At 35.6% G+C, this 144,179-nt stretch overlaps 5 protein-coding genes and 1 long non-coding RNA gene across 27 annotated transcripts in view; 4 read left to right on the forward strand and 2 right to left on the reverse strand.

Moving 5' to 3' along the window:
* Nucleotides 1–17,165: 17,165 nt before the first annotated feature.
* ptger1b (prostaglandin E receptor 1b (subtype EP1)) lies at nucleotides 17,166–28,706 on the forward strand. Of its 2 annotated transcripts, XM_005163745.6 has the most exons (3): nucleotides 17,166–17,450; nucleotides 20,001–20,942; nucleotides 26,050–28,706. In XM_005163745.6, the coding sequence occupies exons 2-3, from the start codon at nucleotides 20,043–20,045 to the stop codon at nucleotides 26,320–26,322; spliced, it is 1,173 nt and encodes a 390-aa protein (XP_005163802.1). In that variant the 5' UTR covers nucleotides 17,166–17,450; nucleotides 20,001–20,042; the 3' UTR covers nucleotides 26,323–28,706. The 2 variants fall into 2 exon arrangements, with proteins under 2 accessions (XP_005163802.1, NP_001159805.1); NM_001166333.1 differs by lacking the exon at nucleotides 17,166–17,450 and having other exon boundaries at nucleotides 20,016–20,942; nucleotides 26,050–26,480.
* A 3,291-nt stretch (nucleotides 28,707–31,997) lies between these two features.
* Nucleotides 31,998–67,106, forward strand: ilf3b (interleukin enhancer binding factor 3b). Of its 16 annotated transcripts, none has more exons than XM_005163739.5 (19): nucleotides 31,998–32,049; nucleotides 37,643–37,718; nucleotides 39,106–39,335; nucleotides 39,423–39,603; nucleotides 42,852–43,002; nucleotides 45,046–45,137; nucleotides 46,552–46,647; nucleotides 47,067–47,178; nucleotides 47,417–47,514; nucleotides 48,107–48,218; nucleotides 49,565–49,675; nucleotides 49,763–49,968; nucleotides 50,225–50,377; nucleotides 52,170–52,307; nucleotides 53,174–53,287; nucleotides 53,396–53,519; nucleotides 55,829–55,873; nucleotides 63,144–63,515; nucleotides 66,329–67,106. In XM_005163739.5, exons 2-19 carry the CDS (start codon nucleotides 37,716–37,718, stop codon nucleotides 66,460–66,462), a joined length of 2,472 nt encoding a protein of 823 aa, XP_005163796.1. In that variant the 5' UTR covers nucleotides 31,998–32,049; nucleotides 37,643–37,715; the 3' UTR covers nucleotides 66,463–67,106.
* Nucleotides 67,107–68,855: 1,749 nt separating this feature from the next.
* On the forward strand, nucleotides 68,856–90,487 carry farsa (phenylalanyl-tRNA synthetase subunit alpha). 2 transcript variants are annotated; one of them, NM_001045295.2, is made up of 13 exons: nucleotides 68,856–69,044; nucleotides 70,118–70,255; nucleotides 75,648–75,746; nucleotides 76,272–76,390; nucleotides 81,557–81,649; nucleotides 82,593–82,721; nucleotides 84,060–84,175; nucleotides 84,270–84,354; nucleotides 85,161–85,260; nucleotides 85,542–85,710; nucleotides 86,607–86,684; nucleotides 88,307–88,421; nucleotides 90,035–90,487. In NM_001045295.2, the coding sequence occupies exons 1-13, from the start codon at nucleotides 68,898–68,900 to the stop codon at nucleotides 90,138–90,140; spliced, it is 1,494 nt and encodes a 497-aa protein (NP_001038760.2). In that variant the 5' UTR covers nucleotides 68,856–68,897; the 3' UTR covers nucleotides 90,141–90,487. The 2 variants fall into 2 exon arrangements, 1 of the variants encoding a protein (NP_001038760.2); XR_012400623.1 differs by having other exon boundaries at nucleotides 68,889–69,044; nucleotides 86,607–87,050; nucleotides 87,758–88,421.
* A 6,357-nt stretch (nucleotides 90,488–96,844) lies between these two features.
* syce2 (synaptonemal complex central element protein 2) lies at nucleotides 96,845–125,794 on the forward strand. Of its 2 annotated transcripts, none has more exons than XM_068216933.2 (5): nucleotides 96,845–97,176; nucleotides 120,194–120,280; nucleotides 120,367–120,443; nucleotides 121,153–121,360; nucleotides 124,857–125,556. In XM_068216933.2, exons 2-5 carry the CDS (start codon nucleotides 120,197–120,199, stop codon nucleotides 125,049–125,051), a joined length of 564 nt encoding a protein of 187 aa, XP_068073034.1. In that variant the 5' UTR covers nucleotides 96,845–97,176; nucleotides 120,194–120,196; the 3' UTR covers nucleotides 125,052–125,556. The 2 variants fall into 2 exon arrangements, with proteins under 2 accessions (XP_068073034.1, NP_001018339.1); NM_001020503.2 differs by lacking the exon at nucleotides 96,845–97,176 and adding an exon at nucleotides 119,663–119,731 and having other exon boundaries at nucleotides 124,857–125,794.
* On the reverse strand, nucleotides 117,371–119,956 carry LOC141381153 (uncharacterized). Its single transcript, XR_012400872.1, has 3 exons — nucleotides 119,147–119,956; nucleotides 118,934–119,068; nucleotides 117,371–118,857 (listed from the first exon to the last, which is right to left on the reverse strand). It is a non-coding gene; the product is annotated as an uncharacterized lncRNA (long non-coding RNA).
* Nucleotides 125,795–127,345: 1,551 nt separating the features above from the next.
* gcdhb (glutaryl-CoA dehydrogenase b) overlaps nucleotides 127,346–144,179 on the reverse strand; it is a 30,927-nt gene continuing 14,093 nt past the window's right edge. For 2 of the 4 annotated variants that reach the window (XM_073939979.1, XM_073939980.1), the window contains 7 exons: nucleotides 143,810–143,980; nucleotides 143,280–143,409; nucleotides 138,479–138,695; nucleotides 136,335–136,438; nucleotides 135,509–135,634; nucleotides 130,960–131,120; nucleotides 127,346–127,951 (listed from right to left, as the gene is read on the reverse strand). In XM_073939979.1, coding sequence (XP_073796080.1) covers nucleotides 127,878–127,951; nucleotides 130,960–131,120; nucleotides 135,509–135,634; nucleotides 136,335–136,438; nucleotides 138,479–138,695; nucleotides 143,280–143,409; nucleotides 143,810–143,980 — 983 coding nt within the window. In that variant the 3' untranslated portion in view covers nucleotides 127,346–127,877. 4 annotated transcript variants of the gene reach the window in all.

Here is a 144,179-nt window from a genome sequence, read left to right on the forward strand (position 1 = left end):
TTACTCACTTTTTAAGTACTGATTGTTTAGAAAGCAACAGTTTTACTCCATGAAGTAAAATTGACTATCTTTTAAAATAAACTTTTTTAAAAGTTAAGTCAACTAATCACTTACAAGCAACAATTATTCAATTTCTAATGTAAAATCAAATAATCGCTTTAAAAGCAACAGGGTTACTCCCTTTTTTAAGTAAAGTCAATGGGTTTACTCTCTTTTTAAAGGGGTGGTCCACTATCATATCATATTTTAAACTTTAGTCCGTGTAATGTAGCTGTGTGAACATAAACAACATCTCTGAATGTAATACGCGCAAAGTTCTATGTATCAAAAAAATACACCCGAGCTAATGAGATCACAAGCGCATCTGCTTACACACATTCACCCTGCGCAGCAAAGGGGTGTGACCAGAGGCGGTGTAGCGCTGTAATGTAACAGACAAAGCTAAAATGCCGTCTAAATACTGCTATTTCTACAGAGCTTGTTCTGTTTCTGTGTTTGGGCTTCTAAAGGACACGATAAAAAGAGAGAAGTGCTTACAGTTTAATTGTGATTATGTTCCAGAGACTTATAAAAATATATAGCTAGCATTTGACAAAGGAGAACTTCCAGAGTCTCTCCCAGTTCAGTGCTGGATTTAGCTAAAAACTCCTCAAAAGAGCAGCAGCTCCAACCATAATAGACAAAGCTGTGGATAGTGAGCCACAACCTGTAAGTGTTTTTATTTGTTAAAATTGATCAATTATGTGCACAGTTTCTAGCATTAACGTTATGTTGTAGCGAAGATGTAAACAAGGATGTAAACAACGGGAAATGCTGTTTGGCACCGCTAACAGTTAAGCTACAAATTCATATTTATCCGTTTTTAACTGCTGTAAACAGTCACAATCTTCAGTAGCGCTGCAGTGTCTCCCTATGCTGCTACTTTCCCTGCGTTATGCATCTGAAATTACAAACTCGCAAAAGATATAAGAATGTTTCATACTATTTATACAAGTTTTTTTCCGAATATATGTGAAAAACAGTTGTCAGATGTTGTTTTAGAGAGCATACAGTCATTTTCTACAAGTGAAGCATGAGCACACATTGCTTTGCGTCTTATAAACACAACCAAGCCTTAAAAATACACTGTGGACCACCCCTTTAAAGTAAATTCTAGTCGCTTTAAAAGCAATACGTTTACTCACTTTTTAAAGTAAAGTCAACTAATCACCTTAAAAGCAACAGTTGTACTCTTTTTTTTTTAAGTCAACTAATTGCTTTAAAAGCAATGGGCTTACAAATTTTTTTATTTAAAGTCAACTAATCTCCTAAAAGCAACAGGTGTACACATTGTTTTATGTAAAGAAAACTAATCGATTAAAAAACTACAGATTTACTCACTTTTTTAAAGAAAAGTCAACTAATTATTTAACAATCAACAGGTTTACGCACATTTTAAAGTAAAGTCAACTAATCGGTTTAAAAAACAACACAGGTTTACTCATTTTTCTAAAGTAGATTCAACTAATCATTTAAAAAAGTAATAGGTTTACTCACTTTTTTTTAAAGGCAGCTAATCGGTTAAAAAACAACAGGTTTACTCACTTTTTTAAAGTAAAGTCTACTAATTAGTTAAAAAGCAACAGGTTTACCCATATTTTAAAGTAAAGTCAACTAATCGCTTAAAAACGACAACATGGGTTTACTCACGTTTAAAAAGTAGATTCAACTAATCGCTTAAAAAAGCAACCGGTTTATTCACTTTTTTAAGTAAAGTCAACTATTCTCTTAAAAAGCAACAGGTATACTCACTTTTAAAGTAAATTCAACTAATCCCTTTAAAAGTAACAGGTTTACTCACTTTTTTTAAGTAAAGTCAACTAATTGGTTAAAAAGCAACAGGTTTATCTACATTTTAAAGTAAAGTCAACTAATCGGTTAAAAAACAACATGGGTTTACTCACTTTTTAAAAGTAGATTTAACTGATCACTTTAAAAGCAACAGGTTTACTCACTTTTTAAAGTAAAGTCAACTAATCGCTTACAAAAGCAACATGTTTACTCAAGTTTTAAAGTCAACTAATCGCTAAAAAAGCAACAGGTTTACTCACGTTTTAAAGTCAACTAATCGCTTAAAAAAGCAACAGGTTTACTCACGTTTTAAAGTCAACTAATCGCTTAAAAAAGCAACAGGTTTACTCACGTTTTAAAGTCAACTAATCGCTTAAAAAAGCAACAGGTTTACTCAAGTTTTAAAGTCAACTAATCGCTAAAAAAGCAACAGGTTTACTCAAGTTTTAAAGTCAATTAATCGCTTAAAAAAGCAACAGGTTTACTCACGTTTTAAAGTCAACTAATCGCTAAAAAAGCAACAGGTTTACTCACGTTTTAAAGTCAACTAATCGCTTAAAAAAGCAACAGGTTTACTCACGTTTTAAAGTCAACTAATCGCTTAAAAAAGCAACAGGTTTACTCACGTTTTAAAGTCAACTAATCGCTAAAAAAAGCAACAGGTTTACTCAAGTTTTAAAGTCAACTAATCGCTAAAAAAAGCAACAGGTTTACTCACGTTTTAAAGTCAACTAATCGCTTAAAAAAGCAACAGGTTTACTCACGTTTTAAAGTCAACTAATCGCTTAAAAAAGCAACAGGTTTACTCACGTTTTAAAGTCAACTAATCGCTTAAAAAAGCAACAGGTTTACTCAAGTTTTAAAGTCAACTAATCGCTTAAAAAAGCAACAGGTTTACTCACATTTTAAGTAGTCAACTAATTGGTTAAAAAACAACATGGGTTTACTCACTTTTTAAAAGTAGCTTCAACTAATCCTTTTAAAAGCAACAGGTTTACTCACTTTTTTAAGTAAAGTCAACTAATCGATTAAAATAGCAACCGGTTTACTCACTTTTTTAGGTCAACTAATTGCTTTAAAAAAAGTGAACAAACCCATTGACTTTACTTTTAAAAAAAGTGAATAAACCTGTTGCTTTTAAAGTGATTAGTTGGCTTTACTTTAAAAAAAAAGTGGGTAAACATGTTGCTTTTAAAGTAAAGTAAACTAATCACTTTAAAAGCAACAGGTTTACTCTGATGGTGCAGTTAAGGTGTTTTCCACGGTCAGAAAGTTTTCAAATAAAAAAAACGTAACCTGAGTTTGCTTTTAAGCTGTTTTCTGCAGTTTCCAAATTTGCCTATTTCCTCTCATATAAGACAATTGGATGAGCCCAATTTCCCCTGCGGCGTGTTTTGTGGGCCTAAAAGCCTATGACAGGGTGATAGTTGCTAAAGATCATTTGTCTCTGTCCAATACTCCTCACTGGAGACCCATGAAGTCATTAGTCACTGCAGTACTCAGTCCATTTACAGCTTTTAGCGGAAAAGGGATCAAAAGCGAAAGTGTGGCGCGTATAGGTTAACGCTCGGACGATTACTGGTCAGATCTCCACAGGGAACGAGCCCTCAGTATTTGTCAAATCACGTCATCTCAAATCCGTCCAGAGGGAATCCATCTTTAGCTTGCTTTGAAAAGAAGTGTCTGCTAAATGACCCTTATGTGTGGGAATATGTAATTGATCATGCTCGATTTCTAGGTTTTAACTTGCAAAGCACTTCATTGCAGCACATTTGTCCAATTTCCTCCAGATCTGCAGTGGATAAAGTCGACTCTCGGATAGATCTCACACACAAACACACATATTTAATGGCCAGAAATAAGTGCAATTATGTGCACTGTTAACCCTTACTGTAGATTATGCAGTAAATAACTGTAAAACAGCCAGTGTTTTGCTGTAATAAAAAGAAACAGTATTTTACTGTAAAAGGAGCAGGATTTGTATGAAATTTTGTAGTGCAAAGAATAAATTACAGTAATTTACTTTATGTACCCATTACAGATAGTTACTGTGATAATAAATGGTAAATTACTGCTCAACCATTATTACCCCATGTACTCTGATGCTTTATGTTGCTATATAAGTAAATATATATATATATATATATATATATATATATATATATATATATATATATATATATATATATATATATATATATATATATATATACTGTTCAGTTTTGGTATGTGAATGGTCAGTATTGAGGAGAAAGTAAGACAATGCATTGATGATAAGTTAAATTTCTCTGCAGCCATCTCTGTGTTTTCTTTGGTTCCTTTTATGTTTTTAACATTGAGTATCAGGAGTCAACCAATGTCAAAGTCACAGAGCTAATTAAAAGGTAAAGATATCGACGAGATGCATTTAAAGGCAAAAATATTTACACAGAGCAACCAAATTATCACAATCATTTTTATAACTTTGTTTACTTTTCTATAATTAATATAATTAGCCTAGTTTAGCCTATAGTTAAGCTTTTAAATTGCACTTTAAGCTGAATATTAGTTTTTTGCTAAATAAAAATGTGTTATTTAAAAAATATCTTAAACAGCACGTACATACATTTTTGCAGAGACTCAATTAATTTGTTTGGAAAACTTCAAATGAAGTAGGTAAAAATGGCATTAACAGTATATTATAAAGACTTTCCTAAATAAATGTATTAATCAGGTTATTTGTTTTTTATTATTATTATTACTACAGGTTTGGAACAACATGAGGATCAGATTATTTATTTATTTATTTATTTGCTTTGGATGAAGTTTTTATAGTTTTATTGTTTTTATTCAATGATATGTGCATGATTGTGATAAATGTAGGCAATTCCTTTGAAAATATGCTATGTACCAGAGATGTCAAACTCCTGGAGGGCCGCAGCCCAGCAGAATTTAGTTCCAGCCCTGCTTCAACACACTACCTTTAGATTTAGTTTGATCAGGTGTGTTCAATTAGTATAACTGCACTGTTACTCTGTAGATTGTGCAGTAAATAACTGTAAAATAGCCAGTGTTTTGCTGTAATAAAATGAAACATTTATTATTTATTAACAAATATTATTTTACTGTAAAAGGAGTAGACTTTGTATGAAATTGTGTAGTGCAAAGAATAAATTCCAGTAATTTTCTTTATGTACTCATTACAGAAAGTAACTGACAATAAATAGCAAATTACTGTTCAATCATTACTGTCCCATCTTCTCTGACGGTTTATGTTGCTATTTATAGAGACATGCATTTTAAAGGCAGAAAATAATGATTTAGGCATCACCACACACTCCCACAGGCTGTCTGTCTTGTTCTAAACACAAAGATGTTAGAAAGAGTTTTCAGAAAATGCTGGCCCTTTAAGGGAGCCAGGTGTTTGATTTGTTTACTGCTGAGTGCGCTCTATTCTCTGTCCATCAATTCAGATGTAGAGTCTGATATGTTTTAGGCTTTAAATAAGAATCTTCAATGAGTAAGTAAAATGTGTTCAAATGTTTTTGAGGGTTTATAAAAATAAGGCTGTTTTTTAAGTTATATTGTTGTTATCTTGAACTGTGTACTTGAAAGCTACATTGTTAGCTAGTTAGCCTCTCCTCATATAACTTCTTACATTACTTTTGTTTAAGAATATGTATTTATTTTATATTGCACACTGCCATAATGTACAGATGCTAACAGTTGTATGTATCTTTCTGGCAACTAAGCCAAAATTAAATTCCATCATCTCTGTAAGGGAACATGTGCACATCATCAAAGGGAATCACAAAAACATGATACACATAGCCATCCACACACAAAAGCTCCACTGTCCGGTCTTAGGTTGTGAGTTTGTTGCTAAGTATTTTTCAGAGCAGTGTTTCCACCTATGAATTTATATTACAAACAATAAAAAAGTTTGTTGTCGTGAGATAATTATAACAATAAAAGATTGGATCCTTTGGTTTTTCGGTGTTGCCAACTTTATTTTTATTTTTTATAATTATTTTAAACTTTTTATTGAGATTTGACACAGTTTTTATTTATTTAAAACTTTAAAATTTAAAATAATTATGTTGTGTTTTTTGCTGTTTATTTGCTGATCTACCTTCCTGAAGATTTTAGTTGCTATCCATATCAAACACACCTAAACCAATTAATTAGGACCTGAACACCACTTGATAATTACAGGCAGGTGTGTTTGATATGGGTAGCAACTGAAATCTGCAGGAAGGTAGATATCCAGGAACAGGATTGAGCACCCCTGCTATATACCATGGGGGTCAAACTCCAAGTTCCTGGAGAACTGCAGCGCAGCAGAGTTTAGTACCCACCCTGCTTCAACATTACCTGTAGATTTCTAACAAGCCTTAATTAGTTTGATCAGGTGTGTTTAATTAGAGTTACAGCTTAAAGTCCCAGTCACACTGCACTTTTCTCACTATAGACTTCCATTCATATGCATGTGAGTACTGCAGACCTGGACTGATAGCTCATGCAACAAATTTCATAATTCGCAGCATTGGAAAGATCAAGCTTGGAGAACGCTGACATGCGAAATCACATCATGTGATTGCTTGAGACCAATCAAAGATCAAAACATGACCTCTCTGGCTTGCTTTTTCAATCTCTAATTATTTTGTTTAATTCCACTACTCGCTTTGTTTAATTCCACTTCGCAGTGCAGTATGACAGAATTTTGCATGCTCAAACGTTAATGTGACCGCAGCCTTACTGTGCAGACCTGTAATATGCAAGACAATATTTATATCTGCTGATTTCTTAATTTTGTTATACTTTTTCTGTTATTTATTTGTTTGGTGCCAAAACAATAAAATAAATTTGTCTAAAAAATAATATGCCTTCTATTTTTTAATAACAGCTAAGAATACTGATTAATTTTAGTAACACTACAATAACTATATATGCATACTATTAATTTGTATGCAGTATATTGCTGTGACTTGTAACACTACAATACAGTAATTAACACTACAGTTTCCAGTTAGTTACCACTGCTGCTCTATTACAGTAATTAACTGGCAACACTGTTGCCAGCTACTCACTGTATCGGTTCAGTTACAGTAAATAACTGGCAACACTGTTGTCAGCCACTCACTGTAATGGTTCAGTTACAGTAAATAACTGGCAACACTGTTGCCAGCCACTCACTGTAATGGTTCAGTTGCAGTAATTAACTGGCAACACCGTTGCCAGTTACTTACTGTAACCGAACTTTTACAGTGAGTGGCTGGCAACAGTGTTGCCAGTGTTCTACTGTAAAAATACCTGGTAAGGTCTAACAGTGTGGTTTAAAGATGTGGTGCAGTCATTCTGTCAGTCAGCAGATGCCTTTTGTCAGCAAGCCATGAAGATGAGGTTCAGAAAAGAAAGTTCTTTTTTTTCTCACAAGTTTTTGCACTTTTAATTTAGGTTTTTAATCCAGAAGATTGTTTTATGGCTCTTTTTGGAGCGTATGGATTCCAGTTATGTTTACAAAAAGTATCTGAGGTTTGACTTTGCGGTTTTGACTGGAATTCTGTTATGGGAAATAAAAGAAAATGAGTCATAAAGTTAAAGAATAGAGCTGTACTGGGATATTTCTTTCTCTAGAAAAACATCAATGTTTTGCATTGCAAATCAGGTTGCAGTTGCTTTCATCTGAGTCCAGGAAACTCGGAGAGTGCTGTGTGAGAGACAACATATTGCAGCCCAGGCTCTTTGTTAATCAGGCCCGGATTTGCTAATCGGGAGGACCGGGAGAACTCCCAGTGGGTCGGCCCGTTTTTTGGCCGCGAAGGCCGGCGTATCTAGCTGCTTGCACTCTCAGCAGTCGCACTTTTTTCATTTATTTATTTATCTGACCTTAGCCTCACTCTTTTTATTCATTATTTTGCCGCAGCTCTGCTCTTTTCATTTATTTTCTCGCAGCCCCGTGAGCAAAATGCAGCCCGCAGGTTAATGATGATGTAACTATCATTCAACTGCAAACAGCCGCACCTTAGTGAACATAAGAATTCAAATTATTAATATTTATAAATATTACACCTGCTCAATAAAAATCAGATGATTCAAACCACATTAATAAATCTGACATAACTTGATCAGAAATCTGAAAAGGGGAGAAAAAGATTAAGCCATCAATAGAAAGTAATACTATGGTTAAAAGATGTTGTTTTGTAAATGTAGCCTTAGAGAAGATATTCAGTTAATGGTGTTAGTGTAGCACTTCCAGTCCCCATTGACTTCCATGGTATTTTTTCCCTACTATGGAAGTCAATGGCGACCATCAACAGACATTTTTCAAAATGTCTTCTTTTTTTTTCAACAGAAGCTGTAAGGTAAGCAAATTCATTCATTCATCCATTTTCCTTCGGCTTTGTCCCTTATTTATCGGGGGTCAACCAAAGCAGAATGAACCAACTGCCAACTATTCCAGCATATGTTTTATGCAGCGGATGCCCTTCCAGCCGCAACCCAGTACTAGGAAACACTCACACACACTCACATCCACAAACATAATCATACACTAGTTCGTCCAATTCGCCTTTAGCGCATGTGTTTGAACTGTGGAGGAAACCAGAGAAACTTCAAACGTCTGAAAACCTCTATTTATAACCTATATCTTCTTGATTGTATTCAAGTTTGTGAGCTTTTTTAAGGCCTCTACTTGGTGAAAACATACCTACATGTGTCATGACAGTTATGAGTGTTTGTTAAATGCTTGTTAAATACTGTATGCTACTTTAAAATAAGGTTTCTGTGTTTAATGTTATTTAATGTACTTACTAACATGAACAAACAATAAACAATACATTTATTACAGCATTTATTCATAATTGTTAATGTTAGTTAATGTAACTAAAGTTATTTATTGATGGTTCATGTTAAATCACAGTAAATGAATTTGGATGTTAACCCTGTTGCAAAAAACCACAGCTTAAACCAGCCTAAGCTGGTTGGCTAGTTTTAGCTGGTTGACCAGGCTGGTTTTAGAGGGGTTTTGGCCACTTCCAGGCTGGTTTCCAGCCCTTTCCAGCCTGTTCTTAGCTGGAAAATGACCAGCTAAAACCAGCTTGACCTGCCTGCTTTAAGCTGGACATGGCTGATTTTGACCGGAGCTTCCAGCCTGTCCAGGCTGGTTTTAGCTGGTCATCTCCCAGCCTGACTAGCTAAGAACAGGCTGGAAACCAGCCTGGAAGTGGCCACAACCCCTCTAAAACCAGCCGGGTCAACCAGCTAAAACCAGCCAACCGGCCCAGGCTGGTTTAAGCCGTTTTTTTCAGTAGGGAATAATACAATAATAAATGATGAACTATGATTAATAAATGCTGCATTAATAGTTAGTTAATAGATTAACTAATTAAACAATATTGAAATATGTGACCTGTTTTTCTACTCTAAGATTCTTGTTTTCCAGCCTTCTCCTGATTTTTAAAGAGACAAATTAGACCTGTATTCTCACATGACGCATATAGTTATGCCTTTATGTGCCGGAAAGCCTGCAGGAGTGATGGGAAATCAAATTGTGATGTGTGCTGCATTATCACAGGGCAAGGTGTTCCTGCAGCCTTTTCCATGAGACCACAGTTACTTATTGTGAAAAAAACACAAGATTGCTTGATGTGCGCCAGATGACTTGGAACTGGTTTTGAGATTTGAGGATAATAAGTGTTGAACTGACAGTAATAAAAAAGAAAAAAAATGTGACCATATCAACATTTTTTGCATGCATTTGCACATTCCTCATAAACACCACAGCAGAGCTATTCATAGTTCATGTTCAAGTGACACTTCAAAGCTTACGAATAGGTAGTCTCAAATTTAAAAAAAGTAAGTTCTTGCGTTAAACATCCAAGTTATTTTGCAGGATTTAGTTTGATGTAAAAATATTGAAAGGAATTCAAAATGACTTTGTGTGATTATATCTTCCAATGCGATGACGCAAAAGCAACCAACCTTTTCACTCATGAACCGACTCCGTATTTCTTTTGCATTTACATCTTGTGCCAAATTACTGTAGGTTGGTTGGAAAAAAAGGTGAGTATTAATGTGAAAGGCTCTGTTGTGAGTTTCACTTGATTGTCATGTTGCAGTTATGGTCAGCTGCTCTTTAAGACGTTTTGTATGTTTCACTTTTCAAGCCTAAGGAATGTTCTTTCATGGTCATGGGTGAAATGTTTTAAAAACTTATCTTCTCTGCAAAGAAATCTCTGATATTTTCATCAGTGTCACCCACTAGTGGGGGCTGATTTATAAAGATATTTCTGAGATGGAAGATAAGATAACCTTTGAGGCGTCATGTTTCCCTCTTGAAGCGAAAGAATTTGATGAGGTTCCGACTGAACACTTTAAAGGGATAGTTTGCCCAAAATTAAAGCTCTGTCTTCATTTACTTACTCCAAACCAGTTTGAAATTGATTTTTGTTAGATTGAACACAAAAGTAGATATTTTGAGGAATGCTGGAGACGTGTAACCACTGACTTCCTTGGAAGTTGGTTTTCCTACTATTGAGGTTATTGGTTACTTGTTTTTTTTTAGCTTTCTTTAAAATATCTTTAGTGTTTAACAGAAGAAAGTCGTAATGGTTTTGAATCACTTGGGATGTTTGGGATGGGACACCAGTAAATGTTTTTTTTTTGAGGGGGTGGGGGGGGGGGTGAACTATATCTTTAAAGCTAAATCTTTGAAAAAAAATGTTGAAATGAAATTGTAAATATAAGAGATTTAATGTATAAATTTTTCAAATGAATACATTCAATCATTTTCTTGTCAGCTTAGTCCCACTGTTAGACCTTACCAGGGTTTTTTACAGTAGAATACTGGCAACACTGTTGCCAGCTACTCACTGTAAAAGTTCGGTTACAGTAAGTAACTGGCAACAGTGTTGCCAGTTAATTACTGTAACTGAACCATTACAGTGAGTGGCTGGCAACAGTGTTGCCAGTTTTCTACTGTAACTGAACCATTACAGTGAGTGGCTGGCAACAGTGTTGCCAGTTATTTACTGTAACTGAACCAATACAGTGAGTAGCTGGCAACAGTGTTGCCAGTTAATTACTGTAATAGAGCAGCAGTGGTAACTAACTGGAAACTGTGTAGAGTTAATTACTGTATTGTAGTGTTACAAATCACAGCATTATACTGCATACACATTAATAGTATGTCATATATAGTTATTGTAGTGTTACTAAAATTAATCAGTATTCTTAGCTGTTATTTAAAAATAGAAGGCATAAAATTTTTTCAGACAAATTAATTTTATTGTTTTGGCACCAAACAAATAAATAACAGAAAATGTATAACAAAATTAAGAAATCAGCAGATATAAATATTGTCTTACATATTACAGGTCTGCACAGTAAGGCTGCGGTCACACTAACGTTTAAGCATGCAATATTCTGCACTGCGAAGTGGAATTAAACAAAGCGAGTAGTGGAATTAAACAAAATAATTAGAAATTGAAAAAGCAAGCCAGAGAGGTCATGTTTTGATCTTTGATTGGTCTCAAGCAATCACATGATGTGATTTCGCATTCAGCGTTCTCCAAGCTTGAACTTTCCAATGCTGCGAATTGTGAAATTTGTCTCATGAGCTATCATTCCAGGTCTGCAGTACTCACATGCGTATGAATGGAAGTCTATAGGGAGAAAAGTGCAGTGTGACCGGGACTTTAAGCTGTAACTCCAATTAAACACACCTGATCAAACTAATTAAGGCTTGTTAGAATTGTATAGGTAATGTTGAAGCAGGGTGGGAACTAAACTCTGCTGCGCTGCAGTTCTCCAGGAACTTGGAGTTTGACCCCCATGGTATATAGCAGGGGTGCTCAATCCTGTTCCTGGAGATCTACGTTCCTGCAGATTTCAGTTGCTACCCATATCAAACACACCTGCCTGTAATTATCACGTGGTGTTCAGGTCCTAATTAATTGGTTTAGGTGTGTTTGATATGGATAGCAACTGAAATCTGCAGGAAGGTAGATCTCCAGGAACAGGATTAAGCACCCCTGGTATTAGCAATACTTTTAAAGCAACTGCCAACATTTATCACAATCACATATCCAATAAACACACACACACAAAGTGCTGCAGTGAAATGTGTTACTCTCTCCTCAATGCTGACCATGCAAAAAAAAAAAAAAAAAAAACTGAACAGCAAAAAACACAAAATAAATATTTTAAATTTTAAAGTTTTAAATAATTAAAAACTGTGTCAAATCTCAATAAAAAGTTTAAAATAATTGTAGAAAACAAAAATAAAGTTGGCAACACTGAAAAACCAAAGGATAAAATCTTTTACTATTATAATTATCTCATGACAACAAACTTTTTTATTGTTTCAAATATAAATTCATAGGTGGAAACACAGCTCGGAAAAATACTTAGCAACAAACTCACAACCTGGGACCGGACAGGGGAGCTTTTGTGTGTGGATGGCTATGTGTATCATGTTTTTGTGATTCCCTGTGATGATGTGCACATTTTACCTTACTGAGATGATGGAATTTAATTTTGGCTTAGTTGCCAGAAAAATACATACAACTGTTAGCATCTGTACATTATGGCAGTGTGCAATATCCAATAAATACATATACTGTACTTAAAAGTAATGTAAGAAGTTATATGAGGAGAGGCTAACTAGCTAACAATGTAGCTTTCAAGTACACAGTTCAAGATAACAACAATATAACTTAAAACACAGCCTTATTTTATAAACCCTCAAAAACATTTGAACACATTTTACTTACTCATTTTAGATTCTTATTTAAAGCCTAAAACATATCAGACTCTACATCTGAATTGATAGACAGAGAATAGAGCACACTTAGCAATAAACAAATCGAACACCTGGCTCCCTTAAAGGGCCGGCATTTTCTGAAAACTCTTTCTAACACCTTTGTGTTTAGAATAAGACGGACAGCCTGTGGGAGTGTGTGGGGATGCCTAAATCATTGTTTTTTTTACAGTTATTTACTACACAATTATACAGTTTTTTATAACAGTTATACTAATTAAACACACCTGATCAAACTAAATCTAAATGTAGTGTGTTGAAGCAGGGCTGGAACTAAATTCTGCTGGGCTGCGGCCCTTCAGGAGTTTGACATCCCTGGTACATAGCATATTTTCAAAGGAACTGCCTACATTTATCACAATCATGCTCATATCATTGAAAAAAAACAATAATAAAAAAAAAAACTTCATCCAAAGCAAAAAATAAATAAATAAATAATAATAATAATAATAATAATAAATAATCTGATCCACATGTTGTTCCAAACCTGTAGTAATAAAAATAAATAAATAAATAAAATAACCTGATTAATACATTTATTTAGGAAAGTCTTTATACTATACTGTTAATGCCACTTTTACCTACTTCATTTGAAGTTTTCCAGACAAATTAATTGAGTCTCTGCAAAAATGTATGTACGTGCTGTTTAAGATATTTTTTAAATAACACATTTTTACTAGTTATTTAGCAAAATACTAATATTCAGCTTAAAGTGCCATTTAAAAGCTTAACTATAGGCTAAACTAGGCAAATTAGATTAATTATATTAAAGTAAACAAAGTTATAAAATGGTTGTGATAATTTGGTTGCTCTGTGTGAATATTTTTGCCTTTAAATGCATCTCGTCGATATCTTTACCTTTTAATTAGCTCTGTGACATTGACACATGATACTCAATGTTAAAAACATGAAAGGAACCAAAGAAAACACAAAGATGTCTGCAGAGAAATTTAGCTTATCATCAATGCATTCTCACTTTCTCCTCAATACTGACCATACAAATACCAAAACTGAAAAGTATATATATATATATATATGTATGTGTGTATGTATGTATATATATATATATATATATATATATATATATATATATATATATATATATATATATATATATATATATATATATATATATATATATATATATAGCAACATAAAGCATCAGAGTACATGGGGTAATAATGGTTGAGCAGTAATTTACCATTTATTATCACAGTAACTATCTGTATTGGATACATAAAGTAAATTACTGTAATTTATTCTTTGCACTACAAAATTTCATACAAATCCTGCTCCTTTTACAGTAAAATACTGTTTCCTTTTATTACAGCAAAACACTGGCTATTTTACAGTTATTTACTGCATAATCTACAGTAAGGGTTAACAGTGCCCTTTATTAATCCGGGGTGGCTATACAGCGGAATGAACCGCCAACTTATCCAGCACGTTTTTACGCAGCGGATGCCCTTCAAGCCGTGACCCATCTCTGGGAATTCAAATGAATAGTTCACCCAAAAAAGATTGTACTAACTCACTATTTTGTAAATCTTTATGCATTTATTTTGTTCTGCTTAATCAAAAGGAAGACATTCTGAAGAATGTTATGCTCTAGAAATCAATGGCTACCCTCATGAAATATGTGATTTATAGTAAATTCGTATGTGTTATAATAAAGTGTATTAGACTGTATATAAAATCCACAACACTTTGTTAATGAAAGCAAAGCAAAGACTATTGAATTCAAAAGATGTGTCACTTGTATCTATTTGAATGGGGAAAAGTGTTACTGTCAGACTGGAGAACAAAAGCCCCGCCTACTAGTACAGGAGCCAATCATCGATCACTATAATCAGCTGATACTCTGGGGGAGGGGCTTGGACCAGATGTGAGTTTCTGCAGATTTTGTGTGATTTGGACATTTAGAAATGAAACTAAAGGAACAGATGCTGTTCAATTTTATTAGTGATTGTTAATATAAAATTCAATCATAAGCTCAGCAAGTAGTTTTGGAGAATTTGATGTTTCCCCATTCAGACAGAATGCCCGAGCATACTGCCCAGGAGGTGTTTCAAAGATGGCCGCCGAGTGAAATGACTTGCCTTAAAGGGACTTTGAGAAAAGGCATAATGTAATGTTAACTAATGAACTGAAAAGCTGTTATAAATACTGTAGTATACTTAAGATTTTACTACTAGTAAACGGTCATGTAATGTAATATGATATACCCTGTGCTTGTTGAACACTACAGTATTGAGTGATTTGTTTATATTACAATTGTGTTACCATAGCAATTATAGAAATATAGCTGCAAGCAGCAACAAAGGGCCAAACAATCCATATAGGCAGAACGAGCCAAGTGATTGTTGAATTGTGGCAACAGCTGAAGTCAACTCTTCCTTCACTCCGTTGAGATCTGATTGTAGACCGCTGATCGCACTTTCAATTTTAATATAAATGTCATTTTTTATGTCATTTTTCACTCCAGCGATTGTTTAAACATTTCAGCTGAAAGTGATTCTCCCTCATGAGTTAGCCAACGTTAGCTGTATTAGCTCTTGTCTCCTTGCCACCTCGTTTGTTGCCAGGAGCAGCCGTTCTACACACAATATCCACAAATTTACTATCCCAATGTATGTATAAGCAATATTAAATCAAAAGAAAGTTTGAAATTAACTTCAAGGACTGATTATTACCTGAATAAAATGTCATCTGTGAGGAGCTCACTATAAACGTGTTCGCACGACAGCGCCCCCCTGCTTATTTATTTCAATTGTGTGTTATTCGCGAACATTTTCGTCTCATAATCATCTTAAATTCTATAACTTTTTGCCAGTTAATAGCAATTAAAATTCACAACTTTGTACATGTGGTGGCGCTTTGAGATAGGCTTTAAATTTGCTTTGCTTAAAATTGAGGCTTCTCTATCAGTGTGTCAAATTTCATTCATTTTGCGCAAACAGTTTATATGGGATGCCATTCCTGCTGGAGAGGCACGGTGGCTCAGTGGTTAGCACTGTCGCCTCACAGCAAGAAGGTCGCTGGTTCGAATCCCGTTGGTGTTTCTGTGTGGAGTTTGTTCCAGTTTCCCCCACATTCCAAAGACATAGTGAATTTGGTAAACTAAATTGGCCATAGTGTATGCGAAAATGTATATGGGTGTTTCCCAGTACTGGATTGCTGCTGGAAGGGCATCCGCTGCGTAAAACATATACTGGAATAGTTGGCAGTTCATTCTGCTGTGGCATCCCGAAGGAATGAAACCGAAGGAAAATAAAGGAATGAATTCCAACTGCGACGGATGAGAAAGAACAATTAGGAACACCCAACACAATCTCACGACTATTCGTAACTTTTTGCTTTAGTGGCTAATTTGTATGAATTCATACGATCTAATTCGTACAATTTTGTATTTGCTCATCACCCAAGGGGTGGGGTTGGGTGCCACGTCTCCTTTTTAAAATCGTATGAATTAGCCACTAAGCTGACAAAACGTAAAATACATACGTTTCCTTGTGAGATCAGGCCAATAGTATCTGTATGCAGCCTTTATGATGCAAGCTGAGACTGCATCACTCAGCGATGCAATGTCAGACTCGATGCACTCAATGGAGTGAGTGATGTCACTGTGACGGGTAGCGTTAGGGGTGGGGTTAGGTGAGCCCATTAAAAAGCATTGGATGCAGCTCAGATTGCACTGCACAGAGTCTGCAGCCAGACCCCTCCCGATCAGGCTGGAATACCAACTTACATTAAATGCTTGACCCCTAATTATCGCATCAGATTAATTCAAGTACTTTACTACAGTATGGTTCAAAAAGCATTTTATTCATCTGGGTAATGGTTTCCAACCTTCTCCAAAATATATTGTGTGTGTGTTCATTAGAAGATAGAAGGTATAACAGGGGTGTCCAAATTTGGTCCTTTAGGGCCAGTGTCCTGCATATTTTAGTTCCAACCCCAATTAAACACACCTGAACCAGCTAATCAAGCTCTTTCTAGGTATACTAGAAACTTCCAGGTTTGTGTGTTGAAGGAAGTTGGAGCTAAACTATGCAGGACACGACACCGGCCCTCCAGGACCGAGTTTGGACACCCCTGGTTTATTAGTTTTTTGGGTGATTTAAAAAATGTTTTTTTTATGAACTATCCCTTTAAGTAAAAGTAGGCTAATTTTTTCTGTGTATGAAAACCCTATAGGAATTATATAGCATGTTGGCAGATGATCATGTGTAGTGCATAATCATATAAGGCAGATGACTAACTATGCGTACAAGCCTTTGATGCCTAAATGCTGAAGTAGCCCATTTATCTACAACTTCTGCAGCGCGCTAAAGTCGTGTATAAAGTGGTATCTGGTTAGTGTTTTCAGTGTCTAAACATCTATACGCGCTCATGATGCTACACGCTTCATAAATACTACAGGCGTAGGTAGACAGACTCACTGTGCTGTGAGACACACGACGGTGACGCTTCATTATTTACAGTGGCGTCTCATAAGAGCGCTATAAATACAGCTCCACGGTGCTCCGCGCTCACACTCGCGCTCTCCGTGTGTTTTATATTCAACATTCCACACTAAAACTACTCAGCACTACTATTTAGACTACGGAGATACTCGTATCCTCACTGGAATGCTTATGTTTTCCTCAGGAATAAGTCTTTAGACTTTATTCAGACTGAACGGATGATGATGGAAGTCTGATATCGCCTTTCGATCCTCAAGGACTGCTGATATTTCTTTTCACCTTCGTTGATAAAAGTTACACCATGTTCAGGTGGAGTGATCCAGCTATGGATTAACTAAAACGCGCCGCAGAAGGTAAATGTTTGCCTTTGTTATTTTATTTTTAAAGTTAAATTACACATACATAAATATAGCAAGTGACTGAGCAAATTCGTATTAGAAAATTGGGTATTAGAAGTAGTTTTAATCGTGTTTAATGCGTCTTTTATATACACTTTGGGCGTATTTATTTATGTAAAGTGTTTTCTATAACGTTTTAAAAAGCGTTTGAGACATAACAATTCTAAAATAGTTATGACAAGATGCATGAAAACATTATTAACAAAGCAAATAGGAATATTTATGTAAAATGACACAACTTATTCTTACCCAAATACTGAATTGTATTATATTTTTAACACCTGGCTGACAATTGGGTTAAAACTAGAGTTATGTGAAGGACTGGCAAATCAGGAAATAATATAATATTTAAAATTAATAGACTGTTTAAAACTGTGTTAAAATATGGACAAACTCCAAATGCTGGAGAAAAAAATGTTGGGTTTCACACAATTCCTTCATGTTGTCTCAACATAAATCAATGAAGTTAACTTATTTGCGTTTACAAATATAAGTGGATTGAACATAAAACAATTAAGTTGTCCCAAAAACACCTTAAGAATTGTTTTGTTTCAACTCATTTTAATTAAGTAGTTTGAATAAGCAGCGAAAGTCATTTTTTGAGTGTACACAACACCCAAGGTTGAGTTATAACAATCCGGCATTTTTACAGTGCAGCTTTACTGTTTATCTGTGTTAAGTATTACGTTCAATGTTAAATAATAATATTAACGACAATATCCCTCAGCAAATGGCTATTTAGTTCTTGTTAAAGGGTTACAGTGGTCAGAAGTGTTGAAATTTGCTCTGAACGTTTTGCTTTCTCATAGGCTGAAGAGGAAATTGTGCAAAGAAAAAACAGAAAAGAGAAAAAAAAAACAGTGTTTCTATTCACTAAAGTTTTCAGAAAGGTGTGTCCGTGTACAGTTTCAGACCTCTGGACTTAATTTCCCTGAGTGAATGTTTGTTCATAAACAAGAAAAATAACAGGAAGGAATGTAATCGCTTGTGTGTTAACTGATCGAGAACTTTCAAACAGATGAGCTCTGTGGCAAAAATTAGCAATGTATTCCTGTTTCTGCATCTCTGATTGCAGCTTATTTGCTATTTAAGTTGATTTAAAAGGGTAGTTCACCCAAAAATTCTTTTTACTTACCATTTACTCATTCTCATGTTGATCGAAACCTTAATGAGTTTACTTTTTCCTATATTGAACACAAAAAAATGCTGCAAACTGGTGTCCGTTATTTTCTGAAGTATTTGTTTTACAAACTACATATCCCAGCGAGCACGAAACTACATCAAAAAAACATGTCAAACATTAGCATTATATTCATATTTCTGCATCTTTAATTGCAGCTTATTTGCCATTTAAGCAGATTTAAAGGGTTAGTTCATCCAAAAAATGAGTTTTAATCATCATGTACTCATCCTCATGTCTTTCCAAACCTTAATGAGTTTGTTTTTCCTATATTGAACAGAACAATGTGGGAAACTGCATGTGTCCATTATTTTCTGTAGTATTAGTTTTGCATACTATGTATCCCAGAAGGCACCTTAATGTCAAAACTACATCAAAAACATGTCAAAAATTTGCAATATATTCGTATTTTTGCATCTCTGATTGTAGCTTATTTGTTATTTAAACTAATTTAAACATGGATTGTTCACTCAAAAATATATTTACTCATCCCTATGCTGTTCCAAAGCTTTATGAGTTGATTTTTTCTATTTAACAAAAAAGAAGATATTTTGAAAAATGTTGAAAAATATATTTTTGTTTTATCTTGTTTTATCATTATCATCCATAGTATTTGTCCTTAAATGTACTCCAGCAGGCACCTTGATGTCAAAACTGCAAATTGATATGATGTTAATTGACTGTAATCGAGGACTGTCCTGTAATCGCTTTTTGATGTGTTTCATGTTAATGTTAGATGTCAATATGATGTTGTTTTGAAATCAAGGTAGTTTGCATGCAATGTAGAGATTAAAAATCCAATTTAAGTTTGCAAATTGAATTTGAAGCTTTTAAACTTTTCAAATATTATATAATTCTTATTGTGTTGTTATTTTGGTGGTCGGAAATGCATCAATGTGTGGACGTCAAATGGACTTCAGGCTTTTGAAATCAAACTGATTAGCATTTTTGTTATGTTTTCTTGAAGTCGATGTCAGTTTGGTGTCATTTTTGACGTCAAGGTGCCCACTGGGATGCTACAAGTTTTCAAAATTTTTCAAAATATCTACTTGAAGGTTTAAAAGAAACTCATAAAAAGGAGTAAATATTGACTGTTCATTTAATCTTCTACACTGCTCTTTGCTCCTTGATGCTGTTGGTGTTTTTTTAAGATAGCATTTTTTATTTATTTTGTTTATTGTAATGGTAAATTAGGTCTTGCGATGTTGACTGTTCCCTGTTTTGTGGTGTATAACTTTGCAACAATCAATTTAAAAATAAACAATGTCATTACTGTCTCTTTAAATACTCATATTTTACACGTCCCTCTTGTATTTTCTCCCCAGTGATGTACCTGTAAAATCAGCCGGTCCTGTAACCTGGTGGAGATGTTATCCATCCAGCAATACAACAGCACGGTTTTAGCTGAGGATGAAGCGTTGGTCAATCAGAGCCATCATTATGTGGCACCGCTGCGCTGCAGGGAAAACCTGACCACCACCAGCCCGACGGCAGCGGGTCTGTCCATGACCCTGGGCATAGTCTCCAACATCATAGCGCTGGCCATCCTGGCTAATGCCTACAGCCGGCGCAGCAAAACCACCAAAGCCACATTTCTGCTGTTTGCCAGTTCTCTGGTGGTCACAGACCTCGTCGGACATGTAATTCCAGGCGCTCTGGTTCTTCATCTCTACCTGTCTGGCACTGGACCTTGTCTTCCAGCAGTGCCCGATGGGACCTGTCAGTTCCTAGGCGGCAGCATGGTTTTTTTCGGGCTGTGCCCGCTGTTTCTGGGCTGTGCAATGGCAGTGGAGCGATGCATAGGTGTGACCAGGCCTCTCCTACACAAACGCTTGGTTTGCACCACCCAGACTAAGATTGTAATGGTGATGGTTTGGCTGCTGGCTTTAAGTGTGGCATTTCTGCCCTTCTTCCGCCTAGGCTCCTACACCTACCAGTACCCATGGACGTGGTGCTTTATTAATGTTTTAGACGAAACAAACGTGACTGATGTGATATTTGTGGTGCTCTTCTCCGGGCTGGGACTGGCCTCACTGGCCGTAGCTCTGGTCTGTAACACCATCAGCGGGGTGACTCTGGTGGCTGCAAGACTTAGAAAGAAGCAAAAGCAGGAGTCCATCCGTCAAAGCAAGAAGGACAAGCAGGAGTCTGTTCGTCTCAGCAGGAAGGACAAGCAAAACAAGTCCAGCAAAACACATGATATTGAGATGGTGGTACAGCTGGTGGGCATCATGGTCACATCTTGCATCTGCTGGAGCCCTCTGCTGGTGAGTGCTGGTGTTACAACTTCACCATTACTGCATATTATTTAGGGATGCATAGTTATGGAGGACGAAACCTTGAATGAATAAATATGCAAATAAATAAATGAATTAAATAATTCCTGCATAAATAAAACAATAAATAAATATGCAAATAAATAAATTAATAAATGTATATATAAATCTACAAATTCCTGCATAAATAAATACATAAATAGTGCGGGCAGATTAATAATTAAATAAATTACACCGATGTTGGGGGAATAAAAAAATGCTAAACTGAAAGTAGATTTTCCCCGCTTCACACTATTATAAATTATTTATTTATGCAGAAATGTGTAGGTTTAAATATGCATTTATTTATTTGCGTATTTATTTATTGTTTTATTTATGCAGAAATTTGTGGAATAATTAATTAAATAATCTATTTATTTGCATATTTACTTATTTATTGTTTTTGCAGGTTTCGTCCTCCTGACATAATATATCATTACACAATGTGTAAATCCGCTATAGTCACATCGAACCATCTGCAATGTCAATTCAGGTTAGGTTCAGTTTTATTTTATTCATCCGTTGGGAACTTTAAGTTTTGACTCACATTGAGACACCTAACACACAAATATATTACTGAACATGTGCACATAGACGTTATCACCTATGTATTGTCTAACTGCAGGTTTGCTAGATTTATATGTAATAACCAGCATGCGAATTATACATTGACGATCGGGGGGTCAACTTTTTTAGTAGTAGTTTGCTAATACATGATTCAGTGAAAAAACTTTATGAATGTATTTAAATTACATATCAGTTATTAATAAAATACATTTTCAGTGCTTTGAGGAATATTTAGTGACTATTTTAGAGGTTGCTGTAGGTCGAACTATACAAATTATGTGTCTCATTTTTATTTTTGTAGGCTACATGCAGATATAGACACATATTTTACATGAAACGTGTTTCCTGAATACCTGAGATGTCTATCAGTGCTCTAGAACTGCCAGTTTCAGTGGCAGTGACATTTTTTAATTATTTAAAATATTTAAATAAATATTTAAAATATTTAAATAATATTTAAATAATTAATATTTAATATATAATATTTAATATATAATATAATATATAAATATTTAAATAATTAATATTTAAGATAGAGATCGGAGGAAGTTATTTCTTATAATTAAATGGCTGACCTCCCATACATCTTGTTTTGATGTCCTTCAGGGGGGATCATTAGATGGGGTGGGTCAAACCCCCCTGTAATTCGCACCCTGACTTTATTGTTAAAAGCACCTAATTACTAGTCAATTAGTTGTGGTAACTGATAACCTTAACTTTTCTGAATTTGATTTTAATGCAATAATGTCCACCTTTGGTACAGCTGCTTCGAAACAATGTTTGTTCTTCAGCTTGTGGCATATGGCAGACAATTAGAAATGTATAAATATAAAAATCTAATAAAAGTAAATCTTTACATTTTTAAAAAAAGATCAGCATGAATATATTCAATATATTATCTTTTTACTAATTGAATTCATTTTAAAGTGCTTTACAAAAAAAAGGCATCACAATATCTTCAAAATACATCACAAGCAAACATATTAGCATTAATATGAAAATAAATAAACATGTAAATTTAATAAAAATGCAGTTAGTAGTTGAATCCAGTTGATTTATATATATATATATATATATATATATATATATATATATATATATATATATATATATATATATATTTATATATATATATATATATATATTTATATATAATCCAGTCATTAAAATATTAAGTTCAATTTTGTATAACTTAAATAATTTGTTTGAAACCTGATTGTCTCTAAAAATAAGGTAAAGTAACATAAAAGCATGTGTTGTAACTTTTTGTCTGATTTATGTTATTTTTATGACATGTAAATTAGAGTATGTTGCATTTATTATTATTATTTATACTATAATATATTATTAATATTAGGAGTTGTTTTTTTAAAGGGTCATGAACTACCTCAGTTTTTAGTTTGTAATGTTCTCTGATGTCTGTTTATAATGTAGTCCAGATTTTTACAGCAGAAAACATCATCATTTAGAAGTAACACACTGTTTTCTGTGCTGCTGTTTAGACTTAAGAGTAAACACCCTCTGCTGTGATTGGCTGACAGTTTTCCATAATAACAGGGCTAAACAGTCAGTGAAGTAGAAGCAAATGTCAGTCTTCTGTGAAGGTGGAGTTTATCCGGCATATTACCTCATAGAGTTGAAAACATCAGATAAAACCATTTATTTTGGGTCAGAAATAACCCAAATGCTTTGTGGGAATAAAACAAATAATAACTTCTCTAAGCATTACAGGACTCCTGCAGGATGTTTGTTTTGTTTGTATTGAATGGTTTGTATTCTGTCAAATGCTTACTTTTTATTTGCTGTTATAACATGAAGCGTGATTGTATATTAGAGCTGTGGTGGAAAGTTATTTGGAAAATCGATTCTTAAGCGATTCTGAGATTTTTAAAATACATTTGTTATTCTCTCTGGTCTTGAATCAATTGTGAGCTCAGTTTTTAACAGCAGATCGTGTTCTAGGCTCGTTTTTAACAACAGACGCCACTCTAGGCTAGTTTTTAACAGCAGATGTCGCTCTAGACTTTTAACAACATATGGGGCTGTAGCCTAGTTTTTAACAGCAGATCGTGCTCTAGGCTAGTTTTTATCAATAGACACTACTTTAGGCTAGTTTTTAACAACAGATGCCATTCTAGGCTAGTTTCTAACTATAGATGCAGTTCTGGGCTAGTTTATAATAACAGATGGTGCTATAGGCTAGTTTTTAACAGCAGATCGTGTTCTAAACTAGTTTTTAACCATAGACACCACTCTAGGCTAGTTTTTAACAGCAGATGTCGCTCTAGGCTAGTTTTAAACAATAGATGCCAATCTAGGCTAGTTTTTAACAACAGATGCCAATCTAGACTAGTTTGTAACTGCAGATTTGCTCTAGGGTATTTTTTTTACATCAGACGGCAATCTAGGCTGGTTTTTAACAATAGACACTTTCTAGGCTAGTTTTTAACAGCACACACTGCTCTAGGTGAGTTTTCATCATCAGCTGCCGCTCCAGGCTAGTTTTTAGAGCAGATGCTGCTCTAGGCTAGTTTTTACCAATAGACGCCACTCTAGACTTTTAACAGCAGACACCGCTCTAGGCTAGATTTTAACAGCAGATGGCGCTCTAGGCTAGATTTTAACAATAAACGGCGCTCTAGGCAGATTTTAACAGCAGATGGTGCTCTAGGCTAGTTTTTACCAATAGACGCCATTCTAGGGTAGTTTTTAACAGCAGATGCTACTCTAGGCTAGTTTTAACAGCAGATGCTGCTCTAGGCTAGTTTTTAACAGCAGATGATGCTTTAGGCTAGTTTTCACCAAAAGATTTGCTCTAGGCTAGTTTTTCATAGCAGACACAATCTAGGCTAGTTTTTAACAAGAGATACTCTCTAGGCTAGTTTTTAACAGCAGACGGTGATCTAGGCTAGTTTTTAACAACAGATGCCGCTCTAGGCTAGTTTTTAACAGCAAATGCTGCTCTGTGCTAGTTTTGTAACAATAGACGCCACTCTAGGCTAGGTTTTATCAGCAGACACTGCTCTAGGCTAGTTTTTATCAGCAGTTGCCGCTCTAGGTTAGATTTTAACAGTAGATGGCAATCTAGGCTAGTGTTTAACAGCAAATGACGCTCTAGGCTAGATTTTAACAAAAAATGGCGCTCTAGGCTAGATTTTAACAGCAGATGCTGATCTAGGCTAGTTTTAACAGCAGACACTGCTCTAGGCTAGTTTTTAACAGTAGATGATGCTCTAGGCTAGTTTTCAACAATAGATGCCACTCTAGACTAGTTTTTAACAGCAGATTTGCTCTTAGCTAGTTTTTCATAGCAAACGCAATCTAGGCTAGTTTTTAACAAGAAATACTCTCTAGGCTAGTTTTTAACAGCAGACGGTGATCTACGCTAGTTTTTGACAACAGATGCCGCTCTAGGCTAGTTTTTAACAGCAGATGCTGCTCTGTGCTAGTTTTAAACAATAGATGCCACTCTAGGCTAGTTTTTATCAGCAGATGCCGCTCTAGGTTAGATTTTAACAGTAGATGGCGATCTAGGCTAGTGTTTAACAGCAAATGACGCTCTAGGCTAGATTTTAACAAAAAATGGCGCTCTAGGCTAGATTTTAACAGCAGATGCTGATCTAGGCTAGTTTTAACAGCAGACACTGCTCTAGGCTAGTTTTTAACAGCAGATGATGCTCTAGGCTAGTTTTCAACAATAGATGCCACTCTAGACTAGTTTTTAACAGCAGATTTGCTCTTAGCTAGTTTTTCATAGCAAACGCAATCTAGGCTAGTTTTTAACAAGAAATACTCTCTAGGCTAGTTTTTAACAGCAGACGGTGATCTACGCTAGTTTTTGACAACAGATGCCGCTCTAGGCTAGTTTTTAACAGCAGATGCTGCTCTGTGCTAGTTTTAAACAATAGATGCCACTCTAGGCTAGTTTTTATCAGCAGATGCCGCTCTAGGCTAGATTTTAACATTAGATGGTGATCTAGGCTAGTTTTTAACAGCAAATGACGCTCTAGGCTAGATTTTAACAAAAAACGGTGCTCTAGGCTAGTTTTAACAGCAGATGCTGCTCTAGGCTAGATTTTAACAGCAGATGACGCTCTAGGCTAGTTTTAACAGCAGACGCCGCCTGTTTGGCTTGTTTTAGTCATACACTCTTTAGTCATACTCATTAAGAAGAGCTCTTGTGTGTTTGGCTAAATCGCTTTTATGTTAAAAGATTAATGTAAACACAGCGCACTATGAACACTTTTGTGATTTGCTTAAACCTTTCTTAACTTTATTATTGATTAGTTTAGGTTCTAGTGGTATTGTAAGGAATTGGATGTAAAGACTAGAGCGCCATCTGCTGTTAAAAACTAAACTCAGAATGAATTCAAAAGAATACAGTGATGCATTTGAAAGTCTCACAATCAATTTCTCATACAAGTTTCCACCACAGCTCTTCTTGTATATGACTTCAATCATTTCCAACAAACGTCCTCTGTTCTTCTGACAGATCTTCGGTCTGATGTCAGTCATCCGTTCGTCCATCAGCTCCATGGGTGATGATCTGGAAATGTCCTACCGGACTTTATTAGTAATGGGAGTGCGCCTGGCCTCCTGGAATCAAATCCTGGACCCCTGGGTGTATATTCTTCTGCGCCGAGCCATCCTAAGGAAGATCTACTACTTAACCACGGGCCGAACAGGACGCAAAGGGAGCACATTCCGGCGGTGGGAGGCCAGCTCCTTCCAGAACTCAGTGAAGAAAGCCATTAATCAGACCTGATGGAGTGTGGGATGCCGGAGTGTGAGTCCTACCACATGGAAAACAGTCAGACACTTAAAGTGAAAGCGTATGTGAGTTCCTTTTGCTTGAATGGTGGATGAAGGAGCAGCATACTGGAAGCTGAATTTGGAAGCGTGCTCTGGATTAACCGCAGAGACTTTAACAAGCATTATATTTGAGCTGGTGGAGCTAAAAATCCCATTCATTTTCCCCATATCAGGCTTTCAAACAGCAATCTTCAGGGTGACACTGTGGCTCAGTGGTTAGCACTGTCGTCTCACAGCAAGAAGGTTACTGGTTCAAGTCTTAGCCAGGCCAGTTGGCATTTTTGAGTGGAGTTTGCATGTTCTTCCCGTGTCAGTGTGTGTTTCTTCTGGGTGCTTCAGTTACCCCCACAGTCCAAAGACATGCACTATACTGTAGGTAAATTGGGTAAACTGAATGGACTGTAGTAAATGAGTGTGTGTGTGAATGCAAGAATGTTACCCAGTGCAGTGTTGCAGCTAGAAGGGCATCCGCTGTGTAAAGCATATGCTGAAGTAGTTGGAGGTTCATTCCACTGTGGTGACCGCTGATAAATAAGGGACTAAGCCGAAGGAAAATTAATTAATGAAACTAAGTAGCCATTACCTTCATTACCTCTAAAAAAGGTCTAATGCTGCGTTCACACCAGACACGGAAGAAGCGTCAAGCACGCGTGATTTACATGTTAAGTCAATGCAATAACACGAATAGACATCCTGTGGCACGATACACGCGAATGAGGCACTGCGAAATGGCGTGATTGAATGAAGCAATTGACGCGAATCGCTCAAGTTCGAAAATCTGGAGGAGTTTATGAACTCACAGAGCCGGGTGCACCTCTGAAAGGATCTAGTGGACTCAGACACGACTCCAAACGTATCTATGCTGTTTTTCAGCCTTTATAAAGCACATAAACACAGTTATTCCCTCAATAAAATCCATGTTAGCCATTTAGCAACGAAGCTACAGTCACCAGGCAGACAGAAGCCCTGGCCATGACACAATTCCACGTCTATTGTGAAGCGGGATTGACACGCAAATGAAGTGAGTAAACTCAAAATGTCTATTTACTCGCAAATAGCGCAATTTATCCGTGCGTTCCGCGTCTGATGTGAACAGCTTTAAAGTCTGTGGGAAATCAAAATTTGCTATGTTTACTTACTACATTGTTCTTTAGCTGAACAATTCATTTGTGCAAGCTAGTCCCCTTGAAGTTTTTGCTTTGGTAATCTTTAGTCAAAATCTGACCATTTCTTTTTACGTTTGGAGTGTCTGTCCTTCTCTGATGTTGTCAGTTTTTTGTCATATTCTTATCCATGCCCTCTAACCGATAGTTTGCTATTTGGGAATGATGCACAAAAAGAAAGCCCGGCGCACTACTCAATAGTCCATCAACATACTGAAATAACAGTCTCAGATAGACATGCTCCAATCAGGATTTTCACAGCCGATACCAAGTACTGATTCCTTGTCATGGTGATCGCCCGATACCGAATCTGATGCTTTAAGCTTTATAATCCATAAAGCACATGTTCCCTCTAAGTATGACACTTGAGTGGAGATCTCTCCTAACCTAAAGAAACAAATGAAGGATGTTGCATATAATCCCCTAAACATGTCTCTTATTTCCATTTAGTGTGGAGATGTCATGGTCAGAAGCAGCTTTACAGACAATAATGGATAAGACAGAACTTTCAATGGGATTTTTTTTTCCACACAGAACTTTCAGTTTTTATATGTAAAAAGAAATACATGCAAGGCCATTCTAGTCTCTTGCTATTTCACTCTCAAAATACCTTTCCAGTGTATTTTATCCTATTAAAAATGCCTGCGATTGGTTCATGAGATCAGCCAGATTGGCGAGTCCCGATCGAGTCATAAAATGTGATTATCGACCGATATCGATCTCTATAGCCAATCGATCTGAGCATCCTTAGTCTCAGCGACTTCTGACTATAAACCACAGTCTTAAACTTTCCCTTTTAGTCTTTTTCCTAACCCAGACTCATTCTGATTATGTATAGTTATATACATTTCTGGAGAGCGCCAAATACGTCGCAGGAGCAGATACGTCGTTTTTGCAGCTTTTGTGATTCCACCAGAGGCTGCTGTGTACATTTTTCCAGGTTTCAAATTTCTCTTGCAAGTGCCATTCGCGCCTGTTGTTTACATGTAAATCCACCAGAGGTCGCTGCTGACTGACTGACTGACTGACTGACTGACTGATCGATCAACTGACCCACTCTCCTCCTTCCCTAAACCCAACTGATAGTGTTTTCAAGAGCACCGATTGACCATCGTCCACCCACTTCCCTAAACCCAATTGACAGTTTTAAAAAGCAATCCAGAAAAAGAAAAAACCCTTGTCTGATTTTTACCACGTTTTTTTTTTCAGATTTTACCACATTCTCACACTGTTCTTGAATTGCTTATTTATATATATATATATATATATATATATATATATATATATTTATTTTATTTTTTTTTTGTGTGGTTTTTGTTTTACTTACTTTATGAAACCGTTCAATTTACGAACTCCGTCGGCATGGTCAACTCCAATCTGCCAATCTGCGACATATGCGGCGAGCTACTGGATAAACTGGTAACATCAGAAAACCCTTCCATATTGAGGTAAGCAGTCAGCTGGTAAGTGCGAAATGGAATGACATCATAGCACCCGTAGCGTTTGTTTTTAAGACGATCTCCAGTAATGTACTGTATATAGGGCTACGTTTTCAGAATGAGCCTGTGTTGCTTTTTTCTTTCAGTTTAAATGTTGTGATGTTGATTCCAATTTTTCTAGATTGCCTGTGAATGGGAAAAATAAATGGGAAAAATATTTCTGCAACCAAAGGCTGCTGATTAAAGTTGCACTCACTGATTCAGTTAAATAGACGACAGACTGTCACCTTCATTATCTTGCCATTAGAAATGGTAATGCAGGATTTTAGTGATCTTATAAAGGCCAGCGGGTCAGTTCATATGTAGGAAAAATTAGCACACATGTAAGCTTGAAGGAAATAAAAGCAAAACATAACAAAAATCTGTTGAAGACAAAGGGAGATACTTTGAAAAATCCTGAAGACAAGTAACCATTGACTTCCCTTGTCCTTCTCTGGAGGTCTACAGGTTTCTAACATTGTTCCAATGATCTTCTTTTGTATTCAACAGAAAAAAATGAAGGTTTGGAACATTTATTTATTATTAGGGGTAAATAAATAGTGAGTACAGTGGCACAGTGGTTAGCCCTGTCGCTTCACAGCAAGAAGGTCACTGGTTCGAGTCCTTGCTGGGCCAGTTGGCATTTCTGTGTGGAGCTTGCATGTTTTACCCGTGTTTGCGTGGGTTTCCTCTGGATGCTCCGGTTTTCCCCACAGTCCAAACACATGCGCTATAGGGTGTTTCCCAGTGCTAGGTTGCGGCCTAAAGGGGATCCGCTGCATAAAACACATTCTGGAATAGTTGGTGATTCATTCCACTGTGGCGACCTTTGAAATAGAGACTAAGCCCAAGCAAAATGAATGAATGTAAATAGTGAGTAAATGTTTATGTTTGGATGAACTATCTCTCTTTAGGGCCTGGATTTTAATAGTAAAACAGTGTGTGATCAATACTCTCAGGATTGACATGCACCATCTCTATTGGTGATTCATTATATGATTCATATTTTAAAATATGATTCATTGTTATAATGACTTCACTGAAATGTTCCTGAATGTGAAGCTTTTTTGGTTTCAGAGCTGCTGCACATAATTCAGTGTATTGGCCTTTGTAGTAACTTGTAAACAGCACATTATATTGGAGTAAATGGTGTAAATATTGATGCAGAGAAGAACTGTGTGCATTTGTTGTTGTTTATTTGCATATTTGTGTCTTGCTGAATTATTTGTGGTCTTGAAAATAATGCTAGAATATTATTTTGAATAATAAAAGTTCAAACGTGGAAGATTTATCAAATTATTTCTTTCATTCTTTGTGTCTTTCTTTCTTTCTTTCTTTCTTCCTTCATTTCTTGTGTTTTCTTTCTTTCTTTTGTGTCAGGATGCTGTATTCCCATTTCCTCTTAAAGCTTTCTTTTCAAAATCAGAAATAAATCAACAATTATACTTATTATATGAATGGATAAATGTATTCCCACATATTTAGTGACAAATTGCACCATATTAACCATCTTAAATAATAGAATTAGTCATCAAAACTGTTTCTTTGCCTTTTTATGATGAAAAAAGGAGGGGGAAAAATCACAATACTGTTTCTTTGAGCTGCATCGCCCTCAAATGACTGATTCTGTGTCCTACATTATGACTCATTTTAGCACAAGGAGAATCTGTAATAATTATAAAGCAAATTATTGTTTGTAAATAAATGTTTGTGTGCCTTTTTACTTTTTCCATACACTCTCAGAAATAAAGGTACACGAGCTGTCACTAGGGTGGTACCTTTTCAAAAGGTACACATATTGGTATACCTCAAAAGTATATACAGTGTTAGTATCTACAAATTTTGAGAGAAACACTTTTGTACTTTTTAGGTACTAATCTGTACCCTTGAGGGATTAATATGGACCTTTTAAGTACAAATTTGTACTTTTTGTAGAGGTACCACCCCAGTGACAGCTCGTGTTTCTGAGAGTGTAGAACCAAATCTGAGTGAATTAATTAAAGAAGGCATATCTCATTTTATAATAAGTTTGTAAAACTGTCATTCAAATGTCTAAACAAATTTATTAATGTTTTAATACATTTAAAATACAATTTAATTACATTTATTATTTTAAATAAATATTTTTTTTATGAAATGTATGTAAATATTAAGTCACACATCTCATTTTAATGCATTGCATTGTTTTGATAAATACAAAAAAATTTGAAACGAAAGGGAAAAGAAAGGGAAGATTAAAGGAAAGAAGAAAGAAAGAAAGGAAGGAGGTATGGAAGAAAGAGAAAGAAAAAAGGGAGGAAGAAAAAGATAGAAAGAAAACAAAAGGAAGAGAAAGAAAGAAAGAAAGAAAGAAAGAAAGAAAGAAAGAAAGAAAGAAAGAAAGAAAAGAAAGAAAGAAAGAAAAGGAAAGAGAAAGAAAAAAGGAAGAAAAATATTTGTAAAAAAATGAGGAAGGAAGAATGAAAGAATAAAAGAAAGAAAAGGGAAGAAAAACAGAAAGGAGGAAAGACAGATGGAAGAAAGACAGAATATAAGGAATAAAGAAAAAGAAAGAAAACAAAAGGAAGGAAGGAATGTAGAGAAAGAAAGAAAGAATAAGTGAGGAAGAAAGAAGGAAAAAAAGAAAAAAAGCAAACAGAAATGAAGAAAGGAAGAAAGAAAAAAATAAAGGAAGGATCGAGGAAAGACAAAAAATAAAAGAAAGAAAGAAAGAAAGAAATGAATGAATGAATTAAGAGAAAGAAAAAAGAAAGAGATGAAGAAAAAGAAAAGAGGAAAGGCAGGAATGGAAAGAAAGAAAGAAAGAAAGAAAGAAAGAAAGAAAGAAAGAAAGAAAGAAAGATTCTGTGTTTTTGCTATTGCAGTCGCCAGTCTGAAATGAAATAAAAATGAATGAAAAGCCACACCCTCTCTTTTCATTAATCTCTATCGGGTGATCCTATTGGCTGAGGGAGATCACATGTTGCGGCTCCAGTTTAGCGCACGCTGATTCTCCACAGCGGCAGAGCAGTAGACGGGCGCATCTTCGTCGCTGTATTGGTGAGTGGAAAATGACAAAATAATCCCAAAATGCAAGTGTTAAACTCGTAAAATGAGCAAATATATTGATTTGGCTCGTTTGACGTGCATTTAATTCGTTTTTCAATAGTTAAATGTCGTAGAAATATAGCCATCTATTCGCCAAATGTATATGGCTAGCTGTTAGCACGTTAGCTACGCACACAATTCCCCAAAACAGAGTATTTAGTATTTTATTATCGTTTTGTCTTACTTTTAAACCTAATGTGTTTAATAGCAGTCTTATCTGCGTCGTTAGTTAGTAAAACAATCATTCAAACACAATTAGATGTGTTTTTCAGTTGTTTCGGGGGAGGGTCACGACCATTTTAGCTCATTCGGTCCATCGGTGCCTCATAACAAAATGCGCAAGTTATCTTGCTCAGAAAACATTTTTGAGCTCAATTAGCGTTGTTTACAGGTAAAACGTCGTCGAAACTCCACAAATGCGATCCTAAGGAGCAGATGTTTTATTAAACGGTGGTCGAGGTTTGCGCACGCCGGTGAACTGCTGCCTCCATTGTTTGACTGCATTAAAATGGCCGCACATCTGTGATGGATACTGCGTTTGTCTAGTTTGCCCTCTGTGCTCTGTTCTTTTGAGGTAAAATATAGCGGTAACTTGTATTTAACGTTATATCAAACGTGTAAGCGAACTAGTATGTTGTATTTGTTAACTTGCCTCTTTTAAGAGGTATGAAGATGGTGTGGGCGTCAACAGGTGCGTGTCCTGTTTGTAAAACAAATTTAAGCCAGAGTATGTAAGACTCGTTTACTGTTGTGTAAATCAGGGGTTCCCAAACTTTTCAGCACGCGACCCCTAAAATAACAATGCCAGTGACTCGCGACCCCCAGTACCCTCTGAGGTGGTTATAAATACAGAAAACTTGCATGCAATGGCGAACACACACACTCCAATAGACCAAAGTCTCTTCTTCGTTTATTTTTTTTTATGTATGTCAGTGCTGTAAATGGGCCAGAAAGTTTAACCTGGTGTTATAAAATCAATCTGCTGCATCTGAAGCTATTGCTGTCTTTAATATAATGTATTTACCCCAGGGGTCGCAATCCAATAGAACAAGTAAATAAGCTACTATAGTAACTATAAACGACTGTTTGTTTCTCTTCAGTTGGTTATGGATAAAATATGGTAATTCTTATGGCCTAATAATAATAAGTAGATTTTTGGAAATCACCAGGCGACCCCCCCCTTCATTGTTCCGTGACCCCTCAAGGGGTCCCGACCCCCACTTTGAGAACCACTGGTGTAAATAACATTTTGTTACATAATGACAGTCCATACACTAAAATTATTATTCGAAAATAGATATGAGATATTCACATATATTTAGGTTAAGAAATAATTGACTGGTTCGTTGCATTATTTGAAAATAATGGCCACGGCTGGATCCCATTGAGGTAAAGCTGGTTTTTATATATTCACACATGCAGACTTTCTCCTTAATACGATTTCAGAAAAGTGTTATTTGCAGATTCTAAATGGTAACAACAACAGAAAGACATTGTTCTGATGTTGTATTTTGAGACGTTTTTGTCCTTAAACATCCCCTGTGTTTAGTCGCTTGGGGCTCGTATAGACCTTTTTCTTGGAACGCAAAATTACCCATTATGCTTTGCGTGTATGCGCAAGGAGAATGCGAAGAACTTCCGGTCGGCAGCTGATGCGTGTTAGCAGTCACATTTGGTCAGCTTTGAAACGATAGTTTTTACCTGCTTTTATCCTCTTTGAACTAACACTGTTGTCCATCAGCACCATGTCCTGGACTGAGCATTTAAAGAAAGGCGATCTAATAGGATGGAAAACAGCTGCTGTGAGGCATTTTCCCCTCGTTGTCAGACGGCATCTTCTGCAGTTTAAATGAAGCCTTGTCATCGCTAAAGTCAACAGTTTCTCTTTCTTTCAAATATATAACCAGCCCAAACAAACGTAATTCACCAAAATGTTTGACACACACACGTAGCCTGTACTGTGCCACTGACACACTGATTTAATAACTGTGACAAAGTGAAAATATAGGCTAGTGTCATTTCGAAATGACAGAAAAACACAAACCGTGGTAAAAACAACACGCGAAATAAACACAGACGGCTTGCGATTAGAATGAACAGCAAATCAGCCAGCAGAGTATCAATAACAGACTTTTATTGCTCATTTTTGTAAATTGCACGACTTTCATACCTGTTAAGTTTCATGCCAGTACTCTGGTTTGACACGGCAGACACGTGAACTAGGAGAACGTTTTTCTCGTATTTCTGACGCGCTTGAACCACATGTGACATATAATAACGGCTTTAACAGACACATTTCTAAGTTGTGTGTCACAAAAACACTGTTATCCATTAAAAACGTTATTGAAACCCATTTTCGGAGCGCAAATTACCAGTTGTACACGCTGTAAACGGAAGTTTTTAGCGTTCTACCGGAAGACGCTGGTCGCTATGGCGCCCTCCATGCAGCAGCCATGAAAAAGGTCTATAGCTGAATTTTATTTTTTTGACATTGACAACAACATTGGCCTCAAAAGGAAATATGTTTTGTGTCTTTTTTATCAACCATTAAAAAAAACTTAATTTCATTTATAGCCTTTTTTTATTAGAATTGTGGCTGTTGTCTGATGTGATATAACCCAAGTTATTTAGGGTAGTGATATGAAACTGTTACGCTGACTGTCGAGGTACCCCAGTTTGAACCCCCACCTGATACCTTTCCATAAATCGCAATTTTGACTTTTTACCATAAAGATTAGAAGAAACTGTTCATATTATTACTTGGTATGAATGCAGAATGCACATCTGTTCTGTTATGAGCTTTGCATTTAAGGTTTCTTTCATTAATATAAGATAGATGTTCTCGAGGGTCAGGAAATCAGAGCTTTAGAGTGTAAAAATCTAAGTAAATGAATAACTTAAAATAATTTTACTAGAATAATTCAACTAAATTTTAGTTTCTTTTCAGTTTGATTTCATTGTCCACTGTGACTTACAAAAGAACAAAGTATAAAAATAAAGGTATTTATTTTATTGTTGTTTTTTTACCGACAGTGTACATTAATTAGCACTGCTGCAAATGCACCAGAATTAGCGTTGTCCCTGGACAGATGTTAAAATTGTCACCCTAAAAACAATACAAAATTATACAATGAATCAAGCATTAAATGGACAAAGTAAAATGTATTTTTAACAAAAGTAAAGTATTGACCTTATTCTAAAATGCGGAAGTGCGCCTGTTTTCGCGATTGTCTTCGAACTTCCGTTTCAGTCGCCTATGGGAGAAAAGACAAGGAATAATAAACGGCAAAAAAACGGTCAAACTACTTGCTCTACAAAAAATGTTTGCATGACTACACAGACCAAGTAGAATAATATAACAAGGAAATATCAGTTTGCAACATCAAACAGCAAAACGAGCAGTTTTTAATGTCTAAAAATGAATGGAAGTGAATGAGACCGGAAGTCTCGTGCCAAAAAGATTCAAATGGCAGTGCTCGCTCGTCTGTGGAGAATAAGGTCAATATGAACAAAATAAATTAACAACATTGTGTAAAGGAGAGAAGAGTAGTTAAAACATTAAGATGGCAGGCACAAGTTGGTAACATAAGTAGGTACTAGGGCTGTGTGATCGAAATTGAATCGTAATCATTATTAAAATTAATTGCAAAAGGCTGCAATATCATACAAAAGTGTGACAGTCTACTAGCCCAGTGGTTCTCAAACTGTGGTACGTGTACCACTAGTGGTACGCGGGCTTCCTTCCAGTGGTATGCGGAGGAATGAAATATGTCATGTACGTGCTACATATATTTCAAAATTTATCAAAAATGATGTATATAATATGCCATATATGACTTATAGCCTATATTTTTGAGGTAATCTGCCACGTTTTTTTAACTGTGCAGAGTTGTAGCTGCTTTACTGGGCCTACTACGCTACTGTATTTCAATACTGCTAATTTTGGTGGTACTTGGAGAGAATTTTTTTTTCCTGAGGTGGTACTTGATGAAAAAGGTTTCAGAACCACTGTACTAGCCAATTGAGTTAGCACACTTGTTCTGCCCAATCAGAATTCTGCAATTGAACTACGGCCACAATAAAAAGAAAACAAACAGGAAAATGCTGCTTCAGAAGCATTAATAGATGAAAAACTATTTTAAAATAGCAGCATTTGTAATGTGGCCATATTTTGGTTTCAAAGAAACAGACACCGAACAAAAATGGGTATTTTGTAAGAGCTGTCGCAGAATTGTTGCCACGGCTTACAGATTGAGCTGTAGCTGGACTGCCAAATTAAATCGTAAAATAAATTAGATTATCTGTCAAAAGAAATTGAGATATTTTCCCTGAATTGCATAACCCTACTATGTACATGCTAATACGAATGATGACGTGTCCAATGTTCTTTAGACCAGTTTCTTAGATTTTTTTTGTAAGCATATTGGTAATAAGACCGTATAATAGAGGATCGAGTAATAAAAAAAAAAATTTTTAGATTAGCACATTTTATATTACTCCTTCTCATTGTCAGTGGTGTCTGTAAAATCTCCTTGCTTGATTTTTGGTCCTATTTGGTCGTAAGTGGCATCTAATAGATCAGTGTTTCTCAACCACGTTCTTGGATAACCAACCACCAGATCTGCACAACTTCCATGTCTCTTTAAACACACCTGATCAGATCATCAGCTCATCAGCAGAGGCTGAAAGACGTGTAATGTCTGTGACAGACAAGGGAGACATCCAAAACATGCAGTGCTGGTGGTCAACGTGGTTGAGAAACCCTGTAATAGATTGAAACCTCCATATAGTTCACTACAGCCTGCACTTTTTGAGTGCCAGTAGAATTGTGATGTTTGTAGCTTTAGACCCTCTGTAATGCTCTAGTAGCAGATTTGAGGCGCTTCACTTGTGAATTGTGAAATCAACAAACATTTCCTGGTAAATCTAGGAGATGTGAATGATAAACATCTTTTGTACAGAGAGAGTAAAAAAGGTGCACTTGTTTTTAAGCACTTGCTATCATGGATACAACTGCAGGAAAGGATTTAGGATATTGAAAAGAGAAATCTATGACATTCAAAAATCATCGGCATGCGCTAAGAGATAAGGGAAGTAGTGTATATTTAATCATTTGTAAGTTCGTATATAAAAAAAAGCATAGTGTGTTATCTAAAGACCTAAAGGATGCTCTTAGTGCTGCATCTCAGCCCTGCAGGAGCCACCGTCTCCATGGAGATAAAAATATGAGATGCTCTAGTGGCCCATGTGTGAACATTTACCTTGAAACATGTAGAATTATGTGGGTTAGTCTTGATTTACATGAAATCTGTGATCAGTGGTATCATAGTGTTTGAGATCTTTTGAATTTTTACATTTGAGATTATAAACACTTTTACTATAGCAACTTAGTTTTTTGAGATGTGAAATGTATACTTGCCTCATGAATGTAAACCTTACTATGTATTATTTTAGCACGTGTTTATTAAATTGTTAGCCATTTTATAGAATTGTACTTATATTAATTGGTGTATAACACATTATACTGTTTTTTTTTCCATTACAGACCAACTGGAGCAGCTTTCCTCTGCCACATATAGACCTACACTGCCAAACTGAAGACTTACTTTGTACCCATTATGGTAAACATGCCTATTTCAGTTATTATGCATATTTTACTAAAACTACATATGATTTGACACTAATGCTAATTAATATACCAGGATTTACTCGCCACATTAATCAGGAAAGGTTTATTTAAAACTAAATCTGAAATAAACAAAGAATCAATAAATTAGCATTTCAAATTTGGTTTGTAAATTTCATAATGTCTGCATAAGTCTTAATTTAACTTTAAAATGCATTTAAATGTAACTTTTAAATGAAAAGAATATTATAAAATATAAGTATGATTAGAAAGTCATGTGTCTGTAAAGACATTGCATTGTTTTTCTGAATGCAAAATTGAATTGACATTGTAAAATTATACTGACTAACAGTAGAATGATGATTAATTAATTTGCCACATTAATTGGTAAATTAAGCTTATTTAATGATTTTTTTTTTTTTTTTACTATTTACTGTTTCTATACTTGAGATCAGTGTAAACTTTAATTGTTACTTTTAGTATATGAATAATAGAGGAAAATATATTTGAATAATAGAAAAATAAATTGAGACATTAAAATATCGATAAAGATATAAAAATATCTTTGAGCTCAAACATTTTTTAGACCGCCATCTCCGTGCCAGATAAATACGATCCATCCCCGGATGCCAGATCTTGTCTGAAAATGTCTGTTTCTCCAGGTATATGGAAAACAAGTCAGCAAAGTTTCCAATATCTAAACCTGTTAACCAGTATTCAACTCAATTTACAGTCTCCATCAATATAAAAGTTGACTGAGAAAACCAGAGAGAAGTAGGAGACAAAGAAATGAAGATAAAGAAAGAGCAGAGTTTATTGAATAATCTTAGTTGCGTATGATTCAATGCTCAGACTTCGTCTGACTCTGATAAATCCAACAAGTGTTATTATACCACAAGCAACAGCAATGGAACATTACTGCTTCACAACATTGTCCAGAGACAATACAGACCTTGAAATGGAGACATTCTCTTATCTCTTACTAATGAAAATAAGCTTTGCTTGAATCCACAGTCATAAGATTATAACAATATGGAAAAAAGGAAACTATAATGAAGCAATAATTTTATAAAAATAGTAATAATAAAATATAAAAAACATAATAAAATGGCAAATAATCAATTAATAATAATCAAATCATTTACTACTAATCAATAAAATCATATGATAATTATATAAATGACTTGGGATCATATGATTAAAAAAGATAATTAAATAAAGAAAAAGGGCATAAAAACAAAAAAAATAATAAAACAACAAATAGTTGCTTTGAAACAACACACTCATAAGTTTGCTACAAGGATTCTCAGATCCTTAGTTAGATTCTTCAATTTGAACTGGCTTTTGTTATTAATGTTTTCCTCTGTTTGTTTTCCATGAAGCCTCCTCCTCTTCGTCATCGCTCCATGCGCATCTTTGTGAACGACGACCGCCATGTGATGGCCAAACACTCGGCCATCTATCCCACCCAGGAGGAGCTGGAGGGGGTGCAGAACATGGTGTCCCACACAGAGCGTGCTCTCAAGCTTGTGTCTGATTGGCTGGATGACCAGGAGAAGGGAAATGCCAAAGTAAATGCATTGGACACAGATGGAGAAGGGGATAAGGAGACGTGAGTAGATCTGAAGAGTTGTCTACTGTTTACGCTCTAATTTTACGGTGAATGTTTATCAAGAAGCTGCATCTACTGATATTTCAGTGAGCCAAGCACCGGGGAGCAGGCAACCCGTTCCCTGCGCGGAGTCATGCGTGTGGGGCTGGTAGCTAAAGGCCTTCTCCTGAAGGGAGATCTCGACCTGGAGCTTGTGCTGCTGTGCAAAGAGAAACCCACTATCACCCTGCTAAAGAAAGTGTCTGATAACCTGGCTGTGCAGCTAAAGGTAAGTCTGCATGTAACATGTTGAACTAGAATGCAGGTGTTGGCACACTGAAGTCTGAAAATTTCAGATGCGTTTTTTTTCGTATTCTTATGTGAAAGTTGGTCAGGTACACAAACCTTGCACACGGAGTCGGATGCATATTAATTAATCCATTTCAAAAAATGCAAAACGTTTCTGATTAATAACATATCATTATGATTATTAAAACATTTATCATAAACCATTTACTGATCATTTTGCCTGCAATTCTTAGCAAGAACGAACATAGAAGTGTTGTCTGAATGACAAGCAGCACCTACATGTTCACAATAATCTAAAACGGCAAACGGTACAAACTTCGTCTGCATTTTCCAAATCAAATTTTTTTACGTTGGATAACATATATATATATATATATATATATATATATATATATATATATATATATATATATATATATATATATATATATATATAAAAAACGTATATATACCCTTTATAACAGTTGCATCATTTAAAGCATGTGTATGAAAGCATTTTGCCTTCCCTGTTGAGTATAATGAGGACAGAAAAAGTTGTGGTGGGACCTAAATGCTCTCTTAGGTTATTAATTAAAGGTGTTTTTTGTCAGTGACTGTTTATATGGACACCAATATTTTGATGTTAATGCAATTAAGACAATACTCTGATTCAGAGTCTACCATGTAAACAGCAATTTTTGATAAGTTCAATCAGATTAGGGTCATAATCGAACTGAAGAGAAATCGAATTATGATATGTGAAGTATGCCGATTTTAGTCGCATTATTGAAGTGCAGTACAGACATGTAAACACCTAAATCAAACTATTACCTTCATGTAGGATTTTTCGCTGTGTGTTGCGACAGGATAGTCCACACACATGACTGTTTGACACTCTTTGCATCTACCCAGTCAGTGCTGACCAGACACCTGCATTGTGAAATGCTGAGTTTTTTTTTTCCATTCCGTATGCGGGATGAACTTCCATTAAAAAAAAAACAATCTTCCAGCAGCTCATCCTTGCATCCAATATCTCGTTTGTCACAGGGCCATGCAGGAAGTGTTCTCAAATGAAAGTGAAAGTGTCAAACTGTTAAAGTCGACAAATTAATAATGAAACACCCGAAATTGCATGAAACTCTGGAGGAAAGCGCGGTGACGCAATGACGTTAATCTAATTGTGCTATGATATATAAAACAGGATCATGAAAGAAACATTCAAAAAGCAACTCGCGTAAACTCGATCTTATTATTGTCTTCATTAGATTAAGGCAAATAATGCGATTACTGATGTCCATGTAAACGTAGTCACTGTTTGTTTATCCTACATTAATGCATTGTATAAAGCTGCACTATCAAATATTGAGAACACTGTCTTAATTCATCCCGTGCAACATGAATGATAATGATTTGCATATGTTTATTAATCCTTCGAAGCGCTGAATTCAAATCTGCGATTGATCGAGAGAGATTCTGTTTTTACTCTTTCAGTAAGTTACAAACAATTCAATAACAGAAGTACTGGGAGAACAGTTTATAGTTCAGTTATAAACACTGTTTATGGTAAAGATTAAAATCACAGTTTACTGGAACTTGACGCTGATGAATGTTGTTGCAATTACATTGTTTAACACAGCCATCCAAATTATATAACTGAATAGGTTTTTAAATATGATCCACCTATAATGAAGCATAATTTGTGTGAATTGTTGAATCATTAACTGAATATAAATATGATATGTTGTACAAGTTTTCTATATTTAGCATTATCAGCAACAGATTATTTAGAATATTTTCCTTTTCCAGCTGGTTCTTTCTTGATTTTTATTAAAATTACAGGTTCTAAGTTCTGTTTGTTAAAACCCAGGGTTTTTGTAGTAATGTTTTTGTACAAGTAGAAAGCAAATGACATTTGTCTCCCCGTTTTTGCTGATCCAAAAAAAACGGTCCGATCCGTGTGTGATCTGAACCATGAGATTTGTGATCCGTTACATCACTAGTGTGCAATAACTTTTAGTTGTTTCAATTGTGTTTCTGCCTGTCCTGTTAAGTGATTGATGCTATCTTGGTATGTTTAGCTTATTTATTTCTTGCTTGCATTGGTCACAGACTCACTAATTTTATGCTTAACCTGGCAACCAAGTGCATATTGGGCTGCAAAAAAAAAAAGAAATACACAAAAACAGTTAGTTGTTGAGCATGGACCATCTCTGATGTTCTTAAACTAAATCTGTTAGCCGGCCTTCTCTGGAAATAGCTGTAAAATATGAAGTCTCCTTGTATCATGACTTTTGAAATTTGGGTTGCCATTATGTGGATTGACACTTATTCAGTATTTGATTTTATTCGTTGCACAATTGTTTTTGCACCATCCCACTATTGTCAACGATTAACCAAACCATTGTTTGTTTGAGGGAATTAAAATGCTTTTTAGCCCGATTTTTCCTAAACAAAAATGACTGGATAATAGAAAACCATACATTACGCAATGATTAAAGTAAACATTACTACTTTTAGGAGCATTACCGTACGTTCACACCGAAAGCGGCGAGAGCGTCGAAGTAGCCTGAAGTCATTCATTTTCAATAAGAGCTGGTGGCGAGAAGCAGCGCGGCGCGTCTTCTCCGGCGTGGGTGTCGAGGAGAGTTGAAATCAAGTCTACTTTTTGGTGATGAGCTATGACGCGGTTCGGCGGCAAGCAATCAGAATGAAGACGTCCACAGCTTGATCGGAGTTCAGAGAACACAGACCTGTGAACTTTGGTTCCGACCACAGTTGTTCCCAAGGGTTTGATTGCGGTAGCCGGATTTCCAATTATTTACAATGTTTTCTTACAGGAACATGCATTAAATAAGTTATTGGCGAGTTACTGATGTGCATTAATGTTATATAACTTTAAATTATCTTAAAGCGGGAAACTCACGCGACGTGACAGGACAAAACAGCATAGCTGCTTCAGGATATTTCAGACACATGGACACATATTGGATAAATAGAGCAAAGCCACACCACACGCAACTTGATCTTCCATTGTTAAATGAATTTGATAACACTCTCGCCGCTTTCGGTATGAACGTACGGTTAAAGAAATGCTATTGTTTGGAGTTTCACTTTTTTTTTTTTTTTTTGTGCATATGTTTTATAGTTTTGCCTGAACCAATTGAATTTCTATAGTTGTGATTTTTTTTTTTTTTAAGTTTACGCTGGGCAACAAAAAAACACATGCATAAATCTCAAATATCTTTCCAGCAGCTCGTCACTGAGGAAAAATATGATGTTAAACCGTGCATCCGCGATGCCACCATTGTCATCAAAAATGCCAAAGAGCCTCCGCTGACCCTCACCATTCACCTGACTTCACCACTCGTGAGGGAGGAGGTTGAGAAGCAGGCTGCTGGAGGTAGGTCTGAAATCACATGCCTTAGGGTTCCTCTAACCACCCTCACGACCCCCTGATACAGCAGATGGACTCGGGCAGGGATATTGTTTATTGGGCCTTCAATGGAGCTTGGGGATATTGTGTACAGAGTAGTGATGTCACACAGATGATGTTTAATGCCACCTGAAGTCTCACAGTTCCATGCTGAGTGCTGTTAACGTGTTGATGGCCCAATATACAGTAACATATCTAAGTGATGGGTAAAGCTTTAAGTGAAGTACTTTAAAGGAGAGTTTACTGAAGGCTTACTGAGAATTAAGAAACCAAATCACAAACCTTGTTGTTTGCATGTGTTCGTATAATGGAGAAGAAATGGAACGGTTTGCATTGCAGCAAAAATGAAAAGCAGAAGGATTGTCGAGCTCTGGTTTGATCGCCAGGGCTTGTTGACGGAGCCTTTCTCAAAGAGGCTGCACGGAGGGCAGGAGGGTTATAGATAATGCTAGACATTAGGATGAAGAATATAGACGAGACACGCTGTGGTGGTTTAAATGCTCACAGAAACTCACTAAATCAGTGTTTAATGGGCAACCTTTTCAAGTAAATTTCATTTTCAGGGCTGGTGTAGTGGATAGGAAAAGCAGATGCATAAAATAATTGACCTTTCGTTAAACCCTCCTTTACAGTCTTATCTAGGCAGCTTTTGCCTTTATTTGTAATTATTTTACTGTATATTTTTAATGTAATGCATTGCAATGTCAAAATCTGTTCTAATCTGTGAAAAAATATGCAATCCAGTTTATCCTCATTTCGAGTGCTGCTTACTGAATTGCATCAGTGCAGAGCAACAGTAATCAAGGGATGGCGGGTCTTAGCGAAAGGTCAATTGGAACCAAATTGAGGCCGAACTGAAAGCCTAGCCCTATCTGTGACCCCATGGTTAGTGACGCCTGCCTTTGACCATCACAAGCCATCAGTTTTGCTGCAGTGTGGACTTGTTTTGATCATACCTCTTGTGTATATGACTACTGCTGCCTGTGGTTCAAAATCTGATTCTCTCTGTCAAGCCTTCTAGTTTGTCAATTTTAGGGACGCTGGACCTTTGACCAACTGGACGCTCTCTGTCTCGGAAGGGGCAAGGCAGTGCACCCAGAAAAAAAAGCAAGGGGGCGAGGAGGAGGGGTTCCCCATGTCACGTCAATGAACAAATACAAGAATCTCATTTAATACAGTCACTCACTTTGCACCTTCATGCCTCAAATGCAGCCACACGGGCTCCGTTTCAAATCATAGTGAGCTATATTTAGTCATTATTTGGAAAGACTAGAAAGTGGTCACTACAATTAAAGGCAGCATCTAATATCCTACATTGCTATGGTTAAAATAGAGTACATTACACATGCATTTTCGCTGCTTTTTTAATAAGTTAAGTGCAATATCTTTAATTTTTGATTTAGTATGTTAGCTTGAATCTGTATTTTATTAATTTCCTCAAAAGTGGAAAAGTAGTTAATTTTAGTGGACTTGTTGTATTTTAGATATTTTGGGCTCACACATAATGAAAGGAACTCTGTCTGACTGGTCAACCTCATTTAGGTATTTTTAAATTATATGCTTTTTTTAATTGGTGTTTTTGCATCACAATTTGTTTGTATGGTTTTGATGCACCATCATTTTAACAGGTTGGTCAGAAGATTGAGAAACGCCACAAATGTTTTTCTACTTTTTACTGCTATTCAACTATTCCCATAATTGTGAGAAGTTAATGGCTCTTTCAAAGTCAATAGTGTATTGCTTTTGCAAATGAAATGTTGATCTCCTAGACTCAGCTGTTTTTATGCTGAAGTGTAGCATCACTTGGATTTGAAACGGAGCCATACGTTCAGCACTCATAGGTTTCCATCCTTGCCGTAGCACAGGAAGGGTTGTTTTTGTTGGGGGGCCTCCTCCTCCTCTTCCCTCCACTGCCTTTGGTAGGGGTTTCTGCCTCCTCCCCCCCGGCCATGAGACAGAAAAACCCCTTGGTCAAACTGTACCTTGTCTTCTTATTCCACCTGCCAATAGAAACGCTATCAGTCATCGATCCTCCGGATGTACTGGACAGGCAGAAATGCCTGACTGCCTTGGCGTCCCTCCGCCACGCCAAGTGGTTCCAGGTTTGCATCTTGTCTTTATTTGTCTTCTAGTAGTTGAGTTTGTTTTCATTTTGTTTCTGTGTTAACCTTATTTCTTTATGCAGTCTTTTTTTCAGTTGTTTGTGTGGGTTCTTTTTCAGTGTGTCCGTGTAGATTTTATTTGTGGGGGTGTATTTGCCTCTAGTAGAATGTCATATTTCTTGCTGGACTGTTTTGAATTGCGTTTGCCAAGCACATCTTTTGTCAGTGTTGTCTGACATCTGCTTGGCTAAATTAACTTTTGTGCATTATCACATCAGTAAAGCTGGTTAACTTTAGGACGCATTACCTGCACATTTTTACAGTACAGTTTAATGCTTTACAACGACTTAATTTGAAATACAATGAGGTGCAATATTTCTGCAGCCAGCAGTGCTGTTTTTATTACATACTTGATTTTTCAGCGCTTTGTAGTTGTATAGTTATATCCAATGTTGCAAGTTCATCATCAGCCTTTGGGTTGTTATATTGATTGCCACAATTTATTTTTGAAAACTTTAGTGTAGAATTGAAATTCAGACTGAATTATGTTACTCTATTGAAACTGGTTTGTTTCAGAGAATTGCTGTTCATTTGAGAATATAAGAAAGCACATTAGACTAATATTAAGCTCCAAAAACGGGAATGATTTCAAACATTCTATATAAAAATATGAATATTTTGATCAAATAAGTGCAAGTGTGGCGATCGTAAGAAAACAAAGACAAAAGTTGGAAGAGGTTAAAATCATTTAAGGTTTTAGTTTTATTTTTTGCAGATGGATGTCATGCATTTTTTACCTCCAAAAAAAAACAACATAAAATTTAATTATTTAAAATTTGTTTTATTTGTCAAGATGTTGCCTTTACATCTTGTATAGAACCCATGCTATTAATTACATTATAAAATATTAATTTTTTGAGCGGCTTGCAAAATGTTCACTTTTATTGTCGTTGCTGGTTTCATTTTTATTTTTTCAAAGGAATATTGCACCTGTTCCGCCATCTTAATGCTTTCTTGCTTTCATTTGAGGCCCTGTAGATCTTTAAAAGTCCTTTTAAAGCTGCTTTTCTCATATTTTATCTAGATCTTTGTCATATTCTCGTATAAATCAACTGACATATTTAGTATAGCCACAAACACAAGCCACGTTATGTTCCTCTTCCCTAACCTAATGTTTTTAATCTGGTCTCCTAATGTCATTAATATAGTTCTCACTCGAGTAATATGCTTTTACATTTTTTTTTAAAGGCCTCTAAACCATTTGCCACTCTTTACATTGCTAATGCTTTTTGATGCACATTTCGTATCAGTAAATGTCACCCGTTATTTATTTGTTTACTGCTTTGGTGTTGTGCCACATTATGAATCCTTGAGCTAAACTGCTGGATTGTGTCCCTCCTGCTTTTGTCTCTAGGCCAGGGCTAACGGACTGCGCTCCTGTGTGATCGTCATCCGCATCCTAAGGGACCTCTGTGCTCGTGTGCCCACTTGGTCTCCTCTGAGAGGATGGGTAAACCTCATTTATTATTTGGTGGATATTTAAATAGCAAAAGTTGTTTAATTTATCATTTCAACTGTGCAAAGCAGCACTGCATGATAATTTCAGTAAGCTCTTTCTCTTACATTTGCCAATGCTGTAAAGTCATTAATCATGCATCTTTTTTTTTTTTTTTATTTAACTTATCTTTAAGTAGTTTGTATTTAAAGATGCCAAAATTTAGTCCATGAAGGCTTTTGTTTTTGCCAAGTTTGATACTCTGATTTCATACAGACTGTTTAAATTTTAAACGAATAATCCTTTATCTAAATGATACCTTTATGGTATGAATATGAATTATATCTTTAATCCTATATCTGTTGATACAAATAATATAAGCAAATCTTTTGTCTATATTAGCGTCCATCTAATGTAGCTCTTGTGCCTTAAAGCCCTTAGAACTGCTGTGTGAAAAGGCGATTGGCACTGGGAATCGGCCAATGGGAGCAGGAGAAGCTCTCCGTAGAGTTCTGGAATGTCTTGCATCTGGAATCCTCATGGCTGGTTAGTCACTTTCATCTTTTTAGACATCTAAAATAGACCGTATAAAAATAGTCCGCCAATATTTAAGAGCATTCAACTTGAGCATTCCTCTGGTTGTTCACAAAATAGCACTTGTGCAGTAAAGTTCTCCTTTTAATGTGTAAATGGTTACTGTTCCATTGTACTGACCAATCAGCATTATAATTTATGATTAAGAAGTTTGAAAGGCTGCAAAAAAATACTGTAAATTTGGTTTCAGATGGTTCAGGTATTTGTGACCCTTGTGAAAAGGAGCTAACAGATGCCATCAGTCACGTGGACCGCCAGCAGCGGGAGGACATCACTCAGAGTGCTCAGGTTTGTCCACATTTTATTCTGTTTTTGGTATAGTTTAGCATCTGACCACTTAAAGGGGACCTATTATGCAAAAATCACTTTTATAAGGGATTTAAACGTTGTTGTGTGGCAACAGTGTGGGATTCTAACCAGCCTCTAATGGTAAAAATGAAATAATTTTTGTTTTATAATCACACTTGATAAAAACATTCTCCTTTTGTACGTGTCATCAGAGGGGAAAGCCCCGCCCATTAGTGTCAATCTATCCCTCATTAGCATTGGACGGGAGTTTTGTTTTTGATTCTGCCACCATGCTGACACAAGTATTTGTAACCCCTCCCTCTTTTGAAAAGAGCCCAAACTCATTTGAATTTAAAGCGACAGTCACCAAAGTGATAAATAAGGATCAAGACCTAAAAGGGGCAGATTCAAATAGTTTTAAAGAAATATTTGTGTGGTATTTTTAGCGGAAACTTCACATATACACTCCAGGAACATCAGAGATAATTTTACATTTTGTAAAATTTAAAGCTCTTGTAAAATTTAGAGCTTTTGTAATTTAAAGCTTTAGTATGAGCATAATGGCTGATTGTTGGCTTTTTGAATCACACAGCATGCTTTGAGGCTTTCGGCTTTTGGACAGCTGCACAAAGTGCTCGGCATGGACCCACTTCCTTCAAAAATGCCCAGAAAACCACGCAGTGATACTCCTATTGACTATACAGGTGAGCACCCGGCATTGCTGTTTGACAGTATTTGGCAAGTTTAGTAATTCGCTAAATTATTAGCTACCTTTTACGATGTCTGAAAGTAATTTAGTTGCTCAAGGAATTTAATTATTTGATTCTGTACCACTTGTAGTCCTACTAAATGGAAATGCAGACAATGTAGACAATATTTTAATAATAATTACACTACAATAATTTTGAGTCAAACGTGGCCTCAGCTTTATTTTAAAAAAAAAATGCTATGCTTAAACATTTTAACCAAGTGGAGTATAATGCTTTCAGTTTTATCTTTTTTTTGCAATGACACTGTTTTACATTACATTTATTATCAATGACCTTTTCTTACCCGATTTATTGTTTAAGCATGTGCAGTTTTCTGACCAGTGTAACAGAAAAATAGAATTATTCTACATAATATTGCTCCACTTTGAATTTATAAATGTAATTATGGACTTGTATATTATAATATTATGTATTATACATACATATACATGCGCATACATATACATGCGCATACATATACATGCGCATATATATATATATATATATATATATATATATATATATATATATATATATATATATATAAGTTGCAAAAACAACTCTTACAGAAAGAATTAAGGAATGCAAAATTCTACTTTCAGTCTTGAAAGACACTAAGTTTAATTTGAGACATATGGCAAGTAGAATGGATTCAAAACTTTAATAATAAACCTTTTAAAATTCATTTGTTAATGAGAAGAAAATCAAACTCTTAATTCAGCACATGATGAGGTTAATTATCCAAGATGGTGTTTTGGACACGGTAGACTCACTCATGGACATTTACTCCAAAGAGAAGTTGCTTCTAAATGTCAATATTGCAACAGAAACCTAAATGTTAAACCTATATAGAGCATTGCAAGTGTTTTTAATGTCATCAGACAGCACTTTTTATTGGAACAGTACTACTTCACGTTAGACTTTCTCTCTAAATCCATTTCAATAACCTATCCATTTTCTCTCGCTTTAAATAGTCATTGATTAGCTTTTTTATTGCTCTTATTTATTTATGCATTTTTCTTTTGCCTTTAGTTCTCTTATTTACAGCACTTTGGTTTGTTTTAAATGTGCTTCATACATAAAGACTTAATCCTTCTTTTTTTATGTGTAACCTTAAATAGTAGAATATTTATGTATTATTGTTTTCCATTTATTGTTATAAACCTGTCTATAATGTTTAAAAGTGTTATTTATAAGATATTGGTATATTTAGTTTTTGCCATGAAATGGAAAACTGATATGACTATAAACTCAACTTTCTTAATATGAATGAAGCCTGACTTTGTGTTGTCTTTTATCAGTTCAAATCCCACCCAGCACAACCTACGTGCCGCCAATGAAACGACCCATAGAGGAGGAGTCCACCGATGAGAAGAATCCTAACAAGAAGAAGAAGAAGCTGCAGAAGAAATGTAGATGTTCTTCATTTGTTCACAATTTCTTTGTGTGCGTGTTTGCACATTACTGACACACACAACTCTCTATTTCCTGCTGTTCAGCTCCAGACGAGAAAGCGGAGCCTGCACAGGCCATGAACGCTCTCATGCGACTGAATCAGCTGAAGCCGGGCCTGCAGTATAAACTCATCTCTCAGACCGGGCCTGTTCATGTTCCTGTGTTCACCATGTCTGTAGAAGTGGATGGAAAGAACTTTGAAGCCTCCGGTCCCTCCAAACGCACTGCAAAACTACACGTTGCTGTCAAGGTAAGAGACCTATCTGTGGAAAATAAGTCATTCGAGTTGCTTAATGGTCCCATATATATACTTAAAATTACACTTGATGAGCTTTTCCAGTGATTGTTTTGTAAATGGTGTACAATTTACTATGGTATGGTTCAAAAACACATATAGTGTGGCATTTGTACTTGCCATTTAATATAGGATAAAGATTCCCAGAGTAGATTTTTATCTGTGACTTTTTCCAAATCTAGTAGAAACTGACTTTGATCTGTTTCTCCAGGTCTTGCAAGACATGGGTCTGCCCACAGGAATGGACCAGAAGACCACTGAACTGATGAAGGTGGACGAGCCGGTGAGCACACAGGAGACTTTGCCCCCAGTCATCAAAATGGAGCCAGAACCTGTACCAATTACAGAAACCCCAACTGACGAGGTATTGGGATCATCTTTATGACATTGATTAATCAAGCTTGTGGCCAATATTACAGATTGCACTACTCTTCCGTTTTAGTAAAGTAGTCATATGCGTGTACTAGTATAGTTAACGGTCAAAAATAGTTAATATTAATGGTCAAAAGTTGAAGGTTGCTGCGATCATAGTGGCAGATAAGAGGCAGAAGTGGCACAGAAGTCGCTAATGAAATGATTATTTGAGCACAACAATAAAGAAAAATAAACAATACAACTATTTATGAAGGTATTTTCAGGCTTGTTCAGCTAAATCAATTGATCTGAACAACAGAGGCGTTTAAAATTTTCAAAACAAATGTTGTTAACTAAATTAACATCCTGAAAAAGGAAATGTTATGTTTGACGTGATAAATATACCAAATAAATGTACTCTATTGAATGAATTGTATGTTGAACACCAGATCAGCATATTAGAATTATTGACACTGAATACTGGGGTAATGGTGGTAAATGTTCATGTTAGGGCTGGGCAATAAATTGATTTTATTGAGTGTGAAATTCACATTGATTTGTTAGGGTAAAAATGATTTTTATTCACCTGAGAATGTAGTTCCCCTTTACATTTGCCATAGAGAAACACAAACAACATGGCAGCGTCAGCAGTCAAGGAAGATATCAGACAATAGTTTTGGTCTTTTAAAAAAATAATAATAAAAATTTTAAAAAAAGACTGCTAAACAAACGTTCCTGCCAAAAAAGCCGACATAATTCAGGGCTCTGTCACACATTTACTGCTTCTCATGCTTCTCAAAAGTAAAGGGTGAGACAATAATGGACAAGATGTGCATATGAAAGGAATTGTTATCGATCTAATGTTGAATTCCAATGTTTCTGTTTTCGGGTGAGTGACGCAAAAAAACGTTCAGTACAGTAAATATCAACACTGACAAAACTCACTCAATTCACTATTAAAAGCAATCATGCAAATTAAAGCAATAAAATGCAACCCACTAGCCTAATGTGAGTAATTTATAGGAACTGATATAACACAAAATAAAAATGAATAAACCTCTGAATGAATGTTCATTGAAAAACATTAAATAAATCATCTTAAAAAAGGTCCTCATTTTAGCAATCATTATGTGAGCACTTTCACTGTAATTGTAAAAAATGGTTTAGTTGATTTTTATAAAAGTCTTGAATAGTATTGTAAATAGATATTGTTACATTTGATCTTTAAATGACTTCATGAGCTTTCTTTAGCATTTTTATATCCTAGAATTATGAAATGGTAAACTTTTCTGGTGGGAAAAATTTATTTAAATCAAATCAAATTTTCTGTTTAAAAGATCTGGGATTCCAACTAGGACCGCCCAGCCCTAGTTACAGTATTTAAAAAATGCAGTATTTTACATTTTCACAGAATTCATCAATTATTAGCATCTTTGAGCAGAACATTCAAAAGCATTTGTAGGAATAATCATTTAGTTATGTTTTGTTGTTGATGTCTTTATTATAGAGATGCTATTTATAAACTGTTAAAATATAAACAGTTTAAACTGTTTAGGTCTAAATTTTATGTTTATTGTTTACTTTTACTTTAATTTCTTCCATAAAATAGTCATTTGTTGATTTGACAAACTCTAATCTCTCTCAGAACCAAAATGAACAAACTGTCTTTTTTTTCCCCATACATAATGCTTTACGTGCACAAAATTGCATGTCAAACGTAATGTCTTATTTTTACTTTGCATAGCTTAACTTTGGCTGATGAATATATTTTGTATGTTGTTTGGTATTTTCTGCTCTCTCAGAATGCTCGACAGCAGGGACCCATCCTGACCAAACATGGCAAGAACCCAGTGATGGAGCTCAATGAGAAACGCAGAGGGCTGAAGTATGAGCTCATCTCTGAGACCGGGGGAAGCCACGACAAACGCTTCGTCATGGAGGTGAAGGATCACAATCATTCCTGTTTTCCTGTCTTTTTTTTTTTATAAGATTGAGTAGACAACTGTTGATTTATTCAATGAAGTATTCATAGGTTTTGATTTAATAGTTAAAGTTAATAAAAAGATGCAATCAAGAATGTAAATGAAGAGTTCAGATATAGACAAAAACCTCTAAATGCTGTCTGAAATGTTCCCCTAAAATGAGCATTTTTTTCAGCCTCCTATGTTTATTTTCAGTTGTTTTACTTGAAAGTCAATGAAAAAAATGTATTTGTCACTATAAAAATGAATTACTGAGCCTAAATACAGGAGTCTGAGAAGAATTATAATTTTAGTCGAAAATATCAAATGGCTTTTAGAGGTTTTTGCATCTAAACGCTTCATATATAAAATGACAGTGGACATGCAACACTGTCGAGTTTGTCACCATAAAACACTGTATTATAATGTGAAGTCTGATGGATGCTTTAAAAAATGGATCCCAGGGAGAATTTTAAGTTTTCATGCATTGGACTGAAACATGTCATGTTAAGGAAGTAGGAAACATTTACTCTCTCCTCTTCAAAACCTGTTGAACACAAAAGAATCTATTTTGAAGATTGCTGGAAACCTGTTACCATTGACTTCTATAGTAGGACAAACAAACATGATGGAAGTTGGTGGTTACTGGTTTTCAGTTTTCTTCATAATATCATCTTTTGTGTTTAACAGAAGAAAGAAACATGAAAATGTCTCAAGGGAAAGTAAATGATGAGTAAATAATGTTTGGGTGAACTATCCCTTTATTGAAGAATATTTTATTTTGTGGCAATAAATAAATGAACAAGCAAATAAAATGACCGTCAGTGCTGCTTTTTCATCTCCAGGTTGAGATCGATGGACAGAAGTTTCAGGGTACTGGATCCAACAAAAAGGTGGCGAAGGCGTACGCAGCCCTGGCGGCTCTGGAGAAACTGTTCCCAGAAGGCTCCAACTCTGAGGTGAACAAGAAAAAGAAAATGCCTCCAATGGTAGGCCCCATTCCTGCTGTTTTTACTGTCGTTGGCCTAAATATTCTTTGTCTAATCCTGTGATTTTGTTTTTGTCAGCACACTGGATTTGGGATGGTGAGCGGGCCACCCTCTGACATGATGCCTAATCCAAGGGGCAGAGGAAGAGGACGCGGCAGGGGCCGAGGACGGGGATTCAACAACGGTGGAGGATTTAACCAAGGTACTGTTGGAATATTAAGCCAATTCCATGTGTGTTCAATAAAAAAAGATCTGGAGAGGGTTTTCTTCAATTACCCCATTACCCCAATGCAATACTAGGATTAAATTCAAGAGATTCGCAACAGACATACATTTCCTGACTCCAGCATATATACACAACTGATATTAACAGGTGAAGTTTGGTGTAAAGTCACTTATCAGTCATTTTGCAGTCCTATGGCTCTTGTACTCCAGACATACTTCCTCTTTCTGCAACCCTTCTCTGCATACCAGAACTGAACAATTAAGTGCATCTTTAATATATTTCACAACTTTTACAAGCATCATGACAACTTGTAACATGTCTAGACAGCAGTTCTGGAACAAAGACCCCCACCCTAAATTTATTCTTATTCTGCTTATTCTTATTCTGCTTTTTCCACTTGTCAGCAGTTCTTATAAAAAGTATGCAGCGCAGTAAAAGAGGAAGTGTGTCTGGTCAAGATGTGTTGTAATACAATAGAAAAAGATTGCTTAATCTGTTGTTAGTCTAAACACTTTTCTAAAAAAAAAAAAAAACACGAATAATAAAAAAAATCCTTTTTTCCAACTTTACGATCAGAAATTGAGTAACCTAATTAAAATTTTTTACATTACTCAGCATCTGTTGTTTTTGCTGCTTCCAGTAGGTTGTTGTTTTGTCCAAATGTGAAATAATGTTCCAGCTAAATAGAGCAAAAACATTTAAAGTGCACTAGAATACTTGCTGTTTCTATTTTTATATATATATATTTTTAAGTATTAAATGTGTAGCTACTGTTCTGAGATTATGCATGTAAATCTGTTCGAAAACTGAATTTTTTGTTTTTTATTTCTAATAGCAAAAAATTGAGTACATACATTTTTGTAATGATAATACTCAATTCTGGAAATTAAGTCAAAGTTTTTAACAGTCATCTCTTTAACTACCCCACCAAGAAGAAAAATATTGGATTGCATTTAACTCCCAATGTCGCTAGTTATTTTTTTTAGTGTTTTTTTTTTTTTTTCCTTTTTTTTTTTTTTTTTTTCTCCACCAACACATCCCATAGTTTCTAAAATATCAAATGGTTGATATGTCGGTTTATGGTAAAAGTGCTGGAATAAATACATATACTATGAAAATCAGAAATTATGAATTGTAATTTATTAAAACGTATTCAAAATAAATTATAGTTGAACACTAAATCATCTTTAGTTTTTGAAGTATGCTATAAAACATTTCAGATTCTCATCTAACATGTTTTTTTTTTAACTAGTAAAACAAACATCAAGTGTAGTAGTGCAACAGGATTGTTTTGATTTTGTTGTAAACAAGCAATACTGTAAAGAATGACTATTAAAAAAAGTATTAAATCACTTTAAAAGCCATGATTTAAAATTGATCAACCATTTGGTAGAGCAGGCAGTCAAAGGGTAAAAACAATTAATTTAAAGGTTGTCCCATCAAAACGTAGTGGGGAAATTTCCATTTTGTGCAGTGTTGCAAATTTTGCTTGGTTTTTTAAGACTAAAGGTGGGCGTACAACGTGAACATTCGGAGGATTAGAAGATTGTACATCTATGGACAAGTCACAAGTGAATTTGTTTGTACGCAGTGACATGACATTTTATGCAGATTTCGAAGCGATTGATTGAAATTTCAAGACAAAAAGCTTTGAAGACATTTAAGAGCGATTTGGTGTTTATTAAGCACTGAGAAACCAGGATACCTGGTCAGCCCATTGATTTATATGTGAATTATAAAGCCTAGTTTGCTGTAAACGATCATTTCTGATCTCTTAAATTCAAGCTGACGGCTCACAGCCATTTTTTAAAAAACTGATCAGGAGTTAGTAAACTGCTCGGCTTGTAAGTCCCTCCCATAATGAGTAGGCCCACACAGAATCTGTGCAAATTTCTGCAGATTTTTAGCCTGTCATGATGTAAACTTGACTTGTGTAAATTTATATTAATTCAGTTTTTAAATGAATTCCAGTAATATTGAATAATATGGAAAATATTAATTTGAACCATTTACAATAGTTTGTGTTGTAAATATTAAAGTTAAAAAGGTATTCTATTTTATTTATTAAATTAACTACAATTCTATAATTGTAATTTTTAGTTTTATTCTGCACAGAAATAGCATAAACTGACTGTAGATTCTGTCTGGCCCTGGTTAGGAGCCACGACCATATGAGCATCAATGGTTTCAACACAACTTTATCTACTGAGTTTGAATGAGAGCAGAAATTTCTCTTTAGATTTAAACATTACACATTCTGATCTGTCCATCTTGTCCTCTTTCAGGTGGATATGGGACGTATGGATATGGTGGCAATAACTCTGGCTACAGTAAGTATTTTCCTGTTTTTCACCAGGGCATTAGAATTTGCTCATGCTTTTAATTTATTATGCTTCTTAATTTATAATTAATGTTTAGTTTTTAACTACATGGCTTATCCATAACTTAAGTTAGGAAGGAGTTTTATGCACTTTAAACTGGGTCTCTATCAATAAGTGCTAAGGTTATTTTCGGATGTTGTATATGTGCCTGTGCTCTATCGTGTTTTCCTTTTGATTTTACATTTCTCTGCTTTGTTGTGCCATGGGACGCAAACTTTCCTCGGCGAAAAACGTGAAATTTTCCCAACATGCCAACGCCACTTTCTGAGGAAAGACCTTCTTGAGGGTGACCGGAGCAGAGAAATCTAAAAAAAAATAAAAAAATAAAAATTCTCCCAGAGAAAGCTGTCTTTGCCCTTGATGATAACTGATTTCGACATTGGCTCATGCTGGTGACCTTTGTCATGGCATGTCTAACACAGAAGACGTCTAATTCTGTGCTTCTCTGCTCTGTCTCACCCTTTAGGTGACTTTGTCTCAGACTCCTATGGCTACCACGAGTTTGCGACATAAACCGTCCAATGTTTTCAATGCGCACGCAAACGTGACACGAAAAAAATAGAGGCAAAGAAAAACAAAACGAAAACCAAACAAAAAAAAAAACACTGGTTACCTGCATAATGAACTTGTTACCTAGTGACGCATCACCCACAATCTCACCTCAAAAACCCTGCGGTCGGCAAACACTGCGGATGTGAACAGGAGTCAATCAAGAAAAAGAAGACGTTGAGACTATGTTTGTGCCGTGATCGGCTCATTTGAGCAGTCTGATGAGTGGATGAAAGAGTAGCAGACTGGCATTTTTCATCATTTCATACTGTATCTTCCCTGCAGCTCAAATCACTGTACAAGCCATCTATTGCCTATGATTAAGTAGTCTTTCCTGGACAAATAAAAGTCCCTGATGGGTGTTTTTTTTAATTAAGTCACTTCCATACATTGCCATGTTTTTACTGTTTTATTTATTTTTCTTTCTTTAATTGTGGTGAATGCCATTTCTTTGTGAAGAACGAGGCGCAGATTTTTAACATCAGAATATTGTCAATTCTGTGAACTAATGCATAAATGGGGTATATTTGCTGCATTTTCATTTTTAACTTTGATGATTGTGGATTTTTTTTTTTTTTACAATAAATTCGAGTTACTTCACAAGTCTGAGATCTTTTTAAAGTTGTTGTTCCTTGTAAAACAAGTGCATATGTTTGGCATTATCAACTATAAGGTATGCCTTTGCTATGCGTGTTTGAGACATTTTTGCTATTATTAAAGGTAGTGAATTTCTTCAATTGAACAAACATCAAAATATTCTGAAGAATGCTGAAACAAAGCAGCCACCAACATCCATAGGGCTTGGTGATAATAAAATCTGTATTTATTGACAACACTTTTGTCAATATTTATGTGTGTGTGTGTGTGAGTGAATATATATATATATATATATATATATATATATATATATATATATATATATATATTAGGGGTGTCAAAATTAATAATTTCTTCAGTGCATTGCGATGCAGATGCGGACAATTCGGTATCGGTTCAGTAATAATCATAACCGGTTATTACTGACGTCATTTACCTCATATACGCTCTGTCGCGAGGGAGGCGATCGCGAGTATTTACAACGCTTTAACTACTTAAAACTCATAAACTGTGCACAATTTCACTGTGTGTGTTTGCTGGATCAGTCTTTCACTGACATACAACAATAGCCCCTATTTCACTGAGATCGAGAGAATGAAAGTAGCCTACTCCATTTCTCTCGCTTTCGCTCTGTCTCTCTCTCTTTCTCACACACACAAACACACACCCAGTGGCCCATTTGACCTGCTGGGGTGGCTTTTCTTCTCCTCTCGGCTGTTTTACAGCATTACGTTTGGATACAGAAAGGAGCGCGTGTCTGCAGAGTTTTCTCCACCGTGTCTATCATGCATCAGATGTGAGATCGCCCCTGCCGCTTATCAGTGTCACTTATCTGAAGAGCCAATAGCGACCGTTTTTGTTGAGGGTGTGACCAATCAAAGAGGTGTAAGAGAACTTGACAAGGATCAGAAATTGAGCTGGATGTTTATATTTGTTTATATTATTTGCTTAATGCTCGTTTTGTTTAAAGTTACAGTTTGTATATCTGACTGTTTGTATTAAACGACAAAATTGTATTACAATTAATATATATATATATATATATATATATATATATATATATATATATATATATATATATATATATATATATATATATATATATATATTCATAAATTAATACAAGAACTGCTGCTGTAAAGAAAATATAAAACTGTGTATGAAAAGCACCGTCAATGCACCGTGATGCACCGAAATATCGTATTGAACCGAATCGATGGCATGATAATCGTAACCGAACTGAACCGTGAGATCACAGCTCTAATATATATATATATATATATATATATATATATATATATATATATATATATATATATATAATTTTTAATAAAATGTGGCTGCTAAGTGTGCCCCTTGGAAGCAATGCCAGTAAGCTTAGGGTGCAAGTTTGTCATTTCCAATGAAGGCGCATGAGTCACGGCATGCTCACACTATGCTATCCGAACCGTGGCCAGGCGAGTTTCCCGGTTCGGTTAAGAAGTGCGAGTGCTCCAAATCGGGCGCAGTTCAGTTGGCCGGCCCTGGACAAGATGCAACTTTTAGGGGACTGTTTGTGGATTTCTTAATCATTCATAATTTCAAAGAACTCAAACTGTCGTAGATTATTAGAGGTAAATCCTCACTTCGCGTCAGCTGCATCTTCAGCAAACCTCCTAATGTGTGCAGCATGAGGACGTTTATGATGATTTATGAGCGTCAAACGTGGTGGATCTGTTCGGCAACATATTTCACTGCTCGTCACTGCATCCCAAATGAAAAAAAAAAAAAAACACAAAGTTATTACCTAAAGCAATGTCCACTGTGCTGAGCAAGAACACTTCTCTTCCTGTTTAGCTGAACAGTCACATCAGTGTTTTGTCAGTGAGTTGTGGCGGCAGGGCTTTTTTACACAGATCTACCAACTACCTGTGGGGTTATTTCAATAACATGTCGTGAGCGCAGTATTACAAGTCGAGATCGCATTTATGTAATAGCCTACAAGCATGTGTATCGCCCTCAAATATACGCAGCTCAAGCACAGATCTTCTTGTGCGCTCACATAAACGCTGCTGAAGTGCAATTTAGTGCGTTTATGTAGCGAGTATGTCTCCAACATTTATTAGATTTGCTAGGATTATTTATGAATGTTTCTATTAGACCTACAGAGCGGTATTAATATGCCTCAAGGTAAAGTGAACAGGCTGTTTGTCGTGTTTGCTGGCTTCACACATCACACACCTGTCAGTCAGTCAGCAACACTTAAAAGGTTTGTGCTGTTATAATTTACTTACCTTTTAATAAGTTTTGGTGTGTGTGTGTGTTTTTTTTTTTTTTTTCTTACCCGCTATTTAAAAAAAAAAAGGGACTGAATGGTTAGAATGAAAAGCTCCAATGTAGTTGTGGAGGGATCAATTTTGGTTTGGCGCCCTTCCATGTATTGTAGCGGAAACCGTGGTCATATCATTGACCCAAGCGTGCTCCGGTTCAGTAGGTAAAAATGCAATATGAGTGCAGGCTGAGGGGGAGAGGGCAATCGCACTTTGGCACAGTTTAAGGCAACAGTACCTAATGCGAGTATGTCCCTTGCATGACGCACACATGGTAGGGATGCACATGTTGCCGTGTGTGCATTTTTCAGGCACACTCAGTTGAAAACATCTGAACTTTTCTGAATCCCGCGAGCGCACTGCAGTTCATGCAAGTAGAACTAATGCAGAGTTCACACTGCATGATTTTGAAAGTAGTCGCAGATATTTTTATATACTGCACGACTATTACGGGTAGCGTTCCGTCGGTGCTTTGTTTACACTGCAAGTTGGATCGGCGACAAGGGGGTTCCCTCTTCATGACTTTACAATAGGAAGAATCGCAGTTTGTCCAAACTTTCTCACAACCAAACACACGAGAAGTGACATAGGAACACATATTATATCTTTTGTTAACCACATAACGAGAAAGAAGCCTTTAGTCTGGTAGAAAATCTACTTATTTTGCTCACCTGGCTTTTGAAGAGAATTAGCAATTTCTCAACTTTTTTTTTTTTTTTTTTTCCGTTTCGACCCAGTTGTTATTACTCGGGTGACACGGGTGCTCCTGCCAAATTTACACTAGTTTTTCCTCCATTTCTCGGGTCCAAATAAACTAAAAATGAGCGCTTTTAACGTCTCCCTCAACCTCCCGCTGGCCTGCATATACCCACACTAGTGGATGCTGCTCTCTCATTGGTTTTGGTGATCGCCTATGTTATTATCAGTCAGAGCACATTTCACATGGCATGATTTGAATCGCTGATAGCTCCAGATATTTAACATGCCAAATATCTCACTGGTGTGAGCGACTCATCTGCGATCCTCTCAGATCATGTCCTTGATAGTTCACACTGTGTGATTGTTACTGATGTGAACGAGCACCGATTTGCCCATGATTTCAGGCATTTGCTCATGCTCATTGTCTCCTCTCCACCAATCAGCTGGTTTGCGGTCTGGCGCAAAATGGCTGCCGTCGCGTCATCCAGGTGGATGCTGCACACTGGGGGTGGATGAGGAGATTCACCCCTATGTGTAAAGCACTTTGAGTGACCACAAAAGCGCTATATAAATGTAAGGAATTATTATTTGTCTGCGATTTTTCTCAAAACGTGTTTGCGAGTCAAAATCTGAGCTAAAATCATGCTTCACACTTTGTATGGAATATACACATTACAGTAATTCTGGAAGACTAATTACCTCAGACAAACACGGCACACTCAAACACTGCAGTGCTTACTTTTCTCCATAAACTTGTATTAGAGCTGCAGCAATGGTTTGTCTATAGCCCCTTTCACACAGTGATACCGATATATTTCTGGAAAATTTCCGCAACGACTTTACCGGTATATTCAAAAAAGCGCTGTTCACACAGGTGAGGACGTTACGGAAATTTTCCGGAAAAGACCATTCACACATCCATTCCAAAATACCGGTAAATTCTGACATCATTCACCACAAATGAGCTTTAAACGGCTGCGCTTGTATTTGTAAACATTTGACTAAATTACAAACTCTGTGGATGATCAATATTGTGAACAACTTTCGCAGGATCACTTTCGCATGTCGAGATGTTCATAATATGTGCGTGTGCAGGCGCTCATAGGCACATGCAAAGCTTGAAGGTAAACAAACAACGGCTTATCATAAGCATCTCATCGATGATTATTTACACAGTTGGCATTAAGAAGAACATATAAACGTGATCTGACTAACTTCTAGCAGCTAAATGTGTCTGGAAAAATATACAAAGGCTTTTATCCTCACAAACCGCGCGGACGTAAATGCGTCTGACTGTTGTGATTGGCTAAAGCAGACGTCTCACGTCAGCACGTTCTAGACGTGCACGCGCTTATTACGGGAATCTTCCTTCTGCATTCACACAGCGCAGCATTCCGGCAAATTGCCGGTAATGTTACAACTTCTCTTTCCGGAAAATAGCCAGAACGAATTTACCGGTATTTTCAAAAAGGACCTGTTCACACATACAACCTTTCCGGAAAATTGCCGGCAATTTTCCGGAAAGGTCTGTATGTGTGATAGGGGCTTTTGTCATCCTCTGAGAAAACTGTTGATTTTCGGTCACATATATACAGAAAGACGGCAGGGGAGCGCGAGCTTGTCACTTCAGGTCAGAATAACAACGCATGCGAAAATGAGTGCTGTATAGCAGCAGTGAGGTGGTTGTAAATTAAAGGATGTAAAAATGCCGCCAGAGTGGCTTTTTGGTTTCTTTTCTTGTGCATCCCAGCCACTAGCTCCCCATCTGAAAGGTTTTTTTTTTTAGCATAGGGGGTAATGAAGTCATCCAACTAAACAATTTGTAATGTTTCAGTATGTATTTTATTAATTGTGGTTAGTTCCTTTACTTGAAAGCTAAGATTTAATTATTATAATTTTTGTTCACACCTTAAAGTTTGCTCTGATTGTCGAGTATTTATGCTTTAACAGTGCACACACTTTAACGGTTTATTGATCAAGTTTAAGAGTATCTTTAACACTTATGTTTTATTGTAAAGAGATCAGATACTTGGTTTAAATATTTTTGTTTTTGGCTATTAAAACTATTTGCCTCAGTAATGTTGGTGAATGAAAGTGGTTAAACAATCCTGATATTCCGAAATGTATTGTTAAAAAATATTCAATAATAATCTATACAAAATGATGATATTGTGAATTTTTTAATTTAATTTTATTTATGTTTTCCTTTTTAGCATTATCACCCAAACCTAGTAGGAACAACCAAAAAATTGAAGTCAGTGGCTGAGCTATTTATTTTCTTCAGCATTCTTCAGAATATCATCTTTTGGATAACTCGAACAAGTGAAGGAACAATAGATGATCATTTAAATTTTTGGGTGAACTGTCCCTTTAAGGTTGGAATTGGTTAATGAATCAATTTGTAAATGCTAATTATTTATAAATAAAGGTAAAGTATTTGACTTTACGGTTCTTTTGTTGTTTACAGGTGTCTTGCAATTACAGTATCACAATTAAATTTAACGAACCAACACCTTAGGTTTTTACTAGAATGACTCTTTCAGGATTTGGATTTAATAAATTTATCTTGATATCTGTAGCGCTTTTACAATGTAGATTGTGTCAAAGCCGCTCAACATAAATGAAGCTCTAGTAAATTGACGGGTTTTGGAGCTGTGCATTGATGGATTTGCTCCTTAGTGTTTGGACTCAGCATTGAAGATTAAACCACACTGAACTTATCTTCAAGACTGAAAACTGAACAGACAGTTTCAATTTACTAAACTTCTCTGTCAAGCTGCTGTGTCACAATCTACATTGTAAAAGCGCTATAGAAATGAAGATTAATTGATTGCAAACTGCTTCAGTGTAGTTTTCAAAATTTAGTTTAGACACAATTACTTATTGTTAGCATAAATATGACCATTGAAGATATATATATATATATATATATATATATATATATATATATATATATATATATATATATATATAAGGTATATTACGTTTTAAAGTCATTCTAAGCCTTTATTCTGTACACGCATATTAAATTGCCGCAATATTAAACATGTACTATTCCTCTTCAGATTTCTATAATAATGGTGGCTCTAATGGCGGATCTGTGGCCTCAAATCAAGGCACAAACCAGTCTTCAGGTGGAGCGGCTGCGACTGGCGGATTCGGCTCATACTATCAGAGCGACAACAGCTACACTTCCCCTGCCCCAACCCCTAAACCTGTAGGCAAAAAGCCACCCATGCACCAAAACACCAAGCCTCAGGCCCCCGGAGTGGGCCAGGGTGGCTCCTACGGTCAGTACAATCAAGGCTACGGGCAGAAGAAGAACTTCGGTCAGGCTCAAGGTGGTGGTGGAGCAGCTGCTGGTGGTGGAGGAAACTTCAATTACAGCACTGCTTATCCCTCACAGGTGACCGGAGGACAGGAGTACAACTATGAAGGTGAACAATCTTTCTCTTATGATTTATTAACCCTTGTTGTGGATGTTTTCATTCTCTCTAGGGTGATTTTTGAGGCTAAATTTGGCCACAACTTTCTCAGTGTTTCAGCAAATGGAATGATTTTTTGTGACACATTTTGGGAAAATGCTTTGAAAATGTTCACACTCTGGGCAAATTTACTGCCTTTTCATGATGTTTGTGGCTGTTTTTGCCCCATTGACTTCCATTATAGTGACATTTTTTTAATTGCAAAGCCATGACACCATATAATCACGCTTTCACCTACAGAGATTAGCGTTTATTTTTTTGCTGTCACCTCATTCTTCAGTTTCTCATCAAATTTTTGACCAATCAAATGCCCACTAGTATCTGACATGCTCCGCCCACTTCAGAAAGCTTTTCATTTGATGCGCTTAAGTTCAACCACTCAGACCGCCTTTCCACTGAACACGACATTTGGACACGACTGTTGGAATACGCCCTCTTGTGGCAGTGACGCATAGTTTTCAGCTCTGACATGCATAAAGTAGTGCAAAAACCATTATTCTTTTTGCGTTCACCATGGTTGAATGAATGAGTACTAGAAAAACATAGACCGCTAAATTTTGGAGGGAAAGTGGAGACAACATAAAATACTTTTTCTTTTTTTTTCTTTTTTTTCTTTACTTGCATCTATGAATAGAAATGTCTTTTATATATATATATATATATATATATATATATATATATTGACTTTCTGATTCAAAAAATAAACAAAAAAACTACTATTTCTCATCTCGTGCACGTGGACCTACTTGGTCTAGTCACAGGAGTTCAAATATTTCAACGATTCCGCAGCTCAATTCGGAAACGAATTGTCTGCATACGAAGATGATCTGCTCTCCACGCAGCTCCCGGACTACTCTCCATTGGAAATGAATGACATCCGGTCTGATGTTTGTTGTGTGCAGTGGAAAGGAGGCTTCATTGGCAGAGCTGTGATCAAACCCAATGCTATTGACTTTTTTTTTGTATAAAGGGGAGGGGCTACTATGGGCTCTATTTTAACTATCTTGGTGCAAAATCTAAAGCAGGTCACGCACCAGAAGCGCTGCTCGGCGCCGCGCACATGACAGTTTAAAGTATCGCACACCAGATGCGCACATTCGAATGATATTTAACATGAAACTAATCAGATGGCGCTCTGTGGCGCGGCTGAAAAATGAACTGCGTCCTGAGCCGTGGCCGGGCGCTGCCGACAGCCGCTGACTTGCGGCGCCAGTGTGTGTATCCTGATAGAAACCTATGTTTAGAATTCTAAAATGCATGGTGTGCGACCTTCTGGTGTGCGACCTGCTTAACGCGCATGGTGCAAAAGCATTAAAAGCATGTCCGAATCCTCTTTGGCTGTTTTAAGGATGGAAAAATATGCTCTGCGCCCTGCGTTTCTGGGTCCAAGCCACACAACAATCTCTGGGCTTGCTGCATAACAAATACCAACATTTTTACAATTTATAGAAACATGAATCACTTTCTAGCCATTGCATATTAGGTATGGACACATTGTGATCGTGATTTTTGAAAGTATTAAACCGCTTTGTAAACTTTCATAATTATCATTTCATGGGTCTTCCCATTCAGTTGAATAGAGTGCTTGGACCCATAAGCCGCTTCGTGTGACGTCACACTTAAAGAGCGGATTCTCTTAATGAGTAATGGGTGTGTTTTGAGAATAAACCAATCAGAGGCTCATCTCGCATACCCTTTAAGAACCAGTTCTGTCACGCCATGGCACATTCGCTATTTACATGGCGGACTTTGTAAGTGGAAAAACTGAACGCATCACTAATCAGAAAACAGTTAAACAGACCATCTGCAGCGAGGATAAAGAACAATTCTCCATTCTGCCTCTTTCTCTTTACGTTTTACTCCTTTAATTTTGTGGATAAGGAAACAGTGGAAACTCACTCCACTGAAGACCTCCATAAGCCTACATATTTAATTTAGTTTAAACGCAAACATTTGTTTCTAAACTATTTCTAATTTCAGCTCTTATTTCCAGCAACTAAATAAATGAACAATAATAATGAAATGTGATCTAAATACTGAGTTATGTTCAAACACGCATCCTATTCTTATGCCCCACATGGTGACGCAGACGCCTCAAACCTGACAGGTGGACAAATCTAAACTAGTTTTTATTAAAACAATTACAAATAATGCTGCTAATAATGATAATATTAACAATAATAACATTATATAAATGCAAATTGTCATGAATAAACTGAAAATAGCCCCTTGGCATGAAGGCAGTGGTTTTTATATTTAAGTAGAAAATATAAATATTTTTGTAATATTTTAATCCTTTAATTGTTTTCATATGCAAATATATTTGTGTATTGCTGTAAATCTTGTGTGTATTAAGCAATGTGTATCCATTTGAACCCACATAGACGTGTAACTAACGTGCACTGCGCTGGACTTCCGACCTGCTTTTAGTTGGTCAATAACACAATCCATTTCAATTCGTCAAAATAGCAACGCACCAACTATGCGCCTTAACACACCTCCTTTATAGACCGACACACCCATGAGTCCACAGAGTGACGCAAATGCATTTGCTATTTTATTTTGTGGCACAAAATATGAAATTAGTGTTGGGCTGGTTTGGAAATGGCAACAAATCACGCCAAACATGTCTTGCACCTTATTGTGCAGTGTGTATGATAGGGCCCTAAATGTCCCACATGTTTAAAACCAATGCACATTTCTAAGCACTTCACCTTTTAAATGATTTTATTTTAATATAACATTCTGATTGGTTTGTCTTGCAGGTTACAGCAACCAGTCCAACTACAACTCCCAGGGTGGAGCCAACCAGAATTTCGGCGGTAACTCTGCCCCGTACAACAGCGGCCAAGCCGGGTACGGCCGGGGCGATCCCAATATGAACTACCAGTACCGATAAACCTGCCTTCCCACGCGCAGTCCTGAAGCATCATTTCCAAACAAGGAGCATCTTCCTCTTTGATTCTGTTGTTCTTGAGTTTTGGTTTCTGTCGCCAACATCTAAACTAAAGGAAAATAGCAGTCTCTAAACTTTGTGCACAAATAGTGTATCTGCGTATTATTTTGAAGCTTGTTGTATTCTTAATTTGAGTTATTTCATATCTGTGAACGCCCCCCTGAACTACTGCCCTCTAGAGGGACACGAGAACTACATCCCAAAGCGACGCATGTGAGGACCTGATGTTAATATGCAGTGACGGGACACTCTGTCCTTGAGTGATTTTTAACCATTTAAACCTGTATAAATATAAGACGCACCAGTCTCCGTATGTAAATCATTCAGTTTTATTTGATCTTATTTTCTTTCTTGTGTTTGACCATTAGCGCGTCATGTTGTTTCCTGTGACTGTAGGCTTTCCTTTTAAATTATGAATGCACATGTGGCGTTATGTTTTAAATGGTTCTGTGATTGTGTACGTCGTGATGTCAGGTCGTTGTAGCATTCGGCTGTTTTGGGCGGGGGACCTTTATTTTTTATTTTATTTTTTCCCGAATGTTTAAGGAACGTGTGGTGTTTGTAATAAAGGATTTTATTTTGGAGGATCTCTGATCTCTGGGGTTTCTTAATGACTTCTTTTGGAAATTCAGTTATACTTGTGTTTATAGAGTAGTTAGTTGCATCAGTGTGTAACGTTAAACTACGGTGCGTAGGCCTGTTGGAATTACTCCGCTTCTTATTCAGAATGAATCGCGATTTTTGAGGGTCTAAACATGCTCAAACTCACAAAACTGTGCACACGCCTCGGAAGTGGTGAAAATGTACGTTTTGTTATAGGTTTTGGAAGTGGGTGTGGCAAAATGGCTCGAGCACCGGCTAATATGCACATTTGATGCTGTGGTCACTGAGGTACAATTCATGTGCACGTATGAAAATTGGCACACACGTTAAACATGCCAAAACCTACAAAGAAAAAAAAAAAGTCTCTTATAGCGAAATCCCTGCACAGAAACTGGTGATCAGTTGTCAAATTGTGTCAAATGCCTTATAAAAAACAAGGAACAAAATAAGTGCCTCTAAACTTACAAATTCTTTATAAACTAGTACTGGGGCATCATGGTGGCACAGCAGGTAGCACTTCGCCTCACCGCAAGAAGGTTGCTGGTTTGAGCCTTGGCTCTGTCAGTTGGCATTTCTGTGTGGAGTTTGCATGTTCTCAGTGTTCGCATTGGTTTCCCCCACAGTACAAACACATCCGCTATAGGTGAATTGGGTATGCTAAATTGGCTGTAGTGCATGTCTGTGAATGAGTGTGTGGATGTTTGCAGCTGGAAGGGCATTCGCTGTGTAAAACATATGCTGGATAAGTTGGTGGTTAATTTCGCTGTGTCGACCCCAGATTAATAAAGGGACTAAGCCGAAAAGAAAATGAATGAATGAATATTATTAATGAATGAATCTAGGACCAGTCTAATATTTGAACTACTATGGCGTTTAGCCATATAACCAGTTTGGGATTCGTTTATTATGTCACCATTTTTTTTGTAAAACCATTTTTTAATATAGTGGCATAAACCGGGGATTAGATTTTATAATCAAGGTGTGATAATGTGATTGGTCTCCAATTATTAAAGGATCTTTATGTGGTTTTAAAATTAAAGCACAATAAAGTTCCACATTTATTCCCTCTGTATGGCGATCTGTGTTAAAGGTGTTGTCCCTCTTCATCATACTTTCGTATGGGATGGTGGGCCTTTATTTTTTATTAAAAAATTTTTTTTCCAAAATGTTTAAGGAACGTGTGGTGTTTGTAATAAAGGATTTTATTACAAACACAGTGTCATTAAAAAATGCTTATGTGTCTTTGTAGACACTGGTTAACACAAGTCAATGGGACTATTATATTTTGATTGCATAATATTCTAATATTCAGTTGCGTAAAATTATATATTAAATATAAATTAGCTATATTAGACATAATATGTTGCCTTAAAGATAGTGCCACCTCTGCCAAACCAGGGCCATGTTTGGCCCATATGCTGTATGCCAGTGCCGGAAAAATGCCTGCTGTGCCAGATTTATGCCAAATCTGAGCCAGAATTCTTTGCTACCTGGGTATATAGGCTAAGTACAGTGCTGCTTTCGAATAAAAGCTAAATAGTTGCTCGTTATTTAAAACGGACGTTCAACACATCTGCTCTTATTTTATTTAATAAAGGTTGTGGACCGATTGAAACCCCATATACTATTAATATAACATATATACTAAAAACGTGTATGACTTGAGCCGCTCTTCATCGTTTACGGTAGAATAATTGCATGCGCTTTTGTTACCGTGTTTACGGTTGTCGTGACGTCATGTCCGCTTCCCCTTCGGAACGCGAGGCGACTCCAGCATGGCTGACACCGGGCTTTTAGAAGCGCTGCTGCAGCGGGTGGAGCAGTTGGACGGCGGGGTGGACAGCCAGGATGTGTCCGCGGCTCTCGGCGTGGATCATCAGCTCGTCGTGGGCGCCGTGAAGAGCCTGCAGGCGCTGGGAGAGGTGAGGGGATCAGACACAGACACACACCGCTGACTGACTGATGCAACAGCAGAGACACTGCGGCTAAGCTGACAGTACCAACCGTTTCACTACACAAACGACAACACAGGAATAAATGCTGATCTTAAACACCAGCAAGCCTGACTCTACAGCTGATAATGCCTGTCTGTCTGTCTATTAATTGTCTGTATTTCTATCTTTTTTTCTATCTATCTATCTATCTATCTATCTATCTATCTATCTATCTATCTATCTATCTATCTATCTATCAATTGTCTGTCGTTCTATCTTTATGTATCTGTCTGTCTGTCTATCTACCGTTCTTTCTATCGTTCTATTGTATTCAATTTTTTCTGTCTGTTTGTCTATCCATATATATATATTCTTTCTATTTATCTCTCTTTAATCTATCCATCAGTCCATCTGTCTATATCTACCTTTATTTTATCCACCTGTGCCTTAAAGTTAAGTAAATAAACTATGTGAGTGCAATTACAGTAAATATGAAATAAATATGAAGCGACTTACTGTATTAAATGAGTGTTTTATTACTCGCTTTTGTAGAAAAGTATCTGATCGCTTTTTATTCTGCAGTGCAGAATGATGAAACACACAATAATATACTCATTAATTCAAACCTAAACTAATTGCTTTTTTTTTTTTTCAGCGTTTTTTCACATCCCGCTTGAAATTTTTCTCTGAGGTTATTATTATTGGGTATCAGGAGGTATATAGTTGTTGTATAAATGCATGATTGTGTTGAACTGGTTGACCTGTAGACACACGCTTAATGCACAAATACACTTCATTGAACATGTACACACAGACATTACCTATATACTGTATAATTGCAGATTAACTATGTTTATGTATGATAACTTTACCTAATTAACTAGTAACTAGCGGCTTTGAACAGTTAAAGTTGTTAGTGACTAATAAAGTTATGGTAAATAAACATTTCAGAATTTGATTGTGATGCAATAACGTGCACCTTTTTGTGAAGCTGCTTTAAAACAATAATTATTGTGAGCTGCGCTAAACAAATAAACTTGAATTGAATTGAATGTGTTCAGGTGATCTCGGCTGAGCAGAAATCCTCCAAACACTGGGAGCTGACAGGAGAGGGTCGTGAGATCGCGGAGCAGGGCAGTCATGAAGCCAGAGTGTTCAACGCCATCCCGGCTGAGGGGCTGCCACAAAACCAGCTCATGGTGAGACCCCGTGACACACATCTACAACTGGGGAAAAAGTATTCAACATGTCATGTTTTTTTCTGGGAATAATAATTCTAAAGGAGCTGTTGGCTTGGAATTGAACCAGATTTTAGTAAAAACACAAACAATACAAACAAAACAAATCTGAAAAATGAGTTGTGTGTACAATGCAGTGACAATGAGAAAGCACTGAACTACTGCAATGTATTTCTATACTTTATTTAAAAGACAGTTTTGTTGATGGTAGCTTAAAGACGCCTCTCATATGGAGAATGAAGTCACATGAATCGCTCAGGTGTGAGTTTTCCACAGACCTTAACAAGAGTGCGTTCACACCAGATACGGCACGTGCGTCAAGCGCGAGTGATTTACATGTTAAGTCAATGCAAACGCATGAATAGACATCCTGCGGCGCGATATGCGTGAATGGCGCGGCGCGAATGACGCAAATTGCGCGAATGGCGCGGGGTGAATTGAGCGTTTTGCGCGTTTGACGCACTTAACGAGAGTTTCGCGCGAATATCTCAATTTTGAAAATCTGAACTTCAGCGTACATTCGCGCCGCGTTAACCAATCAGAAGCTTGCTCTTGTGGGGGCGTGATTGTGATGTAGAACCTGTTGTCGGTGTTCCGAGGGAAATCCTCCAGCCTTCACCGACAACAGTTCATCAAACTTGGCTTGGCTCAGTCAGAAGCACCGCTCAAAGCCTCCGTCATCCAGGTTAAGTTTCTGGAGGAGTTTGTAAACTCACAGAGCTGGATGCACTTCTGAAAGCATGTAGTGGACTCAGACACGACCCTAAACGTATCAACGCTGTTTTTCAGTCTTCATAAAGCACATAAACAATGTTATTTTCTTCATAAAATCCATGTTAACCATTTAGCTATGAAGCTAGAGTCTTCGGGCAGACAGAAGCCCTGCCCATCACGCGAATCCGCGTCTGTTCTGATGTGAATTTGAAACGCGAATGAAGCGGTGTTTGACGCGCGTGTGAAGCGAGTAAACTCAAATGTTCACGCGGCTATTTACGCCGAATAGCGTGATTTATCTGCGCGTTCCACGTCTGGTGTGAATACAGCATAAAAATCTTGATGGTTCTGTGGGTCTCGTTTAACAAATCTGAGCTTTATTTGGTATTTTCTATTGGATTCAAGTCAAGTGATTGGCTGGGCCATTCTACAGCGTGATTTTCTTTCTCTAAAAGCATATAAGACTTTCCTTGGCTGTGTTTTGGATCATTGTCTTGCTGAAATGTTCACCCTGGTTTCATCTTCATCACCCTGCTAATGTAGATATTTGACAGAAGCAGCACATATTGATTTACACTTAGGAAGGGCAGAGGATTGCTGAAGAACTACTGAGAGATTTCAGCTGCTGTCTGGGCTTTCACTGCCTTTCTACACCTCCCTTTCTTCATGTGTTCAATACTTTTTCCCAGCGTCATTTCATTTTATTACACACAGCTTAATTTGTAAACTAATTAGATTTGTTTTCTTTGCATATATGGATTTCTTTGGTTGTTACCAACATCTGGGGAAAATTTCAAGTCCATGTTTACTGAGAAAAATGGTGACGTGTTCAATACTTCTTCCACTGTATAGTCTATTGTAGAGATATACAGTGCTCAGCATATATGGCTCCGTTCACACTGCAGGTAAACGCGGCCCGAATAGGATTTATTTCCCCCCTCATGTGACTCAGGTAATGACAGTGCGAACAGCCCAAACCGCATGGAATCTGATCTTTACAGTTCAGATTTGTGCCACTTTCATATGTAGTCTTAAATCAGACACAGATCTGATGTTTTGCAATGCAGCCGCAGTGTGAACGGTTATGTTGGATTTCATGTGACTTTTACATAATCTTCGAGCGACATTGCTTCATCATTCTGTGCTAAACAAACATCCTCTACTCCTCAGCAGCATGGTAGAATAGCACACATGGCAATTACTTTACCACAGAAAGTTGGTTGTTTAAGTTAAAATAGATTTTGAAGGCAAAACCGGTGCTTGTTAACGATTAAGGCACAGGATGATCGCGAAGCCGAAGAGCATTGTGGGTGTTGCGGATAGGGGATCCGTGTGCAAAAGAGGGGGAACGGTCTCTTCGAGAAAAAAAAAGGGCAGGTGCTCGAGCACCCAAATCCCCCTTTTGCACGTGTCTGCTGTTTATAACAAAGTAAAATGAAATAACTCTGCAAACAGAGATGAACCAACTCCAAATTTATTTGTTAGTTAAGGAAAAATATGAAATGTATAAAGACCAGAATTCAAGAGAAACAAAAAATGTATAAATTTTGTAGTTTGATTGAAACTACAAAAAAAAATGTGTTGAAATTTTGTAGCTTGTAGTTTCTTTCCCAAATCAAATCAATTTTATTGTCACATCATGAGCAGCACGGGTGCTGTGAGGAGTGAAAAGCTTATGTGCTGGCTCCAGAAAAAAAATCAGGACAATATAAAATTGGCAGTTGTTAAATTGGCAATTATGCGAATCATTGGAATAATTCACATGAATGCCAATTTAACAACTGCCAATTTTAATTTAAATGTGTTATCTTTCAATATCTAAATATGTTTAGTGACTATATTATTTTAATAAATATATGCATTAAATAAATCGGTTTTGTTTTTTGTTTAAATGAACCAAAATATATTACCTTTATTCAGTGAGAAATTGATTTAAAATATTTATTTTATATATATTTATTTAATTATTATTAATTTATATATATATATATATATATATATATATATATATATATATATATATATATATATATATATATATATATATTTATTTATTTATTTATTTATTTATTTATTTATTTATTTATTTATTTATTTATTTATTTATTTAGAGTATGTTGTTGTATTTGCACTTTCTGTATTTTGTACTGTCTGGACTGGAGCCAGCGCCTACACCACACCTGCTGCTGATGATGTGACAATAAAAGTGATTTAATTTGATTTATTTTGAAATGGGTTGCATTCATTTATGCTGAGCACTGGATTTACACACTTTTTTATTTTATTTTTTTGCCTTGCTAATCAGTATGTTTCTTTTCAGACAAAATCCAACATTTCAGAATAGACAGAGTATATCATTTTATCTCTCAATATAAACGGCTCAATTATTTTGAGCACTATATATTTTCTATAAGATGCTTTACAATATTGTATTTGTGCATATACATTAGATTAGTCAGTACCGAAGACCAAATCTGGAACAAATATACTGCTCCAATAAATGGTCTGTAAATATAGATGTAAATAGATGCAGCTTAAAACCAAAAAAAGGCCCTTTGGATGCATATCATTTTCTTTTGTGGTAGTTTCTCAGCCAAAGTTACTAGCTATTCATTTGTGGATCATCAATTGAGTCGATCACCACATTGTGCAGAGATGTAGAGTAATGAAGTAGAGCTAAGTACTAAAAGGCTGTATCTGTACTCTACCGGAGTATTGTTTTTTTTCTCCTACTTCCACTTTTACTTTAGTGCATATTTTCCATGAGTTTAATACTTTTACTCCGATTACGATTATAAAAATTTTACGAATTATTCCAAACCCACATTATCATTGCCAGAGCAGCAGATTGCTCTGTCACAGGTTTGAATAAGTTCGCTCGTCATCATTCAGATGATCAAAGAAGACAGCGCTGCCTGCCTGCATCGAGAGCGCTTTAGTTTGTTTTCAACATGGAAAACCCAGAAATTCCACCTTCAACTCCCTCAACTGTTCGTGGCGATGAGGAAAAAGACCTCCCGTGGCCCTGAGAGTCCATGTTTGCATTTGTCAGACTGAAGGACAATTCATATGGAATGACGTGCATACTCTGCCTCCTGAAAGATAATGCGAGATGAAGGCCTTCAAAAATTCACCGTCGAATTTGAAGAAACATAAGTTAAGAATAAAATAATATAATACAAAACACAGCAGTTTGAGCTATCCGTAAGTGCTAGATAACTTAACTAACGTTAGCTGAAGGCGGTTCATAACATGCTGCGATGTTCACTTAGCGTTAACTAGCTGGCTATCATAAAGGCTGTGTCGCTCTGAATGGTGTTAATCGTAAACCATGTTTCTTTTCGTTCTGCTCAATCACGTTTACTACTTATTTAAATAACTACATAACACAATACTGTTACGTTCCCACTTAAATCTAGAGGCAAAACACAGCTAGGAACGAACAAATGAAGGAAGAGGGGAGAGTACCGCTTCCTGACCCAGAATCAACAGTCAACACCTTCTTAATATTCTGATCACCATCAGGCAAGCATTGATTTATTGTGTGATCAAATGAAATAATGTATCTTAAATTTTAAAGAAACAATACAAAACAAAAATAATACCTCAGGATATGGGGGTCCAAAATAACACCCAATAACTAATTTAAGACAAACTAACTTGCCTAATAAAATAAAGAGAAATAAAGAAAATACATATTACTTCCCTTTCTCCCTGCCCACCCACCAAAACAGGAGAAAAAGGTTTTAAAATAATAAAAAAACACCCCACACCTTACTCATACCAGCAACTTAGTTCATATTATAAAAATGAATAGAAGTCAAATACAAATAGAAGTCATAAGCCCCTGGTATCTGGGACTGGAGCAGCTCAAATGAGACATGTCGTCTTCCCTCTCCATGGCCTTCTGGTCGGCTGCAGCCAGTCTTTAAAGCCCAATAGATGAGCTGTGCAGATTGGACTCAGGTGGCATTAATCTGTAAACAAAAGTAATCAAAAAACAAAGGAAAAAAACTGCAATATTCACCTTATTCTCAGCTGACGAGTGGGCGCTGCCATTTGAATCTTTTTGTCTCGCAACTTCCGGTCACATTCACTTCCATTCATTTTTTGACGTTAACAACTGCTCGTTACTCTGCTTGATGTTGCAATTTAATATTTTCTTATTATATTATGCTACTTGGTCTGTGTAGTCATGCAAACATTTGTTTGTTGAGCAAGTTGTTTGGCCATTTTGTGCCGTTTATTATTCCTTGCATTTCTCCCATAGGCGACTGAATCGGAAGTTCTAAGACAATCGCGAAAATAGGCGCACTTCCGCATTTTACAATAAGGTCAATAGAAACAAAAATAAAACAGTCACGGGACGTAACAATACTTGTACTTTTACTTTCCGTATTTGAGTAGTAAATTTTAGAATAAACTACTGGCAATACTCAAGTACAAAAATGTTGAATACTTTAATAATTCCACTTAAGTATGGTGCTTAAAGAGCACATCAACTTCAACTCAAGTCACTTTTTTGATAGAGCACTTGTACTTTTACTTAAGTCTGGGTCTCTAGTACTTTATACATCTCTGACATTGTGTAAAATAGATTCAGGCCCAAATCATTATTTGGATCTTATGTTTCTTCCAGAAAATGGCGAGTGGGAAGGTCGGTTTCAGCAAAGCCATGTCCAACAAATGGATCCGTCTGGATAAAGCACACGAGGGAGGACCACGAGTCTTCAGGACGGTGAGTTACACACAACACTGCACACATAATGAATCAAGCTCACATATCTGCCTGCTTTTAAGAACGTGTCCCCTGGGAAGAAATGTTATTAATTATGTAATAAAATTAAGTTATTTATTATAAATCAAACATAAAAATAATTCCTAATGTTTTTATAATAATAATAATACATTTTATTTAAAGGTGCCTTTCTGGAAACCCAAGGACGCCATACAAAAATAAACGAACAATAAAACAAGAAGAATAAGAATATAGAAGTATACACAAATAGTGCAGATACAATTTGAATGTAAAATGTTTTATTTATCTAGTTTCAATTACTTATTTATTTAATGTTTGATATTACGATTGTTCTTTATCCTCTCTTATTGGATTATGATGTTGCTATTATGTAATATGTTTCTATCTATATTAATCTTGCCATGAAATAGCCATAACTTGCTGATGTGGCAATAAATCTGCAAACAAACAAGCAGAAATCTGCCTGAATGTTCCTATAATGTTGCGTTTGCGTGTGCGTTTCAGGTGGAAAGCATCGAGGATACAGTACGGGACAAACTACAGCTGGTGCAGAACGGACAGTCGGCAAAACTGGAGGAGAAAGAGAAGAACGAACTGAAGAAACGCAAACTGCTGGCAGAAGTGTAAGATTTCAGTCTTTCATTTAAAACATAGCAGAGTTACAGGATGTTTTGAACGAAGAGCACTACAAAGGGCACTATGGAGTGAAAACAAACATGTCTGCCATATTGAAGTGTTGTTCAAAACTAATGATGCCCTTGATGATGCTTTGCACAGGGAAGTGTTTCGTATTTCAATTTGTGTAACAATGAGCATTAATGGGCACCTATGATCAAAATGCTTTGTAAGCTGTTTGGACAGGACTGTGTGTCGATATAGTGTGTCCACAGTCATATTGGGGTGATATAAACACAATAAGTCTCTTTTAATTATCACCACAGCCGCGTGTCAGTACAATTATAAAAGACACTTCAATCCCAGTTTTTGGGCGTTAAATCAGGTTTATATTGTACATTAACGAAGCAAGACGAAGTATATGACCAGTGATGCCCGCCAGACCAACCCAACGATATAAGTGGGAAATTATATATTTGAAAAGGTCAATAAGTTCAAGTATCTGGGATCAGTGATTACTACAAACAACGATCTAAATCAAGAAGTGATACAGAGACTTGCCTCTGCAAATAAAAGCTATTACGGACTCATGAAGTACATGAAGAACCGTTCACTGCCTAGACAGACTAAGATAACCCTCTATAAAGTCCTGATTCGCCCAGTCCTGGCCTATGGATCAGAAACGTGAACAATGACTAAAGCCATAGAACAAAAGCTCTTTGTTTTTGAAAGAAAAATTCTGAGGAGAATATATATAGCCCAATAAAAGACAATAATCGATGGAGGATACGTCACAACAATGAGCTTGCAGCCTTGTATAAGGAAATTGATATAGTTAAATATATTAGACTTGTGAGGCTAAGGTGCGCAGGACACATCATACGTATGGCTGAAAATGCCATTAAAAAAAACTTCAGCACTGACCCGGTAGGCAAAAGAAAAGTAGGAAGGCCTAAACCAAGATGGCGAGACTGCATTAGTAGTGACGCCAATGTTTTAGGATTAAGGAATTGGTGGGCAGTTGCCCGGGACAGAGAACATTGGCGGAAATTACTTAAGACAGCCAGGATACAGTAATGGATTGTCGCGCTAAGGATGATGATGATTGTACATTACCATAAATATCCATGCAGCAGTGGATATTAACGTGTATCCTGTAACATTCGCCATACAAAAACAGTGCAAAGTTAAATGCGTGCACTGTGTGTGTGTCTGTGTGAACTTTGTTACAGCATTGCGTGTGACTCATCATTGCAGAAAGGCCTGAATTAACTCCACAACAAATACATCAAATAATCATTGGGAAAGTTTGTACTGTAGTATCTCTCACAAACGTTACGTGAGATCTGTTTCCTTCATGTCTGTCACTGTGCTGTTTATCTGACGCAGCCGTGGAGGAGATTGAGGCACACTCTGACAGCCAGGAACGGTGGACAGGGGAAACTAGCATTAAGGGCACAGGCAACAAAAACAGCTTCGCAGGGTTCAGAGCATGCCAAAATTCTGAAAGCTATAATAAATAATCTAACGGATGTTTTGAGCTGAACCTTTCCAGACACATTCTGGAGACATAAAAGACTCATCTTAAATCTTGAAAAAGGGGTAACTTAGGTGCCCTTTAAAGTTGTTTTCACTTTATTATTACTTGTTTCATTTAATGTATAAAGGTAGTGACACTTTTCTATCTTAAAATCATTAAACAGGATGCTTGGAGTTTAACCGTAAATGTAAATCTAATATTTTACATAACACAGGATTGTATAACAGGCAACTACTGTAATATTTATGAATTAAAGCTGTATATAAAAACAACAAAGAGTTTTAAATAAATAAATAATTCTAAACTGAATGAGAATTATAAATAAATATATATATATATAATAAATAAATTATAAATAAATAAAGTGCAGCTGGCACTACGTTCCGACCATGTTTTGTGGGTGTTAACTAGAGCAGAAAAAGGGCAATGATGCTTAGTTTACTGGTTATATTGTTAAGTTGATTTAGAAGTGTATTCCAAAGAGAAGCGGTAGAACACACACACATGTTCAAATAGAAAAGTGCAACACACAAGTTATTGTTAACTTGCGTTGAAAGAAAGGAAGAAAAATAATTTATTCATTTTTCTTCTGCATAGTCTTGATTATCAGGGGTCGCCACGGTTGAATGAACCACCAATTATTACAGCATATTTTTTTACACAGCATATGCCCTTCCAACCACAACCTAGCACTGGGAAACACCATGCACTCTCATATTCACACACACAGTCATGGACTACGGCCAATTTAGTTAATCCAATTCACCTATAGCGCATGTATTTGGATTGTGGGGGAAACCAGAGCTCCCGGGGGAAACCCACACCAACCCGGGGAGAACATGCAAACTCCACATAGAAATGCCAATTGGTCCAGACGGGACTCAAACCGGCGACCTTTTTGCTGTGGGGCGACAGTGCTAACCACTGAGCCACCGTGCTGCCATAAATATTATTAATAAAAAAAAGATAAACAATAATAAGGTTCTATTATACAATCATACATTTTAGGTAGTTTAGAAAAACTTTATTTTTTTTTTTTTTTTTTTTTTTTTACCCCTACACCCTTCATACCCTTCAATTTGTCACTCCAGAGCATAAACACTATAAAGGGAATAGGGCGTAGGGATAGGTTTGTGTTGTTTAGGTTATCAGTTGTGTCGTTACATGATCAGCAGGAGGCGCTATAGCTTGGTTTTAATATATGCTCTTCACCTGCTGTTGCAGAATGTGAAACACTTCATCTGGTAGTATTTCAAATATGGGAAATTTAGATCTCTATTTTTTATGTTCTTGTTTCATTTTTCAAGACTCAATTGTTATTATTCCTCCATTGAAATTGTCATTGTTTAAAATATTTCCCATGTGCTGTTTTAACAGCAAGGACATTTTTCTCAGTATTTCCTATTATGTTTTTTTTCTTCTAGAGAAAGTCTTATTTCTATTAGTTTAAGAGACGTAGCCACTATTTATTGAAGGGGAAGAGACATGTTAATGTTTTCACTATAAAAAACATATTTATTCTATCAAAATATGTTTTAAAGGATGTAAGAGTTTTATTCAGAAAATATTATAAGGGGAATGTTTAAAATGTCCCTGGAAGACTTTAAAGATATATATCACTGACTAAATTGAAAGATATTATTTAGTACTGTTGCTTTCAGTGTGTTGATGAAATTATGTACTGAATATTTATTAGCAATGTTGACATAGCCGATTCTGCTCATACAGCATTAAAACATAAATATATATTATTGGTATTATTAATTCTTGTGGAATGCCCAATTTTTTATGTTAACAGACAAAATTTATACCTGGAGAGACTTTAAATCAAATACTTTTGATTGTGAATCCTTTTAAATTTGTACAATATTTATCAAAAGTCAACCTTTAAAAAATTTGGATTTGTATCTTATATTATTATTGTTTTTGTATTTTATGTTGTGTATTATTTATTGCTGTTGATGACTTTTAATTTGTAGAATATTTTTATAATTATCAGGGTTCGTACGGGTGCTGGCAATCCTTGAAAATGCTTGAATTTTGATAAAGTGTTTTCAAGGTTTAAAAAGTGTTTAGATTTTGGATGAAGTGCTTGAAAGTGCTTGAAAATGTAATTGTGTTGCTTTCATAATTCAACAATACCTTTTTTTTTTTAATTTGCGGCCTTTGATTAAGCTGTGTGAGAAGACAAAAAACATGGAGATTACCATCAATTAAAATCAATATAAATTTAAGAAGATCGATAGCGAACACATTTAGGATGTGAATTAGGATTTCAGCAAACACCCCATCAAAGGTTTTCCTTGGAATACTATACAATAGGATACTGCAACATATAGCATCTGATATAATGTGATAAAGTATGTGTATTTACGTAAATACATACTTTGCCACAGTTGGTGGTAAAACAGAAAAAAAAGAAAATGCACCTAGAAAGTGCTTTAAAAGTGCTCATATTAGACAAGGTGCAATGATCCTGAATTGTAGAAAAGTGTTATTTTTAAAATGTGGTACACTTGATCTTTTTTTTTTGCCATGACAATCAAAAAAGCTGATATGGCAATAAACACAAAATTCTCTCTCTCCATTAGTTTGGCTGGAATTAAATCTGCTAAGGATAATAATATTAGCCAGCAAATTAAGTTATTTTTGTCCAACTACTTGCCTGATTAACCTAGTAGAGCCTTTAAATTGCACTTTAGGCAAGTGGTTCCCAACTTTTTTTTTTTTTTTTTTTTTTTTTTTTTTTTTTTTTGCATGAGACCCTCTTTTCCCCCGGAAAATATTGTAAGGCCCCCTCCACATTTAATGATATTATCTTATTATAAGTTTGCAGTAGGTATGCCAAATCTAAAATGGTTTGTTTGTTACTATATCTAGATATGCTTATGCAGAAATAATAGCTTAATGTAAAATATAAAAGCAAAACATCAGTAGGCCATTTGTATTGGGTACACCTGCGGTGTTAAGGATGAGTCGTCTGCTAATGTCTTATTAATTTGGACGGTCTCATGCATTTGTTAGCTAGAACTTTGGCGCAGGTAATGGACTGTTTGCTTCGAGTAAATGAAATAAAACCATAGTTCTGGTAACTATCTTGGGGTTTTCAGTATTGCTAGTGATGTGACCCAAAATGTTTGGAGCTTCCTCTCCTGGGTTCAGTATGCTTGGGTCATTAGTTTTAGCTGCTGACGGTGAATAAGTGAGACTCTGTCTTTTATGTGGAGGACGAATTAGAGATTTGTCTGTTTTTTGGTCAGCCAGGAGATAAAGTGAACTAAGGCAACATGATCGTTCTCCTAATTGTCCACTGCTAAAAATGTTTTAAAAATATGATGTGACCTCCCATATAGAGGTTGCTAAGGGCCCCTTGTGGGCCGGGACCCCCCTTTTGGGAAACGCTGCTTTAGACTAAGTACTAATTTCTTGTAAAATATGTACTTTCATCATGACAAAGACGAAAGAAATTTGTTATTAAAATTATTATATGCAAAAATGTGCTGACAAAAATCTCCATTAATCAGCAGTTGGGAAATAATTGGGGAAAAATGTGTTAATTTACTTTTGTCCTCAAATTTTGTCCTCAAATGTATGTGTGATGTCATTAACCTCTGCTGTCTGCGTTTTGCTTCAGGACGGTGAAGTCTTACTGGATCACTAAAGGCAACAGCTTCAGTACCACCATCACCAAACAGGAGACCGAACTGACCCCGGAGATGATCGCCAGGTGAGAGGGAGACCAGTCGCTTTCATTAAGTACAGCATTCCAAAAACACTGCAAATGGAACCTATAATGCTGTGTTCACATCAGACGCTTTATTCTCGCATCAAATTCACTTCACAATAGATGCGGATTTGCATCATGGGCAGGGCTTTTGTCTGCTCGGTGACTCTAGCTTAGTTGCTAAATGGCTAACATGGATTTTATTGAGAATATAACTGCGTTTATGTACTTTGGGAGGATTGAACAACAGCATCGATTAATTTGCCGCTGTGTCTGAGTCAGTTGTGCACCCAGCTCAGTTCATCAACTCCTGCAGAAACTATACCTGGATGATGGAGGCTCTCAGCGGTGCTTTCGACTGAGCCGAGCCCAGTTTGATGTACTGTTGTCCATTGTCGGCAGCAGGATTTCCCCTCGGGACACCAACAACAGGCGTTCCGTCATAATTGCGCTCCTACAAGAGCAAGCTTCTGATTGGTTAACGCAGTGCGAATGTCCACTGAAGATTGTCCAACTCAAACGATTTGTCAAAACTTGCGCCACTTCATTTGCGAGAATCGTGGCATTCATACCGCCTCATTTGCGCAGATCGCGCCGCAGGATATCCATTCGCATTTTGAGTAGACTTAATATGTGAATCACTCGTGCTTGATGCTTCATCCGCATCTTGGGTGAACACAGCATAAAGTTACAGTGTGTACAAGGACAATAAAGTGTGTGGTGCATATGGAAGAAAGTGATTGTGTGTCCTGCAGGTGGTTTGTCAAGCCCACTAACCTGTGTTGTGATCAAAACAAAGTATATATGAATGTTAATTTGAAATGTAAGTCACTTTGGAACCCAAGTCAAAAGCTCTTTCAGGTGAAAAAAAGACTTCTGGATAAAAAATGTTCTGTATATTGTGGTATAGTGCGTAATGTCTTGTTTTTTCTGCTCCGTGTTTCAGTGGGAACTGGAAGGAGAAGAAGTTCAAACCATATAACTTTGAAGCGATGGGTGTTGCTCCAGACTGTGGTCACCTGCACCCGCTCATGAAGGTCCGCACGCAGTTCAGGCAGATCTTCCTGGAGATGGGGTCAGTCCTTCATACTCGCACAACACTCCAAGGAATACTGGATTTGGGCCCAATCCCAATTCTATTTGTTTGTACCCCTACCCCTTTCCCTTGTCCTTTGAAACAGAGTGTGAAGGGGAAGGGCTTCAAATGTACCTCTAAGAAATGAGATGGCACTACTACAACACCTGCACACATTATTATACGTCACTGAGATCTCTTCCTTCATATGAGATCAGTGATGACGACTGCTGTAGTTATTCCAGTTGCTTTATTTTTAGTATTTATCTTCAGGAAATCACCGAAGGCAACAATATCATGTTATCATAACAATTTAATGTGGCAATAAGATTGTAACTGTAATGTGCATTTACACTTTGACCATATTCATCCATGTAAACACAAGAAAACAACATTAACATTATACCAGGAATTGTGTCTTAGGGTGCTTTCACACCTAGACTTTTTGTTTCGGAACCCGTTTCGTTAGCGCAGTTCGTTTGGCATATGTGAATCCACAAACAATCGCTTCAAGATCCCTTGATTGAGGTGGTCTCGGCTCGATTGAAAGGAGCTGATCGATTGTAGTAAGAAATCGATACGATCCGAGCCCGGTTATATCACAGTGTTTTATGGACATGTAATAGGCATACAGCTATATATAGAGAGAATTATGAGTAGGGCGGGAGGTCATTCCAGACATCCCAAGTCTCCTGGAAGTTTTGTGAGTTTCCCGCAAATGAACAGAGACTCCTGGATGCCCGCAAACAAGTGATAATCTCCCAGAAATTATGCGTCTCTCTGCCGGTCCTCAAATACGTCACGCACCCTTCTCTCCCCTGCCCACTGCATCCCTCCTCACTCTTCAGACACGTCGCGCACACCTTGTCAAACACCACCAAGCCACCACTCTGACCAATGTGAGGAGAGTTACACACACGTGACTTGTTTTAGCTACTTTTTTCCATTTAGAAACTTTTGCCGTGTGAAAGCGAACCGCACCAAGTGCAAAGAGCAACAATGTAACAATTTGAATCCCCGTTTCGGAACAACTGAATCGATTCACAGGTGTGAAAGCACCCTTAGGGAGCAATGGTTATACATTTCCTCGAGGGCAGCTTCCACTATCTAATATGATTCCAGCATGTTAAAATACATACACTGCAGGCAGTAGCTTTGTGCAAATTTGTGAGTGAAAGTTCTGAAGCGAAGTAAAGGTTTGGTGTTTGGAGGTAACTAATAGACCACTGAAGGCTAATCATTTACCTCTATAACAATGTTTTGATTCATTTTTTTTTTTTTGTCGGTTTCAAGTCATATTACAAGTATATTCATGAGTATTTTGTCCCTTGTTCACAGATTCACTGAAATGCCCACTAATAACTTCATCGAGAGCTCCTTCTGGAACTTCGACTCTCTGTTTCAGCCACAGCAGCATCCCGCCAGAGACCAGCACGACACCTTCTTCATCTCCGGTGAGAAATTAAGAGTCTGTTCGTCACTCTGCTGGAGTTTAATTGAGAGCACGTGTGTGTTTCTGGTGTTGAAGGGGTTGTTTGTGTTTGTCAGATCCAGCATTGGCTCATGAGTTTCCTCGGGATTATCTGGAGAGAGTGAAGAAAGTTCATTCTGAAGGAGGTTATGGCTCACAGGGGTAAGAGCAGCCATGCTTATGGGTTATTTACTGATTTGCAATGTTTATCTGGGGGTCAGTAAGTAAAAAAATCAATTAATGATGCTTGTATTTAGCAGTTTATATATCCAGAAATAATCAAAAGTGATGGTAAAGTCAATTATAATGTTACAAAAGTTTTTTTTCCTATTGGTTTATTTGTAGGAAATAGAAAAACTATATTACAGTGTTTCCCAACCCTGTTCCTGAAGGCACACCAACAGTAAACATTTTCAACCTCATTCTAATCAAACACACCTGAATGAACTCATAAGAACTTTAGAAGAGACTCCAAAACCTGAAGTGAATGGGTCAGATTAGGGAGACATCTAAAATATGTACTGTTGGTGTGCCTCCAGGAACAGTGATGGGGAAAAAGTATTGAAAAAAGGCAAAAATCATTTGAATATTTAGTAAAGATCATGTTCCATGAAGACATTTAGTAAATTTCCTAACGTAAATGTATCACAGCTTAATCTTTAATTACTAAAATTGCATTGCTCAGAACCTAATTTAGACAACTTCAGGGGTGATTTTCTCAATATTTAGATTTTTTGGAACCCTCAGATTCCAGATTTAAATAATAAAGATACTAATAAAGTTGATTTATTTAGCTTTCATGTAATGTATAAATCTCACTCCAACCCCAAATGTGTGATATAAAATATTTTTTTTACTAATTAATTAACTTCAAGTAAAAAAAGTGACTTTAATTTAAATCTTACACACCCTAAACTTATAAACAGAAATTTATGTCTGTAGTTTTAACATCTCGAATCAATTTTAAGATACAAATACGACTGGAAGATTGAAGAAGCTCAGAAGAACCTCTTGCGAACACACACCACGGCGGTCAGCGCTCGCATGCTGTATAAACTTGCACAGCAGGTAAACACACACACACATGTTGGTTTTGGGGGTTTATACTGCAAAATCCAACTACAACCCAACTCTCATGTGGCTAAATTTTGAATGTCAAAAGACCCCAAATATGATTTTTAACAGTCTTGACTTAGAAGTACACCTGTTATGTCCTTATTAACCCCTTGTCATTGTAATACCTGTGAGATCATACAAATTTGTGTCCTCATAAACCGACAAATCCTGTACACACAAACACACTTGAGTACTGGTTTGACGGCCAATTGTTTCACATTTCATCCTCTCAGGAGAAATTCACACCGGTCAAGTACTTCTCCATTGACAGAGTTTTCCGTAATGAGACTCTGGACGCTACGCACCTGGCGGAGTTTCACCAGATTGAAGGAGTGGTGGCCGATTATGGCCTCACACTGGGAAACCTCATGGGCGTCCTGCACCAGTTCTTCACCAAACTAGGTATGAGACTGCTCGCTTTTAAAACAAGATACACAAGTATAAATCCTATTTAAACAAGTATATAGTTCACTAGTTTCACTTATTAGTTACATCCGTAGTATTTTCCCTACTAGAGAAAATGCCACTTTTTTTAAAAAACGTTTTTCTTAAATTTCTGGAATATTTTCTGTCTGTTCATATGTTTTTGGACCAAAAATATTTTAGACTGGACCTTTAAATGATACAGATTGAAGCTTCAGGTTCTCCTGTTTAAAATAATATATGACATATGACATTACAATAATATCTATCTATATATATATATATATATTAAACAAAATAGCTGTAGGTGTTTAAGGGTCAAGGCATTTCAGAGCCTTTTTTTGGAAAACAATACCTTTATTTACCATACACCATTTTGCACAACTTTGCAGACTGTTTATATTGAAGGACAGTCGTCTTACAAACCCCAAATACTGTGTTTTTTTTTAAGAATAATATGACTAATAGCTCTTTAGAAAGACATCCTGATTTTCTAAGTCATGATATTTACTATACGTTTTACTATAAGCATGGTTGTTTATTGACATGAACTGAAAATGAGCAATACTTCATTATAATGTCAATTAAATCATTTCCTAATTCGTTATTAAAACACAAAGTTATGCTTGTTTACTTTAGTTCATGCACTGATTCGGTTAACACTAATGCTGAATGAATGCATTTTCATTTCCGTTAACAAAGATGAATAAATACTGTAATGTAGTATTCATTGTTCATGTTACTAAATACAATAGCTAACATGCTTAGCTTAACTAATGAAACCTTTTTGTGAAGAGTAAACCTGGTGAATTGCTCAGTGTTGGATGTCTGTGTTTCCTAATTCAGACATATAATTTTCAATTTTTTTATTTCAGGAATTACAAAATTGCGCTTTAAGCCTGCGTATAACCCTTACACCGAACCCAGCATGGAGGTCTTCAGTTATCATGAAGGTAAAATATGGCTATTTACATGTGTAAATGTACATGTGTTTACATTACGAAATTGTTTATAACCTGCATTTTTTCTATGTTTAGGATAACTAATGAAGGCAATAGATATTTTTTTTAAGTGCACATATAATATACTTTCAACTGTCTTTAGTGCGTGATGTTGCTGTTTGAGCTTTAAAGGGGACCCGTTATGTAAAAATCACTTTTATAAGGGGTTTAAACAAAGTTGTGTGGCAACAGCCTGTGAATATAACCAACTTCTAATGCTAAAAATCTAGACATTTTGGTTTTTATAATCACACTTGATAAAAAACAGTCTGCAGAATCACTTTGATTGACATTAGCCCCTTTCACACAGTGATACCGGTAAATTTCTGGAAAATTTCCGGAACGACTTTACCGGTATATTGAAAAAAGCGCTGTTCACACAGGCGAGGATGTTACGGAAATTTTCCGGAAAAGAGCATTCACACATCCATTCCAAAATACCGGTAAATTCTGACATCATTCACCACAAATAAGCTTTAAACGGCTGCGCTTGTATTTGTAAACATTTGACTAAATTACAAACTCTGTGGATGATCAATATTGTGAACAACTTTCGCAGGATCACTTTCACATGTCGAGATGTTCATAATCTGCGTGTGCGGCGCTCATAGGCGCACGCAAAGCTTGAAGGTAAACAAACAACGGCTTATCATAAGCATCTCATCGATGATTATTTACACAGTTGGCATTAAGAAGAACATATAAACGTGATCTGACTAACTTCTAGCAGCTAAATGTGTCTGGAAAAATATTCAAAGGCTTTTATCCTCACAAACCGCGCGGACGTAAATGCGTCTGACTGTTGTGATTGGCTAAAGCAGACGTCTCACGTCAGCACGTTCTAGACGTGCACGCGCTTATTACGGGAATCTTCCTTCTGCGTTCACACAGCGCAGCATTCCGGCAAATTGCCGGTAATGTTACAACTTCTCTTTCCGGGAAATAGCCAGAACGAATTTACCGGTATTTTCAAAAAGGACCTGTTCACACATACAACCTTTCCGGAAAATTGCCGGCAATTTTAGTGATGATCTTAGTGATGATCTCTCCCTCATTAGCATAGGACTTTAGTCTTGTTTTTGAATCTGCCACTATGCTGACACAAAAGCATTTGTATCTTCACCCTTTTTTGAAAAGAGCACGACCTCATTTGAATTAAAGTGACAGTCACCAAAATGACACAATTAAGATTAAAACCTAAAAAGGGCTGTTTCAAAAAGTTTTATAATTTTTGTTATGCTGTATTTTGTGCTGAAACTGCACATACACACACACTCTAGGGACATTAGAGATCTATTTCACATCTTGTAAAATGGGGCACAATAGGCTCAATTTATACAATATAATGAGAATGTAGTGTTTCTTTATATCAGTAAACAAATCCCCCAAATGAGGGAAGTCCTGAGTGTTCTTGCAGTAACCCACGTTGAAGTTTCCACATCAAAAAATCTATAGAAGTGAATGAGACTCTAGGTCTCGAGCCAATAAGGTTCCAACATATGTAAAGAATAAGGTCTACAGAGCCAACACACAGACCCAGTTTAGCCTCATGAGCCTGTCCAAATGTCCCTCAGGTCTGAAGAAGTGGGTGGAGGTGGGAAACTCTGGGGTCTTCAGGCCGGAGATGCTGCTGCCGATGGGCCTTCCTGAAGGTGTTTCAGTCATTGCCTGGGGTCTGTCCTTGGAGAGGTACGTTAACACTCTCATATACATATGGAATATCATCAATTTTTTTAGACATTGAAAGTCTGGGAATTTTATATTTTGGTCCCATTTCATATTAAGTGGTCTTAATTACTATGTACTTGCATTTAATAAAATTCTTTAATATAGTGTGCTTATGTATTATGTATTATGTATTATGTTTTAACATAATGCTAAAAATGAACTAATTACTTCTTTAATTTAATTCTGAATTTTTATTTATAATTACATTGTTTGACCCTCCTTTATACCTCAACCCACCTTTAAACCTACCCATACCACCTAACCCTACCTGTATCCCACCTCAAGAGCATCAGAAGTGTTCTGCAATACATTATAAATACATTTTAATGCAAGTACCTAGTAGTTAAGGCCACTTAATAGTAAGAATAAATAAGTGGGACCTATATTTTTGTCCTAGTCAGGAAAAATGTTTGTTTGTCAATTAAAATATTATTTCAAATTGATAAAAAATATAATTTTTTTAATTATTATTTTACTGTTGTTGTAGTTGGTCTATTTTTCTGTGTTTTATTTGTTTGTCGCTTGTCAACCGTCAATCAAATATGATAAGAAAAGTATAGTTCACAACATCAAGCAGCAAATTGTTTTGCTGTGCTAAAAATGAATGACAAGTCCTGGCATTTTAATTACAATGGTCAATTTACTATGGTTAATTTACTATGGCGATTTACAATGGTTAATTTACTACTGTTAATTTAATATGGTCTGTTTTTATAGTTAATTTACAATGGTTAATTTACTATTGTTAATTTACTACAGTCAATTTACAATAGTCAATTTACAATGGTTAATTTACTATGGTTGGTTTTAATGGTCAATTTACTATGGTTAATTTACTGTGGTTAATTTACTATGATTAGTTTTAATAGTCAATTTACAAAGGTCAATTTACAATAGTTAATTTACTATGGTCAATTTACTATGGTTATTTTACTATGGTTGGTTTTAATGGTCAATTTACAGTGGTCAGTTTTTATAGTCAATTTACAATGGTTAATTTACTATGGTCAGTTTTATTTTCAATTTACAATGGTTAATTTACTATGGTCAATTTAATATGGTCAGTTTTATTTTCTATTTACAATGGTTAATTTAAATAGTTAATTTACTATGGTTTGTTTTAATGGTCAATTTACAATGGTGAGTTTTTTAGTCAATTTACAACGGTTAATTTACTATTGTTAATTTACTATGGTCAATTTACAATAGTCAATTTAATATGGTCAGTTTTTATAGTCAATTTACTATGGTTGGTTTTAATGTTCAATTTACCGTGGTTAATTTACTATGGTTAATTTTAATAGTCAATTTACAATGGTCAGTTTTCATAGTTAATTTACTATGGTTGGTTTTAATGGTCAATTTACTATGGTCAATTTACAAAGGTTAATTTACAGTGTTGTTCTTAAGTAAAACATAAGATGGGTAGGTCAAGGAAATGCAGCTTTTTATTTGATAAAAAAAAATCAAAGAAAAATCAGGGAATTATATATTTCACATAGAGTGGGAACCCTGCTTCAGATGCTCAGAAAATGAGATGACTTGATATGTTTGTCTTTTGCACTATATTTTAGACCCACTATGATCAAGTACGGAATCAACAACATCCGAGAGCTGGTGGGCCACAAAGTGAACCTACAGATGGTGTACGACAGCCCTATATGCCGACTGGACTCATAAACGACCCGATCTCTGCATTGTTACAGTGTATTTAAGTCAGAACACACACACCCTGAACACACACATCGCCGCTCAGCCATTAATTATGAGGAAACAAAAGAGTCTTTGCATGAGGAGTGTGACAATGATGTAACACCATCATCCGATATATAGAAATCCCAGCTGACCGGCCTCCACTGCAGTCAAAACATCACTTCTGTGTATTTTAGGCTCATTATTTGATTTATTATATATATATATATATTTCCACTGAACTTTTACTTGACAGCTTATTTAAACAGCCAGAATGCAATGGAAAGTCCTCATACTGCAGAAATGTTCATTAAAAAATCCATTTAAATCTCCAATTTGGCTTCATTAATGATTGTTTATTCCCTAATGAAATGTGTTTAGGGTTTTGTTCCACCAACATGTCGTATTGTAGTATCATTCAGATAACATTAAAGTATTATTAATTAGCTTTTTTTGTATTTTTCTTGAAGTTTTAGTCATTTTATGTTTGTTTTGTCAGGTTTATATATTTTTTGTCTAATTTTTTTGCGTCTCAATATAATTTAATTTAAAGTTATAAAAAAAACTACATATAAAATTGTATTGAAAAATCTAAGAATATTTGGCATCTAGCTGAAATTATTTATTGGGTGTTGTTTTAAATCATTATAGCGTTTGTTTAATTTCACGTTACCGCATAGTTTCTTATTGGCGGTTTTTAATTTTAGTTAAAGTGCCCCTTTTATAGATTACAAAATGTCTCCAACTACTGGAAGATACTTTTCTTTTACAGCCTCAAGTCTTTTTGAATATGATGCTACAAGCTTGGCACATCTGTCTTTGAGAAATTTGTCCATTCCTCTTTGCAGTACCTCTCAAGCTCTGTCAGGTTGCATGGGAAGCGGCGGTGTACAGCCATTTTCAATAGGATTTAGGTCTGGGCTCTGGCTGGGCCACTCAAACACATTCACCGAATTGTTGTGAAGCCACTCCATTGATATTTTGGCGGTGTGCTTTGGGTCATTGTCTGCTGGAAGATGAACCGTCGCCCCAGTCTGAGGTCAAGAGCACTCCAAAGAGTTAAATTTTAGTCTCATCAGAGCAGAGAATTTAGTTTCTTATGGTCTAAGAGTCCTTCAGATGCCTTTTGGCTAATTCCAGGCGGAAAGTGTCTTCCGTCAGGCCACTCTACCATACAGGCCTGATTGGTGGGTTACTGCACAGATGGTTGTCCTTCTGTAAGGTTCTTCTCTCTCCACAGAAGACTGCTGGAGCTCAGACAGAGATACCATTGGGTTATTGATCACCTCCCTGACTATGGCCCTTCTCTCCCGATCACTCAGCTTAGATGGCCGGCCAGCTCTAGGAAGAGTCCTGGGGCCTCATGTACGAAGACTTGCGTGGAATTCATACCAAAACATTGCGTACGCACAAAGCTGTAACTGTGCGTACGCAGAAAAAAAATCAGATGTATGAAACACTGCGTACGCCGAATCTCACGCATATTCTTTTGTACATCTGAATGAACGTGAAACTGAGCGCAACATGCACGAGCACAAACCCCTCCCTGCCTCCTCCCCTGTATGAATATGCTAATGACTCTACTTTGGCAAAACCCAACGAAAAAGCAACGGCAAAAACAAGCAAGAAGAGAAACTTTGAACAGAATGTGAATTGGAGGTGCTGCTTTCGGAGGTAGATCGGAGAAAAGCGGTGTTATTTGCAAGTTTGTTCTCCGGAATTAACAACAAAAGAAAAATATAGAGTGGGAGAGTTTAGCTGATACGGTTAACACAGTTGGGTCGGAACATCGCACTGTGTGAATTAAAAGAGAAAAAGTGTGATTTATAGGTGTAAAATGCTGCAACATCCTTAACAGTCTCAGTGGCGCAGCTCGTAAAACGCATGTCATCATGTTTTGACACGTTTGAGCATGAACTCGGTTCGAATCCAGCGTCTTTTTTCCCCGCTACATATCAGATTTTGCCTAATATTTATCACGAGAAAGACAAGTAGGAATCATTAATAAGTTTGTGCATCATATTTTATTTGCACATTTATTGAATGGAAATGTTTCTGATTCACATATGCAAATTCATCTTTAGATAGTGTCTTTATAGCAATGTGTGTGCAGTAGATAGCTCCGATTACATTGGGAAAACAGGCGACCGCTGCAAATTGTGCTTTAATGTTTGGCTGGTCAATTGTATGGTATGGAAACCTTATATACCTGCTAGATGAACCCGTCTCATACAGCTGCCATTGCAAGGCTCAGACACTTTGTAGAGAGGAATTTAACACAACTGCCTCTAGGAGTCACCAATGGAAATAAAACAGACACGCACAAAAAAATGTGCGTACGCCAGCCGTAAAGCTGCCGTGGAGGTGCGCACATTCCCACATTCAGTTCATCGTTAGTAAATCCAAACGTGAGCGATTCTGAGCGTGAAACCTGGCGTACGCAAAGTTTTTGTGCATACGCAGCGTTGATACATGAGGTCCCTGGTGATTTAAACATCTTCCACTTACGGATGATGGAGGCCACTGTGCTCATTGGAACTTTCAGAGCAGCAGAAATCTTTCTGTAACCTTCCCCAGCCTTGTGCCTCGAGACAATCCTGTATCGGAGGCGCACAGACAATTCTATATGGTGTCATGGCTTTGCAATCAAAACATTTCATTATGATGGAAGTCAATGGGGCAAAAACAGTCACCAACATAATGAAAGTGTTGTCAATTTGCCCAGAGTGTATTGTTTTATTAAATTTTTTTAATTCAAAGCATTTTTGCATAAAATTGCATAAAATTTGTCAAAATAAGGTTTGTCACCAAAACCATTTCATTTGCTGTAACAGAGAAATCTGTGGCCAAATTAAGACTCAAAATCACCTCAGAGTGGATGAAAACATCCCCAACAGCACACAAGGGTTAAGTATAACCCTTTTGGATGAATAAAGTATCCATCCATCCGTCCGTCCGTTCGTTTATCCATAATAACCCTGTACTACACTTTTTCCCTATGGCTCATCATCATACAGTATCTCTGTCTGCTCATGTATATTTGCGTGTGTGTACTGTCAAAGCAGCTCTCTGGAGGTCTGGATAAGGGTCTCGAGTCATTTGTGTAAACCCAGTGAGAAGGGCTAAGCTGTTTTCAGCAAAGAGTAAATCTCCTTCCTGGTTAAACGCTAGAATCCGGTTGATCTCATTGTTCCTATGTTTGACCACAGCGAGTAACTGGCATCTTAACTGGGAAATCTTAACTGGGATTTGTCGCATTTATGTTTGTACATTCGCACTGAAAGCAGAAATGCACAAACATTGACCAATGAGATTTCACATCATCCTGTGTGTGGAGCTAAACCATCTAATCCAATCAATAAGTCTATTTTTTGTTTGTTTGTTTTACTCTGAAGATATTTACTTTTATAATGTGTTCGACTAGGCACTATTCTATGTTTTACACAGCAGATTACCTTCCAGCTGCAACCCTGTAGTGGGAAAAACTCATACACTCTCACATTCACATACTCGTACACTACGACCAATTTAGTTTATTCACTTCACTTATAGTGCATGTCTTTGTACTTTGGTGGAAACCGAAGCCCCTGGAGGAAACCCATGCTAACACATGAAGAACATGCAAACTCCACACAGAAATACTAACTGGCCTAGCCCAAACTCGAACCAGTGACTTTTTTGATGTGAGGAAACAGTCCTAACCACTGAGCCACTGAGCTGAAACAATTCTTGACGTTTTTTTTTTTTTGGGAGTAACTTAATTGTTTTATGTTCAATCCACTTAAATTTTATATATATATATATATATATATATATATATATATATATATATATATATATATATATATATATATATATATATATGTATGCTATATGCTGTATTAATATTCTGTTGGTCATGATGCTTCATTTAATACCAGTTTAGATTACCAAACCTCGTATTTTTATTAACATGAGCATGTTTCCCCTTGTTCACTTTTGCATGCTTATTAAAATTATTAATAAAAAATAAAACTTTATTTTGACTTTATTTAACCGCAATTGATTTTATAATTCTACAAAATTTTAAGGACAGCTTTTAATCGGTAATTATAACAAAAATTATGATTTCGGCAAAAAAAATTGCAATTGTTTTTATATAAAAAAAAAATAAAATATATATATATATATATATATATATATATATATATATATATATATATATATATATATATATATATATATATATATTTAATAAAAAGTAATATTTAAAAATGTATTCAATACATAAAATATTAAATATTTTAAATTTAATTATTTTAAATGTATTTGTTTTTTTGTTGTTGGTATTAAATTACAGAAATTGTATAAAATTTTATTTAATTTTAGAACTTTCATGGAGAAAATATAGGGCAGCTGTACTTGAGTCAAGTTGGATTAGAAGTGTTTTTTTTTAGCATTGATTTCGGTTGAAAATTACGTAAATGTTAAGCGCTGTGTTTATATTTTTAATGAACGCTTGTATCTTGTCGTCCGTTCCAACTTCATGAACAAACTAAGATTAAATGGCACTCATGCTATTTATTTCAAACAAAATCTTGGCCGGAAATTAATTAAAGCTGCTGCTTGTAATCTTTTCATGTCTTCGCTTCTACATTCTGTGTAAACAAAATATTACATAAACGTACATCGCCATTCAAACGTTTGGGATCAGCATTTTTTAAACGTTTCTTTTCTTCACAAGTACACTGTAGATACACAGTGAATCCGGACCGTATTGATAGCGCTTCACTTTCAGCAAATGTTTTTATGTTACAGCCTCATTCCAAAATGGATTAAAGGCATTTATTTCCTCCATTCTACACACAATACCCCATGATGACAATCTGAAAAAAGTGTTTTTGAAATTGTTGCAAATTTATAAAAATGAAAAACAAAACTTGAGAAATCACATGTGCATTAAGTATTCACAGCCTTTGCTCACTTTGTTGATGAACCTTTAGCAGGAATTACAGCCTCAAGTGTTTTTGAATATGATGCCCGAGCTTGGCACACCTGTCTTTGGGAATTTTGGCCCATTCCTCTTTGCAGTACCTCTCAAGCTCTATCAGGTTGGATGGGAAGATACTTCAAAGAGTAAAATTTTAGTCTCATCAGACCAGAGAATTCCTTCTGTTCTCTCAGTTCTCCTCTCTCAGACAGAGTGATCATCGGGTTATTGATCACCTTCCTGGCTAAAGCCCTTCTCCCCTGAGCACTCAGCTTAGATGGCCGGCCAGCTCTAAAAAGAGTCCTGGTGGTTCCAAACATCTTCCACTTACGTATGATGGAGGCTGCTGTGCTCATAAGAGCTTTCAGAGCAGCAGAAACTTTTCTGTAACCTTCTCCAGCCTTGTGTCTAGAGATAATTCAGTCTCGGAGGTCTACAGACAATTCCTTTGTCTTCATGCTTGGTTTGTGCTTTGACATGCACTGTCAACCCTGGGAGCTTATATAGGCAGGTGTATGCCTTTTCAAATCATGTCCAATCTACTGAATTGACCACAGGTAAACTCCAATTAAGCTGCTGAAACATCTCAAGAATAATCAGTAGAAATAGACTGTACCTGAGCTCAATTAAGAGCTTCATGGCAAAGGCTGTGAATACTGATGTACATTTTTCAGGTTTATTATTTTTGATAAATTTGCAACAATTTCAAGAAATCTTTTCACATTGTCAAATATGGAGTATTGTGTGCAGAATTTGAAGGAAATAAATCAATTTAATCCATTTTGGAATAAGGTTGTAACACAAAAAAAAAAAAAATCGGGAAAAGTGAAGCGCTATGAATACTTTCCAGATGCACTGTAAGTTCAGTCTAATATAATCAAAATTTGACTTGACATAACTTGTTTCTATTAAGTTATAACAATGAAAGTCAAATGAACTCTTTTTATTAATCGCACTGCTCAATTTTACAGTGCAGATCAATTGTTAAATATTATTTTAATTCAAAATATCTGTCTTCTCTGCGAACATACCTTAAAGGGTTGTTTATTTTAGTCATGTAAAACCTATTTTGCGTTATTACTGCTGTCTTCAGTGTCGCATGATCAATTCAATTCAATAATTGCTTTATTGGCATGAAAATTGTTACAAATATATTGCCAAAGCAGTTATAAAGTTTACATAAAAAGTAACATACATTATATAGGCTAATAAAAAAACAGTATGCACAGTAAATAGTAGTAGTAAAAAAAAAGATGATATATATAATAACTGAATAAAATCTCAACAGTACATCATATTATTCAATATATCACATTAATATTCAATATAAATGATGATCAATCATTCAGGAATTATAGTAGTCTAATTATCAAAAACTATTATTGTTATTATCAATGATGACGACAGTTGTGCTGCTTAATATTTCTGCTAAAACCTTTAAAAACTGTATTTATTTTAAACCCAAACCTGCATAGCTCTAATAATGTTTAAATGCTCTCTTATGATTCCTTTAAAGTGACAGTTCACCCAAAAAAAAATCTGTTTAATTCTTCTATTGGACACAAACAATGAACATTGTTAATGACTTTTACATTTTGTTCCTATTAAATGGCCGCACCCTTCCAACATTCTTCAAATATCTTCTTTTGTGTTTAACAGAAGGATAGTTTTAAAACCACAGCGTAAATAAAGTATTTTTATCATATACTGACCCCAAACATTTGAAGCCGTGTATGCTTCTGAACGGGACATTGTTAGTGTTTGATTAGGCGATCACCATGGAAACATGATTTGTGTAATCTCGTCATGCCAGCCAGCATCTCGTGTAGTCGGCGCACACAAAATTACATAAACGCACAAGCAAAGAGCACATGGGTTTGGACGACAAGATTAAATTGCCCGTCGATGTAGTGTGTGCACTTCCTAAAAAGCCAAAACCAATTTATTTGATTCGGACACAATCCCGCTTGGCGAAGGCGTTTGTAAATCTGCTGTCCCGCCGACTGTTGGCCTTGGGGGAGGAGGAGAGTTCGAGGGAATCCTGCTCTCTCACAGGCAAGGATTTACGTCTTGTTTACTTGCTTTAATGTCACAACCTGTTAAGTGGCCGGGTCAAGGTAATCCCGTATCGCTCGCTTGAAAATAACCTGTCTGAGAATGACCCAGCTCTGCGAGACTGAGTGTGTGTTGTGTTTGTGTAGTACACAAGTTGCCATAACTACCAATCACAAACAGGGTAAAGTTTAGACGGGATGCAGCTGTGAATAACGTTAGCATGATTTTTGTGACACTAACAATAACTAGATATTAAAGTTATAGGACAAACTTAATGGTGGCTTGAAAAGCCGAGTCTGAACGTTTGAAGTGGTTTAAAAGTGTAAATAGCATGTTAAGTTACTAGTATGATTTAAGCGTGAATTAGCATGTTACTAGTATGAATTAGCATGATTCTAGCATGAATTAGCATGTTACTAGAATGTTTTTAGCATGTTACTAGCATGATTCTAGCATGTTGTAACGGTAAAATTTAGACGGGATACATACAGCTGCGAATCGTTAGCATAATTTTTGTGACACTATAACAATAATTAATATTTTTACATTACTTTAAGGGTTGGGATAGGGGTAGACGTTAATAAAATACAATTTAGCGAGCAATATATTAAATAATATGAATAATACTCTGTATTTTTACATTACTGTAGTGGTTGGGTTTAGGGTAGAGGTAGAAGTTAATAAAATACAATTTAACGATTAACGTAACAATATAACACTCTGTATAATTACTGTTTTTACATTAGTGTAATAATTCTAAATATATAAGTAATATTTGAATAATTCTCGTGAACGTTCCGACCTCAGCTGTATACCACAAAGTCACGCGCACACAACCCAGGATACGTTCTGAAGGGGAACGTTGCTTGCTTTTCTTTAGCGCAAAGTCTTTATTTACAACACTTGTAATCATTTGTAATAGTATTAGGTGTCACACTTTATTTTAGGGTATACCTTTTTTCTATTAACAATTCATTAAAGAACTTATTAAACTCCTAATTTGCTGTAACGGTCGCCGCATCCTTGAATTTGTTCAGAACTTTGGCCAGATTTGCTGTGATAGATGTGCTATGTATAAATAGAAGTTGTTGGGTTATTTGGTACGAAGAACGGACCCCAGAAAATATCAATCTGTAAACATGTTTTGTACTTAAAATTAGGAAAATAAACATGCGTTATGGATGTGACAAAATTTTGCAGGGTTACAGTCTACAAAATACTTTGTAGAAATTGCAGAGATTCTGTGAAATAAACTGCACAACACAAAAGAAACATTCATAATCAAAAGGATAAGAGTTACTTTCTATAAAACAAAAATTATTGGTTTTATTTAATTTAATATTTTCACATTTATAAGGAAAAAGTGTTGTTATGAATGTGACAGATGTGAAATTGCCACTTGTGTGACTTTGGTAAATCAAATAGAATACTTTGAAAACATTGACAGATGCATTTTTGAGTATTTCTAAAGTGCTGTAAAATACTTGCTTACCCAAAGTATTTTACATTTATTTTTACATGAATTTATTTTGGTAAAAAAATTCATGGCAATGTTGACATATATATATATATATATATATATATATATATATATATATATATATATATATATATATATATATATATATATATTATTTATTTATTTATTTATTTATTTATTTATTTATGACAGCTCAAAAAGGAAGTGTGGTTAGAATATCTGTAGCATAATGCATGTTTGCTAATACAAAGCCTAAGTGGTTAACAAATTGGCTACGAGCTAACATGAATCCGCTTAGCTGATTCATTAGAATAGCTAATAACATTAGGGTATGGTGCAACCACAAGGTCACAGGTTCAAGTCCCATAAAATGCATGTAAAAGTTGGGTTGCCTTTTATTTTAAGGTGCAATTCTCACTATTAACAAACCTGTAACTAAGCTCAAACTAATAATTTGCTCCTTGTCAATAGTTATTGAGGCAATAGTTGGGTTTAGGCATTAATGTCAAGGATGTAAAATAATATCATACTTTAAAAGTACCAATAAACACCCAATATCTTAATGTTAGGCAGATAACAAGCCAGTATTAATAGTGGGAATTAGTTGTTAAAAACTAAAAAAGTTGCTTTGGATAAAAGTGTTTGCTAAATGCACACACTAAACGGTGTGTTTTTATCTCAAGGGAATAGTTTTGTTGTTGTCCAGTTCTATGAACGAATTTTAAAAGATTACTTGCACTAATTCTGTTTATTCCAGACAAATTTATGGTTTCTATTCATCTAAAGCTGCTTCCGTAATCTAAAAATCTACCACACAAAAAGTACATAATAGTAAGCTCTTGATCAAAAGTTCAAAATCTTTACCATTATGCAGGTTTGCTAAAATAAAGCCTAAACAGTCAACTAATTGGATATGAGTTAACATTACACTGAAAATATTACATAATGAAAAAGTCAAAAGGTGTTTGTTAATTATAACATATCAAGCTGAGTTAATCATGTTTCTGATTTAAAGTAAGTAATACAAGCGGTTTTCAGACAGTTTAATAACTTAAGTTAAAATGAAAGATAAGGTTTATTTAATACAATAAAGTACACTGTAAAAAATGATGACAAAAAGTCATGACAGCGTTTGCTATGTTGTAAGTCCATTAGGTTTAACCACATTCTGTTAAGTAGTGAAAAGTTTAGCTTAATATTTAAGTTAGTTTAATTGATACAAGTTGAGATGACTAGAACAGTTAATTTGATTTAACTCAAAAAAACTATTTAGTGTATGTTTACAGGATTAATTCCCAAGAAATGAATGTACTAATAAAAGATGTGCTCCTTTGCTTCCATGCAAGTTGCTCTGGATGAAAGTGTTTGCTAAATGCACACCAGTGTTAAGCAGTGTTTTTATCTCCGGCAACACTTGCACGTCAATTTCCATGAACGAACTAAATAAGATTAGTGGCACTAATTCCATTTATTCCAACCAAACTCACAGTTGGAAATGAGTTAAAGCTGCTTTCGTAATGTTTCTCAACATCTTACGCACACAAATGACATACACACCCATACACCATCGTTTAAAAGGCAGAGTTTGGTAAGAAAAGCTGTACTATAATGCAAATTCACTTAAAGTAAGCCTAAACAATGAACTAATTGGCTACACTGGAAATAGTGATTGGTGATTTTACGAGATTAAACCCAAAGACACAAGTTGACTTTGCTTAAAGTGAGTAAACCCATTGTTACTTGAAACTTAAATTGACTTTTTTGTGCGTGTCAAATTCTATGAACAAACTAAATAAGATTAGTAGCACTGATTCCATTTATTTCAACCAAACTCACAATTGGAAACGAGTTAAAGCTGCTTTCGTAATCTTTCCATGTCTTGACATCTACAACCAGTGCCAATACAAATTGAGCTTACTTAGGACTGTGCCGATAAACGATGTTATATTAAATCATGATAAAATATATGTTAATAACAATGATAAGCTCTGGACTTTTTACTCTATAATGATCTTGGAGCCAATCACACTGCAGAAATGTACAACAATGGGAATCTAAAGTGTGTTGATAGTAGAGGTGCCACCAAAAAATTATCAGCCGAAAATGTTATGCCGTATAATGGGCCCTTTAATTTTTGTGGCTTCAGTCATTGTTGGGGATACTCCCTTAAATCTGGAAGCATTAATAACTTATTTCAAAATATATATTGTTATTGTTCAATAAGGAAAATAATTAATGGCATTCTTGCCATTATCGCCCAGCCCTAAGCTCAATTCACCAGAATCACCAGAGATTACAGCATGTCAATTATAGACATTCTACGAACACACTAATGCTGATTGAACATGTTCATTTGGTGAAAATGAGCTATGACAGACATTAGCGAATAAAAAACAATGATCTAAAAAATAAAGTCCTCTCTCATGTGATAAAAATCCTTTTTCAATCCGATGCTAATTATATAAACTCTCATTTTTATATATTTTAATAATATTTTTTATTGAGAGAAAAGTGTTTTTACGGGTGGTTTGTCAAGCCCACTCACCTGCAAGGTTTTTTCAGTTTTTATTTAGAGATAGGGAGTGATTGTAACAAAATGTCTAGTGCAAAACATGGTGCAAGTGTTGGTTAAAGTGTCAGAGAGATGAAAGAGTGTGTTTTCTACAGGTGGTTTGTCAAGCCCACTCACCTATATGAGGATTGTGCATGAAGAAAATAAAAAGAGTTGATTTTAACTTTTTTTATTAGTTCCTATTAATTTAACACCACAGTTATAAAACAAGATGCTCATGACTGAGGATGCAAAAACAAACAGAAATGAGATGAAAAGGTTGAACAAAGTTTAGATGAACCAACATTTTCTTTTTACAAAAGCGCAGAAACAGGGCAAGAACATGTCCTGTTTGAGTGACCCAGTGCAGAACGCAAACCGAGCCAAACTAATACTTTAAGATTCTGGTGCATCCATTAAAAAAAGTACATGAAATGATCCAGAGTCAGCTTGACATTTACATCCAGTGTTCACGTTCAATCAGACATTTCTGAATCTCCACGACTTCTTCAAGGGCGTTTGGTGTAATGCTCTCAGTTCATATTGCAATGGTCCTCTGTCCAAATAATATTCCCTTTTTATCCTTTGTCCTGCTCATCTCTGATTTCCAAGAGCCTGGATCCCGTAAAGAGAGATCCCTTTGGGACCGTCCGATATCAAGGAGGGTTGTTGGGTTTATTTTGCGCAGGCATGGACAGGCTTGAGTTGTTATGTCATTAATACCATAATATAATGCAGAGTCATCCTGAGCTCAAGAGGCATGTTTTTTTTTTTTTTTTTTTTGAAAATTAATCCTCCTTTTGGAGATGAGTTGTAATGATGTTCAACAGCTTCCACAAATCGTCTTACACAACAGGAAAAGAGTTACATGGCTCGTTCAATCCAAACATTTAAGAGTCCAAATATTTAAGAAAATACAATCAAAATGTCTTCCTTTGAATTGGATTTCTTAGACATCGCTAATGCCAAAGGTTATGGCTTTGAATCCCAATAAGGTAACAGGCTGGTAATATACACTTCCAGTCAACAGTTAGGCATCAGTACGATTTCTTTAATGTTTATAATTATTCTGCGCACCAATGCTACATTTTTTAAAATTAAAAATACAGATAAAAAGTGAAATTGTGAATTTGTTTTGCAATATTATTATAATTAATAATCTGTTATTTTATTTATTTAAAATAAAATTACTCATTCTTGTGATTTATAGGTGGATTTTAAGCACGATTAGTCTACAGCAGTGGTCTCAAACTCAATTCCTGGAGGGCCTCAGCTCTGCATAGTGTAGCTCCAACTACCTCCAACTCACACCTGCTTAATAGTAACTAGTAGTCTTGAACACCTTGATTTGATTAGGGTTGGACCAAAACGAGCTGCGGCCCTTCAGGAATCTAGTTTGAAAACATTTTATGCCCTACATCATGATCTGCTCAAGAAGAAATATTTATAATTGGTATAGTATTATTATTGTTGTCAGTTTGTTTTTACATTTATACATTTATAATACATTTCAAGAGTTCACACTTAGCTATTGCTTGATACTAATATAGCATGCTGTCCCGGGAGAGAACCCTGAGCTCAAAGATAATTGAGCCCAGAGCTCACTCCTGGTCATTTAGCATAAAAGGGGCTCTGAGATCAGGTATGTCTCAAGAGTTCCCCCTGGTAAAGGAGGAAAGGGGGGAGATGGGGTGGACAAGGGGACTCTTTAAAAATGAAGATTAGGGAGTAAGACAAAATAAGCTATTTATTGTAGGCTTGGATTCATCTGATTGGTTTATCGATAAATGTAGAAGAGGGACTAGCTGTGATCAATCATAGCATGTGCTCCTCTCCAAATTAGTTTATACCCCTTCACTTATTTTATGGAAGTTATAATGTAGTTACGTTTATATTAATCAAAGCTATATATTTTTTATTTTTAACAACCGATCATAATGGATCAGAAAGTCATCATTTTATAAAGATATTTGAAGGATCATGTGACAAACAAGAATGTCAAGATACTGGGTTCCACACAATGGCTGCGTCCGAAACCGCATACTTCCACACTATATAGTACGCTTAAATCAGTATGCGAGCAGAGTAGTATGTCCGAATTCATAGAATTCGAAAATCAGTATGTGAGAAGACACGAGATTCTGACGAGATTCTGGAGTGTGCATCCCATGCATTCTGCGCTATCCCATGATGCCCCGCAAGAGAATTCATGAATGGGAGTAAAGAGCTTAGAATGACCAAGAGACGACACTCAATAGAACGTTCCATTGCAACAGCAGTGCCCAAAAACAGCCCCGGATTCTGCCGATTTGGAGTGTAAGCGATTGGATGTCCATTGGATCTTATTGCTGTCGTGATGGGAAGCAGCTGTTTTATTTTTATTTATTTCCTTAAAAGCGCATTAAAGCTAAGATACAACATAAAAGACGACAATACAACACTTCCTATCACAATCATCAGCACTTTTAATAGTTTATTTAACTGACTTATAATAGGCTGTTGTTCTATTGGAGTTTTCATTAAAAGATGGCCGCCGGACCATCTAGTAGCTGTTTACCAAATTGCACTAGAGTGTCGCCTCTTGGTGATTCTATGCTCCTTGATGGGAGTAAAGCAACACAACTGACGCAGGTAGGTCACTTGACCATGACAAAATGGCGGATGTAGTACGTCTGAATTCCATTCATACTTTTCGTATTCATATCGTATAGAATGTACTTTTCCAACGACTGAGTGGTATGTTTAAATTCAAATGCAGTAGCTACTGAGTAGTAGGTGGTTTCGGACGCAGCAAATTTCTATAAGTTGGAGACAGTCCACACTGCAGCCTGCAGATTGATTATGTACTGGACCAGGTCCAATAGACGATTACCTACACCTCCCCCTACCCTGAACTCAACCATCACAGTAGCATGGGCGTTACCTTAGCGGGCGGTACAATGTCCACTATGTAGTGGACTTGGTATGGGATATCATCGTTGTTACAGACTGCAGAGAGGACATCATGTCAAGTTGTCCTAACACAAATTTAGTTAACTTTAATTGTTTTAGCAAATTTGAGTGGATCGAGCATGAAAAATAGAGTTGGTCCCCCCTCAAACAAAAAGTAATTTTTTCAGTGAAGACAGGAGTAAAATTCAGCTTTGAATCACTACATTTAAACTACATTCATTAAGAAAACAGTTATTTAACATTGTAATAATAGTTCACAATTTCACTTTATTTTTGATCAAAGATCAAAATTAGGCCTTGGTGAGCAGAATTTCCTTCTTTTTTAAAACATTAAAAATCTTACTGATTCCAAACTTGTAGCTTTGAATGCACTGAAACACACATTATATTATTAAAAAAGCATCTACAATGAGTGTATGAATGTAAATGTTATTGAATGCATCAGTTAGTCCATAAATGTCCACAAATGATTCGGTTTTCTTTGGTCTTGGTCCATCACATACAGTTGAAGTCAGAGATATTAGTCCTAAATCATCAGCCCTTCTGTATATTTTTCCCCAATTTCTGTTTAACAGAGAGAAGACTATTTTAAAACACTTCTAAACAAGATAGTTTTAACAACTCATATCTAATTGATTTATTTAATCTTTACTATTATGACAGTACATAATATTTGACTAGATTTTTTTTCAAGATACTACTGTACAGCTTAATGTGACATTTAAAGGCTTAACTAGGTTAATTAGGCGAGTCTTTGTATGATGATGGTTTGTTCTGTAGACGATCAAAAACAAATACTGCTTAGAGGGCTAATAATATTGACCTTAAAATGTTTTTTAAAAAAAATAAAAACTGCTTTTATTCTAGCCGAAATAAAGCAAATAACTTTCTCCAGAAGACAAAAATGTTATAGGAAATACTGTAAAAACTCCTTGCTCTGTAAAATATAACTTGGGAAATATCTAAAAAAAGACAATCACACCGGGGCGAATAATTTTGACTTCAACTGTATGTCCTTATAAAGCAGCCATATTCCTCCATTTTACCATCCACTCTCTCCTAGACATCCCGTGGGATAGCAGACATGGGCCCGGGACTGTTGGGCACTGATGAGCTGTTGACGGAGGTGGGTGTGGGGAAGAAGGAGGGAATGTAGGGGATGGCGGCCAGCAGCAGGGGGCTCATCTGGGGGCTGTCGTCTGATGGTAAGGGGATCACAACGTCGTCCTGGTCCCAAACGTGGAAGGCGTTGGCATGGGAGAAAGACAGGGACGCAGGCAGACGGGTGGGTCTGATGCTTGAAATGTCGTCTTTTTCGACATCTTCATTAGGGCCAAGCACACAGTCTATCAGGAGAGAGAAAAAATGAATGTGATGTGAAAATCTGTTAGGAGGAGTTCAGCTGCACAATGTATTCACAATGTTCACATCGCAGTCAGTTTGAAGTTGACTATAGAAGCCGCAGTTTAAAAAAAAGAAATTTATGGTTAAAGGTCCTGTGAAGTGTTTTGAAATGTGCATTTTTTTATTCGATGTTTGATGTAATCTCAACTGTAAAATAAAGAGAGGGTGGGATGTAGTGTAGCCCCTCCCCTTTTTGAGAAAACTGGCCAATAGCGTTTAGTTTGATCACTGCTCTGCTAGTGAGAGTTGTTGAGCTCAAGCGCATCAAATGAAAAGCAAATGAGAAGCGTCTTGAAGGGGGCGGGGCATGCCAGATATTTAAGAGCATTTGATTGGTCAGAAAATTGGATGAGGTGATGTCAAAAAAATCATTGATACATTTAGGCTGAAGTGACAAACTGAAAGCTTTAAATGTTTATATCAGTTCTATATATTTTTAAACGTGAATTTTGCCACTGTTTTGGAACACAATAGCTTATAAATATGTTTAAAACAAACAGACTGAAACTAACATTTAAAAATATTTATTTTAATTTCACAGGAGCTTTAAACTTTGCAGTGACTCCACAAATTTGCCAAAAATGTTAATATTTGTTTGCGTTTTTAAGGCCTGTGACTGTAAGATGTAATGAATGTAAGTTTAATGAATTCAGGCACAAGAGGGCAAAATTGTTAGCCCTCATGTGAAGTATTTATTCTTGTAGATATATTTCTCATGTAATATTTAATGGAGGAAGGAATTTTTTACAGTATGTCTGATAATATTTTTTATTCTGCAGAAAGTCTTATTTGTTTTATTTCTGCTTGAATAAAAGCGGTTTTTTAAAAATTTAAAAAAACATTTTAGGTCAATATTATTAGCCTCTTTAAGCAATATTTGTTTTCGATTGTCTACAAAATAAACAATCATTATACAATGATTTGCCTAACTGCCCTAACTTGCCTAATTAACCTAGTTAAGCCTTTAAATGTCACTTTAAGCTGAATACTACTATTTTGAAAAATATCTTGGTCAAATACTATGTACTGTCATCATGGCAAAGATAAAAGAAATCAGTTATTTGAAATGAGTTAAAAGTTAAAAACTTATGTTTAGAAATATGTTTAAAAAAATCTTCTCTATCAAACAAAACTTAAGGAAAAAAATATAAAGGAATTCAAATTTAACAGGGGGGCTAATAATTCTGACTTCAACTTTTTCTATATACTATTACTATGAACTATAAAACACTGTGTATTATGTTTTATGCATACAAATGTATCCCAATCAATTTAAAATGACCAATTCTTTCCAAACGGAGACATACAAGTCACCTGGTGAAATTCTACTCAATATAATAATACGTGACGCAGAAAACGAACATGTCTTTTAATAAATAAAACAATTTAGTGGAAACAAATGAATAATCTTCTTTTCCAATATTGTTTGAAGAAGTAGTGCAACAAGTGCAAAATTTGGGTGTTCACTGAATCATATGAGGGTGAAAGACTAAATTTAAAAGTAAAAATATTTAGTTTTGTTTTCTGTGCTATACATATTTTCAATCAAGAAAAGACTTATAAGGACTGTGCAACATGAATAACACAATATGAATAACAGCATTGTGAGAAATCTGCAATCTTGAAAGTGAAATGTTTACATTTTGCATTTTACTCCGCAATATTTTTATTCTTATGTTGGACCTGTAATCAAAAAGTGTTTTATATTTTATTAATATTTGTTTTATATTTCTACATGTTTAATCCAACGTTTTCCCTGAAGTTCTAAATGAAGTGATTACTGTGGTCACATATGAATGAGTACATTTCTCACTATATACTTTAAAATGTAAAAAAGAAACAGCCCCTTAAGTTATATGTGGTCAATTTATAAAGTATTAATCGATTGAATTTACAGAAATCATGATATATATCATTAATAAGATATGAGATTACTCATGATATTTATAATTATTTTATAATATAATTTAATTATTTTATACACATGACTTGGCATGCTTGTGTTTAGTTGTTGAAGTAAGGGTTGTTATCACAATATTAATGCAATAAATTAGCAGTTCATTCGAAATTAATCAATTTGCATCTTTGAATGAGAAAAATAGCTAATGGGACACTTCAAGCTCGCTGTCAGAGGGAATAAGCCTAACTGCTCAGTCTTGTTCTTTACCTCCAAAAATGTCTCAACATCCAATTTCCTGTCAGTAATAATATACAGTAAAGCAAAAAAAAAAAAAAAAAAAAAAAAAAAAATATATATATATATATATATATATATATATATATATATATATATATATATATATATATATATATACATACATACATAATAATAATAATTATTATTATTATAGTTCATTTATTATGGTGATAAATTAACATTTCTGCTCATTTCCATCCATATGATGTTATTGCTTTGACATAAGGGGTGTAACTGCACATTATTGCCCTGAGGCAACAAGTGAAAAACTACCATTTTAGTATAAAGATAATAACAAAAAAGTGTCTTTTCTCAATCAAATAAGCTTCTTCAATCCACATCACACAACTTTTAATATAAAAACTGTGAATAAGTAATGAAGTTAAATCTATCTTACATTCTGCTAGTAATGTGCTCAAGCGGGCCATAGTCACAAAAATGGCTCTATTGCCCACAGAAGACAGGTCAAACCCACGCCCACCTTAAATTTCATTGGTCACCAGCTTATTATCAGACTTTTTTTTGACATTTTATTAAAGAGGGGTTTTGTGGGACAAAAAAAAATGGTTTGATGCCTAAGGGCAACACTATGCCATAAAGGGGTAAAGAGATCAGTCATACCTTTAACATTTTTAAATATTTATATATACTTTGAAGACTTTAACAAAAACTACTGAGCCAGTGTTACAGTATAGTGATTGTATCCGATGGCATGACATAATGTTATGATTGTTTTCATGTTTTTCTTTTGTTGCTTTGATTAATTCTGTTGTCCTCATTTGTAAGTTGCTTTGGATAAAGGCATCTGCCAAATGATTAAACAATGTTTTTCCCTAGTCCCAGTACATTGAGATTTAGGTCAGAAAATAATCTGCAACAAAAACACTATAGATTCTTGCTAAAACAATGGTCTGTTAGTTACTAACACGAAAATACAATCAACAACAATATTACAGTATTTATTCATCTTTGATAATGTTACAGAATTGAGTTGTTCACTGTTATTTTGCATTCATCTTAACAAGCACAGCTTTGAGTTTATTCATGCATTATTAAATGTTGAATAAATAAATGTTGATAAATAAATGCTGTACTATGCATGAGCACTGCATAAACACTGTTCTATGCTTAATAAATATACATTAGTTCACGCTAAATATATTGATTAACTTTAACTAATGGACCAATATTTTAAAGTGTTACCCGAAAACGTGTTATGGCATTGTACAGTGCTCAGCATATATTAGTACATCCCTTACAAATCTATCTTTTAAATTAATATTTTTAATTGGAAGCTATACAATATATTTGTGCATATACATTAGATTAGTCAGTACTGAAGCCAAATCTGACTAAATAACTTGCGATAATGGTCCAAAAACTAGTACACCCAAATTTATATGTTATAGAAAATATTAATTAGAGGAAATAAATGAATAATATTAAATACAAATGTTAAAAAAGGAAAACTCAAGAGAAGCAAAATTAGCAATTTAGTAGGTTGTATTATTTTTGCAATATTTTGGTTGAATTTAATTGTATTATTTTTACATTTCTAAATATGTTTGGTGACTAAGATATAATTTTAATAAATATATATGTTTAATCTGTTTTGTTTAAATGCACAAAAATGCACCTATATTCACTGAGAAATGGATAAAATGCCATGCTGAGCACTGTATATTGTGTATGAATGGTATTTGAGATAAATACTATGATCATGGTACTTTAATAAATACACTATCATTTCCACTGCCATAGACCAAAATAAATTATGCTATTTCTTGCTCTACAACATTTTTAAAACGTCTGTATCTGTCCATGACATATATATGGCAACTATTTGGTCAGAAGAGCAGTTCAAAATGCTGTTTTGGAATCCTTTTCAGCAAACAATTCCAAATAGAACTGTTTTAATGACAGTGACGAACATTCTAAAGATCTAAGAACCTCATGTTTACACTGTAAGAAACGTACAGCAAGCTAACAGAAAATATGCTTGATTTATTGGACTAATTTATGTTTCAGACTTCCAATAAGCCAAAGTCCACCACTTTTTACAGGTTTTTCAAGATACACTAAAGTTTCTGAGGCTATATATCTCTTACCTACTACATCATTTGCGAGGTCTTTGATTAGATGTCCCACTATGGCATAGGCGACTGCAACAATGACCAACGCCGCCATTAACAGGTACAAAACCCCCTTCGGTAAGGGAATGAGGTCTCGGCTGACCGGTCTGTAGTCTTTAAACATCGGGTCCTCGCTTGAAAAGGAGTACTGAAAAGCATGTCCAGTTCTTTCCGTTAAGTTCACACTTGTTAGGTTGATAGTATTCATCGCCAGCCTTCTTTTTCGACAAGTAATCCGTCGGAATAGCGATTATGTTTTTGTTTTGCTATCACAAAATCGTCGTCAACGAATGTTGCGTTGATCTCTGATTAAAATCTCTTCGCTTTATGCAGATCTGGAAAAGAGAGATCATTCAAGCAGTTAAAAAGGAGGGATTTAAAACAATCGTCTGTTAGTTCATGTTAGTTAACATGTTTAACAACAAAAACTAATTAGGCTAACATAAAGTACCTCGTACAAAACATTTGTCAGTTCAACATATACTAATGCATTATTAAAATGCAAAACTAAACCTTAAAAAAGACGAATAAGTAGTGTAATGCATGCATTGTTCATTGTTAGCTAATTACACTAATACAGACCATTAAGCCATCAAAAAGAGTTTATGATTTAATACAGTTTGTGTCTTACCTTCATTGTCGGTCGAGGTTGAATTTATTCTATTTTAACGCTCATTTACGCTTAAAGTTGCCTTCTTTCTTCGTGTGCTGGCATCTTTTTTTCTGAGGGCGAACAACACAGACTAAATACTTAAGAGAGTACTGGTGTTGCGCATGCGCGTCAGTGAGCTGTCCGCGGTGCTGACGGCTCTCACTGTTATTATCACCCTGAGTGTGTTTCCGAGATCGCCCACTGCCTCCCTGTTTGGATCAGTGGAATGGATAGAGGTAGATTTCTTTCAGCCCGCCTCCGAGAAGTTGATAAAGCCGTCACGTCCCATCCAAGTCCCTTTAATTCGATTAATTAAGTCGGGGATTCCGCGAACATGGTGATCCCTCTGAAATGACCTGTTTTCTCATTGACACCTGCTAAGTCCAGTTTATCAGACTAACCTTGACTTTGTTTGGGCTAAAATTATTCGCTGCTTTGCGTGACAACAGCTCAGTCTGCTATTCGTCTAATTTCTGATATTTTTATATTAATTTGCCACTTCGTTCTGAAACAGAAAGAGGCACTCAAGAAAAAAAGAGCTTGGAAAGTTTTAATATAATTTTTTTTCAAATTCCTCTTTGTCAAACTAACAATAACACCTACTTTGAAAAGATTTACTACCTTTCTATTATATAATTTTTATATTATTCAGCCTTCTTTTAGGTATCAAAATCGCTGTTTTCACTTTGTCGCACACCCAGAGTTTTCAACTTCAACCCTGAAAAAAACATTTTAAGATATTATTTATCTGGTTTCTATTAATGTATCTTAACGAAGCACTAGTGAAATAACTTAAATATTTTATGGTTATTAATGTAAGACTGTTGTTAATATTATTTTTTATACAAAATATAGCTGTCACACAGCATTAGTGTCATTTCCACCACAACACTGTAATGTCGCTTTAAAAAGTTTGTGTGAGAGATTATTTAGGTGGTTTCTATGGAAATGAATAGAGCCATCTGAGAACATGTTCAAGATGGAGGAAATGTACATTTTTATCAACAACACTTGAAGAAAAGTCAAGATAAATATTGCTTAATAAAGAAATACATTTAATTTACGCCATTTCCAAACATGTTGTACCTTCAAATGTGTTTTAAAAAGCCAAACAAAATTAGGGTAAACAAGAGTGTTTTGTAGTCATGAAAAGCTAATATCACTTCAAAGCTAATCGGTGAAGCTATCTTTCATTTTTTCACAATAAACTGTTGAAATGTCATCTCCACCACTGTCATTTCCATCACCACACACATTTTTATAATTTATTGATCATAAATTAGTTAAGTTATATATATATATTTATTTTATTTTTTTTTTTGGGGGGGGGGGGCAACTTAACTTAATTTATGATCAATTCACTTAAACTTGTATAAATAAGTTAACTTAATTGATTTGTGTTGGAACAACGTGAAGGTATTGTGTGGAATCCAGCATTGTTTATAGTGTAGATGTGCAAGCAAGGACTGTGTAACTGGTCTGGTCATGTGACACTGACAGATTTTATCATTCATTCCTTCATGTTCCATAGGCTTAGTCCCTTATTTATCAGGGGTCACCACAGTGGAACCGCCAACTATTCTGGCATATATTTTGCCTCTCCAGCTGCAACCCAGTACTGAGAAACACCTACACTCTCACATTCACACGCAAACTCATATTCACCGGCATGGCCCAGGGATGTAGGGATGAAAGGGATGGTAGAAGAACAGTAGGATGAAGGGCAAGGGGAGTAAGAGGATGACTGGTAAGCAAGTGGGTAAGTTGATCGGGCGTCCTATTATGCCCACAGACTCAGTGTGGCGGTATTGTCTCTGTAATAGGTTGGCAGAGTGATTGGACCCCCCGATTCAACCTACATGTTGGAGAAGAGGGTTATAGGATTGTGAATGGGAAGCGAGGAAATGGAGGGAGGGAGGGTTGGTTTAAAGAAAGATAAGAACAGTGCTAGAGGGATGGTCTTCCTTAAATAAGTTTAAGGGAGTGTGTGATTGGTTAAGGAGACAAAGTGAGGCGTGGTTTAGTCGCTGAACCTTTATTAACAAGTTAACTCCATTACTACGGCCAATTTAGTTTATCCAGTTTACCTATTTCTTTGGACTGTGGGGGGAAACCGGAGGTAACCCGCACCAACACAGAGAGAACATGCAAACTCCACACAGAAATATCAACTGTCTCAGTCGGGACTCGAACCAGCGATCTTCTTGCTGTGAGGTGACAGTGTTAACCACTGTACCACCATGCCACCCCTGACAGAAAAGGTGGCTAATTCCAGTGAGCGGTGCATAGTAAAACTGACTGTAAACTAATGTTCTTTCAGGATAAAGTCAAATTAAATTTAAGCTACAGTGAAGCGTCGCTCGTCTTACATAACACTTTGAGCTCGAGAAGGATTTGTTGATTTCATAATGGCCCTCTTCAAAATCAGCATTGACTTGACTGTCCATTGTTCTGTTGGTCTACATGAAAGGCTTTGTGTATTTTCCTGATGGATTTCCCTCGGGTCTATGGCGTGGGCACATATAAACAGAGATAATCACACAGGGGGGTCAGTGGGAACTGGGAACAGTGTGTCCTAGTGTCAGCCAATCAGACTCTATAGATAGACTCCTGCAATCAGAAACATAATAACTGCAAGAGTGCTCAAGGGAGATAAACCAAGAGAAAACCACTTAAAAAACAAAAATATCTTGTTTCTCAGGGTAAATACAAAAAAAGTGATGGGTTTTATTAACCCACTGTTAAGGTAAATATGGAAATATATATATATATATATATATATATATATATATATATATATATATATATATATATATATATATATATATATACATATATATACATACATACATACATACATACATATATATATATATATATATATATATATATATATACATATATATATATACACACATATATGCACAAACATATATACATATATATATATATATATATATATATATATATATATATATATATATATATATATATATATATATATATATATATATATATACACACATATATACACAAACATATATATATATATATATATATATATATATATATATATATATATATATATATATATTCATTGCTCAACAACAAGGACTGCACGATGGCCCGGGGCCAGTGTGAGAAACGCTCGGAACAGTAGACAGAATCGTTATTGGCCAGCTAGTGCTGCCTTGTCACTAAATTTTAATTTGCCTGCAACTATTTATCAATTGTATGTAAATATAGTCTTAGAATCAAGAAACAGTTCAGGCCTTTAAATGCTACCTTCTCTGTGAAGTTGTTGTGAGCATGAAACCTGGTAAAATCAGTGCAGAGAAGAGATGGCAACATCAAATTATGAGGCTAAAAGAAAACGTCTGTTTCTAACGCCTTGGAAACAGACATTTACCAGGGTACAACACCATGAAAAAAATAAAGTGATGTTCTGGTCAGTTTGCCTTCAGTCAACTTTTTTTGCTATAAAAACCTGCACATTTTTCATGCTACTGTATTTTACTGCCAAATATTTTAACATTTTTTAAATATTTAAATTCTAGATTTAATGACATTATTTTTTACACATTATGTAAAATATGAGGCTAAGAAATAGCTATTGATTTCTTTTTTTTTCTTTTTTGGTGGGGCCAGTGTAAACTTTTGCAGGGAAAGAAAAAATCTGAACCACTGATCCTTTCGGGCCAGTAAGAAACGAATAAATAAACATATATATATATATACATACACACACACATATATACACACACATACACATACACATAAATATTTATATACTACTTGACAAAAGTCCTATCCAAGTTTTAGGAACAACAAATACTAACTTGACTTCTAGTTGATATGAAAGGCAAAGGCCTCTAGATTATATTTATTTTAGCTAAATAAAATATGATCATGCCTTGATTTGTAATTATTTAATTAAGACAGTAAGGTCTGACTTTGCTTAGATAAAAGACTTGTCACTTAGAAATAATGTACAGTATAGAATATAAAGGCATGCTGCAGTAGAAAAAGAATGAATATTGTGTTTGACTCCCATGAGCTTGGAGGACTGCATCCATACATCTCTGCAATGACTCAAATCACTTACTAATAAAGTCATCTGGAATGGCAAAGAAAGCGTTCTTGCAGGACTCCCAGAGTTCATCAAGATTCTTTGGGATCTTTTTCAATGCCTCGTCCTTCTTACCCCACACATGCTAAATAATGTTCATCTCTGGTGACTGGGCTGGCCAATCCTGGAGCACCTTGACCTTCTTTGCTTTCAGGAACTTTGATATGGAGGCTGAAGTATGAGAATAAGTGCTATCCTGCTGAAGAATTTGCCCTTTCCTGTGGTTTGTGATGTAATGGGCAGCACAAATGTGTTGATACCTCAGGGTGTTGATGTTGCCATCTACTCTGCAGATCTCTCACATGCCCCCATACTGAATGTAACCCCAAACCATGAGTTTTCCTTCACCAAACTTGACTGATTTCTGTGAGAATCTTGGGTTTATGTTGGTTCCAGTAGGTCTTCTGCAGTATTTGTGATGATTGAGATGCAGTTCAACAGATGATTCATCAGAAAAATCGACCTTCAGCCACTTAAATGATCAACTAGAAGTCAAGATATTATTTGTTGCTCTTACAACGGGGATTCACAACAAGACTTTTGTCAGGTATTGTATATATAAGTGTGGTTAATTTAATTGAAATAAATAACCCAAAAATTCAGTGCTTTTTATATTTATTCATTTGTTTGGTCATTTTTTCTAATGCACATATAAACTATTCAATATGCACACAAAAAAAGCAAGATTAATGAAAATCTAACTCTTTTTTTTTTCTGACCGCCAACTGTGGTAAACAGTGATGATACTGTTGGTTAATGATGGTTTATGTCAGACATTGTCTCTTTAAACACCAGTAGATTAATGCTTTCGCAACATCCTGTTCTCTCCTCTGTCTCTCTTCTTACCATTTTCTATTTTTAGATGAGCTTTTAAATGAAATCTGGCACCTGGTTTGACTTTGAACATTGGTCCACCTAATTTTTTTGTGATTCCCTCCCTTCTAGAAGTGTCCTGAAACATTCTGAATTATGCAATTCTGCTCTTTTTAGAAAAAGGCCCATTTAATATCTCAAACCCACTTAATGTACCATGTGGCATATTTAACTGTGCATGAGGACATGAGAATGTTTAGAAAATGTGAAATATTGACTTTAAAAAAATGCTGGGTTTACTGTAAAACTAGAGCAGTGTGATTTAATTACATGAAATGAGCTCCTTTGACTTACATTATTTAATGAAAGCTCATTGACCTTAAAAGAAACAAGTTACATCAACTCAAATTTTGACTGCATTAGACTGAACTTAAACCGAATGAGTTAACCTAACCATGCAGATATGTACCATGCTTTGTGTCAGACTGGAAAATAAATGTTGAACAATAAGTGTTATGTGTAATCTTTGAACACAATTAACATGATTAGACTTGTGTGTTATGTTGAAAATTACAGAAGTTTCTCTTGTTAAAATAAACTGTAAAACACAAAAAGTGAAAGTAACTCAATCCATTTGAGGAAAAAGATTGCAACAAACCATTTAAGTTCAAAAACAACTTTCCTCAAATGGTTTGAGTTGCTTTAACTTATTGGGTTTTACAGTACTCAGTTGGTTTAAGTTCTCTTCATTTATTGGGTTTTACTGTGCTCAAATTGCTTCATTTACTAAATGGATTAAGTTCACAGTACTCATTAGGATTAGTTTTTGAACTTAAATGGTTTGAGTTACCTTAACTTTTTGGGTTTTACAGTGCACCATTGTGAACTTCATCCATTTGAGTAAATAAAGCAATTTGAGCAAAGTAAAACCCAATAAATATAGAGAACTCAAACCAACTGAGTACAAAAAACCCAGTAAATTAAGTCAACTCAAACCATTTGAGGAAACTGATTGCAACAAACCATTTGAGTTTAAAAAAAATAATGTATATGAGTACTGTGAGCTTACTCATTACCTTCAACACTGAGTTTAAAACATTTTCCAAATGACTAGAGTCAATGTTTAGTAAATTTTGAGTTAACTACACTCATTTAATTTGATAAAGCTGACTGTTGGGTTTTACAGTGTAGCAAAACAGTTAAAGCAGCTCAATAAAGCTGAAAACACTCAAATTAATGAAAGGGCAGCCCAGAGTCCTGATGTAAACCTGATTGAGAACCTCTAGAAAGTTTGTGGCAATGACTGAGAAACAAACAGTGAGAGAACTGCACTGTAAAAGCCAAAAAGTGAAGTTAACTCAAACCATTTAAGGAAACCGATTGCAACAAACCGTTTAGGTTCAAAAACTAATCCTAATGAGTACTGTGAACTTAACCCATTTGAGTAAACAATTTGAGCACAGTAAAACTAAAAGTAAAAAAAAAAGTGGCAGAAGGTCGATTTTTCTGATGAATTATCCGTTGAACTGCATCCCAATCATCACAAATACTGCAGAAGACCTACTGGAACCAACATAAACCCAAGATTCTCACAGAAATCAGTCAAGTTTGGTGAAGAAAAAATCATGGTTTGGGGTTTCAAGACATTTGTGCTGCCCATTACATTACAAACCACAGGAAAGGGCAAATTCTTCAGCAGGATAGCGCTCCTTCTTATACTTCAGCCTCCATATCAAAGTTCCTGAAGGCAAAGAAGGTCAAGGTGCTCCAGGATTGGCCAGCCCAGTCACCAGACATGAACATTATTGAGCATGCCTGGGGTAAGATGATGGAGGAGGCATTAAAGATGAATCCAAAGAATCTTGATGAACTATGTGAGTCCTCCAAGATCACTTTCTTTGCCATTCCAGATGACTTTATTAATAAGTGATTTGAGTCATTGCAGAGATGTATGGATGCAGTCCTCCACGTTAATGGGAGTCATACACAATATTCATTCTTTTTCCACTGCAGCATGACTTTATATTCTATACTGTACATTATTTCTGTTAAGTGACAATACTTTTGTCTAAGCAAAGTCAGACCTTACTGTCCTAATTAAATATTTAAAAATCAAGACATGATCATATTTTATTTAGGCAAAATAAGCGTAATCTAGAGGTCTTTGCTTTATATAAGCCACTTCTGATACCAAGTGATCAATTAGAAATCAAGTTAGTATTTGTTGTTCCTAAAACTTTTTTTTACAGTGTATACCAATTAACACATATACAACACTCTAAAAATGTTAAGATGTTTTAACCTAACACTTTTTAACCCAATGATTAAAAAGCCAACGATAACACGTTTTAACCCGATGGTGGATTTGTTCACAATCAACCCAACGATAGGTTACAACAACCCAGTCTTTTTGTGTTATATTACTGTTCAACTTGAAATAAAAGTTGAACACTGGTTGTTCCTGGATCATTGTATTCATTTTTTTCTTTTTGTGCTCCTGGTTGTCCAGCTGGCTCCGCAGCAGAGGGGATTATCTGTGTCTGTCCTCTCACACTCATTCATCTCATTATTACAGTCCATTATGTTCTGAGCCAGCGAGGCCGAGTCTGAATGCATTTCCATTTACGGATTAGTGGTTGCTCCTCGGATGCTGACCTGAGACAGAAGTTTATGAGGAGCAAAATATGAGGACAGGTCTTCATGTAAAACTCACTGCATGCACTGAAAACTGGAGGAAGATCTGAGGATCTCAGTTAATAAACTTGCTTGCTTTTACAACACAATACTTACAAGTGTGTCTGTCATAAACAAGTGTGTCTGTCATAAAGATTGCATATTCACTAGATGGTAACAAAAAGACAGACAGATAGATAGATAGATAGATAGATAGATAGATAGATAGATAGATAGATAGACAGACAGACAGACAGACAGACAGACAGACAGACAAATGATAGATAGATAGATAGATAGATAGATAGATAGACAGACAGACAGACAGACAGACAGACAGACAAATGATAGATAGATAGATAGATAGATAGATAGATAGATAGATAGATAGATAGATAGATAGATAGATAGATAGATAGATAGATAGATTTTCACGCACAATCATCTCTAGGGTTTACAGAGAATGGTCGAAGAAGAGAAATATCCAGTGAGCGGCAGTTCTGTGGGTGCAAATGCCTTGTTGATGCCTGAGCTTAGATGAGAATGGCCAGACTGGTTCACGCTGATGGAAAGCTAAAAATAACCACTTGTTTACAACCGAGGTATGCAGAAGAGGATCTCTGAACACACAACACGTTCAACCTTGAGGCGGATGGGCTACAGCAGCAGAAGACCACACTGGGTGCCACTCCTGTCAGCTAAGAACAGGAAACTGAGGCTACAGTTCGCACAGGCTCACCAAAACTGGACAATAGAAGATTGGAAAAACGTTGCCTGCTCTGATGAGTATTGATTTATGCTGCGACAATCAGTCATCTCAGACTGGTTTCTTGTACATGACAATGAGTCCACTGTACTCAAATGGCCTCCACAGTCACAGTTCTCAATCCAATAGAGCACCTTTGAGATCTGGTGGAACTAGAGATTCACGTGCGTGATGCTGTCATTTCAATATGGATCACAATCTCTGAGGAATATTTCTAGTACCTTGTTGAATCTATGCCACGAAGGATTAAGGCAGTTCGGAAGGCAAAGGGGGTCCAACCTGGTACTAGTAAGCTGTACCTAAAAAAGTGGCCGGTGAGTGTAAGATAGATAGATAGAAAGATAGAAAGATAGATAGATAGATAGATAGATAGATAGATAGATAGATAGATAGATAGATAGATAGATAGATAGATAGATAGATAGATAGATAGATAAATAGATAGATAAATAGATAGATAGATCGCATATACATTCAATATTTTTTACAGAGAAGGTGGGCTTTTACTATCTTTGTAGGGACATATTTTCCCAAAGCACAATTGATGTAAAAATATCTTTATTGTTGTAATAAAAAAATACAAATATGTTATTAATTATATGATTAGTCAATGTTGATCTGCCGTTGATTACGCTGAGCGTGCAGGTCACGTGAATCACTGCGTATCTAATTAGCGCCGATTGTAAACAACTAGCGTTACGATCTGACTAGCAGTCTAGAGACACCATTTGTGTTAACTCACTCTTGTCAGTTTAACGGTTTAAAATCCCCGCGACCGGTTACTCGACGGTTACACACTAGCGAATGTAAGTATATCAAAATAATACGTTGATTTGTTTTACATTATGATAAATTAACATGTTAACTTTAATAATAACCTTAAGTAATCTTGAAAATATGCATCGTTTACTGAACCATATAACGTATATAATGTCAACTTAGCTACATGTGAAGTTACGCCAGTAGTAACGTTAGTATCATGAAATTGTTTAAGCTTTTGGACTAACGTTAACCTTTGTCTACTAACGTTATAAGTAATTTAGTTTATAGAAAAGTATTATCTCATACAATTACTGCAATATTGAAACGTTATGTTTTGGTGAAATGACGCAGGTTAATTGTCATTTTAAGGTGTGTGTGTGTGTGTGTGTGTGTGTGTGTGTGTGTGTGTGTGCGTGCGTGTGTGTGTGTGTGTGTGTGTGGTGTTTACCATATATAGTGTATCTGTCATGTTGAAGTGTAATGTATTGTGTGTATTATATTTTCAGGTGATGGCTCAGCACTTTTTTGGAAGTTCAGGCTCCATGACATTGCAGTCAACACCCAAATCTGCTCTTCACCATACATCAGCAAAGGTACATATGATGATTATATTAATTGTCATATGTCTGATAATGGTCTAGTAATTCGACTTTAAAAGTATATTTTTTGTTCCATCCAGGTGCCAGATGATGGTCTAAACTCAACTGGTGGAACTCTGTCGTTTGTAACTCTGGATGACAGCAGTGATCTGCAAAAGTGAGCAAATAACACTGAACATAATCCAGTTTGGTACAGATATACACATAAAAAAATTTGTTTAATAGACATTTAAATGTAGACAGCTTGGCTAAAACAAAGCTAGTCATTCATTCCTGTTTATTTGATGACTAGTCTAGTTTTGGCCTATTCTTAGACGTCTATTAAATTTAAATTAAAGCCAAGACGACTATGTTTAGATGTCTATTAGACATCTGTTAGAAATCTTTTAAAAACATAAAATGCTTGCTGGGAATTTTGAGTTTAATAGACGTCTATTAGACATTTAAACATAGGCAGTTTTGCTAAAACAAGGGCAAACTTGGGCTGTCAGTGAAAATCTAATAGACTTTAAAGAATAGCCCAAAACTAGACTTGTCGTCGCATGGACAGATTTGACAGACTTCATATGTGTAGACATTCATTCCTGTTTATTTGATGACTAGTCTATTCTTAGACATCAATTAGATTTTCACTGACAGCCCAAGTTTAGCCTTGTTTTAGCCAAGATAACTATGTTCAAACGTCGATTAGACATCTTTTAAAAACCAAAAGTGCTTGCTGGGTATATATATATATATATATATATATATATATATATATATATATATATATATATATATATATATATATATATATAATTTTTTTTTTTTTTTTTTTTTTGGGGGGGGTTATACTATAAATTTAACCATTTCGTTTCTTGTGTCAGTGATGATTCAGGAATTGGTGTTTCAAAAACTTCATCTAGAAGTTCACCAGCCAACAATACAGCGGAAGATGTTGCCATATTGCCTCCAAACAATTCACCAATAGATGAGATTGGAAAGAAAGCACATGACCTTATTGAGAGAATCAATGAGAGACGAGCCTTGGACCAACATGTGATGACCAGCTTTGAGGAACAACTCATTAAAAAGGTACATCCCACTACCATTAAGCCACGGGAAAAAAAAAACGGATGAAAAACACAGGCAGATTAGTAAAACGTGTTTAACTGCACATTGAATTGTGCAATATGGATGAAATAAAACCTATACATATCAAAATCTAAATAAATCGTGTAATTCAATTATAATTGGGTATAAAACAGGTTTTTATTAATCCGATAAAAATTGAAATGCTTCAGAGTACATTATTATTCGATTTTCTTTTCATCTGTACACTTTTATCTATCCAGTTCAATCTGTATGGCAAATATTCATTAAGCTGATGAATATCTTTTGCAAATTTCCCCACCGTCCATGTGCTATAGGTGAATTGAATAAACTAAATTGGCCATAGTTTATGAGTGTGAATGACTCTGTATGGATGTTACCCAGTACTGGGTTGCAGCTGGAAGGGCATCCACTGTGTAAAACATATGCTGGATAAGTTGGCGTTTCATTCTGCTGTAGCGACCCCTGATGAATAAAGGGACTAAGCTGTAGGAAAATTATTAATTGAAGGTAACTTTTTGAGGTCTTTGATGAGGGTTCTTGAGGTTGACAGAACTTTTAACAAACATTTTGCAATAACTTATTATCCAAAGTAATATATTTAAAGCCCCCCTGAAATGAAAAGTCCTAAGGATATCTATAATCTAGTGTGTTCCATACCTTTTGGTACTTAAGATATTTAAAAGTGGAGAAAATTCTCTCTGCATTTCTCCTTCTCCAGCAACTATCACAACATGTCATGACAATATTTATTAATTGTTAAATAATGGCACAAATACCAGGAAACAAACCTTCACAAACCTTAGTAAATCACAAACTCATGATTATTTAAATAGAAAGTTCACCAAAAAATTTAAGTTATTTATTCATCCTTCACTTGTTCTAAACGTGTTTGAGTTTCTTTCTTCTGTTGAACACAAATGAAGATATATTGAAGAATGTTGGATAAAACGGCCCTTGATTTCCTTATTTTTGTTCCTACACTTAATATCAATGGTTATGGTTTCTTACAATCTTCCGAACATCTTGTGTTCAACAGAAATGCAAAGTTTTAAAACATTTTTGGGGGGGGGGGGGGGGGGGGGTGAAATCACTTTAAATGTATAATGTGTGCAATGCAAACCAGGCGCATAAGTAATTCTTAATGCTTTTAATTGCTTCATTTTTACTGTTTTTTTGTTTTGTTTTGTTTCAACAGTTATTTTACTGCGTTTTTAACCATGAAAGTAGATTGTTTTGGCAGTTATTAAATCTGGATCTTAGATATTTTAAAGGGTTTAGTTCACCCAAAAATAAAATTTAAGTTCTTCAATACTGAGCCTCATGTTGTTCCAAACTATTCTGATCGAATGAAGATGTTTTTGTTGAGTGTATGAGCTTCCTCATCCTCCATAGACAGAAAGGTTCCAGACACCTAGAATAATGCAAAATACAAAAAATACAAAACCATCCTCAACACAGGCCATGTGTTTTCAGCAGGTCAGTCAGGTAATTATTAAGTTACCCAAATATTTTTGTGCGCACAAAAAAATGACTTCATTTAGCAGTGTCAGTATAGGGTGCACAACAGTATTCCTGTTAGGGATGGCTGATGTGAAACTGACATTTTGACAGTGTCGAGATCCCGAAGCGCAAGTGTTTCAAAACACTGCACCGAAGCATGATCCAAAACATCCAGGTCACGTGACTGAATTCATTCATGTTTATTTCTATAGCGCTTTTACAATGTAGATTGTGTCAAAGCAGCTTAACATAGAAGTTCTAGTAAATTGAAACTGTGTCAGTCCAGTTTTTAGAGTTGAGGTTTAGTTTAGCTCAGTTCAGTGCGAGTTAATTTTCAGTTTCAAAAAAGTTTTCAAAAGTCAAAACTAGGCTGGTATAAGACTCGGATGGTATGAAAACATTGGATAAAAATATCACAGTTTCACTGTGATTACTACTCTAAAATGTTCTTTTTAAATGTCTGAGACAAAAAAACAACTTTCCTATTGATCACAATATATTTTATTTAAAAAACAACATTTAATATATTTAACATATTTTGGAGTAGTAAACATGTCAGGTTAAATAATTAAAACCAACCATTGACTTCAGCTATCTTAGTTTCAAAAACAAATTGAAAAGGCATATTTGGATATCTTTCTTTTGTTTGAATAGATATGAATAAAGCCACTGCACTCTTCAGGTCTACTGCATGTTTATTTTGCTTTATAAGCGATTTGTTTTTCAGATGTTTCCTGAATAGTGGGCTGTACAGCAGCTTTTTTAGTGGAGGGTTTATTTCTGCTGGTGATAGTCATAAAAACTTTAAAAAAAATAAAAATAAAAAAAACTTACATATGCCCAAGGAATGATATGACATAAAAATTTAACTTTTAATACAATGACTTTTCCAAACAGCGGTAAACCTTGAAACTGCTTTTAGTCCCATGCCAAGTCCAAACACTGATGAGCAAATCCATCGATGCGCAGCTCCACAAGTCCCAAACCCAGCAAGCCAGTGGCGAGGAACAAACTTCACCAATTAACGAAAGTGAAGGAAAAAAACCTTGAGAGACCAGGCTCAGTTGGGCACGACCATTTCTCCTCTGGCCAAACGTCCTGTGCAGAGCTGCTGTCTAGGCGCCGGAGTGATTCAAAACACTTAGGTCACATGACCAAGTGATTCAAAGGGTCATTTCAGAAGCATTTCGAGACCTGGCCAATCTGCGTTTGACTGACAGGGTCAGAAAAAAAGTCTTTCTTATGTAGCCTAGTGGACTGTGGCCAATTGCAGCACAGTTACACTTTGTACAGGCAGAGTTCAAATCCCGACTTATCCAAATACTCTGAAATTATGACTTAATGTATTTTAATAATGTTACTTTTATGACCAAAACAATACACATTTATTCACAAAGTGTTTATTCGGATGTCAGACCAAATGTTAAAACAACATATGTTACAAGAACAGAGCATTTCAAAACTACAGTAATGCCTATAGCTGCATACCCCTTTCTGCATGCTAGTCATCAACCATAACCACCCCACTAAATCACTTGAAACTAACATTGGGCTTAATACCTCAATTTGCTTAACTGTGTCTTTGCTGAAGCTGTACCAGAGCAATACATAAAAAAATGACCACTAGGTGTCACTGTAGAGGCGGGTTTCAACACGTTTGCTTCGACTATTTCAGTGTTTCATGAAGCCTTGCTTTGCCCACCACTAATTCCTGTAGCTTGGTAATACTCCGACTGAACCACTGAACTCATAATAGTCGGTTTTGAGGATGTTTTTTGGGTATTTTTCTGAACAAATCCTGACCACTTCTCTCAATGGAGGATAAGGGAGCTCTCTGATGTCATTTAAAACATCAGGGGTTTAGAACCACACAAGGGTTTGTAATGGATAACAGAATTCAAATTTTTGGGTGAGCTACCACTCTTCCCCCACCCCCCATTGGAGCATCAGGTAAAATTGAATTGTGTCCGTGCAGGTGACCGAGATGTGTCAGCAGGTGAAGGATCAGATGTTTAAGTATTATGAAGAGCACAGTCAGGGCATAGAGAGCAGCATCACTGAGCTGTCGGAGGTGCTAGAGAGAAGCAGTCAGCTGAGTATGGAGCTTCAGGGAGCCAGTCAAACCCTGGCCATCATCAATAAAGGCCTGCAGCACGGCACAGAGCAGTAGACAGGGTACACTCCTTTCATTTCTGAGTAACTTTATGACAGAGATGGCACCTTGTTCGATTAATGCCATTTAACTTGAGTAACTTTTAATGGTTAATAATTAAATGTGTTTTCTTACATTAGTATGTTAAAGAATGTTTGTATGCATGTGCTAAATATTTCTTTTACAACATTACAAGGTTTATCTGAAGGCTTTTTAACTATCATTCCTGCAATTGTGTTTGGGTATTATTTGTTATTCAATACCTAAGGTTTGAGCTTCCTCAACTGTAGTTATTGAAAACTCATTCAATTGGTTGACAATTCTCTTTATGGTGCTCTCAGTTCCCAAATAAGCTGCTCTAGATAAATATAAATGGCAAGATATGATGACACCATTATAAAATGAGGATTTCATAACAGCCCTGGAACCTTTTGGTGCCATCCATGTAACGAAAAGCAAAGCGGAAACTGTTTAGAGTCTTTTACATTTTATTCACCTGCAGTAAATGTTTGTTGAAAACAGACTAAACACTTTTGTTGTGTTTTTTTATAATAAACCATTTTAAGGCTGCACAATATCGGCATAATTAGACATTGCAATATTTTTTTTCTATGAATTTTACCAGATGGATTAAATACCTCTGTTCGGACAATTCATTTAGATTGATTGGGATGTTTATGTAGTGGAGTGAATCAAGTTATACAATATATATTTTTTTAATTTACAAGCATTTATAAATGCAATAAAGCAAAGAAAAACAATGAAATAAACAGCGCTTTATTGTTTTTGGTGGACTCTTAACAGTATTCAGGTACTGAAATTGAATTAAATGTAAAATAAAACTTTTACTGAGTAAGTTTACATGGACGCCAATACTCCGATTTGAATATGATTAAGACAATACTCTGATTAAGAGTCTACAGCAGGGAGCACACCAGAAGCGCCGCTCGGCGGCGTGCCACGCAGCACCATGCATTTTAGAGCTCTAAACAAGTCGGCGGCTTCCAGCCACCAGGACACCGTTCATATTTCTGCCGCGCCACCTGATTAGATTAATTTTAAATAACATGCAAAAGTGCGCGTCTGGTGTGTGATACTTTAAACTGTCATGTGCGCGCCGTGTCGCAGCGCTGAGCGGCGCATTCGATGTGTGATGCCCTTACCATGTAAACAGCGATTTTGATTACCTTAAAAGAAGGACTACAGGCACCCGCATCACGAAATGCAGAGGTTTTTTTTCTCCTTTCCATTCGGCGTACGGTATCAAATTGCACTAAAACAACACCCTTCCACCAGTCCTTAATTCATATTCTCATCCAATACCTCAGTTTGTCATGGGGCATGAACAATATGTTCTCGAATGAAAGTGAAACAGCCGAACTGCAGTTAAACTGGACAAATTAAAAATGAAGCACCTAAAATTACATGAAACTCCAGAGGAAATGTGAATAGACTGGTGACGCAATCGATCTATGTACTATAACATGTAAAACAAGATCATAAAAGGAGCATTCAATAAGCAACTCAAGTAAAGACCTTAATCATATTAATGTCTTATTCAGATTAAGGCAAATAATATGATTACTGATGTCCATGTCACAAGCCCCAACCCTAGAAATAAGGTGTTCCCTGAATTTAACAACAGCGTTCCACAGGTTAGTGTAGTGTAGTGTTAGTGTAGGCTAATGTCATGTTAATTGCATATTGCAAATTATAAATTCATGCTAACAAATAAATGATCAAAAGAAATATATAAATGTAATTCAACTCAAATATGTAAAATATGAATTGATGTTTAATTTAAACTTGAATTATATTGTTCAATTAAAATAATTAACTTTTTTTTGTCAAATAAAAGATTTTTCTACAGTCATGCACCATAATTTTGTGGCTCAAAAGTATTGGTTCAAGCACCGTCTTGGCAATGGTACCATTTTAAAAGTATCAATCTAGCACCAGTATCGAAATAACCCCAAACAATACCCCACCCTAGTTAAACTATACTATTGCATTTTCTTCTTTGTATAAGGGGGCTGCATAATTTCATAATTCAAATCTTAAATTCATGCTAACCAACAAATGATTAAAGGAAATATATTAATGTAGTTCAAATATTTACAATATAAATTGATGTTTACTTTAAACTTAAATTATATTGTTCTATCAAAATTATTTTAAAAAAGATTTTATCAAATAAAAGATTTTTCTAGAGTCATCCAAAATAATTTTGTGGCTAATCGCTTTGGCACCGGTACCGTTTTAAAAGTATCGATTTAGCACCGGTATCGAAATAACCCCAAACAATACCCAACCCTAATGACAATTTTATTGGATTCTTCATTAAAGTAAAAATGCTACAATTTCTTGTGCCTTAATGCTTTAAACTCTCTTAAAATCTTCATGCAATAACACAGGCAAATGACAAACTTTCACTCAATTACATTTAAAAATGACTCCACAGATCTCGTGTTATGAACTGTAGTGCTAATCAACTGTAATCCCAACTCAATATCGCACATCCCGCGATATGACTATTACATATATCAATGCTGAAACAATATATTGTGCAGCCTTAGCTCCACTGTACAAACAAAAACATGCACTTTCATTATTGTGACCTTTTGGTGCATTTATTTACAAATCTAAGTGCTGCGATCTAGTTAGAACATAGAAAAATAGTTCTCTGATAATGATTACATAAATTACAGACATTCAAAAAGGACATACTTTAGATAAAATACTGCTCTAAACCGTTTGTTTTCACCTTTCAAGTAATTTGTGATGGTAAATGATGCAAACTGAAAAAAAGCACTCTGCATGTACATGGGTTATAGCAGCAGCAGCTCATTTGTCCACCGTGAAGGACTGTAGTCCAGTGATGGCTCTGCCCAGGATCAGAGCATGGATGTCATGGGTTCCTGCAAAACATAAACACAGAGATGTAACTGAGCAGCTCTCAATTTTTATTCAGTTCAATGTAAGCTCATTATAAAGTCAGGTTTTATATCATGTCTCCCACCATTTTTTTAAATATACCAAAGTATTATGAACAGATGATATGTTGTTACTTAATATGCAAAACTAAACACACAGCAAATGTTTTGTGTGTTATCCAAACATAGTAAGGTGGGATAAGTTAAGGTAAACTTTTTGTCCCATATGAGGGAGATTTGGGCGACGCAGTGGCGCAGTAGTTAGTGCTGTTGCCTCACAGCAAGAAGGTCGCTGGTTCGAGCCTCGGCTCAGTTGGCATTTCTGTGTGGAGTTTTGCATGTTCTCCCTGCGTTCACGCTGATTTCCTCCGGTATCCCCCACAGTCCAAAGACATGCGGTACAGATAAATTGGGTAGGCTAAATTGTCCGTAGTGTATAAGTGTGTGTGTAAAAACGATCTGGATAAGTTGGCGGTCCATTCCGCTGTGGCGACCCCGGATATAAATAAAGGAGCTAAGCCGACAAGAAAATGAATGAATGAGGGAGATTTGTTTTGGGCCCATCACCCATGCATGCAATCGTCACAATTAATCTAAAGTTCACAACAGCACACAACTACAAAAAAGATGCATATTTACACACATTCACACACATAGATTAAAAAATTTAATTGTTGAGGTTTATAGTAACTGTTAATACTTTTGTTTTCCATCCATTTTTAAAAATTATTCTGAATACTGATCAATTGAAAAAAGTTGTGGAGTGAGGGAAAATGAATAATATACACATGCGAAATGTGAAACATCATAGCTTGCATTGTTTTCAGAATATGCGACATGATCATCTTCTCGGTTCTTTCCTGAACGCAGTATTAACATGAAAAATGACTCCTTGAGCATTTACTGTATATAGTTTATAGTGATAGTATAACTGTCTATAGTAAGTTTTATACTTGTTTTTTTCTCATTCCTTTCTAACTATTTAATTTAGAAATTTGTTGTGGGGTGAGGGGAAACTAAAATACATAATGTTAGCAACACCATAGTTTACATTTACAGAAATAATTCTTTACTCAACAATGCAGTTTTGACATGGTGCTACCGTGCTAGAGTTAATGTAAACTATGCATCTGAAATTACTAAATTTCCTTGAAAGATTAAGTTAAATCAGGGCAGACTTCCACTCAAACTCAACACTATTAAACAGCTTTACAAAAAATATGTATATCTGCAACGAGGGACTCTAAACCTTTCCCCTGAAGGCAACAGTTCCATCTTCCATATGCCATCTTCCTCATGCCATTTTAGCTCCTCTTTAGAGTAGCTTTTTCATAAATAGTTTGCAATGAAATCTGTTCTTTTTCCTCAACCGTAGACATATTAGCTAAAATTAGGCTAAATATAAATCAATTAGAAATAAATGACTAAACAAATGCAGTCACTTTAATATCTATTTGATGACTAGACTGGTCTATCTATTGTTTAGACGGTTAGACAACAGCGTTAGATTAGATTAGATTTACTTTAGATTAGATTTAGCCTCAAATTTAACCTTGTTTAAGCCATGTTTGGATGTCTATTAGAGGTATTTTTTAAACAGAATGTCTAGGTGGGCAAGTAAATGTAATAGTCATACATCTACAAGTCCAATGCTGTGGTTCTATTCCAAATCTAAATTCCAAAGCAACTGCTAATAGTGCAGTTAATGTAAAGGAAGCAAAAAAACTTGCAAAGCGTACACATATTTGGATTGGTGATGAGTGAATTAGGTGAGAATTTATGTAGTGCATTTGTATAGCATCCAGATACAGTTTCACTTTACATTATTGAGGCCTATAGCAATTGTATATACTGAGTTTTATACTCGTTTTTTTCCACTATTCCTTTTTTTTAAATTCTGAATGCCGTTCAATTTAGAAAACTAAAATACACATAATTTCTGCCAAAATTTTTGCATCATTTTACATTATTTTAAGAATGTAAATTATAAAATGTATATGCAAATTTTAACCCCCCCTCAATAATACGGATTTAAATATAAATATTGATTCTTTTAGATAGATAAAAAAAAAAAAAAAAATGAGCAATATCACACGAGTAGCAGTGCAATATGGCTGTGTATCGGCACTGGTGGGAAGCATGCGTTGGATGCAGGAGCCCCCACCAGTGCCGATACACAGCCATATCGCACTGCTACGAGTGTGATATTGCGTTTATACAACAGTTTGACGGCATAATTGTGCATATAAAAACAAAATTAAACACGGAAAGTTTCAAAAACCCTTTTGTATGTGGAACTACTTTCTTCCACATTGGATTCAAATCATAAGCTGACAGTTAAACAGTTGAGCGTGCATCTTTTAAACTTTAGATCTGTAGTGTCTGCTTTTTGCTGGCTGTATGTGGGCGGAGTAATACACAAAGGGTAAAGAGGTTGTAGGAGTTCTGATATTGCAGAATATCGCACGGTTATCAGCCAATCAGATTTGAGAACCAGACAGAACTGTTGTATAAATATATATATATAAATATATATATATATATATATATATATATATATATATATATATATATATATATATATATATATATATACTTTCAGAAAATGTTAATTAGCATTTAATTTTGCACTGATAAGCAGCTACCTTTATGCTGACTAATAATTTATGCCAGTATTTATAGTTTTTATTTTGGTTTGAAGGGCTATGAAACACTACTACATTTTTGAAGTGTGTTGCACTACATAGAAGCCCTTCCATTCATTTTAAATGTAAGAGAAAACAGATATGTTCCCGTTTAATGCATCCAACTAGAAATAACATCAGAAGTGCTCCAATGCGAGCTTTCCCATGTCCTCCAAAAATACCCCCAAATCCCTATCACTTTCCTGAAAGCTCAAAGCATTACAAAACTCTGGCCTGCGCGTTGACCTGGAAGATCAGATCAGGGATTGTTTTCTCAGTAAAGCCTGATCTCGTCGCTCTCTCTCTGACCTTCATAAGTGTTGACGGCCTCCAGGTTCAAGACGTGACGGATGATGTGGTACTCGTCTGCGATGCCGTTTCCTCCCAGCATGTCTCGGGCCTGTCTGGCGATGTCCAGGGCTTTACCGCAAGAGTTTCTCTTTAGCAGCGATATCATTTCCGGAGCCGCTCTGAGAATTTGATGCAGAAAGTCAAGAGTTAGACTAGTTTTTATACTGTAATTACGTTACTTTTAGTCATTTAGCAGAACTTAAGTGACAAACAAAGTGGAAGACAAGTGATTCATCATAAGATGACAAGATCAAATACAGTGGGGAAAATAAATATTGAACACGTCACCGTTTTTCACGGAAAACATATTTCTAAAGGTGCCGTTAACTTCCCCACTGTATAAAGCAAGAGAATAGTACAAGCTGCCACAAAATGTCCTAACTACACCGCGACGTGATAAAAGGTATCTTTTTCACGTTACGAGTTTTTGTCCTATACATCTTGTTACATCCAAACAACATTTCTATTTTAGCATCATGGCAAAACAACAGCATAAACTACTATGACAATGATCACCTCAGGTACTGATTATGTGCTTTATACGGTGCAAGAAGCTACTAATGTGAGTTTGAGCACCATTTTACGTTACACTTATTGCTGTACTACTGAAGCAGCAGCAGATAGTTCACCTCACACCTTGAAAATTAAATACTACCACAAGGTATCTTTTTTAATGTTACGAGTTTTTATCCTAACCATTTGCGACAGCATCAGGCAAAATTTCTATTTTGCAAAGAGTTTTTACTTCTGTGGCATTGTGGCAAAACAACAGCATAAACCACTACAACAATGATCACCTCAGGTACAGATTATGTGCTTTATTCAGTGCTAAATGCTACTAATGTGAGTTTAAACACAATTTTACATGACTTTTATTGGCAAACTACTGAAAGCAGCAGCAGATAGTTCACCTCAGGGGTCTGTTCTTTGTACATGGATTACTCAGTTAGCTGGATTTGGATACTGATGATTTGACACGATCCAGGATCGTTTCGTTCTTCAAAGCTGATCCGAGAATTGTTGTCATAGCAACAGTTCTGCTAGGTCAAACCTGATCGGGAGCAGGTTCATTTCATATAAACAGGATTAGATCGGCTCAGTTCAAGCAAAGATAATACAGAAAGTATGTTCCGAATTCTGATATTTTCTTACAGTAGTAGTTATATACACTTGGGAAAATGGTGAATATTTTTTAACTATATATATATATATATATATATATATATATATATATATATATATATATATATATATATATAGTTAATAAAGTTATATATTAAGTTATATATATTTTTTAACTATATATATATATATATATATATATATATATATATATATATATATATATATAGTTAAAAAATATTTACCATTTTCCCAAGTGTATATAACTACTACTGTAAGAAAATATCAGAATTATAACTTTATATATATATATATATATATATATATATATATATATATATATATATATATATATATATATATATATATATATATATAAAGTTATAGTCATTAATAAAATAAATAAAGTTATACATATTATTAAAACTTATGCAATCTGCACCCTCGAAATGAAAGTACAAAGACTGCCACCTGGCGGTGCAAAGAGAAAACTTATTGATGTGAATTTTTTAGATCGATTTAGTACAAATTGTGTATAATAGAAATGCACAATATGTGACTTTTTTAAAAACAATAATACATTTATGCAGTCATAAACATGTTTTGATAGTTAATATGCCGGTGATTTGATGCTTCACAAAAGTTGCAGATGCCTTTACCAATATCAAAATGCTTTTGTAAACATCTAGTTATTCTTTACACAGATAAAAAAAAACGGCTACTATAATAAAGAAAATCTTTTCTAAATGTAGAACTAAATACATTGATTTGCATTGAAATACATGATGAATACACTTGACAGCTCATAACAAATGTGGAAGGTTATTGCGTGTCATATTTAACAAACCGTTACTGCTAATTTGATGTAATTTTGCTCACATGGATAATTGAATATTAATCAGATGATGTCATTACGCTGCTGTGCCGTCAGCCAATCGTTGCATTGTTGATCATGATTTCGAGGATCGATAGATTTGTCCTTCACAAACACACGCAGCGATCTCAGATCAGTTTATCCAGACATTCTAATCTGATTCACGAACTTGTTTGAAGAACCAAATTAGCGAGAGATCAGTTATCGAGATGAAAAGATCCAGTATCTGCCAAATCATCTTAGATCATTTAAGCGAGGTATGAAGAACGGACCCCAGATCTAGAAAATTAAATAACAAGCAAACAGATTGAAAATGAAAGTCAGTGACTCCGTGGAAACCAACAACATCAGTCACTCATGTATTTTACTAATGGCTAATAGGTTAAATATGTATTAACTAGATTATAACCCTTAGCGTTTTGTCTGAAGTGCAATGGCTGATATTTAAATGAATGGCTGGTATTTAAATGTTTTAGTCATGTCGCATTTGGTGCAGACAGCCAAATAGCTTGTTGCTGGAATCTTGTTGTGTCACATGTAATCAGGACAGTGTTAGAGGCTTCAACATTTGACCACTTTTACTGTTTTTCTTACATTTTAACTAGGCCTGTCGCAATTTATCAAATAACAATCTAATAACTACAGTCGTTTAAGATGCTGCAATTCCTTTAATAGCCACAAGGGAAGACAAAAAAATAAAATGCAAAAACACAGGTGTATTTTACTTTCACTTTCAAACTGACGATGACGAGAGACTGCATCTGCACCAGTTTAAGAATTTAAAACACCAGCAATGCCTACAACCTAACCCTAACTAGCAATGAATAGCCAATGTATCTGTTTAGTAGCAAATCTTCCTAACATGTTTTTTGTTTCTCTAGTGTGTTATTTTACACCATGTTGTGTTATAGGCCAGGTTTTAGGTTTGTTATGTTTGCTTGTTTCTGACATTTATTGTACTGAATGGAATAAATCACTTCAATATTTAAAGTTGCAAAGTGACAACAACTTACAACCAATCTCAATAATTTGTAATAATTCAAAAGCATGACAAAAACCTCCATAAAGAAATCAAATATTTAACACACAACTTCACGTTTTTGGATTGTATAGCTATAATAATTTTGCTTTTACATTGTGTGAAAGGAGGTTGTCACTAGCGTTTATTTTATACATATTCAAAATATTTCAATATACTGTAATAATTGGCATTTTACATATTAATTGTCATCATTAGAATTGCAAATGTTGATATTTGGTCATATATTTGATTTCTATTTTGACCCTCAAACAGACAATTAATCATCAATTAATCAAAATAGACAAGTAATTGCATAATCGCAATTATTCCAAGTGGGCAAACTCAGTCCTGGAGGGCCAGTTTCTGCACATTTTAGCTCCAACTCTAATCAAACACACCTGCTTATAGATTTTTAGTGATCTTCAAGACACTGATTAGCATATTTAGGTGTGTTTGATTAACGTTGGATCTAAACTGTGCAGGACACCGGCCCTCCAGGACTGAGTTTGCCCACCCCTGCTTTAGACAGTTCATCGTCAGCTAAATATTATAAATGTGACAGCAGTAATTCATTTTTTTTATTCAGATGGTGTATAATATTGCATCTTTAAATTACAAATAAAAAAAAAAAAATAAATAAAATTTTATATATATATATATATATATATATATATATATATATATATATATATATATATATATATATATATATATATATATATAATTTTTTTTTTTTTTGAAAATGTTAATTAGCATTTAATTTTGCACTAATAAGTAGCTACATTTATGGGGACTAATAATTAATAATAATAATAATACATTTTTTAAAGGCGCCTTTCTGGCAACTCAAGGACAATACAATAAACAAGAGCAATAAAACAAGAGAAATAATAAAAAATATACACAGCAATAGTGCAGATAAAAATAAGTATTAAAAGCCATCTTAATGGCAGGTGGTGATAATAAGTGATAATAATTTATGGTGGTAGTGGTAATAGTTTATGCCAGTATTTATAGTTTTTATTTTTAGTTAAAGGGCCATGAAACCTACAAGTAAAAGTATAACATTCTTTACCTCCTATATAATTATGAAGTCATTTTTAATAAACTCACTTATGAAAAAGTTGCATTTATAAAACTTCTAATCTATTTTCATTCACTTCTAAAAATAGATGAGTCAACAGGAAGTGTATAATGTTTCAACGTTTCTTCCCTTCATCAGAATTCCCAGAAATATTTTCGACCAATCTATTTCCTCTTCCTGCTGACTTATTTTTAGGACAGAGAAAAAAACTAAAAATGCTATTCTGTACAGAAATCTCAATGATTTCCTTTTAATAACCTGATATTTCCTGGTCTTCCATCTTTTAAATCACAACCAAACCTTTATCTGTAACTATTGCTCACTTGTTTCCTGCATCACAAAAAATAATAATAATATCCAAATGTATAAATTCAATTCAATATTTGCAGCAGCACAAAGATCTTACTTTTTGTCATCTATCAGTCGGCCCAGTTGCAGACACGACTGCAGGCCGAGGGTGATCTCGGTCAACATGTCTGCCATCTTCTTCTGCATCAGCTGGTTTCTGGCGAGTGGAACTCCAAACTGGATTCTAACAGAAACAATACAGCAGGGGTCACCAACCTTTATGAAACTGAGAGCTACTTCTTGGGTAACGATTAATGTTGAGGGCTACCAGTGTGATAAACACTTCTCAAATAACAAATTTGCTCAATTTACTTTTAATTATACTTTATGTTTTTGGTAATGATTAATGATATTCATCCATGTGAAGACACTGATCATGTTAATTATTCTCACAAAAGTGATCAACAATGATTTAGCAGGGTAGGAAATACCCTGTATTTAATGTATCAATGTGCAACACTTTATTTTTATATATCTCTGCAAATATTTACATTTTTAACTGATTACTTCTATATTAGATGAAGCTTACTGGTAAGTGGCGCTATGGTGAGCTATTTTTAGAACAGGCCTGCGGGCAACACATGTGATCCTCGCGGGCTACCTGGGCACCATGTTGGTGACCCCTGCAATACAGCTTATTTTACTCTGTTAGAATCATGCACAAATTCACCATAAGGAAATTCACCTAAAGCCATTTTAAATTCAAATAAGATTGTGCTCCCAGCCTCATTTTCAAAAGAGGGCGGATCTACAAACACCTGTGCATCAGCATAGTGGCAAATTTAAAACAGGACTAATGTTATCTCTGTAAAAACAAGGCTGTCACAATTATTGTCACTTAGCAATAGGTCTATGTGTTTGTTAGATTATAGATGTTCGTTGACCTGTCCAGTGTGTACTGTCTTGTGGCATGGAAGCAGAACTCTGCGGCTCCCAGAGCTCCCCAAGCAATGCCATAACGAGCATTATTCAGACACCCAAACGGGCCCTGGTAAACATGGAAGAAAAATCAAGGCTATGTTAGCATTACTTAATGAAACACATTATGCATTGACTAAGTGGTCAGTGGAGTGTGAAATAAATAAGGACTTAATATAACGTTTCAAATTCAAAAGATGACAGCGACCATCCATAGGAAATACACTCATACTCAAATGCTTTTCTTAGAAGATAACATGGATATTATGGAGGTTCAGACATGTAGAGGAATTCATGGATCTGGAATGACATTTAGCTATTAATGACACTAATTGGAAATTATTTCAACTTTTTTACTTGGTCCTGAAATAAAAGCAGGGCTTACAATTAACTGAAGTCTTAGAGAAATGGGCTAAGATAACTGTACACACTTCAATAAAATCAATTGTTGGCAACTGTCCATTTTTATGCGTTCCTGACCAAATTATTTATTAGGTACACATTACTACCTTACACTTTATTAGGTACACCTTACTAGTACCGGGTTGGACCCATTTTTGCCTTCAGAACTGCCTTAATCCTTTGTGGCATAGATTCAACAAGGTACTGAAAATATTCCTCAGAGATTTTGGTCCGTATTGACATAACATCAAGCAGTTGCTGCAGATTTGTCCATGATGCGAGTCTCCCGTTCCACCACATCCCAGGCCATTCAAGTACAGTGAACTCATTGTCATGTTCAAGAAACCAGTCTGAGATGATTCACGCTTTATGGCATGGCGCATTATCTTGCTGGAAGTAACCACTGTGGTCATAAAGAGATGGACATGGTCAGCAACAATACTCAGGTAGGCTGTGGCGTTGGCACAATGCTTAACTGGTACTAATGGGCCCAAAGTGTGCCTAGAAAATATCCCTCACATCATTACACCACCACAACCAGCCTGAATCATTGATATAAGGCAGGATGGTTCCATGTTTTTTTTTTATGTTGTTGACTCCAAATTCTGACCCTACCATCCGAATGTCGCAGCAGAAATCGAGATGCATCAGACCAGGAAATGTTTTTCCAATCTTCTATTGTTCAGTTTTGGTGAGCCTGTGTGAACTGTAGCCTCAGTTTCCTGTTCTTAGCTGACAGGAGTGGCACCCGCTGTGGCCTTCTGCTGCTGTAGCCCATCCGCCTCAAGGTTGGACGTGTTGTGCTTTCAGAGATGCGCTTCTGCATACCTCAGTTGTAATGAGTGGCTATATGAGTTACTGTTGCCTTTCTACCAGCTGGAACCAGTCTGGTCATTCTCCTCTAACCTCTGGCATCAACAAGGCATTTACGCCTACAGAACTGCCACTCACTGGATATTTTCTCTTTTTTCGGACCATTCTCTGTAAACCCTACAGATGGTTGTGCGTGAAAATCCCAGTAGATCAGCAGCTTCTGAAATACTCAGACCAGCCCGTCTGGCACCAACAACCATGCCACTTTTAAAGTCACTTAAATCACCTTTCTTCCCCATTCTGATGCTCACTTTGAACTGCAGCAGATCGTCTTGACCATGTCTACATGCCTAAATGCATTGAGTTGCTGCCATGTGATTGGCGTTAAATTCGCATTAACGAGCAGTTGGACAGGTGTACCTAATAAAGTGACCAGCGAGTGTATATTAGCCTGTCCAGTTTGCTTAACGTAAATTTCTAAGCAGCCAATCACATGGCAGCTACTCAATGCATTTAGGAATATTTTCCAGTACCTTGTTAAATCTATGCCATGAAGGATTAAGGCAGTTCTGAAGGCAAAAGGCTGTCCAACACAGTTCTAGTAAGGTGTACCTAATAAAGTGGTCAGTGGGTAGTTCTAGGTAATGGATTATTATCATCATTAATATCCTATAGTTTGGCACAAAGCACCTAATAACACTGCAAATTCATCTATTGTTGCATACAGCAGGTCAAATTTCTAATAACAAAAAAAAAATAGGCCACAGCTCTGGTTTCTTTTATGCCAGACTTTACATCTAGTATTGATTTTACATCCATTTCTACTAATAATAAAGCCATTAAAACCTGAGCCAGTATTTTTAATGGAGTCTCATGCAGTCTTTCTCTCACTTACTGCTAGTCCTGAAGCTTTGGGCAGCAGGTTTTCCTCTGGTACTTCCACCTCATCCATGATGATCATACCAGTGGCTGAAGCCCGCAGGGAGAATTTGCCTTCAATCTTGGGGGTGGACAGACCCTTCATGCCACGCTCCAAGATGAAGCCACGAACCTTCCCATCCTCACATTTAGCCCAAACCACACAGATATCAGCCACTGGAGAGTTTGTGATCCTGAGCAAGAAATAGGGAAACAGTATAAGATTACAGAAGACACACTGAAAAAAAATTCTGTGGATTTACTCCATTATTTTAAGGCAAGCGGTTGGAAACTAATTATATAGGCTGAATTTAAACACACAAATATAGTAATGTTCAACTTAATTTGTTTGTTTAAATTCAGCCTTTATACATTTTTTGCAACCACTTACCTTAAAATAATTAAGCAGATCCAATGCTTTTTACAACTTCTGCCGTCCACAGTATGAATAATTTCACAAAATGTATGTTTTCTAAAGCACAGTAGCTTAGTATTAGTTTCAGTTCCATCATTTTACCACATTTGAATGTTTGTTTTAGTTCAGTGTATGAAATGAAGGTATCATCATCATCATCATCTCTCGTTGTTATTTCCTTTTAGTTGTTTGTTTATTTCACTTTTATTTAAAAAAAAAAATTCTGTAAAGCACTTTTGAGTCAGGTCTGAGGCTTGGTGCTATTGATGTTGAAATCATGTTACAGTAAGAAATAGGGAGCAGAGATGCACAAAGTAGGGCCTGCGGGCCAAAATTGGCCCATAGTAATAGTAACTTTGATTTGGCCCAGCATCCCATCTGAGAATGATGGGGAGGTGTTTAGGGTGAATCCCTTTGACAGAGATCGTTATTTCGATTTAAAAGTGACCCCTTGTTTCTTTTATTTCTGAGCTACAAAAAAAAAGCCAACTTAAATATTTCAATTAAATGTTGTAAATAAATCTGAGTTTTAGTGCAAATCTAGGCGAAGGCAGGAGCATGTTGACTAGCAGGGGCGTTGCTAGGGTTGAAAGGGATAAGGGGCTTAGCCCCAAAGACCCCCAATCCCCCCCCCCCCCATTAAAAAATAATGTTCTAATTCACCCCGCTAAAATACCACCACTTTCAAAAGGTAATCTACTTTTATAATAGATTTATAAATGGTTTAATAATAAATAGGGCTTTTGCGTTGACTTTTAGCAATACAATTTGAAGCTTTGTGACTTGTAACACCAAAAAGGAAAAAAATAAACATTAATTAATTATCCCACTTCTCATTTACTAGTCTGTTGTGAGCCATATCATACCTCTTGAGCCTCCTATCTTCTCTCCTGATTTGCAGTTTCTGTTTGTTTTTTGAAAATGTAATTGTCTGCATGTCTTCAAATCTAAAAAATATGATTTATTTTATATTGTGAGTTGTTATCCAATGTGATACAAAGCTACAAACAAATTAACTAAGGTGTAGTGTTGTCAAGATACTGGAATTTCTAAATTTAATACCTCGCAAAATATTGATATTCAATAGGCTACTATTTTTGACATAATAAAAATTTTATCAAAAATAGTACAAAAATAAAAATAAAGATTTATATGCTAGAAATGTGTTTACTTCGAATTTCTTTTGAGGGAGTTTTTTTTCCAGTTTTCCTCAAAATAAGGTGATGTGGGCATTGTAGCACTTTAAATGCAAGTAATGCCTGTTTCATTCATTCATTGAGCAGAATTTCCAGATATGCCTCACAAAAGTAGTAGAACAGTCCAGGAAATCCTTAATATGGATGAAGGCATCAGCTATTGCTGTAGTTGAATGAAAATAAGATCTGAATAAACATAAAAAGGCTTTAACTAATCATTTACGCGACTGCGATAATAAATGTTTATACAGTTGAAGTCAGAATTAATATTTCCCTTTGAATTTTATTTTCTTTTTTAAATATTTCCCAAATGATGTTTAACAGAGCAAGGAAATTTCCACAGTGTGTCTGAAAATATTTTGTCTTTTGAGGTAATTCTTATTCGTTTTATTTCAGCTAGAATAAAAGCAAAATTACTTTTAAAAAAAAAACCTTTTAGGGTCAAATTAATTAGCCCCTTTAAGCAAAATTTTTTCTCTGATAGTCTACAGAACAAACCATCATTATACAATAACTTGCCTAATTACCCTAACCTGCCTTTAAAGCCTTTAAATGTCACTTTAAGCTGAATAGAAGTGTCTTGAAAAATGTCTAGGCATATATTATTTATTGTCATCATGGCAAAGATAAAACAAATCAGTTATTAGAGATGAGTTATTATCACTATTATGTTTAGAAATGTGTTGAAAAAATCTGCTCTCCGTTAAACAGAAATTAGGGGATAAAATGAACAGGGGGCTAATAATTTAACTGGGGCTAATCAGACTTAAACTGTATGTCTTCTTCCAGCCATCTCAGGTATTTTCATAAGAAAGTCGATTTATAATCCCCTGCTAACTGACATAGCATGTTAAAGTAGAATGTAGCTATACAATATGCTAGATGCATGAACTCACTGTGATTTAACTATTACAGAAACAGATGTGACTGGCTATATCATATCTAGATAAATATGCCTAGATATCTATATCATATCTAGAAAGCTAGAACAATTTCCGTTTTTCTGACTAATTTGCATGTATGCATTGATATGATGCACATTTTATCCATTACAGTTATTTTATTTCACCAAAACTACACACATTTTATACTGTGGAAACAAATTTTAAGCTTCATTAGTTAGAACTATTCAGTTTCGCGAAAGAGTTACCTCATCAACTTCAGCTCTTCAAAATAATGAATAAATGAACGGCAGTGGTGGATTTTTTTTAAACATCATGTGACAACAGTGCCACTTCCACCTGCCGGTAGATACAGGTACTGCTGAACAGCTGACCCGACACAAACACTGTGTGAGGTGGAATGTGCGTGATGTACGCCGTAATTTTCAGTACTTAGATAACAAATTAAATGTTGTACACCATTATATATACTTATATATTATTTATTATATATACCTATATTTTTATTTAAGTGGAACATATTGCAAAAGATGAGGGGCTTTTGACAATACATCAGGGGCTTAAGCCCCCAAAGCCCCCCCCCTCGCAACGCCACTGTTGACTAGTGTTTTCAGCATTGAACTTATTTGAACTTATAGTGTTTTTTACATGCATTTTTTTATTTCTCTTTGCTATTTGGGCTTATTGGAACCTAATTAGAATAAAAATCTAAGTATCATCTTTTGATATGATGTACTTTTAGAGAAAAATTATGTCCATATATGTGGACTCGTGGTCCCAATTTACATAAAAAACTTACTCCCAAATTTTTTTGAATGCAAATTTAACATAGAATTTTTTTTTTGGAATTTGCTTTGACTATCAGAGAGTTAAAACAACGATTTTCCCCATTTTGGACAGTTAAAAACAGGGTTTGGGACATTTCATATGCTGGAAAACAGTTGCAGGATGACACTGTATGTCTGTAGCAAAATATAAAACATTTAAAGTATTTTATATAGCCACTTAAGAGCTAAAATGTGCTGTCCACATATGTGAACACTCAAGCCCTAGGAGGCTATAACAAGTTCATTAATAAATGTTAAAAACTAAACCGTATTAGTTAATATGATTCAAAGAAACATTTTCTAGTTATTTATAAATATTAGCAAATAAATTAAGAAATTTCCCCTGGGAAACAAATGTAATATGGTGTAATATTTTCATTTTGGTAAATATTCGGCCCACATCCCTCAATTAAGTTTGGATTTTGGCTCTTTATATGAAAACGTTTGGGCACTAAATATTTAAAGCACACATTAGGCTTCTATTCTGCCCATTGTATTTATGCTTCAAAACTCTTAAACGCAAACAAAACTTCTAGGAAATAATACTGAAGTCAAAGTAAAAATCCTTACAAAAAATATGTAATTCTGGATTGGCTCTGACATCCGGGGACTGATAGAAACTGACTATTAAAGCAATACCCTAAAAATGAAAATTCTGTTCTATGTAACTATCTCACCCTTGACTTGTTTCAAAACATTTTTTGTTGTTCTGTTGAACACAAAAGAAGATATTTTTACAAAAGCTGGATGTGGTAACCATTGACATCCATATTAGTACACTATGGAAATCAATGGCTGCCTTTTCCAAAAGTCAAACTGGTTTTGGGTGTACTATCCCTTTAAATAGATACCCCAAAAAAATTCTCTCACTATTTACTCACCCTCCAGTGGTTCCAAATCGTTACGAGTTTGATGAACACAAAAGAAGATATTTTGAAGAAAGCTGAAAACCTGTAACCATTGACTCCCATAGTAGGAAAAACAAATACAATGGAGGTCAATGGTTACAGATTTCTCGCTTTCTTCAAAATATCTTTTTGTGTGTTCAACAGAAGAAAGAAACTCATGAAGGGTGTGTAAATGATAACAGAATATTTCTTATTTTTTTAAGTCCTTAAAAAAAGCTCATAGCACCACCTTGTGGACACCTATTGTAAGTGCCTTGGAATGTTACAGTTATTTCAGTATGCATGTTTTATTTACTGAACTATACTAGTTCAGGCATTTCACTATTTTCCTAAAATTAAACCACAGTGCAATCTGTAATAATGGCCACAAGCGTGATTAATGTAGTAAAGATGATCTTAATACCTTGTCAGTTTGACCGTCTATATTTTGGTGTAGTTGGTCAGTACAAATGGACGCAGTTGTGAGGTTTATTCAGACTTTCCCAGTGTTCTAAAATGTATGCATTTCATAAAAGCAGTGCAGAACCAACCAAGTCTTGGATCCAGTGAGGGTGAAAGTGCGACTGGACGAGTTGTACTTGGCCTTGGTCTCCATGCTGCCTGGGTCACTGCCATGGTTTGGCTCAGTCAGTCCAAAACAACCCAGAATCTCTCCTTGTGCTAGACATCACATAGACAGTCTTCAGTAAATTAAATGTAATAGTTAGAAAAGATTGACAAATATATGTACTTTTACAGTACAAATATACAAGCCTATAAAAAAAAAAAAAGAAAACTTTCACTATAAATAAGGTTTCACTATTTTGTTGAATTTTTTTTTCAGGGCAAGGTTGACATTTGCATGCAATTGCTCACCTGCTAACCATTGTTTTGATATGTTTATATTGTATGTGTATACACATGCTTTTATTTATTTATTTGTAATTTTTTATATTTTTTTATTATAATTTTGTATGTTTTGTTTTCTTTAGTACATGTTAAAAGTTAAGACAGTATTTAAAAAAAAAAAGGAATTAAACATTAAAACACAATGTGAACAGATTTTTTTCTGGTGTCTTACCCAGTCTGGGCAGGTATTTCTGCTTCTGCTCCTCTGTGCCGTAAGCATTGATGGGGTGCATGACCAGGGAGGACTGCACACTCATGACCGAGCGATATCCGCTGTCCACTCGCTCCACTTCTCGAGCGATGAGGCCGTACGCCACATAACTTGTGCCAGCACAGCCGTAACCTTGATAGGAAAGTGCAAACTAGTGTTAGAAATGCAGAAAATGTATTTGAAAGTTAAGTTTTAAACTAGGGTGTAGAGTATTTATTATTTTCATCGATATCGTAGTTGCTCTTTAAACAAAGTTCAAAAGCACAATTAAGCCTGTTAGTATGCAGTTCAAACTACCTTTTTTATTTAATGAACAATGTATTTTATCAAT

The sequence above is a fragment of the Danio rerio genome, chromosome 3 (assembly GCF_049306965.1).
Source record: "Danio rerio strain Tuebingen ecotype United States chromosome 3, GRCz12tu, whole genome shotgun sequence".
Taxonomy (NCBI): domain Eukaryota; kingdom Metazoa; phylum Chordata; class Actinopteri; order Cypriniformes; family Danionidae; genus Danio; species Danio rerio.

Bases quoted from the DNA above. Each gene is read 5' to 3' on its own strand.
- ptger1b (XM_005163745.6), top strand. From the start codon at position 20,043: ATGTTATCCATCCAGCAATACAACAGCACGGTTTTAGCTGAGGATGAA. The intron at 20,943-26,049 runs GTGAGTGCTGGT...TTCTTCTGACAG, and splicing joins TCTGCTGGAGCCCTCTGCTG to ATCTTCGGTCTGATGTCAGT.
- ilf3b (XM_005163741.4), top strand. The intron at 39,604-42,854 runs GTAAGTCTGCAT...TCTTTCCAGCAG, and splicing joins ACCTGGCTGTGCAGCTAAAG to CTCGTCACTGAGGAAAAATA. The intron at 55,874-63,143 runs GTAAGTATTTTC...ATTCCTCTTCAG, and splicing joins TGGCAATAACTCTGGCTACA to ATTTCTATAATAATGGTGGC.
- farsa (NM_001045295.2), top strand. From the start codon at position 68,898: ATGGCTGACACCGGGCTTTTAGAAGCGCTGCTGCAGCGGGTGGAGCAG. The intron at 70,256-75,647 runs GTGAGACCCCGT...TGTTTCTTCCAG, and splicing joins TGCCACAAAACCAGCTCATG to AAAATGGCGAGTGGGAAGGT. The intron at 88,422-90,034 runs GTACGTTAACAC...ACTATATTTTAG, and splicing joins TGGGGTCTGTCCTTGGAGAG to ACCCACTATGATCAAGTACG.
- syce2 (XM_068216933.2), top strand. From the start codon at position 120,197: ATGGCTCAGCACTTTTTTGGAAGTTCAGGCTCCATGACATTGCAGTCA. The intron at 120,444-121,152 runs GTGAGCAAATAA...TTCTTGTGTCAG, and splicing joins GACAGCAGTGATCTGCAAAA to TGATGATTCAGGAATTGGTG. The intron at 121,361-124,856 runs GTACATCCCACT...GTGTCCGTGCAG, and splicing joins AGGAACAACTCATTAAAAAG to GTGACCGAGATGTGTCAGCA.